General features: G+C 42.6%; 2 protein-coding genes and 1 long non-coding RNA gene across 5 annotated transcripts; all 3 read right to left on the bottom strand.

The window, feature by feature from the left end:
- Positions 1–22,721: 22,721 nt before the first annotated feature.
- blcap (bladder cancer associated protein) lies at positions 22,722–26,964 on the bottom strand. Of its 3 annotated transcripts, none has more exons than XM_068315290.1 (2): positions 26,879–26,964; positions 22,722–25,053 (listed from the first exon to the last, which is right to left on the bottom strand). In XM_068315290.1, the coding sequence occupies exon 2, from the start codon at positions 24,840–24,842 to the stop codon at positions 24,579–24,581; it is 264 nt and encodes an 87-aa protein (XP_068171391.1). In that variant the 5' UTR covers positions 24,843–25,053; positions 26,879–26,964; the 3' UTR covers positions 22,722–24,578. The 3 variants fall into 3 exon arrangements, with proteins under 3 accessions (XP_068171391.1, XP_068171389.1, XP_068171390.1); XM_068315288.1 differs by having other exon boundaries at positions 26,806–26,946; XM_068315289.1 differs by having other exon boundaries at positions 26,811–26,946.
- Positions 26,965–29,219: 2,255 nt separating this feature from the next.
- Positions 29,220–122,678, bottom strand: podxl2 (podocalyxin-like 2). Its single transcript, XM_068316378.1, has 11 exons — positions 122,553–122,678; positions 119,304–119,428; positions 119,103–119,201; positions 102,458–102,767; positions 59,564–59,790; positions 59,401–59,475; positions 56,105–56,258; positions 34,710–34,771; positions 30,128–30,307; positions 29,747–29,902; positions 29,220–29,556 (listed from the first exon to the last, which is right to left on the bottom strand). The coding sequence occupies exons 1-11, from the start codon at positions 122,587–122,589 to the stop codon at positions 29,497–29,499; spliced, it is 1,485 nt and encodes a 494-aa protein (XP_068172479.1). The 5' UTR covers positions 122,590–122,678; the 3' UTR covers positions 29,220–29,496.
- Positions 89,821–95,613, bottom strand: LOC137595990 (uncharacterized). Its single transcript, XR_011035489.1, has 3 exons — positions 94,589–95,613; positions 94,298–94,466; positions 89,821–89,986 (listed from the first exon to the last, which is right to left on the bottom strand). It is a non-coding gene; the product is annotated as an uncharacterized lncRNA (long non-coding RNA).
- Positions 122,679–130,538: the final 7,860 nt, after the last annotated feature.

Below are 130,538 nucleotides of genomic sequence, written 5' to 3'. Positions count from 1 at the left end.
CGCATACATCATTAAAGGAGATGCTTACCCATCATCAGTCCGCTTCCCAGGAAGAAATTAATTTTTGATGCCTTATATTATGGCCTCTTTCAAGGCCAAGAGGGGGAATGAAGAGATTAAAACATTATATACATGCTATTCATTATTTTGCTGGCTACTTTACTTTTTCTGGCTATTTTACTCGGTACTTTACTATCACTCGGTCTCAGTAATTTTCCACACGCACACACGCGCACACGCGCACACGCGCACACACACACACACACACACACACACACACACACACACACACACACACACACACACACACACACACACACACACACACACACACACACACACACACACAGGACATAGGCAGTGGTCTCAGTTCTTTATTCACAGGACCGGAACAGGAAACTACATTCCAACGCCCACGGAGAAGGAGGGGCGACTGAACATTCGTCACGATTTAATTGGACCAGAAGACATCATATCATTTCATGCAAATTTCTTATCTGAATTGTATAAAAAACACCGGGCAGAAAGAGATACTGCTCTTCTCAGCTGCGTTGTTGCAAGACCTGTGTACTGCAGGCATTTAGGGAACTGGAGGGAGCCCGGGTATCTGTATTAGACTTGCTGTCAGGAATAAACTTTAAAACTTATGACAATCAGCTAAGTGTCCTACTTTATCGCTGACACCTCCCGCTGTTAGCTCATACTCCGAGTGGCGAGGCGGGAGCAGGAATCGAGCCGCCGATCTTGGATCATAGGATGACTCGCTCTACTGCTGAGCCACTGCTGCCCCATCCCTACTTAGAGTAAATACACAATAAAAGAAACATAAATTCTTCTGAAATAATAATCTTCAAAAAATAAGTTCTTCTGCGCATGCGCGAGCAGGCTGCAGTTTCCTTTCGCATACTCTCCTACCTGGACGCCGGGGGCTGTGCCGTCAGAGTGCTCTTCTTCGACTTTTCGAGTGCCTTCAACACCATCCAGCCAGGATAAACTGACCTCCATGGCTGTGGACCCCTACCTCGTGAGCTGGATTACGGACTACCTAACGGACAGACCCCAGTACGTCCGTATGGGGGACTGTTTGTCTTCTATGGTGACCACGGGGGCGCCACAGGGGACCGTTCTATCCCCCATTCTCTTCACCCTCTACACATCAGACTTCAAGCACAACTCGGATACATGCCACATACAGAAGTACTCCGATGACACCGCGATAGTGGCATGTATCCGGGAGGGTGATGAGGGGGGGTACAGGGCATTGGTGGATGACTTCGTGGAGTGGTGCCAACAGAACCAGCTCCAGCTCAACATCTCCAAGAAAAAGGAGATGGTTCTGGATTTCCGGCGAGCACCTCCCTCTCCACAGCCGGTGATCATCAAAGGCAGTGAGGTGGAGGTGGTAGAAAACTATAAGTACCTGGGACTGCAGCTAGACAGCAGACTGGACTGGTCACTCAACTCGAACTGTGTGTACAAGAAGGGGCAGAGCAGGATGTACTTCCTGAGGAGGCTGGCCTCCTTCAACATCTGTCCTAAGCTCCTTCTCATGTTCTATCAGTCCGTAGTCTCCAGTGTGCTGTCATACGCCATTGTGTGTTGGGGTGGGGGGGCCAGGAAAAGAGATATGGACCGTCTGAACAGACTCATCCGCAGAGCGGGCTCAGTGGTCGGGCTGAGCCTGGACTCTGTGGATATGCTTTTGGAGAGCAGGACCATGTCTAAAATTAAGGCTATCATGAACAACACCAGGCACCCCCTACACACCACCTTCTCCTAGCAGAGAAGCACCTTCAGCGGCAGACTGCTGTCACACAGCGCCTCCACAGAGAGGCTGAGGTCCTCCTTCGTGCCCCGTGCCATCAGGGGGTACAATGACTCTCTCAGGAGGAGCGGGGGGGAGGTGGCGAGGTCAGCACGGGGTTGAATGGATTTAATTTAATTTAATTTAAATTTAATTTTATACTGTTCATATATTTATTTATTTATTTATTTTTATACTGTTTTATATTTTAATTCAATTTTATACTGTTTATATTTTATTTTATACTGTTTATATTTTAATACTGTAATATTTTTTAAATTTTATACTGTTTATATTTTAATTTTATACTGTTTATATTTTAGTTATAGTTTAGTATATAAGTCCTGTTAGTGCTGCATGTGTCTGTCTGTTAATGTAGTGCATGTCTTGTGGTATGTCCTGTGATGTCAATGTTTTTTTTTCTCCTGGTGTTTATCCAGTATTATTTGTTATGTAATGCCTGAGCAGTGGATATATACAATTTCCTCTGGGATTAATAAAGTATCTATCTATCTATCTATCTATCTATCTATCTATCTATCTATCTATCTATCTATCTATCTATCTATCTATCTATCTATCTATCTATCTATAAATACACTGCAAAACAAACAGGTAGTGACAGGTAGTGAAGTGTCTCTCAACATTGTGCTGCTCTGCCATCACGCAGTTGTAAAAACAAGAAGTCTTCCTTCCATTCACTGTCAAACTGATAAATTTTCTTACTTTTTTCAATCATGTTTTTTATGTGTAAAAGTTTGCATTTAGTTTGACATTTTTGCTGTGCCTGCTTATTGATTGTCTATGACTGTTAAAGTTTTGTCATGTGCACAATATCAATCTTTGACATGAGTAGGTCAGAGTTCACCTAAACCTAATGTATAATATACATTTTTAATTCTTCTACATTTATGATATTGTCATTTTCAAAGCTAAACAAATGCAAATGTGATTAACTAATTGGCTGCCAGCTCTTTGTAGCAATTGATCTTTTTTGGGGACTCTCTCAGACGTTCCTGACATTTAGTGATTTCTTTCTGTTTTTGACCAATCCCAAGATGCTTTGCTTAGAGCGGCACTTAGTTTGCTCGCGGGTGAGCTCTGACATACGCAGTTTGTTGCATCATAAGCTGTTGCGACTCCTCCGTCTTTCTCTGATTCTCTATCCTCTGTTCCCTAACTGGATCAGTCATCATGACGCTGTTTTCCATGATTAGAAGTCTAATTTCCAATGACAAGCTCCACCAGTCCCACAGCCAATTACACTGAAAAACATAATAGACGTCTGTGGACGGCAATGTCAGCCCATGAGATTAAAAAGAATAGCAATAGAACAGAATAAAATTTTACAAGCAGCTCACTGGCGAGTTGTGCTGTTTTTAGAATAGGCTTGTCGGCGACTCATGTGGTCTTTGTTATTACTATTGTCTACCTTAAAAACTGTGTGAAGAAATCGACTATCAGTGTGAATACTGTGTCACAATTCCTACCAGGACTTTTCATGCGATTATTCGACCCTCACCAAAGTTTTGTGCCATTGAATTATCAAGTCTCTTCCACATCGCTGCATGCCATCAGCCCATCGCTGTCACCTGTGTTGCTCATCCTTCTGCTCCGCATCGTCCAATCAACCTCCACCTTACATAAACTCTGTTCAGCCCTTAAAGGGACAGGAAAGTTAATGTTAAGTGACATACAGTGGTACCTCTACTTACGAAATTAATTGGTTCCGGAAGAAATTACGTAAGTAGAAAATTACGTAAGTAAAGATGCTTTTTCCATGCAAATGCCCTAATCTGTTCCAAGCCCCCCAAAATTCCGACATAAATGTTTTATAAAGCATAAAAATGCATCAAAACATGTAACAAATACATGTTACAATTAGGTCATTACACAATAAATGAGAGTTGTGCATAACGTAAAAAACAAAGAATAAAGAATAAAAATGATCGTCCTTTTAACAGCTGTCCCCTTTTTTTTTTTTTTTGCCCTCTTTGGTTCATGTGCTCCTATCTCACCATGCCAAACAACAGAGTGAATTCCAGTCCTCCTTTTGAACTTCTCCAACCACCCACGCAATGCCTTAAACTCCTTAAACTTCCTTTTGTTTTAATAACGTGGTGATTGTAGATGCATTACGGCCATATTCTTTGGTGAGCTCAACCAAAAGCATCCCTTTCTCATGCTTTTCTATTATCTCTTGGTTTCTTTGTACGGACAAAAAAAACCTCTTTCCTTCGTCTTTTCTTTTCCTCTTTTCTCCGTCACTTTCATGGGGTCCATAGTGAATATGTACTCAAAAAGTTATTGTATTTCCGCAAAACTATCAGAACACCTCACGGGTCAGTGCCAAATGCCGAACACACTCCATAAGCACAGATTTGGCTCCACACAGAGGTGGAGTGGCATCCATCTTAGCCAATGGGATGCCAGAAGGATACCTAATGGGTAGTAGCCAATTGCAGAGCAGCTATGAGAATGTTGCGTTCAGGAACCTGTGGGAGATTTGAGTATCAGCCAATACTGTGTTTTTACATTACGTAAGTCGAAATTTCTTTCGAAAGTAGAGGTAATATTTTCCTGCTGAGAAATTTCGTAAGTAGAAAATTTTGTAGAGACATTCGTAAGTAGAGGTAGCACTTTATGTGTTATTCATCATTATGAAGAATAGAAGAAAAAATTAATTTTATGTGTTCGTTTGGTCAAACAAGCTTAAAATCTGCGCCGCAGCAGCTTCCGCATTTAGTGGTCACATGGGTGTCATATGTCACTGGGGTCAAACATAGCTTAGCAGCCATAAGAAACAATGCAATTTTAGATGCGATTAACACCAAAAATATCATGGTTACCTGCGCGGTGAACGGTTTTGTCAACAGAACAGCAAAAAGATGCGAAGACAAGGACCTGTCGTTCTTTAGAATACCTTCTGGGAAGGTATCGCGCTAGAAACGCTAACGCACTAGCCCGTCAATGGGATTGTCCATATTATGTTAGCATTGAGCTAACCACCATTTATTACTAATGGACTGTGTGGAACCCGTACCCTTGCCTCGTTCCTTTAAACAATCTATAAGAGTGTGGGAAAAGGTAGTACAGATATAAGTGGTTTGATACCAGAATGGGGAGGGTTCATGAATGTTGAAATTACCGTAAATAATAAAATGAATAGCTTGTCTTTCGTTATTTGTGGGTAGTCCTGGAACACATTAACCATGAATAACTAGGAATCACTGTGTAGGGGGATCACACTCCTCAGCCTGCCGGGGAAAGTCTATTCCAAGGTACTGGAGAGGAGGATTAGAACTATAGTCATACCGTAGATTCAGTAGAAACAATACGGTTTTTGTCCTGGTTGCACGACACTGGACCAGCTTTACCCTCTCCATCGAGTACTTGAGGGTTCCTGAGAGTTTGTCCAACCAGTTCACATCAGTTTTGTGGATCTGGAGAAGGCATTCGATCATGTGCCTCATGGTATCTTGTGGGGAGTGGTTCAAGGCCCTTTTCTGAGGGCTGTCTGGTCCCTGTATGACCAAAGCCAGAGCTTGGTTTGCATTGCCAACAGTAAGACAGACCTGTCCCAGGTGCACGTTGGCTGCCCTCTATCACTGGTTCTGCTCATAATCTTTATGGACAAAATTTCACAGCCAGGATCCAGACAGGGTCCGGTTTGGGGACCAAAAGATTTTATCTCTGCTTTTTGCAAACAATGTTGTTCCGTTTGTCCTCACAAACCTGGACCTTCAGCGTGCACTGGAACGGTTTGCAGCTGACTGTGACGAGAGTGGGATGACGATCAGCACCTCTAAATCCAAGGCCATGCTTCTTGACCGTAAAAGAGGTGGGGAGTATGTTTGTTTACGTCTGTTTATACAGTAGGCAGGTTTTTGGTTCCATTCACAAGATCAGACGGATGGTTTTGTTGTAAACCTTTTTTATAGTTTTGCTACAACCTTCGTTCCCCTCCTCCCCCAGATTTTGTTTTTTATTACTAGCTCTCAGAACAGTGAATTTTAAAAATAAAGCTTCTTCTTCTTCTTCTCCTATGCACTTTAGTTGATGACCACCTCACTTTTGCAAACTTCCTGTTATAATGCACTAATTGTTATATTGTATTTCCCTTTGTTTCTTGGTGTTTAATGTTTTTGAGTGGTTAGTGTTTTTGAAATTTCATCTAATGAAAAATTGTAAAATGTTCTAAATGTTCTAAATGTTAAATGTGATTGGAGTTTTTTTTGGAAAAGATCTTCTGAGGCACTTAAATGCTTTCATCTAATGTAAAACTGCAAAATGTTTGAATGAGATTAAAGTGTTTTTGCAAAAAAAAAAAAAAATCTTCTTCTTCTTCACTAATTCTTATATTGTATTTCCCTTTGTTTCTTGGTGTTTAATGTTTTTGAGTGTTTAGTGTTTTTGAAATTTCATCTAATGAAAAGTTGTAAAATGTTCTAAATGTTCTAAATGTTCTAAATGTTCTAAATGTGATTGAAGTTTGTTTGGAAAAGATGTTCTGAGGCACTTAAATGCTTTCATCTAATGTAAAACTGCAAAATGTTTGAATGAGATTAAAGTGTTTTTGCAAAAATCAAAAAATCTTCTTCTTCTTCTTCTTCTTCTTGGTGTTTTTAAGTCGTGGGCCCTTTTTAAAAGCAGCCCAGGAAAAAGCTCTAACTCTTTGTTCTGGTTACTGAGGGAACCACTAGTGCATGGGGCCAGGCTGGACGTCTGCAGTGGAGCCACACCTGGTCTGTCTGCAGCGCTTTGCAGAACCAGGACCGTGACCCTCCAGCAACTGGTAGACAACGTCGGGCCTGCGCTGGCGGATGCCCAGGCTGTGAGCTCCCTGCTGAACATCCAGTCCACCAGGGTGGCTCAGAGGGTGCTACAACTGTGGAGGCAAAGACTTTCCTGGAAGGAGAAAAGCCTCCTCCTGGACTATAGTACAGGGACTGTACCAGACAGCAAAGATCCTTTCCCAGAGGTCCACATCAGTCCCCTGTTTGGAGAACTGGAGGGTCCTCTCCTCGGAGATGAACGACAGATCAGCCTGCACACGGCCAACAAAAAAATACTATACAATGTGTAAAAGTGATCAACAAGAAAAACCTGTGTAACAGAGCACCTACTACCTGGGCCAACAAGATGACGGGAAATGGACCTGACCCGCAGTGGAGACTTCTGTACAAACCTCCCCTCAAGAAAAAAACAGCCGACCTCCAGTGGAGGATTTTGCATGGTGCCGTCGGTTCCAATGCTTTTGTCTCTGTTTTTGCCCCTGCGGTGTCCAGCCAGTGTCCCTTCTGTCCTCTTCAGGAGACAGTCTTCCATACTTTCAGTGAGTGTGGGAGACTTGCAGTGCTCTTCACTCTTCTAACGAATGTTTTTAACTTGTTCAATGAAAACTTTAGTATCAGGAAATTCATCTACGGTGCTGGGTACAATAGATCGAATCAGAGAAAGTGGCAGCTTTTAAATTTTATTTCTGGGGAGGCAAAACTTGCAATTCATGTAACCAGGAAGAGGAAAATTGAAAACAATACCGCTCAAGAAGCAGCTACTGTTTTTTGCTGTAACATCAGATGTCGCTTAAAACTAGAATTTGGTTTCTATAAATTGACAAAAGACCTGAATAACTTTAGGAACATCTGGTGTTACAAAAATGTCCTATGCACTTTAGTTGATGACCACCTCACTTTTGCAAACTTCCTGTTATAATGCACTAATTCTTATATTGTATTTCCCTTTGTTTCTTGGTGTTTAATGGTTTTGAGTGTTTAGTGTTTTTGAAATTTCATCTAATGAAAATTTGTAAAATGTTCTAAATGTTCTAAATGTTCTAAATGTTCTAAATGTGATTGAAGTTTGTTTGGAAAAGATGTTCTGAGGCACTTAAATGCTTTCATCTAATGTAAAACTGCAAAATGTTTGAATGAGATTAAAGTGTTTTTGCAAAAATCAAAAAAAAAAAAATCTTCTTCTTCTTCTTCACTGGAGGTCGGCTGTTTTTTTTCTTGAGGGGATATTTGTATAGAAGTCTCCACTGCGGGTCAGGTCCATTTCCCGTCATCCTGTTGGCCCAGGTAGTAGGTGCTCTGTTACACAGGTTTTTCTTGTTGATTACTTTTACACATTGTTTGTACAGTATTTTTTTGTTGGCCGTGTGCAGGCTGATCTGTCATTCATCTCCGAGGAGAGGACCCTCCAGTTCTCCAAACAGGGGACTGATGTGGACCTCTGGGAAAGGATCTTTGCTGTCTGGCACGGTCCCTGTACTATAGTCCAGGAGAAGGCCTCTCTCCTTCCCGGAAAGTCTTTGCCTCCACAGTTGTAGCACCCTCTGAGCCACCCTGGTGGACTGGATGTTCAGCAGGGAGCTCACAGCCTGGGCATCCGCCAGCGCAGGCCCGGCGTTGTCTACCAGTTGCTGGAGGGTCATGGTCCTGGTTGTGCAAAGCGCTGCAGACAGACCAGGTGTGGCTCCACTGCAGACGTCCAGCCTGGCCCCATGCACTAGTGGTTCCCTCAGTAACCAGAACAAAGAGTCAGAGCTTTTTCCTGGGCTGCTTTTAAAAAGGGCCCATGACTTAAAAACACCATGATAAAACGGAGGCAAACCATTTAACTTTAGAAACTTAGAGTCCATTAAAAACAGTGCAGCATCCAGGTCCAAGTGGCTCACTCCTCTGAATATGCAGCTGGCCACCTCTCTCCATGTCAGATCCGCTGGTCCGGTCAGAAACCGCTGGATGAACTGTAATCTGAACGTGGCTGTTCTGCTAGCCAGGTGGATGAGGCCCTGTCCCCCCTCCTCTCTTGATAAAAACAACACTCCTTGAGGCACCCAACGCAGCCCATCCCAGAAAAAGTTAACAAGTTTGGTCTGGATTTGGGCTAGAAACCCTGATGGGGGTTCCATACAGGCCAAGCGGTGCCACAGCTGCAAGGCTACCAGATTGTTTATCACTAAAACTCGACCTCTGTACGACATTCTGGGGAGCAACCATTTCCATTTTTTAAGTTTCCCTTCTATTTTGTCAATGACGCCCTCCCAGTTCTTCCTGGTTGTTGTCTCATTTCCCAGGTACACACAGAGATATTTGAGACCATCAGTCTTCCAACACAAGTTTTGAGGATTTTGCATGGTGTCGTCGGTTCCAATGCTTTTGTCTCTGTTTTCGCTCCTGCGGTGTCCAGCCAGTGTCCCTTCTGTCCCCATCTAATGAAAAATTGTAAAATGTTCTAAATTTTCTAAATGTTAAATGTGATTGGAGTTTTTTTGGAATAGATCTTCTGAGGCACTTAAATGCTTTCATCTAATGTAAAACTGCAAAATGTTTGAATGAGATTAAAGTGTTTTTGCAAATAAAAAATAAAAATCTTCTTCTTCTTCCCACTATAGTTCCTGGACTCCATGTTACTATTGGTTATCTGTTACTGTCCCAGCAACCTGGGTCATAACATTACACAACTGATAATCAGACATGTTCATTAAGAAGAAGAAACCAAAGAAGAAGGGTGTGGATCTGGTGTACAGTGGCAGAAGTCACCACTCTCATATTTGACACGTTTTAAACCAGAGCTGTCTCAGTAAGTCAAAATGTCATCTCCAGATGGGCTGTATACATGTAAACTTTTCTTGTCAGACAATCAAAATAATGGTCAGAATTTGCTTTTTCACACAAACATTGATATTGGAGTGGTATTTGTGCCAAGCACCATCCGGGTTCTTCGTGTTCCTCCCACCTCCAAAAACATGCACTTCAGGTTAATTGGTCAGTCCCAAATTGACCACAGGTGTGAGTGTGTGCGTGTGTAGCTGTCTCTGTTTCTGTGTGGCTCCGCACCGCTCTTGTGTCGTGCCCGGAGTTTCCCCAGCCTCACGCCATGCGTCAGTTGGGATATGCTCCAGCTCCCCGTGATCCGCAACAGCGGATAAAGTGGTGATAAGAAAATGGATGGATGAATGGAGGGCCCATTTGCTCACTCACATAAGACTAAACTGACTTTACTAAATGGACTTTTCTCAACAGTTTGTCATAGCATGTCTATAACTGAACCACTGAGAAATGTCAGTTTAGTGTCGGACATTTTCCTTTGAAGTGGACATAACTTGTGTGACCTGCAACATACAACTTATGCCATTAACATACTTGCCGAAGTCTCTAGTAGGGTCAATATTCTGCCTCAAAACTTCCACATACAGACAACCCAAACACCAAAGCCTCAGGACTATATTGTAATTCAATGCAAAATTCATGTAGGGATGATTTAGTGAGTGGTGAAAATGTTGTAGTACAACCTGGCTATATGACGATTGATAGGTTGATGCTTCAGATTAAGTTGTTTTGAAATCAGAGCAGACATGGTAGAAAAACATGCACCCTGATTATAATCCCCGCAGGGAAATTAGTAGCACACTCCAGTTAATTCGAATCAAGTCATGCATATGTATATACAGGTATGTGTGTACAGGCCCTAAACACAAACACACACATGTGGCCTATATGCATGCAGAGGAGGTAGAGTGGCGGGCAGGTCCTTTATTGGTGCGCCCCAAATGAGCATCTTATAAGGGGGCGCCTCGGGCAGTGCTCCGGAGATGAGCTGACACCTCCCACTGTCAGCTCACCTCTGAGTGTTCTTTTTTGGGCGAGAGCAGGAATCGAACCGCCGGTCTTTGAAGCATTGGACGACCCGCTCTACAGCATTCTCTAACACTGAGCCACTGCCGCCCCCAAATGATCCTATCAATCCCTAAAAGCTAAATGAATTTGGAGAGTGCCTAACCTACAGTATATGATGGCCATCAATCATACAGGTTAGGCAGCTTATACCTACTAGCCTGACACATGAAATACATATCAACGTAATAATAATGTTTTCAAGCAGTTAGAGTTCAATTATAGCTGGTAACGTGTGGAATTGGGGAAGCTTTATAATGGGATTTAATGGGAATTCTATGTTTGAATATTATATCACATGTTAATACACCTGTTCTAATATTTAGTTCACGTGTTTGAATATTCATGATAATTGTTGTGCTTACAATTGCTTCACAATGTAATTGCTTCATAATGTTATTGCTTTAGGCTTTAGTATGTTGTTATTGAAAGCAGGCCTCAGAACCTCTCCATGCACCCTACGGAACTGTGTTTCATCTTTGCTGTTGTGGTTCATCTTAGCTGATCTGGACATCGAGAGTTCACAGCAGCCCTGCAAATCACAGGGGGACCGCTGTAGGTGCCTGGTCACAGGGGTGACCCCTCTTTGAGGAGGGGAGTTGGAGAGGGGATAGAGAGCTGTTCTCAAGACACTATGCCCATGTAAGTCGTCCTTGGTGCAATGGGTAAAGTCGCCTGATAACAGTGTTTTCCACGGGGTAAGTGAAGGCCTCCCATCCTGCATTCCCAGGTGAAATGAGGGCCTTCCCACACTATCTGATAAACTTGTTTGTCCGACAGTGTGGTACCACCGAAAGGAGGGGTGACTGCGAGATGGGGTTGCCCCCCCCTGCTCGCATGCAGACCTCGTTTGTTCAAACTATAAAGGTCGTGAGTTTCCGGCCTCAGGTTAGAGTCAGCTGCGGGTTGCGTGCGGACGCGTACAGACACCCAGCGTGGTTGATGCTACTCTGCCTGGGTTGTAGGCTCTCCTGCCCATTGTGTCAAGGTAAGAGACTGAGCACATTTGGAATGCTTTAGCTCAACCAAAGAATTTGTGGCTACTATCCTATGCTCTGTGGAGGGAATGAACGACACATTTGTTCTAGCATCATAGGGGGTCCTGGGACTCAAAGTACATTACTATGCTCTGTGGGGAATGAAACTACGAGCTTACTCCAGCTGTTCTTTGTGGAGGTTGTAGCTACCAGTTTATTCTAGCATCATAGTTGCCCTCACTATGCTCTGTGGGGAATGAAACTACGAGCTTACTCCAAGATGTAGCTACCAGTTTATTCTAGCATTATAGTTGTATATTATCTACTGTTTGCTGCTCATTATTCACTGTTTGCTACTCATTATTCACTGTCTGCTGCTCATTATTTGTTGTTCGTTTGCTCTATGCTCTGCGGGAAATAAATCATTCATTTATTATAGCATCATAGCAGTTTTCTGTCTGATTTATTGTGTGAGTTTTTCTGTGTACTTACCTCCGGCGGACCTGCAAAATTTTTCACAAAACATGGGATTATGATTGCTAGTGTTTTAACTCTTGTATTGCTGTGTGGTGTCCTTCTATAAATGATATCCTGGCATCCACAGCAGAAATTTTGTTGGGCATTGGAAATGAGTGCTTCGCTGACCTTAGACAAGTAGCTGGGAATTTTGGTTTTGGAGGATGAATGAATGGGACACTGAGTGCGCATATTTAGTAGATGGTGACAAGCTAGCAGTGGATCCTTATTTGTTATTTTTACCTATTGTGCAGAATCCAATGTCCAATATATTGCTCCAGGTCTTGCAGGTGCATAAAGAAATATAATTCAACTCTGCTGAAATAGAGTGGACTACTAATTTCCCTACGGGGATTAGTAATTAAATGAAAAAAATTTTTTTTTAAGAAAATGCTGCTGATATCATGACACTATGCTTTCCTGATTGAGAAGTGTTTCAACAATCAGTGTAGGTTTCCACACCATGGAGCTTGGCTTGACACTCTCAATAATCCCCTCGTTATCCATATCGCCAAGAAAAATCCACAGGACTGCTCGTAAAAGTTTTAACAGTTTACTTAGACAAACAAACAAACAAAAAAAGGTGATACAGAAAAATATCGAAATTGTGCATTAAGCATCCATCATATCCAAAACATTAACCACGAGGTGGCGAGGTAGAGAGTTAGCGAGGTAAACAGAGGTCGAAAAACCGTGTGGCTCCCCTCTCACCTGCACGACTGACTGAATGAGTGACCTCACGGGAGCCTCAATTAAAGTAATTAAAGGTGCGCAGCAACTTAAAAACACCAACTTCCATGTGCTCCCATCCATTACAAATATTACATAAATTACATTTTCATCCATTTTAAACCCTCCAAATACATTTTTAAATGATTAACTAATTACAGTATCATACAAATGAACTGAAAATACCTGTAAATAGGCCTTTTACTTCCTTCCAAATCAATTAATTTATATTACTATGAATTTTAACTAATTTTAAATTATTTATTAACCTTTTTTAACCAAAAATCAAAGAACTGTATTTAGGCTCCTACATTACCGGCCCCTAATTGTAATTGATGTCCTTGAAACAATTACTCAAACATGTTTGAAATTAAAGGAGCCTATATGCCACAATGTTACTTAGTTCATCTATCTAAAGAAATCCTTTTGTTCTTGATTCCATCCAGACCAGGTATCTGGCTTCAGATTCAGTCCATCAATTGTCCTCTGATTCTTGAAGAAGACATAGCTTTGTTATTGGTCGACAAAGCTCGTTGGTCTTGGTCTTGACCTTCACCTGGTGAACGAAGCCCTTCTTGTCAGGAAGAGTCTCCACAATTCTTTCAAGTGGCCATGAATTTCTGGGTGAAGTGTCGTCATAATCAGCACCATGTCACTGACACAGAAGTTTCGTCCAGGTGTGGACCACCACTGACGTTCTTCGAGCTGTGTGAGGTATTCTTTGCACCAGCGTTTCCAAAAGATGTCAGCAAGGTACTGGACCTGTCGCCATCTGCGGTTAGCGTAATCGTCATCTTTGTCGAATACCCCTGGTGGTAACTCGGGCTTGACCTTGAGCAACAACAGGTGGTTGGGCGTTAAGGCCTCTAAGTCATTGAGGTCTGATGATGCCTTTGTGATAGGCCTGCTGTTTATGATGGCCTCAGCTTCACACAGCAAGGTTTGGAGACCTTCTTCATCCAAAAGTTGTTCTTTCACTATCACACTCAAGATTTTTCGCACAGAGCGAATGAGTCGCTCCCAGCTTCCCCCGTGGTGGGAACCTGTTGGCAGATTGAAATGCCACTGGACATTCTTTTGTTGCAAGTGTTTTGCAGTCTTACTGGTGTTCCATTCTTTAATCGATTTCTTCAACTCACTGTCTGATGACCGAAAGTTGGTCCCATTGTCTGAGCACATCTCTCTGACCTGTCCTTTTCTGGACAGAAATCTTCTGATTTTATTAAGATATGCATCAGTGTCAAGTGAAGATGCAACTTCCAGATGTATGGTTCGTATGGCAAGACACGTAAAGATGACGCCATACCTCTTTACTTGTCCTCTTCCTGTTTTCACTAGGAATGGGCCAAAGTAGTCAACTCCAACTCTTGTGAATGGAGGATCATCAGGCAAGACCCTGCACCTTGGTAGATCGGCCATGAGTTGCTTGCCAGCAGGTCCATGTAATTTTTTGCAGGTGACGCACTTGGACAGGAATTTTCTGATGGCTCCGTTTGCTCCAGGGATCCAGAATTTTTGACGCAGTTGAGTCAACATGTGGTTCCTTCCGACGTGAGCTGTTACATCATGGATGTGTTTCAGCACAAGCCTCTGGGCAAGATTGCTTGCTGCTTGGAACCATCCCGCATTGCTGCAAGACTCAACCTTCCACCGACTCTTATGACTCCATCTTGAAGAACTGGATTCAACTTCTGGAGTGAGCTAGTTCTCTTCACTCTTTGGCATTCCTTTAGCATTGCGAAGTCTTCTTTGAAGCCTTGTTTTTGACAATGCTTCACGATTTCTGTTTCTGCCTTGGTTAAATCATCACAAGTTAGGTGTGTATCCTTGTAAACGTTCTTAAATTGACTCATTCAATTTTCTTCACTTGATGAGTTTGGTTCCTTTCTCTTTGTTTTCAGTTTCTTCAGCAAATCTTTCAATCTCAGAAACAGTGCAACGGCACGCTTTAGCTTCATCCAGGATGAGTAGTGGGTCATCAACTGGTCCACTGCATCTTTAGGCTCATGCGCCTGGTGTACATTTGAGCTACTCTTTTGGCCTCTGAGTCATCGATGTCAAGTGTTCCAGGATCTGGATTCTTTGGCCATTGGTCTGGTGCACGGAGCAAGAAACCTGGTCCTGAAAGCCAACTTTCATTTTTCATGAAAGCTTCAACAGTCTGTCCTCTCGAGACCTGATCGGCGGGATTCAGAGTAGTATTGACGTATCTCCACTGTGAAGTCTGTGAGTGCTCCAGAATAGCTGAGATTCTGTTAGCAACGAAAGTCTTGAATCTTGTGGCTTCACTGTTCAAGTACTTTCGCACAGATGTGCTATCTGTCCAAAAGATGGACTCTTCGAGTTCCAGCTCAAGCTCTTTCTTCAGAAGCCTGTCCATCTTGACTGCAACTGTAGCTGCAGTCAGTTCCATTCTTGGAATGGTTGGGGACTTCAAGGGTGCGACCCTTGCCTTTGCCATAATCAGAGTGGATTGAGCTTCACCACTGTTGTTGTTCCATAAGCATCTTCGCTCGCGTCAGCAAAGTGATGTAGCTGTGCACAGACTGGTGCACACAATTGCTTTGTCTTGACACATCTGTTGACTCCAAACTTCTCAAGCGTTTGCAGACTAGATATCCACCTAGTTCTTGATGACACTGTCTGGCAGGTCTTCATCCCAGCTATACTTTTGCTGGCATAAATCTTGCAGCATTTTTTTGGCGGAAAGTATTGCTGGAGCTTGGAAGCCCAGTGGATCAAAGATGGAGCTGACGACAGAAAGCAGGCCTCTCCTGGTGTGGGGTCGATCCTTGAGGATGACCTTTAACTTAAACTGATCTGATTCAGCACACCATTGGATTCCCAATGCTCTCTCTGTCGGCAGGCTGTGTTCATCCAAGTCCAGATCTTGAAATCCTTGGGCTCTGTCCTCTTCAGGAATGGAGTTGAGCAACTTCCGGCTGTTGCTTACCCATTTCGTTAGCTGAAATCCACCCTTTGCCAACATGCTTCTTAAATCAGCACAAAGGCTGATTGCTGTGTCTTCACTCGCTGTTGACTTAAGGCAGTCATCCACGTAGAAATTTGTCTTGACTGTCTTGGCAGCTTTTGGACCAAATTCCTCCGCAAATTCTGTTGCACATTTTTGAAGCGCGAAAGTTGCAACACTTGGTGATGATGTCACACCAAAGATGTGGACTAACATCTTGTTCTCAACAAGCTCTTGATCATAGTTCCCATCAGGACACCAGAGAAACCTGAGGAAATCCGTGTCTTCATCGCTGACTCTGACCTGGTAGAACATGGCCTCCACATCAGCTATAACCGCCACAGTGTCTTGTCGGAACCTCATGAGGACCCCTTCTAGAGAGCTCGTTAGGTCTGGCCCCTGCAGAAGCTCTTGGTTCAGCGAAGTTCCTAAAAAGCTGGAAGAAGCGTGTCCAGGCAGGATGGAACGGGTGGAGAAAAGTGTCAGGTGTGATGTGTGATAGAAGAGTATCAGCTAAAATGAAAGGAAAGGTGTACAAAACTGTGGTGAAACCAGCGATGTTGTTTGGTCTAGAGACAGTATCACTGAAGAAAAGACAGGAGAAAGAGCTGGAGGTAGCAGAGATAAAGATGCTTAGGTTCTCTTTGGGAGTGACCAGGAAGGATAGGATCAGGAATGAGTACATCAGAGGGACAGCACATGTTAGAGGTTTTGGAGATAAAGTCAGAGAGGCCAGACTGAGATGGTTTGGACATGTCCAGAGGAGAGATAGTGAATATATTGGTAGAAGGATGCTGAGTTTTGAACTGCCAGGCAGGAGGCCTAGAGGAAGACCAAAGAGGAGGTTTATGGATGTAATGAGGGAACACATGAAGATAGTTGGTGTGAGAGAAGAGGATTCAAAGGACAGGGCTAGATGGAGGAAATTGATTCGCTGTGGCGACCCCTGAAGGGAAAAGCCGAAAGGAAAAGAAGAAGAAGAAGCACGTTATTCGGCGACTGATTTGTTGTTGGGCATGCACATTAACTTGTTCTTTACCAGAAGGCAGACACTGTAATGACCATCCACAAGTTTTGAGGATTGAGACACCATGTTAATGAACTGGTGGTCATCAGACATTTCGATGTCTTCATTTAGTCCAGCATCAGGAAAGTCTTGCTTGAACTGCTGTTGTCATAGCTCCTCTAGCTTGGCTACTGTGATTCGATTTGCAGCGACTTCCTTTGAGTTGTTTGTCTCCATCATATCGTATCCACCTCTGAGTGGTCCGTTCACTGTCCAGCCTAATATTGTTCTCACGGCGTACAGTCCGTCGTCCACGCTGCTGATCACTTGTAGTGGCTCCATCGCCCTGGGAACGTTTGCTCCAATGAGCAATCCAATCTCTGCTTAGATAGTGGGAAGTTTCACCTCCTTTAGGTGAGGCCAGCTGTTAATATCCTCTTGGCGGGGAATGTTATCCTTGGTTACCGGAATGGTTTTCTGTGAATACACCTCAGAGAGTTCGATGAACTTGTCACCATCCAGGCTACTGATTTCCTGTCCAGTCACAATACAGGTGTTCACAATAGATACATTTGGCATTGTTCGTAATGAGATGCTTGTATTGCGTCCATTCATGTTGAGTTGGTTAATCAATGACTCTGTAGCGAATGTGGCTGAGCTACCTGGATCCAAGAATGCATACGTTGTCAATGTCTTGGTTCCCTTTTGTGCCATGACACATACTGGAATGATTGAAAGAACACAGTCTTCCTTACCGGCCCCAGTGGCACCAAAAGCTTCCATCGTTTGCACAAGGGCACTTGATACTGACTGTTGCTCACAGCTGTCTTTTGTTGCTTTTACTTGTGACTCTTTCATGTTCATGTGCAGCAGTGTAGCATGCAGTCAAGAAAAGTCCTGACATTGAACCTTCTCTCTGCAGCTGCTACTCATGTGACCATGTTTCAAACATCCAAAACACAAACCTTTGCTTCTCAAGAAGTCAATCTTTTCCTTGTGTGGCTTGCTCTTGAGTTTTCTGCAGACTGTGAGGCTGTGTTGCTCTCCTTTGCAATAAACACAAGGTTTGCTGTTGGCATCCACTGTGACTGGTTGTGTCTTTGATGTTGCTTGTTTGTCGTTTTCCATCTTTGCTTTGTGTTCGGTTCTGGAGGGAACAACAGCTGTTGTGAACACTTTCTTAGGTGTTAGTGTATCTGCGTATTGTGTTTTTGGTTTCTGCCGGACTGGGTCTCTCGTACTGGTGTTGGTTTCATTTAGGTTTCCAAAGAGTGGGTGCAATATATACTTGACTTGTTTGTTGACAAAGTAAACAAAGTCCTTAAACCTTGCTCTTTTCTTTGTTTGCTGTTGTAAGTCGCAGGCGTACCTTCTCCAAACTTTTTTGAGTTTGTATGGAAGCTTGTTAGCCAGTGCTTTTATGTTAGCTGTAAAAGTCTTCCATGTAGCTAATATCTGTCATTGTGTTGGAGCAGCCTGTGAGAAATAATGCGAAAGACTGTAGAGCAGCGCCATCTTCTGATTTAATTGTAGGCCAGTCCAAGGCCTCCTTTATGTAGGCTTCTGTTATCATGTAGTCATCGCAAAAAAACTCCTTTAGCAGTTGCTTCGCTTTAGCATAGCCTGCTGAGGATTCCATGTGGATGCAGCTCTTCACCAGCTCATGCGGTTGTCCACTTGTGTACTGCAGCAAAAACTGTAGGCGGTCACGGTTGTCACTAGTGCGACCTTCAACTCCACGTTCAACAGATCTGATGAAGGATTTATATTCCAGTGCCTCACCCTTGAATATGGGAATGGTGATATCTGGAAGTAATGATGCTTTGTGATTCCTCACAAGGTACTCTGTAACGTTGGCTTGTTGAGTGATAGCCTGGCATAGACTATCAAGCACTGGTCCTTCATTGACTTCCATTTTCAGGGCTGATGAGTCTTTTTGTGGTGCTAAGCTATCAGGCTCTAGTCCATCTTTAAATTCCACTTTTGATGTGGCCGAGGCCTTCTGTGGCGGTGAAATCTGTACAGTGGGTTTAACATCAGGTGTAGGAGTGATGAGCTGTGGTGGTGGTTGAACGGCTATGTTCACCTCCCCTTTGGTAGGCCGTTTGCGTGTGTTCATATTTTTGCAAAACTTCCATTTTTGCATCCACCTCAGCAAGAGCTGTTTGCATTGCATGCATTTCCTTTCTAGCCTTTATTGCAGCTTCTGTTCTTTTTTATTGTGCTTCAAACTCTGCCTCGCGACATTTTTCTTCAGCTTGCAGTTGGGCCTCCCTGCATCTTTTTTCTGCATTCCGCTCAGCTTCTTCCTTTTCTATTGCCAACGTCTCCTGTAAAGCTGCTGCTTTTGCCTTTAATGTTGCACGTTCCATTTCTGCCTTCATTCTGATTGAGGATGATGATGACAAAACACTTAAACATAGAGAGCCAGGTCTGCTTATGTGTTTAGCTGTAGGTTTGGATGTTGTGGATTTACTATCTGCGGGTGTTACTTGTTTATCACACTCTTCAGCCTGTTGAGACCTTTGCACGACCTCTTTCATCCATTCCTCAGACTTCCAGAAGAAATTGTGCAGTAATTTATTTTTAGGCTCATACCAACTCTTCTGATTATCAGCAAATTCTTCTTCAGTCATGAATCTTTCCAAACCGGAATTTAGCTTGCATAATTCCTGATGCAGACCAGTAAATTCAACACGGGGTTTATTTTTTACAGTGTCAACATTTGTATCGTCTTCCATTAACTGCGTAATCTGCTTCTCCAAGCTTGTTAGCTGTGATAGCTTGTACCTGCGAGCCTGGAGTTGTCTCGCCTTGTGGTCCTCCACGGTCTTCTCAGTCATTTTTACAGTCCGTTTTTCACTCTGTTCATCCATAATGTTGTGTCCACTTTGCCATTCAGCCGAACGACATCCGTATTTTTTTACAGTGCAACTGGCACAACACAGCTGTTTGCTTGAGAGCTAGCTTCGATTATCAATCTGTAATGTGAAGAAAGCTAGCTACAACTTACAGGTTGCTGTCCTTCCTTCTCGAAACCACCGTAATGTCCGTGAAAAGTACGTCTTCCATGATCTGGTTCCAGCCAGGCGGTCCAAAATCCAATAGTCCATGCAGAGCTGGTTTTTCGACTAAAAATGTAGGTTTCCACACCATGGAGCTTGGCTTGACACTCTCAATATTCCCCTCGTTATCCACATCGCCAAGAAAAATCCACAGGACTGCTCGTAAAAGTTTTAACAGTTTACTTAAACAAAAAAACAAAAAAAAAGGTGATACAGAAAAATATCGAAATTGTGCATTAACCATCCATCATATCCAAAACATTAACCATGAGGTGGCGAGGTAGAGAGTTAGTGAGGTAAACAGAGGTCGAAAAACCGTGTGGCTCCACTCTCACCTGCACGACTGACTGAATGACTGACTTCACGGGAGCCTCAATTAAAGCAATTAAAGGTGCGCAGCAACTTAAAAACAGCAAAGTTCCATATTCTCCCATCCATTACAAATATTACATAAATTACATTTTTATCCATTTTAAACCCTCCAAATACATTTTTAAACGATAAACTAATTACAGTATCATATAAATGAAATGAAAATACCTGTAAATAGGCCTTTTACTTCCTTCCAAATCAATTAACTTATATTACTATGAATTTTAACTAATTTTAAATTATTTATTAACCTTTTTTAACCAAAAATCAAAGAACTGCATTTAGGCTACTACAATAAGATTGTTGGCTCTTGATGAGTAACTGACAGCCTTCACAGTCACTGTATAATTGAAATAAAGTCCTTAACTTACTTATAAAGTTGGAAGGTGTTGAGTGTTTGCTTCCAGCAGCAGGGGGCCCACCATCAACTAAGTTAAAGCTGCATCCTGGATTATTAAATTCACATTTTATCCAAATTCATTGGTTCCTGAGATCACAAAGTTGTGTTTTTCAGTCAAACTGAGTGGGTTTGTTCCAGAAACGGTGTAACATGAGTATATCCACTAAAGAAGTACTGTATGCAGGGGTGGACAGTAACGGAGTAAATTTACTTAAGTACTGTACTTAAGTACAGATTCTGAGGATTTTTACTTTACTTAAATACTAGAATTCTTTCATACTTATTACTCTTACTCGAATACATTTCCAAGGCAAAGATTTTCACTCTTACCCGAGTTAATTTCTGAGAAGGCCCATGAATACTCATTACTTTTAGGTTTGCCTGTTATTGTTTTTTTGCCCCCCCCCCCCCCCCTTAAAATGCAACAGGTCACAAGCAGTGTTCGTCAAAGAAGGAAACCTATCACAGTACACGTTCTCAACTGGAATTTACGTAAAAGCGGAAATACGTCATCCCCTACCCAATCAGCTCATAACAAGACCGTGGTGGCAATGGCGACTGCCGAAGAAGCCTCCGTTGAATCTGATGAACATGATAAGCCGGAGTTTTATGAGGCGGAGGAAGAAAACCCATGGCCTCATTTTTAAAGATATGTTCAAGTTTGTAGAAGTGAAAAAGGATGACGCGGACTCAGACAAGAAAAAGTACATTTTCAAATGCTTATTGTGTTTGCCGAAGAAAAACTGACAAAAGTCACACCTAGAGACCTCTTGTCACTTAATTTTACAGTACTACAGACAGAGACTGGCGGACATGGGGCCACAGAGACACAGACTGGGCGGCAGGGGGAGACACACAGATTGGGGGGGGGGGGGGGACAGATAGACAGGTGGGGGGAGACAGACAGTCTGGGGGAGAGAAATATTGTGGTACTGGGATATGTCCTTCCTGTAAACATTTAGTTGTTGAAAGCAGAGATTTAGTTTGTTGTAAAGCAGTGGTTCTCAACAAGTAGTCCACTAGTGTGTCCTTTAGGGGTTCCAGTTGGTCCCCAGTTAAACGAGTTGGTTGGGCCTGTATGGCTCCATTTGGTCTTGTTTGTGTATGGAAGGGGGGAATTGTTTAGTAAAATGTGAAAATGACATAGTTGTCCTCTTTGATGTTTCCATTAATTTTATTTCCATTTTTATAGATGTTGGGGAAGGCTTGGTAGAGTGTAACATAATGGTTCTACAGGCAAGCACATCAGTGCAGGTGGTTTCGAAGAGTTTTCTCTGAAACAAGAGATACAAGGTACTATATATAAAATTGTAAAATGGCGGTAATTCAGTCAGGTCCATTCTCATCAAAGAAAAAAAAAAAGGAATTTACTCTTACTTTTACTTTAAGTACATTTAAAAGCATTTACTCTTGAATACATTTAAAAGCAAGTACTTTTTTACCCTTACTCAAGTAATGTATTGACTGAGCTACTCTTACTTGTAGCGGAGTAAATTTTGACCAGAAGTAGTTGTACTCTTACTCAAGTACTGGGGTCAAGTACTCTGTCCATCTATGACTGTATGTTCACATAATATTAGCATTCATGCCATGCAAACATTTGGAGTAGTAGCCATTTGAACCATCACTCAAACACTGATGGAACTGTTCCACTGGAAGAAATTTTGCTTCAACATGCCTGGCATCTTTTACCTCTCCCTTAAAGAATAGACAGAAACAACCCTTTGGACCCCAAATGCAAGATTTGTGAAACATTTGCTATCCTTGATTTTAGCACCAGGGCTCTAAATCAACTAGAGGACAACTAGGTTTCCAATAAGAAATATATAAAAAAGAAATTATTATTTTAATTTGGTTAAGAAGTAATGGTTTGAGCAATTCCAACTCAGTTTTAAATTTATTAGTAGTGAGAGCAGAGGCCTAGAGGAAGACCAAAGAGGAAGTTTATGGATGTAGTGAACGAGGACATGAAGGTAGTTGGTATGAGAGAAGACTGTGCAGAAGACAGGGTTAGATGGAGGCAATTGATTCGCTGTGGCGTCCCCTGAAGGGAAAAGCCGAAAGGAAAAGATGTCACTCATACCTCCCAAAGACAATATTGTGGTGAAAGCGATTAGTTCACTTTTACATCTTGAAAACCTGCCATACAAAAGCACAAAGACACAAAATTATTGATGCACAAAGTTTATATTAACAAGATTTCAAAGGAGTGATGTTGATAGCCATCCAACTTCTGTGTTCAATTATTGTTTTAGATATGCAAGGGAATCATAATTGCAGGCATCCAAGCACGATTTACATGAGACAGTTTCATCCGTCATTTTTAAACTCAGTTGAAATAGAGTGGACTACTAATTTCCCTACGGGGATTAGTAGATAATTCAAATAAAAAAATTACATTAAAAATTAAAAATGCTGATAATATCATGACACTATGGTTGCCTGATTGAGAAGTGTTTCAACAATCAGATTGTCGGCTCTTGATGAGTAACTGACAGCCTTTACAATCACTAATGCTGGTTTTGAATGAGTTACTTACATGTTCTGCAAATTACTTGAGTGGTCAGTCAGACTAGAAAGGTTCTACATCAGCTTAGTTCACTGAAGGTTAAGCAATCGAAATCATTTGCCACGATGCCTATTTACTTTGATACAAAGTTCACAATGTTGAGAGGAACAAACTTTATTTGAATCAAAACCAAAGCAATAAAGAAGCAATGAGTATTTTACAACTTCAACAGGCCACACGTACACAATAGGTAAACAGTATAGACAACTTATTCTGTCTGATAGCTGATTGTAATTGTAAGAGGAAAATGACAGCTATATCCTTTTTATGATAAAAAAAAAAAAACATGGCATGTGCAATTTGATATCATGTTCTCAACCAGATTTATTTTGGCTTTAAATATGACCTATTTTTATGCTACTTGGTCTGTCACTACTGTTTGTTTTTCAGCACATGATGTCAAGAATTACACACTTATTGCACATAGCAATTTTCATACACCAACCACAAAAATGTACTAATAGATAATTCTACCCTTAGAAGGCCACCAGCATTTTGACAATAACTAAGATTTGCATGTGAACTGTCCTTGAAAAATAACTTAGCAACCCAGGAACATAACATTAAACTAAATATATTATACTGTAAAGGACACTCAGTAAGGATAATAAAAGAATAGGAACCAGTTAAGGGGCAACTGCAGAGCACTGGGGTAATACAACAGGATACTGTCTGTGTTATTCCACCTTATTTGGTATATTCATGTGACTATGCACCAAAGAAGAACATAATCAGTGTACTTATTGATTGTCTAGTGGTTATGAGAAGATCATTTTGTTATGGATAGAATTGCAAGTGCAGTGGAAAATAAGTTTGTTCTGTGAAAAGCAAGCATTTAAAACACCACCTGGTATGCTAGTTTGTCAACAAAAGAACTAAGAACCAAGTACAGCTACTAAGGTCATTTTCAACATGTGATGCTTTCTGCAGCTTTCAGAAGGGTTGCATGAAGTCTAGCAGGGAGTTATTATAATTTTAAACAAAGGACGCTGACAGGGTGTTTCTTATAAGAAATATTGACAATAAATCAGAAAGCTATAAAGCAAACTGAGACCAAACGATGAAGCTTTTGTTGATGTCAAGTGTGTTGTTTCTTCAGTATAATGTAGTTTTTCCAATAATAATAAAAGTTGCTGAAGTTGAAAGTCTTTCTGGGACACAGTTAAAATGCACATCCATCCTTCACCATCTCCATTTAGGATGAACCATCTTCCCTTCCTGTTATATAAAAATTCACATCTTCCCGGACAGTGCTATCCTTCCTGTCGTTTTATATCTTGAGAATCTTGACAGCTTTGTAAAAGACCTCCAATAGTCTTTAAAAAATGTGTTGACTACTCCTCAATTGTCGGCCAAGCATTCTCAGTATTTGTTATATTCTCTTCCAGTAGGACCATCATGATATTGCTCTGCAGGATCAACACTCCCCAGAATGCATCAGCAACATCTGCAACCCCCCTTTCCCTTCAGTGTTTCTCCCATTATTTCCTAGGTTCCAACTACTACTGGGTCATGGGCTGCATCTGGCAGTGCAGCATCTTGGCAGTGATAGAGGAAACAGTTGCCCCAGCAACTATAACAGATGAGGAAGAGGGCAGCCAAGAAGACCAAGGCACATATGGTGCAAGGCTTCCTTTCAAGCAGGAAGCTAAGTAAGTAGAAGCCCATGAACATGGAGTGGTTGAACCACAGTGCTGGGTTGAGAGGCTTGGGAATAAGAAGCACAGGAAGTAGCCACTGTAGGCAATACATTGCCTCTTTTTGTGACTGATGTTGGAAGAAGTCGGGTGTAGTGTCAGAACCCTTTGAGCTGAGGTTCTTTGAGGCCTCCGAAAGTAGAGGATGTGGCAGACTCAGGATTGTGGGAAAGCAGTCCTTTGTCAGAGGATTTTTTTTTTTTTATCCGACAGAAGTGGGATGATGGAGGAACAGGTCAGAGATTTCAGATGTCATCATGCCATCCCTTGGAAACAACAGAAGAAAAATTGTGAGGATTTCAAATCAATTACAATGTCTTAACAAACTAGTTTGCAACCATTATATCCAGCAATTACTGACATCATTTGTACTACCTGGTACCAGAAAATAGTAAATCACAATTAATTACATACTAAATTTACAATTTATTTACAGGATAAAGAATAGCAGGAGAGAAGGACATACAAACATCAGAATCCATTTTTACGTCCAATTCCTTATGACTTAATTGCCAATGAATGTAAATTCTGCCTGAACAGGGAACACAACTGCCGGTTATGTAATATAAATTGAGCATTTTCAGATACAATTTTATGGAGTAGCTAACATATAATTAACATTCCATTATTTCTACATAGTGCTGGTCATTCATCCCACTTGGTTTGTTACTAATCAGCAACATACACCTAGCTAATTATTTACCTTACAGATAATTTCCTGGTAGAGGTCTGAAACTTTGAGCTTAGTGGCTCTGTTAATATTGAATAGTTAACAAATCCGGGAAGCAATGGCGCTGTTCTTGACATAAAAAATTATATTTCGAAAATTCTCATGAATGATATAAAAACAGAAGGTCTGGATCAGGGTGACGTGGGGTGACAGACTAACGTCAGAAGAACAGGTTAGCTGCGGCTAGCTGAAGTAGCTAAAGAGCTACTGCCCGTTCCAGCTACCAATAGCCTGACTGCTTCCTGTCGATCCAGTATAACTTTATAACACCACTTTGTCTCAGACACCATCGTCAACTGACTAGAAAGCTTGTTGGCATGTCCAACTGGACAACCTTGATCACGGGTCATGGTGGCTAACATATACTACTACTTAACATGCATCGGTTGTTGTTGAAAGTTACTAACCCTAATCTCGGAAGGAAACCAGTGGAAGTGCAATAATCAGTACGGAACGAAGGGAACAACAAAACGCAGTCCAACAGTCAACGTTTGCCAAACATTTTCATGTAAATACAGGCAAAGAGAGACCGCCGATAGCTGGGTTTACAGATTACTGCTACACGAAAAACGGCACTGTAAAAGTGAACGTGATAAAAAATAAATATATAAATGGACAACAACAAACAAACATTATAGGTCTCCTTTTAATAAATTTGACACAGCTGCCAGAATTTCAACTACTTTACATTATTAAAATATATCGCTCCAAACTAATCAGTAATCCTTAATTCTTCTATTGGAAATAGGTGAAATTAGTTCTCTTGAAAGCACGCTGTTTACATATGACTGTTTATATGAAATTACATTTTTAGTATAAGTACTGTTATGTCTGTCCCAATGTACAATATCAACAATGAGTGAATGACTTCACTTTGTTTAATCTCATTAGCTACAGTTTTATCTTACTTCTTGCCTTTTTAAACATTAAACTACGCGTACATATCTGTCTCATTATGCCTAACTTAGCATATCTGTATAAAAGATGGGAAGTGTCATTACCAGATTCCTCCTTCTCTGTCTCTAGCAATTTGTGAGAATATATTCCGATTTGTATTTGACTATCATGGTCTTTAAATTGATGAAGGAATTAGCAAACCGCTAGTTTGGAATTTAAAAGAACATGAGCATTTTTTCCGTTGACCGAAGAATTACAATACAAGCTAACTTAAAAAAAAAACATTTGTAGAAACAGCAAACGCCAAAACGAAAGACAACGCAGCTAGAGCTGCACGAGTTTATGTATTTAATAAGTTTTTCTGTTTTTGAATGAAATAACAGTGACAAACCTTACGTATTCAGAGCTCAATCTCCAAAGTGATTATTCAATCGGCAAAACACCCAGCTCAACAAATTACTTACACATGCAGCTGCTAGCTAGCAAATTCACGTTTGCGACCAAAAATAAAAGAGCTTGTTCCTGTTTTTCTTCCTCCTCCACTTCCTCCTGCCTCTTATTCTGAAATATTGTCGTGTAGTTAACTGAGCCTACATAAGCTCTCTACCACCACACGCTGGACTGGTGGTGTCAACGTACATTGATAAAGGAATTAAAATCAAAATTTTGAAAATACAGTAGATATTAATACTTGGACCCGGTTCCTTTAAATATGTAAGTAAGATGTTAGGAATTTTCTCATATGTTTTCCTGGCCAAGTGTTTTGATCCAAAACACTTGGCCAGAAAGTGTCCTCTAATTCTGATCAAAGTAAACATTTTGTCTATTGTCCCTTTTGGTCTTGCATAATCTGAGAGTAAAACAAAGGTGGTTTGTAGATCTGCTTACTTAACTTTGTAATTGTGTTAGTATGCTGCTTGGCATATCTGTCATATGTCCAACTAAGTCTGACTGTTCAGACACATTCTTAGTTCCTAATGACAGGAAAAAAAGTTTGTAGAAAAAATAATGATCATGACCATTAATCTTAGCAATTGAGATACCAAAAACTGACACACTAACCAAAGGTGGTAAATATTATCACCTGATAAGGGTTGCATGACTTGGTTAGTGTCCCCTTGAATATTTCACAGAAGTGGGCCAGAAAATGGTTTGGCTGATAAAATGTGTGATGTGAAGATACAAAAATGACCAATAGCAAGGAAGTAATTTATTTTTAACAGACACCAGTTGATTCACATGCAATTTTCATAACGCGGTCACCACAATGTTTACTTGAGGAATATGTAATATTACTAAAATTATTCTATAATGTCCCTGGGACACTGTGCGTAACACATACTGTAGATACCAAATAATAAGTGCGAAACTGCATATTTCCTGGAATGAGGCTGCAGCTGGGGCACATCTCCATCAGTGTATGTGATGGACCATTGTTCACATACAAATTACACAAAATTTAGGAAAGAATTTCAATAAATTTCTGTAGAAATGTGGGTCCTGAGATATCTAAATGGTGAGATAATTTTCAGGCTTTTCTGGGAAATGGCATGAATCCAGGATTTTTTGAATTTACCAATTCCACAATGAAGATACCATAACCCACAAAACTCTGTCTCTGACTGGCTTGCTTTAATGATGAAATAGGTTGTCAAGGCATCATGAAGCACCTCATGGTGTTTCCATGGCAGGATTTGTGCATTAAATAGCTCTGAATTTAAAATGGACTTTAAAACCTGAACGGTCTCATAAAAAAACAAAACCTTAAAGGTCTCTTTTTAAATACTCTCATACAGCTGCCATATGTCCAACTACAGTATACTGTGTTTGAAATATATTGCACCAACCTAATCTGTAGTTTTCAATTTCTTCTCTTGAAAATTGCTGAAATGAGCTCTCTCGAAAGCCCGCTGTTCACATATGACTATTTATATGAATAGAATTTTTTAGTAGAAAGAATCTTATGTCTGCCCCAATGTCTAATATCAACAATGAGTGAATGATTTCACTTTTTCTCAAAGGCAGTGGTCCCCTACCCCTGGGCCGCGGACCGGTCCCCATCTGTGGGTCATTTGGTATCAGGCCGCACAGAAAGAAAAATAATTTACATTACTTTCGTTTTATTTATTTCTGAGTCTGAAAGTTGTTTATTTTGGAAAAATTACCAGATTCTCTGTTACATCTGTCTATGAAAGTGGTCCTCAACCAACGGGTCGCGACCCGGTACCTGGTCGCGGGACATTAGGTACTGACGGCACAGAACGCTTGACTTTCTTTTTTTTATTGATTACCAGTCTAAAGATTTTGAAAAGTGACGTCTGTGCGGAATGACGCAGACGAATGCATGCGTCTGTTGACAGGTGTCGGTCATGTGACAGGTTACCAGCCAGCCCATAATTGCGCCAGTTATCTGGATTAAAGTCAGGGCAGATTATCCTGAGATCGCCCAAAAAGTATCTTAAACCTTGCTTACATTTCCAACCTCCTGTCTTAGTGAAGCGGGATTTTCTGCAGTGATGGTAAAGAAAACCAAACTGCAGAATAGGCTGGACTTCTGGAACTCACTTCAGGTGTCATTTTCTCCCATTACCCCTAGATCAGTGGTCACCAACCACTAATTCTCGTTATTTTAAATACTATTATTTGATTGACTTGTTCACCCTGTTATTGATCAGTATTTCTCCTACAGTGAATGCACTGTTTGTAAGTCGCTATATTTCAAAATAAACCTCATTAGTGCAGTCACTTGAATCGAGTTTTTAATATAATTATTTCTTACAATTATTTAGTTTACAGAGATGTTGATTATCAATTTATGAAAAAAAGATTATCTGTTGATGACATAAAACCATTGTGGATGATTTATCATTAAACTACAGCTGTCCTGTCATCATTAATGATTATCGAGCAAACGAAGGTCGGTCCATGAAAATATTGTCTACCAGTCTGTGCCGCAAAAAAGGTTGGGGACCACTGCTCTAAAGTGTTTTACCTCTCATTAAATACAGTTTTCTTCATATTTTTTCTTGCATTCTTAAAACAGATGTTGAGTGTCATAATCAGATTCCTCCTTCTGTTTCCATCAGAGATGTGTGTCTTGCTCCTCTTCTTCGTTTTCAATTGCTGCTTCATTGTAAAATGCCTGAAGAGAAAATATGAGAGTCTTCATGCGGTAACAAGGAAATATAAAAATAATTTTCCGGAAAGAAACAAGACAGGTTTTTTATTATTTTATAACTGAACCTTTCAAGGTATTTCAAGCTATCCCCATACATGCTTGGGCTTACTGACTTACTCAACCATTCATCTTTTTTTGAAAGCCATGCAATCACCTGCCAGCAATTTGTTCCCTCCTGGCCTCCTTGCCTTTCTCCTATGAGGCCACTTGGATTATTCTGCTGCAGCATTGGTTGACTGTCATTGGCCACATCCAGTATGGGGTTGTCATGGCAACCATTCTCCACAAATTGAAGTTCCTCAGCACGGAACTATTAGGTAAAAGAAAAGTGCATACTTAGGGGACAATCTTTTTTAGTGCACCAACATGTGACTGTGTTTAATATTGTTGTGAATCACCATTCATAACAGGGAAAATGTGTGTGTGTGTGTGTGTGTGTGTGTGTGTGTATGTGTGTGTGTGTGTGTGTATGCTTTTGTGTGTTGGTGTGCATGAGTGCGTGCGCGCACACGCATGTGTGTTGACCTCACCCTACCATAGTCTTTGTGGCAGGTAGCTGTCTTTGCCAACAGATGTATATTGATCCAGATGTGATAATGACCATGCATAAAGAACCAATGATCACCAGAACCACAAAAAGTTTGCTGTAATCGCTGCGTATTTGACTTGGCCCAGAGTGGCAACTGCTGGCAGCACTGTAATTCTGGATACCCATCTAAAAAAAAACAGCAAAGACATAAACGTTTCAGAAGTCAGTGTAGTTTGTATGACAGGGGTGCACAAAAAGTGTGCACTATCCATCCATCCATCTTGTGGGCGAGACAACCATACTTGTCTTGTCTACAGCTGCTTATCTGTCTTGCAAATCATGGGTGTTGCTGGAGTGTATCTTAGCTCACTATGAGCAAGTAGTGAGGTATGCCCTAGATGAGTCACCAATGTATTGCGAGGCAGTATTGAGCATAAGTTGTCAAAATAAATAATTTGACAATTTAGAACAAGCTTATCATTCTGTTTACAGTGTTGGATCTATTGCAGACAAGTGCTTATAAAAAATGATGTATGACTGTTGAGAATGATTATGAATAATTCAATAATATAAGATTGTTAAATTGAATAAGTCCCCTGCACATAAATTATTTTGGGTAAATTTGGTTGCAATCAAAAGAATGATTAATAGTTATTAAGAAAATGAGCCTTTTTGTAGATTTTGTATAAGCCTTATTTATTTCATATTGTTTTGACATTGATGCTATGTCTCTTTGTTCACACTTCATTGGTTCCTGCATGATTCTTACCATAAGTCAGCATATATAGAACCCTGTTATTGTTTTGACAAACCAATCCGTAAATTCATTATTTTTAGCATGAGAGAAATAAAGAGAAACATCCTTCTGGACATTCTAATTTATTGAACTGGATGCGTGATATGAGCGGTCCTAAATTACCGTAATTGACTACTAAGTGGAACTTTTCTTGAGATAGTCAGTCACTACAATAATTAATTATTGAGAAACGTACCATATTGTTAAAATCAACGATAAATATGAGGCACCGCCCACAACACAGAAAAGTACGTAAATGCTCTCAGTCTCATTTAACAGTGATATCGGCTAGCTCCAACCTGGGCCTTCACCATTTGCATCGGGCTATCGGCTAGCTCCAACCTGGGCCTTCACCATTCGCATCGGGCTATCGGCTAGCTCCAGCCTGGGCCTTCTTCAACCACACCGGGATATCGGCTAGCTCCAACCTGGGCCTTTATCATCCACACTGGGCTACCTGGTAGCCTCATTCTGGGTATTCATCTTCCAAACCTGGCTACCTGCTAGATTCAACCTGGGCCTTCACCTTCTACAGCTCCACAACACTTCACGTGAGTCAGATACTGCTGGGTGTTTAAAGATGCCTCTTTTCATCATCTTATTCTTCCTTCTATCTGTCTGGGATACTGGTACTCTTACTACCCCCAGGCAATCTCCTGTTCAAAAGACATTATTACCTCAATTGTCATCCTACGGCCATGGTGATTTGGACTTCACTTTTCCACCTAGGGATGTCTCATCCCTTTGGATTACAATGTCTGTTGGTCTTCCTTCTCGGCGTGTAACAGCTCTTGTTCCATTGTATTCTAACCTGCTATTGCAACAGCTACGTAGTTCCAATTCTTTCATCTCAACCAAGCCCCCAATGAAAGATAAAATCTCTCAAAGTTTTTAGCACTGCTTTTTGTCGTTTGTTAATCATTCTCATGTTAGCCATTTCTGCCAATGTTCATTCAAATCAAGGGCGTGCTACAGTTAATATTAGTCTTACTGCTCCTAATCTGTTGTTTGATGAGTTTTGTAAATGGAAATCCCTGGGCTTTTTACACATCAATATCCATAGTCTTTTACCTAAACTTGATTTGCTAAAATCTTGGGTACACACTGCAAATCCTGATGCTTTAGCGGTTTTTGAAACATGGCTTAGAAGGGGCATTGCGGATGTTGACATTTTAATTCCAGGTTATAATGTCTTTCGCCGGGACAGAGCTTCCAAGCGTGGGGGCGTGGCTCTCTTTGTGAATGCAATGCTCTATTTTATAGTCAAAGTCTGTTCCCAAGTTTCTTGAACTGCTGGTGTTAAAAATCAATCTGTCAATCAATTTCTCTCTTTCTGTTGCTGTCTGTTATAGACCACCCTCTGCCCCACTATGCTCTCTAGCTGTACTCAGTGAACTTCTTGCCCCGTACATCTCCTCTGAGTTTATTCTCTTGGGTGACCTAAATTGGGACATGACTAACCCCCCAGATATGGTCGTGCAACAATTAGATGCCCTAAACCTCTTCCAAATTATTTCAGAGCCCACCAGACATAATTTGAAATCTCCATCTTCTGCATCACTGATAGACGTGATCCTCAAAAATGCCCCTTCTAATTATAACCGTGGCGTCTTTAGTCTAGATCTGAGTGATCATTGTGCTATTGCCTGCATATGCTCTAGTTCCTTGGTTCAACGTCCACCTGTGAGTATAACCCGACGCTCCATGAAGAAGTTTAACCGAGATGCCTTTCTCCATAACATTGCAGCAGGGAACTGGGACAGAATTAATACATTTTCAACTATGGATGCTGCCTAGTCCTACTTTAAGTTGACCTTCAGTCAGATCATCAGCAAACACGCTCCACTCAAAAAATCTCTGATCAATGATCGCCTCAGCCCCTGGTTTTCCCGTGACTTAGCCACTTTAATCCACCAGAAGAACACCTTATGGTGGAAAACCCGTTCCTCTCAGTCACCTGTCGACTGGCTTGCCTTTAGGCAGTGTAGGAACAAATGCACTCAGGCTGTCAGAAAAGCCAAAGTCACTCATTATCTGGACAAATTTGCATCCTGTGGCTCTGATTCTAAGACATTTTGGAAAACAGTCCAGTCCATGGAAAATAAGCTTGCCCCACCCCGTTTTCCAAGTGCAATGACCTTTGGTGACTCTGTTGTCACTGATAAGTCTCATATGGCTTCACTTCTCAATTAACACTTTGTCAACTCAGTCCATGTCTCTATATGTTCTACACCTCCATGTTCTACACCTCTCCCATCCTGCCCTCAATCTTAGGTCCAGTAAGCTCATCAAACTCTCCATCCCTAAAGCCCGTACTGTCTTTGGTCGCAGTGCTTTTCGATTTGCTGCAGCTAATGATTGGAACACTTTTCAAAACACTCTCAAACTCATTGTCCCCATATCACTCAATGCTTTTATACAAAACCTGGACAAAATTGTAGTTGACAGCTGCACTTGTTGAGTGTCTCTCTCTCTCTCTCTCTCTTTCTCTATCTCGCTCTCGTTCTCTCTGTATTGTATTTATTTTTATTTACATTTTCTGTATAGTGTATAACTTTGTGTTAATTTCAGCCTTCCTCCCCACCCCCACACCCCTAAGGGCCTCTGCTCTTTGTTCAGGCTGCATTTGTAAATAAGAACCTGTTCTTAATTGCTTGCCTGGTTAAATAAAGGTTAGATTAAAAAAAAAAAAGGTTACACAACATAATTGTCAGGATTTGCAGTTCCTTCTCTCTCTCTCTCTCCCCTCTTCTGAGTTCCTAGTTTCCACCTACATGGGTGTGGCTGTTCCTGGCAGCAGAGCAGCACACCTGTCACTAATCATCAATCTCCAGACCTTCATGAGGACCAGCTTTCCACCATTAATCACCAGTTCATTTGTATCGCTCGTCAGTATCTGCACCTTGGCTCTCTCAAACTTGCACCTTGACTTTTCTGATAACTCTGTTCTCTCCATGTTCCAGTTCCGGTCTGCTACCTGTTTGACTATTACCATTCCAGCCCGCCTGCCTGCCTTGACTTCTCATCTCCTGCCGATTCACTTGCTCAGCCTGACCATCTGGTCCATCATCTCATTGCATTCGTTGTCAAATAAATCTTTTTTCCATTTACCTGACGTCTGCGCATTTGGGTCCTACAGCAAACCATGACAATAATTCAAACAAAATGGAATGAAATGGAGAGTTAGTCCTGAGCTGCTGCACCCTGGGTGCGCCGTCACTATGGGCCAACATAACCTAATATTCCTTAGAAGCAAATTTCTTCCTGGTAATTGATAAAATTTCATGAAAACACAGAGTTTAGACCAAAAGACAGAGTTGCAGTCCTACAAGACCCACTGCACTTCCATTCAGGCAATTATACAACACAAAATCCCATGCAACTGCCTGTCCCACAAAAACTGGATTTAATTTACAGAAAAAGAGTATCAGATAACAATTTGAAAGATATTAATACTACCAGTGAAGTAGTAAATGAGAAAAAGATAATAAATGGTTGTGACTTGAATCTCTGGCACTCAAATCTGTTTAAATGACCTAATATCAGACAAAGCTGCCTTCTGCTTCTAGATAAAATTGTGCCATTATTGATCCCTACCACTTCTAATTTTAAGATGAACAATATAATGGTGAAGGGTACTGATTTAAACAATTTTGTCTCTGGGAAGAGTTCTCCATATGAGTAAAAACTGTAATCTTATTTTATGTGTTGTGACAAACAATCACTTGTATGGAAGTATGTCCCATCTGTGCGGCAACAGCTACTTCTGGAGATACACAATGTGTAATGTACCTTATGCAATCTTGTTCTGATGTTTCCCAGCATGCTCAGCACATAATTTGTATTTATCACTCCTGAAAAACACAACATGCGGAAAATTGTTACAGTACAATTGTTACATAGTATTACAGTTTGATGGTTTTACAGGCAAAGAAGCTGTTTTAAGTTTCAAGTTTATTTATTCTTATATAGCCCAGAGTCACAGAAATGTCTCAAAGGGCTTTACAATCTGCACATGGACGTTATCCCTCTGATATTTGTGTGCTGTGAACAGTACAACCCTCAGATCGGATAAGGAACAACTCCCCCCAAAACCCTTTTAACAGGTTAAAAAAATGGTTGGGAGAAACCTTAGGAAGACTACAGAGGAGGTACCCCTCTTCCGGGAGTGGACAGATGATGCAATATAAATCGCATGTACAGATTAACAACAAAACAATTATAATAACAATAACAGTAACAATAACAATCCATTCTGATCCATTCAGGGGAGTGAGACACCACCAGCCGATGAAGCAGACAGCGGTCACCAATTGCAGAGGATCCACCACACTGAGGACAGACCAAATGAATGCCTAAATCATTGTTCTTAAACAAAATACAGTGTATGATTACCCCCTGCCTAAACCCAAACCATAGCTGAATCGAATGAAATGGAACCAGACTCCCATAGTGGATGGTGATGCAGATCCATCGTGTAGCTTTTGATACGACCAGCTGAGGAAGTAGACAGAGGTCACCGATAGCCGATGATCCACCACACAAAGGCCTGAGAGAGAGAACCAGAAAAGGAGGGAGAGGGAGAGAGATATCGAGAGCAAGAGCAAGAGTGGTTCTAGAGAGGCCAAAATGGCAGAGGATTGATAAGAGGCAGGGGCCTAAAAAAGAAAAGAAATCCTACGGCTCGTAAGCAGGACTAGGCTGAACCTAAACACTGAGACTGCCCCCTAACCAATTATTAGTTATATGTTAGAGAGAACCAATACGTTTTGAGTCTAGATTTAAAGATACTTATGGATTCCGACTTCTTAATATCAATAGGGAGATTATTCAGCAGGTAAGGGGAACGATAATGGAAGGCCCTCTGGCCAGCCGATTTCTTTTTTACTTTGGGAACACACAAGAAACCTGTATTCTGAGAGCGGAGAGCCCTCACCAGAGTGTACAGTTTAAGCAGATCAGACATGTAGGCGGGAGCAAGCCTACATGACGCTTTTATACGTCATTAAAAGTACTTTCACCAATCACCAATCACCAATTTTTCACTTTGGTAGTCTGTATGTACAGAACAAAATATGTCTTGTTTGACAGTTATTACTGATGTGTCAAATGCCTTAAGGTTTTTTTGATGTCACACACATTCAATGGGGAGGAAAATCTTGAATTACCCGGTGATGTTATGAATATAATCAAATGTTTAAAATCTGACAAAGTTGATTTTATCTGAGAAGTTTTAAAAGGAGAATATTATGAGTAGCTCACTTTAGTGTTTTTCTGGGGTGTCTTTTAACTAGTCCAATGGTATGTTCCACTCTGCCATTAGCCTGGGGTGTATAGGGTGGGGAGAAGATCTTTATCAAGACACAATATAATTACATAATTGTTTGAAATATTATAATACATTATTATAATACAAATGTTTTATATATTATATATTCTAATATAATTGTATTATAAAATATTATTATATTATATATAATATTAATATTTTACTATAGTACTCCTTTCTACGTATCCGTATGATATTGGTTAACTAATTTAAAAAATATACATTTATGTTTGGCATCTTAATCCTTTGTTTCATGAATCCTCTATATCAGTGGTTCTTAACCTTGTTGGAGGTTTCATATGCTCACTCACCGAACCCTTCTTTTGTAAAGATCTTTTTTTTTTTCAATTTAAGTATATTTTTTACTGGTGTATTTAATGAATTGTGCATTAATGTCACCTTTATCAAAGAACAAAAACAAGACACTGCATGAAATCACATGAAATTACCTACCTGCAAATCAGTGTGACTTCTGCTGTTGTTATTGAGAGACCAGTTTAGATATGCGTGGCTTCACCTTGGCAAGTGCTTCTCTTATGTCATTTTCACAGCAAAGTCTGGTTTTTTTTGTTTTCCATGAAGCTTGAGGAAGTGTTCCTTTATTTTTGCCACTGCGAGACTAGAGTTGCTCAACTTGACTTTGCAAATCATGCAGAACGCTGACTCCCATCACGTTCCGTTATACAGTACATGTAAATTCATGTTGCACATATTCATCCAACCACTTCCTTTTTTCGCTCAACATAGTTACTATGAATTAAAATATCAAGAAAGCAATCAGATGACGTACCATCATGACAGGCATAAATCGACTACTGAGTGCGCAAAATCCCCTGTAGCACAGGTAGGCTAATCGATGTAGCGTGATCACCTGCAGTCAGTGATGGCTAAGGGGGGGTGTGTCATCACGAATTGACACGATGTGTCAAACGTACACAGTGATTCGTGTATGTTCGGTAAAAACACCTGACACATCGTGTCGGGTGTTTTTGACCTCCATCTCCGCCGAACCCCTGAGACTGACTCACTGAACACCCTGGGTTCGATCGAACCCAGGTTAAGAACCACTGCTCTCTATAGTGTATTTTTCTTTTTGCAGAATTTTGTAATCCCTTTGTAAACTAGGGTCAATCCTTGTGGCTTGTTTTTTGTAGTTTTACTAGACAATTTTTGTCATTCCGTGACATAAATATTCTTTAAAAAGTTTCATAAACACTAGGGTTGAGCCAAGTACTCGTTTCAGATGAGTATCCGGTACGGATAATGGATTTTTGACGAGTATGATACCAGTAAAACTCAAAACTCGTGCTCGTAAAATCTTCAGAACTGACTGTCGTCACCCACACACACACACACACACACACACACACACACACACACACACACACACACACACATACACACACACACACACACACACACACACACACACACACACACACGCACACGCACACACACACACACACTTTAACACTAGGCCTCCCAGAATTCTGCAACTACTGAAACTCCAATAGACAGTCTAATATTTTGACTGCTCGAACAGTATTGGTATGTAATTTGGATTATTATTGAAAATATCTAAGAATAAATTGGTGGAATAGATAAAAACAAATCTGGACACAACATAACTTTTCTGCAATTACACATCCAAACTCGAACTGTGAAATCAAAACAAATGTATCTCTGTGAATTTAAAACAATTGTATCCTGTTTCAAACTAGATTGGTGTCATCATGAGACCTAACAATAAAAATTATTAACTATTATGAACATTCAATAATGCGTTGATGGCTGCCAGCCAGCTGGAGACATTGCTGTTACAACACCAAGTTGTTTTTTATGCCTCACAAACACTCAGTCAACAGAGTTAATTTGTGTTGGAAGGGAAATATCACCACTGATAACTTCTTTACTTCTCTTGAATTTTCCAAGGCACTAGAGGCACAGAAAACCAGCCTGGTTGTTCCAGTAAATAAGAGTAGACAAGAGCTTCCTCCATCTGTAGAGGAGCAAAGGGCCCTGCACACTAAAGAGGTGAAGAAATGTGACAGTGCAACCCTAACAGTCTATCAATGCTAACTAAGGAAAAATTTCTCCATTCTAGTCACAATCCACACAGCTGTCAACGTCACAAGTTGACAACAGGCTAAACTGGAGACTGTTACGTACAGTACCATTATAGAACCAAGGTTGGAGTAGATGTGATTGATCAAATGGGGAGAAAATATTCAGTGTAAGCTCCTACATTATGAGGGCTATTGGTGTTGTTTTGTAATATTCTTAAACTGGCTGCCATAAATGCTTTGATCCTGTTCAAGAAGTGCAACAATAGGATGATGTCACAGAGGAACCTCATAATGCCACTGGTAAAAGAACTTTGCTCAGGACACATGAAAGCAAAAGCCTGACAAATGATGGAGCCCCGTTTGGAACAGCAGAATGGATGGAGAGAAGATGTTGTTTTTAGGAACATTTTATTGGTTTCCAAAATAAATAAATAAATAAGTGCATTAAATAAAAATCTCCTCCAACATGATTCCAATGTAGAGGAACTGGACGATTTAAACTGAGGAGAAGCGAACCCGGGACGGGCGGACCTTCCCTGATCCGTGGCTAGCGGAGGAGTTGGGGAGAAGCCGTTTAGAATATAATGAGACGGAGGCGATGAGGGGGGGTGGGAGAGCATCTGTGGAATCTTACAGTAAGAAAAAAAACAAAAACAAAAAACAAAAAAACCCCAAAAAAACTGAGGGGAAACCTTCACGATTAACCTTTAAACTTTTAAAACCTGAAGACAGGAAGTGGAGCTAAATAGTTACTAATCTCTTATTCACATGAAGTTCAATCTCAATCCCTTTTTTAACCGGAAGCTGGTCGTCTCAGAGAGAAGACTTCATTCTTTAAGGCATAGTGACAATCACAACACGACGGTCATAGGCACGTTCATAGGAAGGCCGCCAAATTTATTCCATCATATTACCCCCCCACCTCCCAAATCTGCTTTCCCCCCCTTCAACAAAACCACCAAAAACAAGAAGACGGAAACATTTTGAGAGATGCAGAATTTTTTGGTAAGATCACAGGATAAATACGAGGCGAGGCGTCTCACTGTACGTGTGAGGAGATGAGCATAAAGAGCAGCGGTAAACAGTGATATGTTCTGAAGGCTGGGGGGAGGAATCGATAACATGAGAGCCAGGGGAGGAAGGTGGGGAGAGAAGAGGGCAGTGCCAAGTGAAGAATGTGTAAGAAAAATAAAGCAAATGCGTAGGAAGAGTAAAGAAAAGTTAATGGGAGCTTTACAAGGAAGATACAGGTTACTTGTGTTGACTGTGAGTGACTGGGAGCTATAAGAAAACCATCTTGTCAACGTAACATCAGTGTCTCCAGCTGGCTTGGCAGCCATCACAGCGTTTTGGATTGTTCATAATAGTTAATAATTTTCATTGTTAAAGTTTAATGATGACACCAACGTATTTTGAACAGGAATACAATTGTTTTTATTTCCCAGAGTTACAATTGCTTTTATTTCAAAGTTCAAATTTGGATGTGAAATTGCAGAGAAGCTGTGTTGTGTCAATTAAATAAATGAAACACTCAATCATTATAGTTTTAATTTAGTGTCCTGATGTGTCACCAATTTTTTTCTTGGATATTTAAGTGATAATCCAAATTCTATACAAATAATATCCAAGCAGTCACTACTCAAATCTTGTTTGTGTTCTGAAATTTTAATGATCAAACAATGTCAGAATAAAATATACACACATTTAGGAAAAGTCAGGCTCCTATTGGTAAATTTTTCTTAAAAACCAAGTTATGCCATTTTAAATTTTGAAAGCAGTCAAAATGACTGCCTTGGGAGTTCTAGTGTTAATCAACACCTCAAGTACATTAGGTGGTAAAAATAATTTTTTAAAAAACAGTTGAAGATAAAAATTTAAAAGAAAAAAAAATAGAAAGTTGTGTTGCGTATGACAATTCTTGTTCATACATACTTTGCAATTCACAATTTCCTATTGCATGCGTTGCATTCATTAATGCACTTTCATAAAAAACTTCTTCTGTAAATAGTTGTCCTACCTTTGTGATTTAAAAACATTGATGTGCATCTCAATTTTGAGGGTGTTCTTTACACAGTTTGGAAATAAAGAATAAATATAGCAACTTCTGATCAATCCATATCATTTTCAGAATTAACATAATGTAGTGATTTAAGCCCCACCCATTTCTGATCAAACCACAACCACTTCCAGTTTAAGCCCCGCCCATTCAGAGTACAGATACAGACACAGATAATTTAGATGATTGAACAGATGCAAACACAGATAGAGATAGTGGTGTACTCACTCATCCCGAACAAGCATCATCAATGTCAGTCTCATACATTTTCCCATATTTGTAAAGCATTCTTTAATGTTTTTCTGTCGTCACTGGCTGTCCTCTGGCTGATTTCTAAGGTGGTTGATATTATAAACTGTAAATATCATTGATTAACAGTCCGCTTACTATATTGTTTTCAAATTCACTGGTGAATAAAAACTGTAACATTATAGTGATAAATTGATGTTTATTTGAATTAATGAAAACTACTATTTGATTTATTTTTTTTTTAAACATTTCCCCAATCCAGTCCTTGGATGTTTAAACACTAAATGCTGGTGCGTTGTGAAGAGATTTAAATACATGCTATTCATTAATGTGCTGGCTGCATAAGTATTTAGTTTTAATCATACAATAAACTTTTCTATCACTCTCAGTGAATTTCCACTCACACGCACACACTCACACTCACACTCACACTCTCACACACACACACACACACACACACACACACACACACACACACACACACACACACACACACACACACACACACACACACACACACACACACACACACACACACAAACACACACAAGGTAACAATTCCATTTATGGAAGTTTTCATACTTATGGGGTGGTCAGGAAGAAGGCAGGTTTGTTTACAGGATGAGACCGGAAACGGAAACTACACCAAGAAGATGCGGCCGAAAACCTGTCAAGATCTCATTGGTCCATAAGACACCACATCCCCTCATCCATATTCTTAATCTGCGTTGTTTAAATTTGACCTGGCCAAGATAGAATTTGCTCTTCTTCAGCTGCGTCTGATGTAAAACCCGTGTAGTCCCGGCAGTCAGGGAGACGGAGAGACCCCGGATATCTGTATTAGACTAGTTGTCAGGAATAAACTTTTAAACTTATGACGATCGGCTAAGTCTCCTACCTTACCTCAATTACAGGAACCCATGGAATAAAGAAGCATTGAAAAGACTTTGCTTCAGCTGTTAATTTTTTTTAAATTAAAACATATACAGTTTTTCAATTAATGTAGCTGCAAGAGGACACAAGCCAGTGTCTTATTGTGCCAGTTCCAAGCGCGGCTAAATAAAGATGGTTGTGTCAGGAACGGCATATGGTGTAAAATTTTTGCCAAATCAAACATGCAAATCAAATCCATGATTTCTATACCAGATTGGTCGAGGCCCAGTCTGGCCCAACAACCGCCATCGGTGCTGTTCACTTACAGGCTGCCGGTGGAAAATGGACTACTGTTTGTCAAAGAAGGAGAGGAGGAGAGTGTGTTCGTAGGAAAAGAGTGAAGAGGAACGCCTAGAGTATAGGACTGAGAGTAGGGACGTTGAATGTTGGAACTATGACAGGAAAAGGTAGAGAGTTAGTTGGCATGATGCAGAGGAGGAAGGTAGATATACTGTGTGTCCAGGAGACCAGATGGAAAGGTAGAAGGTTAGAAGTTTAGGGGCAGGGTTCAAGTTGTTCTATCATGGTGTAAATAGGAAGAGAAATGGAGTAGGAGTGACCTTGAAGGAGGAGTTTGTTAGGAATGTCCTGGAGGTAAAAAGAGTGTCAGATAAAGTGATGAGTCTGAAGCTAGAAAGTGAAGGTGTGATGTTCGATGTTGTTAGTGGGTATGCTGCACAGGTAGGACGTGAGCTGGAGGAGGAGAAATTCTGGTTGGATGTTGATGAAGTGATGCAGAGCATACCTGAGAGAGTTGTCATCGATGCAGACTTCAATGGACATGTTGCTGCAGGAAACAGGTAATGAGGAGGTGATGGGGAGGTTTGGTATCCAGGAGAGAAACGCAGAAGGACAGATGGTAGTTGACTTTGCAAAAAGGATGGAAATGGCCACAGTGAATACTTTCTTCCAGAAGAGGCAGGAATATAGGGTGACCTATAAGAGTGGAGTAGGAGCACACAGGTAGACTACATCTTGTGTAGATGGTGTAATCTGAAGGAGATCAGTGACTGCAAAGTTGTCGGGATTTGCAGTTGCTTCTCTCTCCCTCTTCCGAGTCCCTCCTAGTTTCCGCCTACCTGGGTGTGGCTGTTCCTGGCAGCAGAGCAGCCCACCTGTCACTAATCACCAATCTCCAGACCTTCACGAGAACCAGCTTCCCACCATTCATCTGCCTGATTACTTGCCAGCCCACCTGCCTGCTTCAACCACTTATCTCCTGCCGACCCACCCGTTCAGCCTGGTCATCTGGTCCACCATCTCTCCACATTTATTGTCAAATAAATCTCCTTTTTTCCTCTTACCTGACGTCTGTGCATTTGAGTCCTACAGTAAACCATGACAAAAGTAGTAGTAGGCAAGGGTGTGGCCAAACAGCATAGGATGGTGGTGTGTAGGATGACTCTGGTAGTGAAGAAGATGAAGACAGAGAAGGCAGAGCTGAGGACAAAATGTCGGAAACTGAAAAAGGAAGAGTGTTGCAGGACTTTTAGGAAGGAGTAAAGACAGGCTCTGGGTGGTCAGAGGGTGCTTCCAGATGACTGGACAACTACAGCAAATGTGATCAGAGAGACAGGTAGCAGAGTACTTGTTGTGTCATCTGGAAGAAAAGTAGATAAGGAGACCTGGTTGGTGGAATGAGGAGGTACAAGAGTGTATACAGAGAAAAAGATTAGCTAAGAAGTGGGACACTGAGAGGACTGAGAAGAGTAGACAGGAGTACAGGGAAATGCAGGGTAAGGTGAAAGTAGAGGTAGCAAAGGCCAAACAAGGGGCTTCTGTTGACTTGTATGCTAGGCTGGACAGTAAGGAGGGGGAGACTGATCTATACAGGTTGACCATACAGAGAGATAGAGATGGGAAGGACATGCAGTAGGTTAGGGTGATTAAGGATAGGGATGGAAGTGTATTGACAGGTGCCAGTAATGTGATGGGAAGATGGAAAGAGTACTTTGAAGAGTTGATGAAAGTGGAAAATGAAAGAGAACAAAGACTAGAAGAGGTGGCTGTTGTGGACCAGGAAGTAGCAAAGATTAGTCAGGATGAAGTGAGGATGGCATTGAAGAGGATGAAGAGTGGAAAGGCAGTCAGTCCTGATGATATACCTGTGGAGGTATGGAAGTGTTTAGGAGAGGTGGCAGTAGAGTTTCTGACTGAGTTGTTCAACAGGATCTTAAATAGTGAGAAGATGCCTGAGGAATGGAGGAGAAGTGTGCTGGTGCCCATTTTTAAGAACAAGGGAGACGTGCAGAGATGTGACAACTACAGAGAAATAAAGCTGATGAGCCATACAATGAAGTTAAGGGAGAGAGTAGTGGAAGCTAGACTAAATGCAGTAGTGAGCATTTGTGAGCAGAAGTTTGGTTTTATGCCAAAAAAGAGTACTGCATATACAATATTTGCTTTGAGGATGTTGATAGAGAAGTACAGAAAAGGCCAGACAGAGCTGCATTGTGTTTTTGTAGATCTGGAGAAAGCTTATTACAGGGTGCCCAGAAAGGATCTGTGGAATTGTATGAGGAAGTCTGGAGTGGCAGAGAAGTATGTTAGAGCGGTGCAGGACATGTATGAGGACTATAAGACAGTGGTGAGGTGTGCTGTAGGTGTGACAGAGGAGTTCAAGACAAAGGGGGGACTGCATCAGGGATCAGCTCTGAGCCCCTTCCTGTTCGCTATGGTGATGGACAGGCTGACAGACGAGGTTAGACAGGAATCTCCATGGACTATGATGTTTGCAGATGATATTGTGATCTGTAGTGAGAGCAGGGAACAGGTGGAGGAGAAGCTAGAGAGGTGGAGTTTTGTCCTGGGGAGGAATGAATATTAGCCACAGTAAGACAGAGTACATTTGTATGAATGAAGGGACTTAAGTGGAAGAGTGAGGTTACAGGGAGAAGAGGTCAAGAAGGTGGAGGATTTTAAGTACTTAGGCTCAACAGTCCAGAGCAATGGAGAGTGTGGAAAAGAGGTGAAGAAGCGTGTACAGGCTGGATGGAACAGGTGGAGAAAAGTGTCAGATGTGATGTGTGATAAAAGAGTTTCAGCTAAAATGAAAGGAAAGGTGTACAAAACTGTGGTGATACCAGCAATGTTGTTTGGTCTACAGACAGTGTCACTGAGGAAAAGACAGGAGACAGAGCTGGAGGTAGCAGAGATGAAGATGCTGAAGTTCTCTTTGGGAGTGACCAGGAATCAGTACATCAGAGGGACAGCACATGTTAGAATTTTGGAGATAAAGTCAGAGAGGCAAGACTGAGATGGTTTGGACATGTCCAGAGAAGAGATAGTGAATATATTGGTAGAAGGATGCTAAGTTTTGAACTGCCAGGCAGGAGGCTTAGAGGAAGACCCAAGAGGAGGTTTTTGGATGTTAGAGAAACAGTAATTGTCCGGGTCTATATCATGCTCCAGGTCTAGTAAATTATGGCTGGTGTATTCAAATGGTTTCAGTTACAGATTTTCATGGTTAGCAATCCTTGTAATAGCCATAAAGTCTCCTGATGTAAATAAAACAGTTCCTACAGACTGCGTCATAAGGGTGTCTAGTATATGACATCATACCACAGTGTTGTGGTTATGATGCTCATTCATGTTTGTCCAGTACCTCAATGTTCCTGATGAAAATAACTTTGGCTTGCTCCAGTGTTTTGTTGAGTGTAATGAAAATTTTACAGTTTGATGTCCATGTGTGTTGGCGTTTTCCCTGTTTCTTCATGGGACGTGCTTCCCTGGCGATACCTGCATTTCTTTTAGTTAGATGCTCGTTAATGAATACGTTTGATCCTTTCAGTTTCTTTCCTTGTTTCAACAGCACTGTTTTTTGTTTTCTGTTGACAAAAGTCATAACCACAGCTTGTCTGTCACTGTCATCTCTCCGGGGCAGAAGGTGGCATGCATTAATGCTGTTACAGTCCATTTCTATTCCTTTGGATTGCAGGAAGGCAACCGCAATGAACATGCCATCAGTGTAAACTATTGCTCCTAGACCATCCAAGTTTTCCATCACAACCAACTGGAAAACATTACGATAGTTCTTATATCCTTGGGGAGGATTTTCCTTTATGCTGGAATACTGTTTTGGTTGGTGAGGCCCTGGCTATTCAAAATGAGAAAAATCCATTAGTCAGGTCAATGCAATGTAAGTCTTAACCTCCATGTTTTCAAGATGCCTTGTGGGTTAATCAGTCTAGCTATGTTGGTGATCCTTCTGCAATTGAGGACTAATCACCAGTGTCAAGCCACCACCTGCTGCTTTTCACAGCCTGGATCAGGCCGTTAGTCTGTGGGTTAGCAAATTTGCCCTCTGATCACACTCAATACTTTTAACTCCTGCCCAGTTAAATCTGCCTCTTGCAGTGCTTCAGGGTTAAGTGGATACTGTCTCACAGCTGGATGGATTCCCACTTCCATGGTGTGAACATATTTGGTTCCAAAATACCCACAATCATTTTCGAATTGGGTGAATTTAGCCTTTGCAATCATTGCCCTCAGTCTCTTTTTTTCTGCATCAGTTTTCCCACTATAGACAGTTAGGTCTATTTGGCCCTTCAGCTTCTTAAAGATCCCATCCTGTTCTTTTTTAAATTGATGTCATGTGTCGCATGTCCGACTACACTGTATTTGCAATGTCTTGCCCCAAACTGATCCGTTTGAAGGATCCAGTCCTCCTGGTGGATCTCACCAGAGCTGTTCCCATAAGCACTACTCAGCTGGAGGGTGAGGCAATTTATTTAGCTCTAACTGCCTGTATTCGAATGTTGTCTGCCCTGCTTGCTTTCAGAGCCTGCTCAGTAGAAAAGCCCCTCTTCTAGATTGAGCAACGCCCTGAATCCCACAAGGTTAGGCAGCTTGTCCATTATGAATCCTGGCTCTTGCCACTGACTAGGTATATTTTGAGGGCTAGGATGGAGCCTTTCTGGGTATTTGTTTTAGTGGACTAGACTAAGAGATTTATTGATGAATGTACAGACAAACCCTAACTTTTTATGTCATGAACATCGGGCTAGGTAAAATAAACACTCTTTTAATAGAATTTTTATGAATTTTATTGCATGTAAATTAGCTCAGTTTAGCATTATGAATCATCCAAATCATTACAGTATGCCCTCGCGCATTCGCAATCCACGATTGAGATTTTTAGTAGGCAGTCACGTGATACCATACACACATTCTATTAGCTGACGGCATCCGGAAGTCTGCTCCGTTCCGTAAGTCTCAGACTTTCGTGAGACACAAAAGTGCTTTAAACAGGCTATTAGAGTGTGGGAAAAGGTAATACAGATAGAAGGTGGTTTAATATCAGTATGGAGAGGGCTCATAAATGTTTAAATTACCGTAAATAATAAAATAAATAGAAAGCATCACATTTGTAAATACTGTTGATGTTACCTGAACTTCATTTACTTCATTGCGCTCCTTAAAAAAACATTTGATCTGTTTCAGAACTGCAGTGCGAGACAAAGGAAATATAGTCTCTAAGCTATGCATGGGTGTCTTTTAGAATCTACAGAAATCAATTCTTGTCTCCCATTGCCTTTAAAAGCCAGGTAAATCCACAATTGGTACATAATTTAACAGTGGTGCTTTTCATTGTAGTCTTTGGATGGTCACGTGTGCCTTGAATCCCCATCCTCTAGAACTCTACTTGACCTCAGATAGTTAGATAGATAGATAGATAGATAGATAGATAGATAGATAGATAGATAGATAGATAGATAGATAGATAGATAGATAGATAGATAGATAGATAGATAGATAGATACTTTAATAATCCCGGAGGAAATTGTACGAGCAATATATATATATATATATATATATATATATATATATATATATATATATATATATATATAGACACACACACACACACACACACACACAGTACAGACCAAACGTACAGACTTTGCACTCTGCTATTAGACAGAGTATTGGACGATATGGATTCGTGGACATGCTCAGGGGCGTGGACGATATGGACTGGTTGACACGCCCAAGGGCGTGGCCATCCCCAAAACGGAGTTCTTCGTGTCGGATGAGAGGCAGCAGTCTGTTGAAATGGCCTCTGTGACAAGGAGGCAAGGTAGTTGCTCAGTTGTTGATTGTACAAATCAACACCAGTGTTTATTTTTCATCCCATCCAATGAAGAACAGAAGAGACCTGCATTTCATTTTTAATGGCTCTGTGCAGCTACATCACCTGCACGTTTGTTTGTGTGTGAACCACTTCACTCCAGCCTGTTTTAGCAATGAGGGTCAGTCCAGACGGGGCTTTGCCTGAGACTGATCCTCATTCAAGGATCACTCCCAACCATACGGGACCAAGGAACTGCACCCCGGTTACAGGTAAGTCTCACCACATTTATCTTTTAGCAGTTGTCTGTTAACATGAGTGATCGAGTGCTATTTGGCTAATTAGGTGGTACTGCTTTGTTTCGTGTTTGCGTGTGTGCGCTCCAACATGTGTGTGCTAGACCTACAGTATCTACTGTAGGTACAACGCACATGAGTTGGGCTCACATTTTATCTTTTTTCTTTTTATTGGTTAGCATGAATGAAGTCATGCTATGCTAGGCTATGTAGGGAGGTCTCCTTTGTTTCGCATTTGCGTATTGCGTGTGTGTGTGCCTGGACCTACAGTATAAAACTATCTATTATCTGTCAGCATAAATCAAGTCAACTTATGCTAGGCTACGTAGGGAGTTGTGCTTTGTTTCGTATTGTGTGTGTGCGCACGTGTTAGAGTCGATTGTTTGTTAATAATAATAATAATAATAATAATAATTCAAACTTATTTGATCCCCAGAGGGGAAATTCTCTTTACACTCTCAGTACATGCATTTCTGTTAGTTTTCAGCACATCACACACAGTGTTGTGAACAAGGCCCCTGAAACACAGCACACTAGGGGCCTGTAATCATGCAGTTAGTCCAGGGGAGGAAGAGTGACGGGTCGCGCTCGGAGGTCGCGCCCCAATGAGCAGCTTGTGGTGGGGACCTTGCTCAAGGGCGCCTCGGCAGTGGCTGGGAGGTGAGCTGACACCTCCCACTGTCAGCTCACACTCCAAGGGATGTCATGGCGGGAGTGGGAATCGATCCACCGATGGCCGGGCGATCCGTCTTCAAGACATCTGCTCTACCGCTGAGCCACTGCCGCCCCATTGTTGGTCGTCATAGCGACAACGCACACAGGTCTGTCCTGCTTATCCAATATCAGAACATTGGTGTCCTGAAATTAGTGTCCCTCTTCCTTGTGCATCCATTCATCCACCAGCTTCAAGTGTCGTGGCGTGCCAAACTGACCCAGTGGACACTCATACTGTTGGTACACAACTGTCCTGCAGGACTCTTTATTCCACTATTGAAGTAAAGGTATGTACAAGTCATATTCCATACAATGTTTTGATAAAATTCGTTACACTAATTTTCTAAATATAGTTGTCTATAGGTGTTAGTGAATGGTCGAAGAAGGAGAGGAGGAAAGTGCATTCGCTCGTAGAAAGAGAAGAGGAACACCAAGAGTATAGGACTAAGAGTAGGGATATTGAATGTTGGAACTATGACAGGAAAAGGTAGAGAGTTGGTTGACATGATGCAGAGGAGGAAGGTAGACATACTGTGTGTACAGGAGACCAGGTGGAAAGGTAGCAAGGCTAGAAGTTTAGGAGCAGGGTTCAAGTTGTTCTGTCATGGTATAGATGGGAAGAGAAATGGAGTAGGAGTTATCTTGAAGGAGGAGTTTGTTAGGAATGTCCTGGAGGTAAAAACAGTGTAGGATAGAGTGATGAGTCTGAAGCTAGAAATTGAAGGTGTGATGTTCGATGTTGTTAGTGGGTATGCTCCACAGGTAGAATGTGAGCTGGAGGAGAAGGAGAAATTCTGGTCGGACTTTGATGAAGTGATGCAGAGCAGGCCTAGAAGTGAGAGAGTTGTCATTGGAGCAGACTTCAATGGACATGTTGGTGCAGGAAACAGAGGTGATGAGGAGGTGATGGGCAGGTTTGGTATCCAGGAGAGGAACGCAGAAGGACAGATGGTAATTGACTTTGCAAAAAGGATGGAAATGGGTGTAGTGAATACTTTCTTCCAGAAGAGGCAGGAACATAGAGTGACCTATAAGAGTGGCGGTAGGAGCACACAGATTACATCTTGTGTAGACGGTGTAACCTGAAAGAGATCAGTGACTGTAAAGTAGTGGTAGGTGAGAGTGTAGCCAAACAGCATAGGATGGTGGTGTGTAGGATGACTCTGGTGGTGAGGAAGATGAAGAGGGCAAAGGCAGAGCAGAAGACGAAATGGTGGAAGCTGAAAAAGGAAGAGTGGAGTTAAGACAGGCTCTGGGTGGTCAGGAAGTGCTTCCAGATGACTGGACAACTACAGCTAATGTGATCAGGGAGAAAGGTAAGAGAGTACTTGGTGTGCCATCTGGAAGGAAAGTAGATAAGGAGACTTGGTGGTGGAATGAGGAGGTACAGGAGTGTATACAGAGAAAGAGGTTAGTCAAGAGGAAGTGGGACACTGAGAGGACTGAGGAGAGTAGACAGGAGTACAGGGAGATGCAGCGTAAGGTGAAGGTAGAAGTAGCAAAGGCCAAACAAGAAGCTTATGAGGACTTGTATGCTAGGTTGGACAGTAAGGAGGGAGAGATTGATCTATACCGGTTGGCAAGACAGAGAGATAGAGATGGGAAGGACGTGCAGCAGGTTAGGGTGATTAAGGATAGGAATGGAAGTCTATTGACAGGTGCCAGTAGTGTGATGGGAAGATGGAAAGAGTACTTTGAAGAGTTGATGAACGTGGAAAATGAGAGAGAACAAAGACTAGAAGAGGTGACTGTTGTGGACCAGGATGAAGCAAAGATTAGTCAGGATGAAGTGAGGAGGACACTGAAGAGGATGAAGAGTGGAAAGGCAGTCGGTCCTGATGATATACCTGTAGAGGTTTGGAAGTGTCTAGGAGAGGTGGCAGTAGAGTTTCTGACTGGGTTGTTCAACAGGATCTTAGATAGTGAGAAGATGCCTGAGGAATGGAGGAGAAGTGTGCTGGTGCCCATTTTTAAGAACATGGGAGATGTGCAGAGTTGTGGCAACTACAGAGGAATAAAGCTGATGAGCCATACAATGAAGTTATGGGAGAGAGTAGTGGAAGCTAGACTAAGGGCAGAAGTGAACATTTGTGAGCAGCAGTACGGTTTCATGCAAAAAAAGAGTACTACAGATGCAGTATTTGCTTTGAGGATGTTGATAGAGAAGTACAGAGAAGGCCAGAGGGAGCTGCATTGTGTTTTTGTAGATCTGGAGAAAGTTTATGACAGGGTGCCCAGAGAGGAACTGTGGTATTGTATGAGGAAGTCTGGAGTGGCAGAGAAGTATGTTAGAACGGTGCAGGACATGTATGAGGACTGTAAGACAGTGGTGAGGTGTGCTGTAGGTGTGACAGAGGAGTTCAAGGTGGAGGTGGGACTGCATCAGGGATCAGCTCTGAGCCCCTTCTTGTTCACTATGGTGATGGACAGGCTGACAGACGAGGTTAGACAGGAATCTCCATGGACTATGATGTTTGCAGATGACATTGTGATCTGTAGTGAGAGCAGGTAACAGGTGGAGGAGAAGCTAGAGAGGTGGAGGTTTGTCCTTGGAAAGGAGAGGAATGAAGGTTAGCCGCAGTAAGACAGAGTACATGTGTGTGAATGAGAGGGACCCAAGTGGAAGAGTGAGGTTACAGGGAGAAGAGGTCAAGAAGGTGGAGGATTTTAAGTACTTAGGCTCAACAGTCCAGAGCAATGGAGAGTGTGGAAAAGAGGTGAAGAAGCGTGTACAGGCAGGATGGAACGGGTGGAGGAAAGTGTCAGGTGTGATGTGTGATAGAAGAGTTTCAGCTAAAATGAAAGGAAAGGTGTACAAAACTGTGGTGAGACCAGCGATGTTGTTTGGTCTAGAGACAGTGTCACTGAGGAAAAGACAGGAGACAGAGGTGGAGGTAGTAGAGATGAAGATGCTGAGGTTCTCTCTGGGAGTGACCAGGAAGGATAGGATCAGGAATGAGTACATCAGAGGGACAGCACATGTTAGAGGTTTTGGAGATAAAGTCAGAGAGGCCAGACTGAGATGGTTTGGACACATCCAGAGGAGAGATAGTGAATATATTGGTAGAAGGATGCTGAGTTTTGAACTGCCAGGCAGGAGGCCTAGAGGAAGACCAAAGAGGAGGTTTATGGATGTAATGAGGGAAGACATGAAGGTAGTTGGTGTGAGAGAAGAGGATTCAAAGGACAGGGCTATATGGAGGAAATCGATTCGCTGTGGCGACCCCTGAAGGGAAAAGCCGAAAGGAAAAGAAGATAGGTGTTAGTGAATGCACATGTGTTGATAGTAGTTCAGTAAAAAATAAGTGTTGTGTATTAAAATATTCCAGCAAGACAGTAAATGAAGACTTTAGTATAAAAAAATTTGAGACAGATTCATGTATGTCATATATTGTTTTGGCTCCTTATTTCGTTACGTTTGGTGTAGCCCTGTATAAGATCCACTTTTCCAAAGGCTTTTGAAGGGACAATTGCGACAATGAGTCAAACCTCACAAGAAAGAGCCAACTTTCTGTTAATGTTGCAATATTTTAATATTTCAAACAAACATGTCTTGAAATTCTGTTGGTAATTGTTCGCACCAAAACACAGTAAAAAGTAACCATACAAATAAATAAATTAGTAGCAAGTACCAGAATGTATTTTGAACACAATTTTTCTAAACAAAGAAATGAATCAAACAATATCAATAACAGTAAAGATCTATCTTTGTGTTTTATTGAACAGGTTTTGTAGCTGACATGTTGGACCTCATATGTGACAAAGTCTTGGTGGACCCCGTGCCATACACAAATGAGATGTTGTCCATTCCTCTCCCCAAGAATCTGTCTGCCCAGTATGAGCGTCCTGACAAGGAGGTCATTGCCAGCTACATGACCAGGTTCAACCAAGACTCGGTCTAAATCCAGCGTAATGGCCTTTGTCTTCAGGAAACTCCTGACATATGTGAAGGACCACACATGCTGGGATGACAACCCGGATTCTGCGTCCTAACTAGCCCCAGCACCAGCCAACAAAGGTGTGATAGGCCAGTTGTCTGCACCATCTACAGAAAAAGGACACAAAACTATTTATTTCACAATGTTTTCAATCCCCGAGTATTACAACTGTTGTTGATTTCCTGATAGGATGGCCCTGTGTTCTCATTATTATTATTGGATGTATTGTTTTATGTAAATAAATGCTTGTATATGTCAACATAAATGGATTGTGAATACCAAAAAATGTTCAACATGTCTATTAATAAGATAAAAATCAACATGTCGCAAATACAATATATTAGACTTTTTGTACCTATATATGTCATGTTACTGCGTTAATGAAGGAATGTCTAATGAAGCAAAATAAGACATAACTAGTTTTTATTCCGACATTTTTCAAAGAACGACTTACCGATGTATTGGTCTCAGACGTGAAGGGCCATACTCGGCCCTCAGTACGTGACCGGCCATTTGTACGGTGTACACGTTTAGGCACACAGGCTGGAACCCAGGATGTTGAGTCATGCACGGAACCTCATCAACCTGCAGACGGCTCCTAACCTACAGTGAAAAACATGGTAAAGGTCATTTGAATTTATAATTGTAAAAGTAACCGAATACCGTAGAGACATAACTTTGTGGTTTAGCTGTGAGCTTGCTACTTGTATCTCCAAACAGCAGTTGTTTTCTGCTTCTGTTGGCATACATTCAGTGTCCACAGGGACACCTGTACAACAGGTGAAGACACCTCAAAATAGAGCAGATAAAGGCATCACTGCAATATGGTTACATCATTTCACCATTAACCTGGTGTGATGGTGGCAGGTGTCAGCTCCGTGTGTCTTGACACAGAGGACTGCTTCAAATATTTAGCAGCTTAGTAATGGGTTAAATCAATGTGATAGAAAAATAAAGTAACTTAGCCGTGAGCAGAAGCTAGCATTAGCCACATGGTAATAACTATCAGAACCACCATCAGACTTTACTGTCACTTATAGAAATACAGCAACATTTTAACAGTAAACACATCTGTACATATACAAAATACATAATAAGACATATGACATTATTACTGTGTGATAAGAGGCGGGAGTAGAAACAAAAGCAGCTACCGGACGATGCTAACGTTCTGTGATGATGTAGGTTACACAACAAAACACAACGCAGAACCAACTAAGTAGCGTTCACACGTACTAACCATTCAGAAACGTCCTGCTGCAGCTGCGCAGTCGGTGTTTCTTTAGGAGCTGCTGGGTCCGACTCAGGGTCATAAATGTACGCCGACACGACGGGTCCTCCAAACGCCATAATGATAACAAACGTAATGCCGGTCAGTGTCCCGTTAGCCTAACGCTCTACTTCAGAGGGGCGTGGCCCAGGTGAAGGAGGCGTGGACCAGCGGAGCTCATTAACATACTGCAACCGGAGGCCTGAAACGAAGCGTTTTGTGAGTAGCTCAGATGCGATTTTGAAAAGCTGATATTTAGGACCACAGATCACTTTAGGTCAAAATATTTGGAATACAGTCTAGTTGGACATCTGGCAGCTGAATGACATTAAGTTAAAAATACATAATATGGGACCTTTAACACATGTGGAATTATATACTTAACCAAAAAGTGTGAAACAACTGAAAATATGTCTTATATTCTAGGTTCTTCAAAGTAGCCACCTTTTGCTTTGATTACTGCTTCGCACACTCTTGGCATTCTCTTGATGAGCTTCAAGAGGTAGTCACCAGAAATGGTCTTCCAAGAATCCTGAAGGAGTTCCCAGAGATGCTTAGCACTTGTTGGCCCTTTTGCCTTCACTCTGCGGTCCGGCTCACCCCAAACCATCTCGATTGGGTTCAGGTCCTGTCACTGTGGAGGCCAGGTCATCTGGCGCAGCACCCCATCACTCTCCTTCTTGGTTAAATAGCCCTTACACAGCCTGGAGGTGTGTTTGGGGTCATTGTCCCGTTGAAAAATAAATGATGGTCCAACTAAAGGCAAACCGGATGGAATAGCATGCCGCTGCAAGATGCTGTGGTAGCCATGCTGGTTCAGTATGCCCTCCATTTTGAACAAATCTCCAACAGTGTCACCAGCAAAGCACCCCCACACCATCACACCTCCTCCTCCATGCTTCACAGTGGGAACCAGGCATGTAATGTCCATCCGTTCACCTTTTCTGCATCGCACAAAGACACAGTGGTTGGAACCAAAGATCTCCAATTTGGACTCATCAGACCAAAGCACATTATTTACACTGGTCTAATGTCCATTCCTTGTGTTCTTTAGCCCAAACAAGTCTCTTCTGCTTGTTGCCTGTCCTTAGCAGTGGTTTCCTAGCAACTATTCTGCCATGAAGGCCTGATTCACACAGTCTCCTCTTAACAGTTGTTCTAGAGATGTGTCTACTGCTAGAACTCTGTGTGGCATTGACCTGGTCTCTAATCTGAGCTGCTGTTAACCTGCAATTTCTGAGGCTGGTTACTCGGATTAACTTATCCTCCGCAGCAGAGGTGACTCTTGGTCTTCCTTTCCTGGGGCGGTCCTCATGTGAGCCACTTTCTTTGTAGTGCTTGATGGTTTTTGCGACTGCACTTGGGGACACTTTCAAAGTTTTCCCAATTTTTCGGACTGACTGACCTTCATTTGTTAAAGTAATGATGGCCACTCGTTTTTCTTTACTTAGCTGCTTTTTTCTTGCCATATTGCAAATTCTAACAGTCTATTCAGTAGGACTATCAGCTGCATATCCACCTGACGTCTGCACAACACAACTGATGGTCCTAACCCCATTTATAAGGCAAGAAATCCCACGTATTACACCTGACAGGGCCACTGTCAAGAGGAAACAATTTCCGGTGACTACCTCTTGAAGCTCATCAAGAGAATGCAGAGTGTGTGCAAAGCAGTAATCAGAGCAAAAGGTGGCTAATTAGAAGAAACTAGAATATAAGGTGTATTTTCAGTTGTTATACACTTTTTTGTTAAGTACATATTTCCACATGTGTTAATTAATAGTTTTGATGCCTTCAGTGTGAATCTACGAAGTCAATAGTCATGAAAAGAAAGGAAACTCATTGAATGGGAAGGTGTGTCCAAACGTTTGGTCTGCACGGTATATATATATATATTTATATATACTGTATATATATATATAACTGTGAAGAAGGAGGAGGGGTGAGTTGCTGAACCTCATCAACTCCTGTCAAACCTGTCTACGTGGAACACTCAAGGCACTGAAGAAAAGTGGCCACAGTTAATAGCACAATTCATGAAAAATGTGTGTGTGTGTGTGTGTGTGTGTGTGTGTGTGTGTGTGTGTGTGTGTGTGTGTGTGTGTGTGTGTGTGTGTGTGTGTGTGTGTGTGTGTGTGTGTGTGTGCTATATGTTTGTGCGCGTGTGTGGGTGTGATAATTTCCTCACTGAGGATTAATAGAGTATATTAACAATTTGAAAAAACAACAACAGTGTAACTCTGGATTTTGGTGTGTGTTCACGCACCATGCTCAGATGCCACATTTATCAACAGCTGGCGATGCAGTGTAGGTTTGCTGAGGTAGAGTACCCATGATCCTGCGCGACTGTTCATTCTTCGGGCAAACACTTGCGATAAGATCTTCAACAACTGTACTCCCTGGTTATTACAGAACTCCTCCTGCCACACAAACACACAGGCACGCACACACACATGCACACAGATTTTGCCACAAAAAAAGTATTGGATTACAACATTAGTTACTTATCAACATGCAATTTTTTCACAGGTACAGAATAAACTCATGTTCACGTTTTACATGTAGAAGAGGAAACCTAGATACAGTTTAACACTGTGGCTGCAGTGGGGAGGTGCCCAGATGTCATCGGTTGAGATGGTGAAGAAGTGGAGGTGGGTTGCCTCACTTTCCATCATGCAATGATTATTAGATGAAGTCAGAGGGCATATTTAAACTATTACAGCTTGAAAGTGATTACAATAGAATAAAAAAATAATAATTGTGAGACATTTCTCCAGCTTCCTCCTGTAGCTATCTTTACCTTTCCTTCTGATTTTTCGGGACCCTTCTCAGCTCTTGCTTGTCCCCAGATTTAAATTTATGCTTTTTTTATTTTATTTTATTTTATTAATTTAACCTTTATTTAACCAGCTGGGTGCCCTTTTGAACTGCCACCTTATTGTAGTTTTGGAGTTTGTATCCCACATGATCCTAGGAGCTATGTTGTTGTGGGTTTCATGCTCGTAGGAATGTGCATGGTGGTTTGGCTTCTACCCACAGGACCCGGCTGGGCTGAGCCCAAAAGTATGACATGGGTTCAACCTCCGATTGGCTCACCACTTACTGTAGGGGACCTGTAGGTGCAGCGAGGTGCTCAACAGCCCAATCTCTGGACACAGAAACTTGGTCTTGTGACATGGAATGTTACCTCACTTGGCAGGAAGGAGCCACAGCATGTGAGGACAATAATCAACTTCGTTGTTGTGCCATCATTGGCCCTTCGGCCACATGTCTCGGACACTCAGTTGAAGAGCGGGGCAGAGCTGTCAACCGATCACCATCTAGTTGTGAGTTGGATCCTCTGGCGGAGCAATAGGCTGGACAGACTCAGCTGACCCCATCATGTTATGAGGGTCTTTTTGGGAATGTCTGGTGGAGCCCTTTGTCAGTTCAGTCTTCCCCCGGAACCTGAGGCAGGCTGGGGACATTGAGTCCAAGTGAACCATGTTCCCCAGCTCCATTGTCAAAGCAGCTCCTTGGAGCTGTGGTTGCAAGATCTGTGGTGCCTATCATGGTGACAACCCCCAAGCCCAGTGGTGGATGCCAGAAGTAAGGGATGTCATTACACTGAAGGAGTCTTATCAAGACAAAAAGAGCACACAAAGAAAGAAAGACTTGCTGTAGATTAGGTTTGCTCTTCTTAATTTACCTCAACCTAGATGAACGGCAACCTACATAGACAGTCTTGTCAAGCCTTGTTGCCTGTGGAACTCTGGAGGAAGCTGGCGGGTTTTTGCAAGCCACACATACCATGACTTGAGTGGCTTTGGAGGCGAGAACTTGGGTCTGAGCCATAGAGGAGGACTATTAGTCAGCTTCAAATAGATATTTCTGATCCATTCTCATTTCATAATGGATAGGAAACCTTAGCAGAAATGTGCTTTGTGGACCCATTCACCCATGCTAGTTAAACATCAGACAAGTCTCTCCGCATGACCCAAGTGAGGGAGTACATCCACTGTGACAAGGCTGGTCATTACATTATTCATTGTCCAGTATGACCAAAAGACAGACCTCTTCAATTAAGTTGTGCATAGTGATGAGCTACAATCATCAACCTGATATGTCCCCCACCAAAGCACGATTGCATATACTGTATATTGTGAGGTGGCAGTGCGGGCCGGACTCCAGCTGGAGGAACTAAAGAAATCGATTACAGCTTAGGCATTTGAATCCTGCTTGCTGAATAAAGAAAAACAAAAAATTGTCCAATTACACTGACACTTTCTGTTAACCACTCCGAGATGGTGGTAGATTGTTTGTGGTCTGCACTGAGATCAGTGTGCGAAGCTGGCTCTTTCCACCATAGCGTGAGTGACAGTTGTTACAGCTAAACTGGAGTGGAGACCATTTCTTTTGCCAAGGTAGGGAATCAGCTGATCCTCGACAAGCATTGCTAGTGTGTTGCATTGCTAACTGTAGCAGGATACAGTGGTGGTAGCAATGCTTCTTTGGCTTGGAGAAACCATGAATATTATGATTAAGTTGTAGCTAATGGACACAGGTGTGTGCTCAGGGGGCCAAGGAAGAAAAAAAGAGCAAAGAAGACATACATTTTTCTACCATTTTCTATCCATTTGACTGATTATTCAGGAAGGGAGAGGGTACCCCTGTGTGTTTTTAGTTCTTACATATTGGCCTCTAAGGCCCAGTTGCTTTTTGTTTCAAACATTGAACCATGAGGCTCAGCATTATCACATCAAGCATTAGTATAGTATCTTTCTTTCTCCACTCAAATGGTCAAGGCAGATAACTGACTACTATGAGTCTACTATGAGTCTTGTGTCCTGCTTGTGGTCTGCCCATTAAAATGATGTTATTCCTTGCCTTTCTCACCAAATTGTTTGCTCATATGGTACAAGTTTGGTTATATAAGACCAAGACCTTCCCTGGTCTACCTGAAAGGTGACATAAGATAACTTTTTGTTATGATCTGGTGTTACACAAATAAAACAGAATGAAGCTGAATTGAATGGGTTCTCAACATTTGTTGGAGATGTGGCTTACATGATGATTGCAATTTGAATTCTTGCATCCCTTTACTTGATCTATTCACGTAACTCTACTTTCATGAATGGGAACATTTGAGTTTAGTCACATCCCTCACATGAGTGATTCCTCCCATCCCTCACATGAGATAGAGGGATAGATAAATACATACTTTATTGATCCCATCGGAAATTCAGTAATATCATCCTGTCATAAACGCTAATAGCGGCAAACACAATATCTGCTTTGTGTATGTTGTGGAAGTCACAGATCTGAAACCAAATTTTGCTTTATAAGTGTTCAGTTTTCCATTCTTGTATGTAGCTTTTTTTCCATGTCCACATTCATGTTTTACTGATGTCCAGATACTAAGGTTGATAAACTAAGCAAATTCCTTGTAAAGTTTAAATTTTTCAACTTGTGCGAATCTTGGCTGGCATGAATTTCCTTCCACTCTTAACTTTTTATTGACCTTGTATGTATGCATCTCACAAAAATGGTGCATATTTATTTGAGTTAAATTTTTGTACTTACACAGATAAAGTTTTGTGTCATCTTGAGAACAACAAAGCCTTGTCCAGTCAGGTCAATCCAATCTATACACATTACCTGAAAGATTCAGAGTTAGCTAGACATTGAGCAATGAAGTGAATATTTATATTAGACAACATAAAAATATTCCTGTATTTAAAAGTACCTGCTGTACTTCATTCATCTCATTAATGTTCGACAACAGGGTCTCTGGGATCCCAACTGCTGTGACTTCTGATATCTGTGCTGGCAGGGACATGGTCTTTTTCATCCATCCCCTGGAGATGTTGTTTGTGGAAGGATCTTTGGTAAATAGAATGATGTGTCTGTTTCTTGTTTTCTTCTCCTCTGCTCTTCCCCATAGCTCCTCCACCTCTTCATTTCTTCTGTTCACTGTAACCCCGAGAGCAAATACAAGAAGTGTGTTCTTACATTGACATGTAAATCTAGTACCCCTGAGTTTCCTGAAAAGACACTTGATACAGATTGATTTTATCAACTAAAAATCTTGTTGGTTGAAAAGAATGTATCCATCTATCCCGACAACAGTATACGCATCTGCACACACTGTGTGTCTGACAGTGTTGTCAACTAAATAAATTAAAAAAATTCCTAAATCCTTTAATAATCCCCTGAGGGAAATTGCTTTTTTCCACTCCAAATATTCATATACGTGAATATACAATATGATGCATGCCCGTACACACACACACACACACACGGGAGGTATAGTGGCGGGCAGCTGTCACATGGGGTGCACCATAAGCAACTTGTAAGGGGACTGTGCCTTGCTCAAGGGAACCTTGGCAGTCTTCAGGAGGTGAATAGGCACCTCCCACTGCCAGGTCATAATCCAAATATTTTGGCTTACACAGGTCTCGAACTGGCAACCCTCCAGTCTAGGACAGTGTAACATATATCTCCCCACCTATATATTTGAATAAGCTCACTTAGAAACATCCCTCTGTCACGCTTTAACTCCACCCACTACCGCTCAAACAATCACGGCGCATCAGCCAGAAGGAAGCACGTGGACACTATGGCATAAGGCAGCAGTTCCCAAACTTTTCAGTCCGCGCACCCACTTCTACCTCCCGACTTCGCTGACGCAAACCCCAATGCCCGAAACATGAAAAAAAGAAAGAAAAGGCGTAGTCTTTGTAGCCATATAGGTATCAAGTTTAATAATATAGGCTCCTGTTAACACAGAATAGATTGTGCAATAATGGGCCTAATGATCTCTCACTTTATAAACAGTGGAGAGAATAATAGTAACAATATAAAAATGACAATAATAATATTTTAAGTCAAAATGGTCGCCGAGCGAGCCGACTACAGATGAGTGATGAACATCAGTTATTAATATGTAACAGATAGGCCTATTTAACAAACTGTAACATTTATTAAATGGTAACAAATATGCTACTCCGCCACAAAGAATTAAAATAGCATAGGCCCAAGTTCAACATCATGTTTTCTCTTTCGAGTACGAGTCTCATTGTGTTCTTTACCCCCTTCTCCCGATGAAGTGTCCGGGTGAGTTTTCTGTGTTCTGTGCTCCTCATTTTCAGTTTCCCCTGTCTCGTCATTATCACACTCTTTTTCCTGCTCGATTTCTACAGCCTGGTAGACTGCACAGCTCTCAGTTGTGGTCATAATATCCTGTCCTTTCATTTCTCCCAGATTTAATCCCGGACAGACTGCCCGTTTTTAACCAGTTATGCATTTCGGCATATTATGTTGATGCTATCACAACAAGCTAGCACGTAGCTAGGAGAAAGCCAAGTGCGTTTTGGGTATTTTTTTTTTATTTAAAATTTTCCCAAAACATTTAATTGAAAATTACAAATGATTTCCGTGAATGAATTTAAATATTTAAACTGTTAATCCTCCATTAAAAAGTGTTTAAATTATTTATTTAATTATTTATGTATTTCAAGGTGCCCAGCTGCTATTACACTCGCGTAGCCCCTAGCGACAGCTCGGGCACCACAGGGGGTGCGCACACCACACTTTGGGAATCCCTGGCGTAAGGCATCGGCCAGCGAGACTATTTCTTGCACTTATGCCTTTCGTCCACACAACAACGAAAATATCCGGAACGAAACGCCGGCACAAGTTTTTTGAAAACGCCGGGTATGCGTTGTTGTGTGGACACTGTAACCAAAATTTTTCTATCCGGAGGGCATCCTCCTGCGACGAAAACCGCTGTGACAGTAGTGTGTGTGACCCGTGTCTGAATGTACACACATTAGTGGGTGGAGTTAAACCGTGACAGAGTGATGTTTTCAAGTGAGCTTACTCAAATATGTAGGCTATTTTCTGATGTATAACAGCTCCACGTCAAAGACGCGTTGATAAACATTCTTGACAGTTGAATATTTTTTTTTCTGTTTCTTTCTTAATGAGTCGTAAAGTTATTATATTCATTTATTCATTCATTTATTCCTTCATTCATTCACGTTCCTCGCCAAAGTCGCTGTCTCCAGTTCTGAGTCAGACCGGGATGCGCTGCCTGCTGTTGGGAGAACTCTGTGATGTATGCACCTTGTTTATAATACCAATACATTTGTTTTCATATGTTTGGTATGAAGTCTGATATTACTGTTTTATCGTGGAATCTCCATGGGTTACCGCAAGTGTGTATAAATATACATATACGTGTTTATAAAGAATGCGTGCATTGTACACACAGTATATACAGTATACTATATATATATATATATATATGTGTGTGTGTGTGTGTGTGTATACACATAAACAGTGTATATATATATATATATATATATATATATATATATATATATATATATATATATATATATATACATATATATATATATACAGGCACTGTATATATAGCTTGTATATATACAGTGCCTTGCGAAAGTATTGGCCCGCCAAAAACTTGTTGACATTTTGCCACATTTCAGGTTTCAAACTTAAAGATAACAAACTGAAAATATTTTTCAAGAATCAACAACATGTGAGACACAATCGTGAAGTGGAATCAAATTTATTCAACATTTTATATTGTGTTTAGAAATAATGCAAATGTGAGACCAAATGACACACAGATGTGTCATTTGTCATTGTTAGTCATTTAGGTCAACATTGGATCATTCAGAAGTCATCAGGGAACTTCTGGAGTGGGTTAGCTGAGCTGAGAGAACAGGGGGCCAATTCTTTTGCACATCCTACTTTTCAGTTTTTTATTTGTACAGTGCGCCCTTGTTTTTTGTGGTTAATGTGTTCCAGGAAGCACAAAGCGAGTAATGAATTCTGTGACAGAGCAACAAACTATTTACCTTATTATTTACATTAATTTAAATGTTCATGACCCTCCCCATACTGATTTTAAACCACATTCTATCTGTACTACCTTTTCCCACACTTTTATCGCCTGTTTAAAGCACTTTTGTGTCCCACGTAAGTCCGAGACTCACGGATCCGAGCACCCTTCCGGATGCCCTCAGCTAATAGAATTGTGCGTACGGTATCATGTGATTGCCGACCAAAAATCCCGATGAGGTGAAGTCGCGAGATTCGATGTGCGAATGTGCGAGGATGCACTGTATGTTCAAAAAAATTTCCCTCTCGCCCTTGTAGGGTGGTATGTGTGTATCATCCTCAACCTCAGATTTTCTACCAGAGGCCTGAAAGTCTGAGGGTTCTGCGTAGTATCTTAGCTGTTCCTAGGACTGCGCTCTTCTTTTTAAAATTTTTTTTATTATTGTTTACAAATGTTTTTCCAGGAATCTGCTGGAGCCATTCTTGCAGTTTGGGGGTCGCTGCTCCAAGTGCTTCTACTACCACGGGAACCACGTTACCTTTGACCTTCCACATATGTTCCATCTGTTCTCTCAACACTTGACACTTCAGTCGTTTGTGATCCTTCTTCCTGATTTTGGCTTCAGCTGGAATCACCACTGCTCTCTTCTGCTCTTTGTCCACCACCACTATGTCCGGTTAGTTAGCCAGGAGCTATTTTTCAGTCTGGAAGCTGAAGTCCCACAGGATCTTAGCCTTGCTGTTCTTAACCATGTTGAGATGCATGTCCCTTCAGGATTTGGTTACTTCTACGACATACAGATGTTTCATCCTGGACAGTGGCCCTGATGCCCACTTGTCCTCGGCATCCCTCTTTCTTGTTAGTGTACAGCCTCAGGGTGCTGGATTTGAAGTGAAACCCTCCATGCATGGTGTGGAGCTTTCTAGTCTTGATATCTGTGGCTTCTCTGGCCAAAAAAGCCCAACAGCACCTCTACTTCGTCTGCAAACTGAGGAGAGCAAGAGCCATACTCCCCATCATGCTCAATTTCTACAGAGGCACCATCGAGAGCATCCTGACCAGCTACATCATCATGTGGTATGGCACCTGCACCGTTTCCTGCCGCAACACCCTGCAGCGCATAGTGAGAGCAGCTGAAAAGATCATTGTTGTCTCTCTCCCTTCCCTCACAGACATTTACAACACCCGTCTCACCCGCAAAGCCATCAGCATTGCAGGTGATCCCATCCACCCCTCTCACAGCCTTTTCAACCTGCTGCCATCAGGGAGGAAACTGCAGATTCTGCAGGCCAAAACCAGCAGGCTCAGGGACAGTTTCTTTCACCAGGTGGTCAGGAGGCTCAACTCCCTCCCTGCACTGCCCCTGCCACAGCCTTTAACTCTACCCTCACCCTGCCCCCCGCCCCAGCACCTGACTGCCCCCCCCCCCCCCCATCAACTCAGGGACTGCGCACATGTCACTTCCCCTACAGAAATGGAGAGTGTATAGAGATGTTTACCGTCCCTTTGTGTTTCATCTTATACTTTGTGTTGTACTGCTTGTTGTACTGCCTGTGTTGTACTGCCTGTTATACTGCCCATGTTGTGTTGCCTGTTGTACTGCCTGTGTTGTACTGCCTGTTGTACTGCCTATGTTGTACTGAATGTTGTACTGCCTGTGTTGTACTGCCTGTTGACTGTGGGTCTGAGAGGACTGCAATTAATGTCTGTGCTGTATGTCATGCATATATGGTACATTTGACAATAAAGCTAACTTTGACTTTCTATCTCCTATATTAAAAAATGAAAAATCTACAGCAAATACACTTGGATTTGTAACAGTTCAATTTGTGACGTAACAAATTGAATGATTGACAGAGTAAATTGACCTATCCTGAGTCATATTTGATTGTCTACCCGGATATGGGCGTGGTCATCCCTGGAGAGTTCTTTCAGGCTACGGTAACAGTGAGTGGTCACGACCTGGCTCAGCTATACACTGACAGTTCCTCACAAGCTGGTGAAGTCACCTAGCATTTGGCTAACTAGTTAGCTCCGATTCAGTCATGTGTTTGTGTGTCCGTTAAAGGCGTTTCCTCATCATCATTGTGTATCCACACCGCTCATAAACAAACAGCCGCAACCTTTATTTACAGCCTAACAGATATTCACTGTCACCAATCAAGTGTTATGTTTAACTTACATAAAGCCTTCATGTGAAATAATCCAGGCAAAAATCAAGAGGTGAAATCATCACTCATGCCCAGCCTTGTGAGAGACAAAGGCTGGATATGTTCACACACACACACACACACACACACACACACACACACACACACACACGTACTCACACGCACACACACACACACGCACGCACAACTTCCCCTGCTCCAGCTGTGTCGTAAGAAGTCGAGCCCGAACCGGCAATCTGACTGAGATAGAAGTGACTGACTCTATATCCTTTACAGGATATTATACCCCTGCATTTTCCTCACTGTCGGTTAGTGGATGCAGAATAGGGAAAATGGCCCAACAGCCTTACACAGCACTCAAACGCTTTGGCTTACCTTTCCCATGTTTAATTTAGACTGCATTAGTTTTCGCTCCCTGCGATTTCTCATTGTCCGTGACGATTGTCGAGACACAGCGTTAATTACACCCTGTCTGTAAACATCTGTTGTCTTCTCCACTGATTTTTGTCCCATTTGCAAACACTTCGTGTTTTAAATTCTTCATAATGTTTACAGGTCAATAGGATCAGCTCATGTAGTGTTTCCACAATGAAAATCAGAGTCGGGTTCGGCTGACTGAGACAGTGGCTCCACGCTCAGTGCAGATAATCAACAGTTATTAACAAGAGACAAACACGAGAAAAATAAGAGCGAAATATGCAGTAACGAAGTTACTGAAAGTGGAAAAAGTTCCAGACCTAGTGCATGCGCAATCAAAATAAAATGCATGTGAACCTGAGTGGGGTGGGAGGTGTTGATACAAGGCGGTCAGAGTTGTAGGGAAGTGGAGATAGGGAGCTCAGAGCCATGCCCCATCATCACGGAGCGTTTCAGAGCAGAAGTGATTTCAATATTCAATCAAAGATATTCAGGACCACAGATCACTTTGGGGCAACATATTTCAAATACAATGTAGTTGGACATTTGGCAGCTGAATGCCATGAATTAAGAAAATCATAATATGGGACCTTTAAGTAATAAACAATAGTCAGTGATGCATCCTCTTGTATCTTATTCACTTAAGATTTTTTTTTCTTTAGGGGCAAAATAAAAGATTCTTAAAGTAAAAGTTCTTAATGTAAACTTGTAAATCTGTTAAAACTATTTTTAACCTCCAACCTGCACCTTTACGTAGTTAGATAGTAGGGATGAGCGAGTACACCGCTATCTGTAACTGTACATGTTCAACCACTTAAATTATTTGTATCCATATCTGTACTCGGGATGGGTGGGGCTTAAACTGGAAGTGGGTGTTGTTTGACGGGGAAATGGGTGGGGCTTAATCGCTACATTATTTAAGTCTGAAATTGATATGGATTAATCAGAAGTTGCTTTATTTATTGTTTATTTTAAAACTATTTACAGAAGAACCTCAAAATTGAGATTCAAATCAATGTTTTTGATCACAAAAGTATGACAACTATTTACAGAACAAGTTTTTTATGAACTCAGAACATGAATATTCTGAAGTGTAAGACTGAATACTTACAGAACAGCCTCAGAATTGAGAAAGCTTTTGATCACAATAGTAAAGGAACTATTTACAGAACAATTTTTTTACGAACTCAGAACATGAAGTACAAGTCCTCCTAAGGGTTAGTGGCCACATACTGTACGTGGACAGCACTTTCTAGCTCTTGTGTCCACAAGCGTGTGCACTATGGAATTGTGGGTGTTTTGGACACATATGTGGGCACTTACACTGCTTAGTTTTTCTTCTAATTAGGTTCCAAATAAGCCCAAATAGAAAAAAGGAATAAAAAAAAATGCACGTAAAAAAATAGCTTGGTCCTTAGGAGGACATTTTTAATTAATGACTACAACGCATGTAATAGGAAATTATGAACTGCAAAGTATGCGTGAACCAGAATTGTCATACTCGACACAAATTTTCTATTTTTTTTCATTTTCTTTTTAATTTTTTTCTTTTTATGACCAAACCTTTTATTTATTTTTAATTTTTACCACCTAATGTTTTTGCCAATTTTTTCAAATGAAACTGAACAATGTTGATTAACACCAGAACTCCCAAGGCAGTCATTTGACTCCCTTTCAGAATTTGCAATGTAATAACTTGGTTTAGGAGCTTGACTTTTCCTAAATGTGTATGATTTATTCTGACATTGTTTGATTATTAAAATTTCAAATCACAAAAGAGATCTGAGTATTACCACCTAGGACTACCATAGGCAGTCATTTTGACTACTCAGACATTATTTGTATAGAATATGGATTATCATTCAAATATTCAAGAATAAATTGGTGGAATATTTAAAAACACATCTGGAAACTAAATTAAAAAGACGCCAGTGCACACTCATCGTGGCATCGTGCCCGGAGTGTCCCCCGCCTCACGCCCTATGCCAGCTGGGATAGGCTCCAGCTCCCCGTGACCCGCTACGGTGGATACAGCGGTGGTACATGAAAATGAATGAATGAATGATTGAATGATTTATGTAGTGAAAGAGGACATGAAGGTAGTTGGTGTGATGAGGATGCAGAAGACAGGGCTAGATGGATGCAATTGATTCGCTGTTGCGACCCCTGAAGGGAAAAGCCGAAAGGAAAAGAAAATGACACAACATAGCTTCTCTGCAATTACACATCCAAATTCGAACTTTGAAATAAAATCAAATGTATCCTTCTTCACAACACGTTGTTGTCATCATTAGACTTCACTATTATGAACAATCCAAAATGCTGTGCTGGCTGCCTGCCAGCTGGAGACACTGATGTTACGATGCCAAGATTATTTGCTTATGGCTCCCAATCACTCACAGTCAACACGGGTAGCCTGTACCTTCCTCGTGCCGCTCTCACTACCTGATGACATTTGACACAATTATCCTTTGCTTTATTTTTCTTATACATTCTTCACTTGGCACTGCCTTCTCCTCTCCATCTTCTGCTGCTCCAAATATAGGGCTCTTGCAACCATCATTTGTCAGGCTTTTACTTTCATGTGTCCTGAGCAAAGCTTTGTCCTCTCCTCTGTGACATCATCTTATTGGTACATTTTTTAACAGGATCAAAGCATTTATGGCAGCCAGGTTAAGAATATTACGAAACACCACCACACACCACCAATGGCCATCATCATGTAGGACCTTACACTGAATATTTTCTCCCCATTTGATCAAGCAGATTTGGTTGTGTTGTGGTACTGTATGTAACAGTGTCCAGGTTAGCCTCGTGGCCACTTCTAATGTTGACAGCTGCGTGGATTGTGATTAGAATGGAGACATTTTTCCTTAGTTAGCATTGATAGACTGTTAGGGCTGCACTGTCACATTTCAGCACCTCTTTAGTGTGCAGGGCCCTTTGCTGCTCTACAGACGGAGGAAGCTCTTGTCTACTTTTATTTACTGGACCAAGCAGAATGGTTTTCTGGGCCTTTAGTGCCTTGGAAAATTCAGAAGTTATCAGTGGTGATATTTCCCTCCCAACACTAATTACCTGTGTTGACTGAGTGTTTGTGAGGCAGGCATAAGCAACAACTTTGCATTGTAACAGCAATGTCTCCAGCTGGCTGGCAGCCTTCACAGCATTATTGAATGTTCATAATAGCTTTGAAATATTTTTATTTCACAGTTCGAGTTTGGATGTGTAATTGTAGAGAAGTTATCTTGTGTCAGTTAAATAAATAAAAAACTCTATCATTACAGTTTTAATTTATTGTCCTGATGTGTTTTTATCCATTCCACCAATTTATTATGAAATGTTTTCAATGATAAATCAAATTATATACAAATAATGTCCGAGCAGTCAAAATCACTGCCTATGGGAGTTTTAGTTGTTTCAGAATTATGGGAGGCCGAGTGTGTGTGTGTGCATGTATTTGTGTGTGTCTATTTTTGCATGTGTGTGCGACTGAGCGGATTGACCCAGGTGATGTGTCTCATGCTAATGACCCTCATTAGCATATAAAGATGAAACTCATATCTCAGCGACCCCCTTTGACACCCCCACCAACAATCGTTGAGGAGCCAGACGGGTTTCAACGACAGTCGTTGGAATGCGATTAGCACTGAACACACCCCACATGGTTAATAAGCTGGGACATGATCAGCCACCTTCAGAACTGAAGACATCTCTTGGATGAGAGACGAAACGTCTTCAAGAACTTTCTTAACATCCAGTGGATTGACTTAAACAGCTTTTGGATACACCAACACCTGTTTCTTAATCCAACAGAATGTCAGCTGACATGTCCAGGTTTCCAGTTCCCAACTGTAACCAAGACTGTAGCACATACTCCTTCCATTGAATAACTCTCTTTCCAAATATCAAAACACAGGTTTGTGCTGGTCTTCGCTTTGATAATGAACTTCCACTGAAGTCCTGGTGACATCAGGGCTGGACAGGACCATTCCAAGTTCTTCTTACTACCCAGTCCGAGGTGGAATTGGCTGAACAATTGTAGTGAATCCATTTACTAATTTTGTAGTCATTAGGTTTATGTTAAACAAGCTCCTAATTGGGTAGGCTAAAGTGTCCCTATTGTCACAGCTGCAACTCCTCATCCCTCTCAAAGACAACATGGTTTTGCACCACATGATCCTGTCTGGGATACTGATGTTCCTCCAGATCACAAGGTTTGGACTTCAGATACAAAGATATTCTATTGCATAGCAGTGCACTGATTCCATGTTTCCAGAAGTTGGGGTCGGGAAACCGTTGCTTTGATATGACATGCTGCATAACCATTTTTCTAGACTAGCTGTCACATGTGGCGAATATACTGTAGACCCAAAGGCAGGACACCAAAGACAAATCTTTCTTCCATGATTTATTCGAGACTCAAAGAATTCTCCAGACAGGCAAGAAACATAACAGACTTCCAGGAACTAAACAAGAGAAAACGAACCAGCACCTAACTCTCATTGAGTTAGGCTTAAAAAGCCTCATCATGATTACCCCAATGAAGTTCAGGTGTGAACGATCAGAATGGGGGTGTGCATGAGTCTCATGTGTGGAGCCGTGGCTCCACCCACCAGCCTGGCCTCTCCCTGCCACACACCAGAACTGCCACGCCAAACCGTGACAATACCCCCTCCCCCCAAGCGACGGCCCCCGACGTCCCAAAAATGGTCCCAAGGAGGGTCAGCAGGACCAGCAGGAACAGGAGCAGACTCGGACTGGGGTGCAGGAACAGGAGCAGACTCAGACTGGGGTGCAGGAACAGGAGCAGACTCGGGCTGGGGTGCAGGAACAGGAACAAACTTGGGCTGGGGTGCAGGAACAGGAACAGACTCGGACTGGGGTGCTGGAACAGGAAAAGACTCGGGCTGGGGTGCAGGAACAGGAGCAGACTCGGGCTGGGGTGCAGGAACAGGAGCAGACTCGGGCTGGGGTACAGGAACAGCAGCAGACTCGGCCTGGGGTGCAGGAACAGGAGCAGGCTCAGGAACAGAACCGGGCTCAGGTGCCGGAACAAACTCTGGCACGGGGACGGGAGCAAGCTGGCGTCCGGGCGTGAGGACCGGAACAGGTTGAGGTCGGGATGCAGGCACTGGAACAGGCTTCAGGTCAAGCAGAGAAGGTGGAGCTGGAATTCCAGCATATGCTGCCAGCCATGCCCAGGTGTCTCTTCCCTGCTGTCTCCACTCAGCAGCCTGTTCCGGATTCCAGGACTTGCTGCTGGTCAGGGCAGCAAGATAGTCGGTGTCCATTGGGTCCAGTTGTGGCTGGTTCGTTCTGTCCCATGTGGCGGGATATGGACCCAAAGGCAGGACACCAAAGACAAATCTTTCTTCCATGATTTATTCGATACTCAAAGAATTCTCCAGACAGGCAAGAAACATAACAGACTTCCAGGAACTAAACAAGAGAAAAGGAACCAGCACCTAACTCTCATTGAGTTAGGCTTAAAAAGCCTCACCATGATTACCCCAATGAAGTTCAGGTGTGAACGATCAGAATGGGGGGGTGGATGAGTCTCAGGTGTGGAGCCGTGGCTCCACCCACCAGCCTGACCTCTCCCTGCCACACACCAGAACTGCCACGCCAAACCGTGACACCAGCCACCTCTAGAACTGAAGAAGTCTCTCGGATGAGAGACGAAATGTCTTCAAGAACTTTCTTAATGTCCATTGGATTGATTTAAAAGCTTTGGATAACCATGAGCTGGATAACTGAAAACCTACACAGATATAATTTTTCTAGCTTTGTAAATACTATCCATGCTCAATGAGTGACATGTCCGGTGAGTATGCTGGCCATGCAAGAACTAGGACATTTTCAGCTTCCAAGAATTGTGTACAGATCCTTGCAACATGGGGCCATGCACTATCTTGCTGAAACATGAGGTGATGTTCATGGATGTATGGCACAACAATGGGCCTCAGGATCTCATCACGGTATCTCTGTGCATTCAAAACACCATCAATAAAATGCACCTGTGTTCTTCGTCCATAACAGATGCCTGCCCATACCATAACCCCACAACCACCATGGGCCACTCGATCCACAACATTGACATCAGCAAAGCGCTCACCCAACGCCAAACATGCTGTCTGCCATCTGCCCTGAACGATGTAAACCGACATTCATCCTTAAAGAGAACACCTCTCCAACGTGCCAGACACCATCGAATGTGAGCATTTGGCCACTCAAGTCTGTTACGGCGACGATCTGGAGTCAGGTTAAGACCCCTGACGAGCATGCAGTTCAGCTTCCCTGAGACAGTTTCAGACAGTTTGTGCAGAAATGTTTGGTTATGCAAACGAATTGTTTCAGCAGCTGTCTGAGTGGCTGGTCTCAGATGATCTTGAACGTGAACCAGCTGGATGTCGAGGTCCTGGGCTGGTGTGGTTACATGTGGTCTGCGGTTGTGAGGCTGGTTGGATGTACTGCCATATTTTCTGAAACGCCTTTGGAGATGGCTTATGGTGGAGAATGGAACATTCAATGCGCAAGCAACAGATCTGGTTGACATTCCTGCTGTCAGCATGCCAATTGCATGCTCCCTCAATGCTTATGGCATCTGTGGCATTTTGCTGTGAGACAAAAGTGCACATTTCAGAGTGGCCTTTTATTGTGGGCAGTATAAGGTACACCTGTGCACTAATCATGATGTCAGATCAGCATCTTGATATGGCACACCTGTGAGGTGGGATGGATTATCTCGGCAAAGCAGAAGTGCTCACTATCACACATTTAGACATTGTGAACAATATTTGAGAGAAATGGTAATATTGTGTATCTGGAATGAATAATAGATCTTTAAATCCATCTCATGAAAAATGGCAGCAAAAACAAAAGTGTTGCATTTATATTTTTGTTTAGTGTATATTGCATGTTTACATATTGTAAGGAGAGTCTTCTCTCATCTGCGATTCTCCCATAAGTTTCCTCTTTTTTCCCCTGTATAGGGTTGTTATGGAGTCTTTCCTCGCCCGATGGAGTGACTACGAGTATAGGCATTTATTTCATAAAGATTGCAAAGACCATCATAGGCAAATTGTCATTGATGAATTTTGGCTGTTCAAAAACATTGATTGACTGAATTCAAAGATTGACAGGACACTAAATACTTTAATAGTCCATAGCAAACACCATTTTTGAATATGTGTGTGTTCATGAATGCAGCTAGCACTAGGATGCCTCTGTTTGTGTAGCATCACCTTTGAAATTGTGTTTTCTACAACCATGTGATATGGACACTTGGGTGTCTAGGCTGGGAACTGACCATGTACAGTGTCTCCATTGATACCTGGAGCTTTGTTGGAAGCAATCCCCAAACCTTGTTGTTTACCACTAGTGGTAAAGGAACCCTTCAAGCTGAAGCAGGATGGTTATTAGGTTTTTCAGACATCAGCAAAGGAGTTTTATTACCTCCTCACATGCATTTTAAATACCCCATGGATAAAATATGATTCCCCTGAAGTACAATTTGCAGCCAAAGCACCCACTCATATAGTACACAATTCAATCACAACTCAGAGGAACCCCAAACATACAAGTTCCTACACATTTGCAGCACAGTAAAACAAGTTAAATATTTAAAAAATTGAAAATAGAAGATGGATGGGATGGGATCGGAAGAGATCCCAAAACCATACCTAGGCCATTTGATTTCGGTTTCTCCAGTAATCTAAGATTACATCAACATACCAAATGCAACTGAGCATCTTGGGTTTTATATGACAGGCAATTCTGCGTCACATTATTTCCTTGTTTTATCCAACATATAATCAATGTTTGGCCAAAATCCAGCAGGAAAAATCTTCCTGCCCAAAAACAACACAAAGGAAAATATATTGCTCACAAAAATTAAAGGAACCATCAGATCTCAATATGAAGTTGGATGTCTATACAAATAACGACAGGGCACACACCCTAAAATCAGAGTGAAATGAAGATGTAGCAGGCTAGTCCATTTTTTCAAAAACGTACTTTCTGCAACTCAAAATGCTTTTCAGTATCATGTGTGGCCCCCACAAACTTGTATGCACGCTCGACAACGTCGTGGTATGCTCCTAATGAGAAGACGGATAGTGTTTTGTGGAATTTCCTCCCAGATCTGTATGAGGGCATCCCTGAGCTGTTGTACAGTCTGAGGAGCAACCTGGCAGCACCTAATGGACTTAAACATAATGTCCCACAGATGTTCTATTGGGTTTAAGTCAGGGGATCGTGAAGGCCATTCAATTGTGTCAATTCCTCCATCGTCCAGGTACTGCCTGCATACTCTTGCCACATGAGGCCGGGCATTGTTGTGCATTAGGAGGAAACCAGGACCTACTGCACCAGTGTAGGGTCTGACAATGGGTTCAACGATTTCATCTCGATATCTTATGGCAGTCAGAGCACAAATTCCTAGGCAGTAGAGGTCTGTGCGTCCCCCCATGGATATGCCTCCCCAGACCATCACTGACGCGCCACCAATCCTGTCATGTTGAACGACGTTGCTGGCAGCATAACATTCCCCTAATCTTCTCCAGACTCTTTCAAGTCTATCACAAGTGCTCAGGGTGAACCTGCTCTCGTCAGTGAAAAGTCCAAGGCGCCAGTGGCGGACTTGCCAATGCTGGTGTTCTTGAGCAAATGCCAGTCGAGCTCCATGGTGCTGGGCAGTGAGCACAGGGCCCACTACAGGACATCAGGCCCTCAGGCCACCTTCATGGAGCCTGTTCCTGATTGTTTAGGTAGAGACATTCACACCAGTGGCCCTCTGAAGGTCATTCTGTAGGGCACGAGCAGTGCTCAGCCTGTTCCGCCTTGCACAAAGCAGCAGGTATCGGTCCTGCTGATGGGTTGAGGACCTTCTATGGCCCTGTCCAGCTCTCCGAGAATAACCACCAGTCACCTGAAATCTCCTCCATATTCTGGAGATTGTGCTGGGAGACAAATTAAACCTTCTTGCTGCAGCACGTGTGAATGTGCCATCCTAGAGAAGTTGGACAACCTGTGCAACTTCTGTAGGGTTAAGGAATCGCCTCATACTGCTAGTAGAGATAATCACTCAAGCCAAAACCAGCACGAGTGGAAAACCAGCCAAAAAAGATCAAGAGAGAGAAAGTTGAGATGACCTCCACATGTGAAACCAGTCCTGTTTTGAGGGTTTTCTAATTGTTGCCTCTGTAGTGCACCTGTTGTTGATTCCATGAAGACCAATACAGCTGGAAGTGATTAACGATGTCCTCAGCTGCTGAACCAGCCGGAAAATTATCAGACAAGTTTAATTGATTTCATGCCAGGCCCAGTTAAAAAAGTGTTCCTTTAATTTTTGTGAGCAGTGTACTTTGTACCAACACAACAAAAGCACCAACAAGAAACCAAAACGGATTATCAGGCCAACTCAAATATTAATAAATATAAGACAAGAAGGATAACTAACAAAGGCAGAGTTAGTTTTACCTCAGGAAAGTAGAGCATCCCTGGGATGCTCTTCAAAAAAATGTGTGCATTCCAACATGATATTTATGCATGCCAAAATAACAGAATATACAGTACAAGCTGTATGCAAGAATTGAGTTTTGCCATTAGTACAATATAAAAACTAAATATACTATTAATTTTAATGATTTTATTAATAAGTGCTGTCAGGCGATTTAAAAAAACGTATCTAATGAGAGGATTTGTAATTAATCCAATTAATCACATTTTAATCTCATACCTGCTAAAGGCCCCCAAATAAAAATTTGAATTCTAGGACATTACAAAATTGTAGTGCATGACTAATCAATAGAATACACCAAGAGGAGAAGATTTTAAATCCACATTTTTATTGGTTAAGTGTGCTTTATAAATGAAATTCAAAAGAAAAAAGGTGAAAAATGCAATAAAAATACCGTTAAATAAAATAAATAACCGACAACAAACAACTCTGTGTGTCTTGAGCCAGTTGCTCAGACAAACAAGCTTGTTTACATTGTCTGAGTGTAAGGCTGCACTCTTCTTTTGAATGATGTTACCTGTGAGTGAAAAGAGTCTCTCACATGGCACAGACATGGCAGGGGTAGCCAGGTATTTGTGTGCAAGAGAGGACAGCTGTTCATAAGCTCCTGCGTGAGCTGACCACCACTCCAGTGGACACATGCATTCCAATGCACGGCTCAGCTTTGTGGCGGGCTAAAGGCCCCTGCTCCTCCTTGTCCGAGTCAGAGTCTGAAGACAGCAGGAGGAGGCTCTTCTTTGCTGCTGACTTGAGTTTCCACCCTACATAGATGAGGTGTGCGGTGACTCCCAGGTAGTTATGATTGCTTACCGATGTCCAGTAATCACCCGTTAGGGCGACATGGCAGGCCCCTGCCAACAACTCTTCTTTCGCAGTCCTCTCATCACTGTACAGCTGGTGAATTCTTTTTATCACCGTAGTTCTCGACAGTAGCTTGAAATTAGAGTCAGATGACGCTATCTGAAACGCCTCCTTTAGGCGTTTTGAGGGAGCGTGCAATTAGTCGTCTTCCACGAGTGAATTTGGCCAGCAATCACCAGCAACCCACCTTGCGATTGAGTTAGTTTGTCTGTCGTGGCTTTGCTCATTCGTTTACCAAACTCAGCAAGCGTGGGTTGGCGGAGTGAGCTCACGGTCGCACACGCAGTGGAAGCTGTATAAGTGGAACTTGTCCGAACATATTTTGCATTTAAATAATAAGTTAGACTGGAGCTGCTTCGGTGATATGAAAATTATTTTTCACAAAAGGTACATATCACTTTGAATTTGTTGATAGTCCCGTCTTTGTTTTGTTTTATAAATAAACTTTCCACCCAAAGGTCCAAGTGGGCTTGCCTCGCTCTCCTGTGTTGCGTCCATCTCTGCTGTCAGCGCTGGTAGGAAGTGATGTGCCATTGCAGCCTACGGGTCACTCAATGGGGCAAATTTAAAATGCTTGCGCATTGATTTGCCCATCACAATTAATTGTGTTAATTTTTACAAAGCGTTAATTTGCAGCGTAATTAATTTAGCTAATTAACACGTTAAAGTGACAGACCTACTATTTTTATATAAATGCTAACTGTTATGGGGTGGCAGTGGCTCAGTAGAGCGGGTCGTCCAATGTTCTGAGATCATTGGTTTGAATTGCTGAGGCGCCCTTGAGCAAGGCGCCGTCCCCCTGACAAGTTAGTCATTTGAGGCGCGCCAAGCAGGAGCTACCCACCACTCTACCTCCCTTTGCATGCTTACAGGGCCCCTGTGTGTGTGTGTTTCTTCAGGGCCTGTACACACGAACATATCCATGTGATTGGACTTGACTAACTAGAGTGTGCTCTCAATTTCCCTTTGGAGATTACTAAAATATACAAAAACCAAAAACAACAAAAAAGGCTGGTAGTCATTCTTAAAAAAAAGTTTTGAAAATAAAGATGTGATACAGAATACAGTAATACAGTGGGTTTTTTTCACTTTTGCTTTTCACTCAATAGTTTTCTTTGCATTAAATTTATATTCTCTTGTGGACACTGCACTGAGATGAAAGAGCCTTCTTTTTGTACCCTCATTTTCTGTGTTGGATGCTGACATTTAGCCATGCCTCACCCATGGAAACAATTCCGTCCATTGCGGTACAAATGTTTGGATTTTTGCTGGTTTTTGCTTGGCTTCTTCTACATCAGGGGTTTCAAACTCATTTTTGCCACATCAGGGCCACATCAGCATAATGGCTGTCCTCAAAGGGCCAAATGTAACTAATAAATGTAACAAATGCAAGCCAATGCAATTTAAAATAAATGTAACTTTCCCTTAATGTTAAATAACTCTGAATTTATGACATATTCAAGTTACAAACATTACAGTTGCATAGAAAATATATTTTTGGCTTGTTGCTGTTAATAACATAAATCCTTTTAATTTGACAGGTTATGAAACCCACATAAGTCGATCAATCACGGATCACGGTAAATAAATAAAAATAACATCACACACAAATTTTTTCAAAACATTTTTGTTAATGCTAAAATGGGCTTCATTACTGCAATGTGGTAAATGTAGTTTTTGGTCAAAGCCCAAATGTGACCCATTTATTTTTAGACACTGACTTCTTAAGCTCTTGCGGACTTCATAAAATGACGTGTGGGCCACTTTTGGCCCCCGGGCCTTGAGATAAAGATGTTTTCTACATCTTCTTCCGTGTTATCCACAGTAATATCTGTCTTTTTCTTCGTTAACTATTTGTTTTTGTTCAAGAAAACACTCAATGTAGCCGCAAGAGGACACAAGCCAGTGTCTTATTGTACCGGTCCTAAGCCTGGATAAATACAGAGGGTTGTGTCAGGAAGGGCATCCAGCATAAAACTTTTACCAAATCAAACATGAGAATCAAACCTATGACTTCCATTCCGGATCGGTTGAGGCCGGGGTTAACAACGATCATCATCGGTGCTGTTGACCTACAGGGTGCCGGTGGAAATTGGACTACCGTTGGTCGAAGAAGGAGTGGAGGAAAGTGTGTTTGTAGGAAGAGAGAGAAGAAGAATGCCAAGAGTATAGGACTGAGAGTAGGGACGTTGAATGTTGGAACTATGACAGGAAAAGGTAGAGAGTTGGTTGACATGATGCAGAGGAGGAAGGTTGACATACTGTGTGTCCAGGAGACCAGGTGGACAGGTAGCAAGGTTAGAAGTTTAGGAGGCGGGTTCAAGTTGTTCTATGAGGGTGTAGATAGGAAGAGAAATGGAGTAGGAGTTATCTTGAAGGAGGAATTTGTTAGGAAGGTAAAAAGAGTGTCAGATAGAGTGATGAGTCTGAAGCTAAAATTCGAAGGTGTGATGTTCGATGTTGTTAGTGGGTATGCCCCACAGGTACGATGTGAGCTGAAGGAGAAGGAGAAATTCTGGTTGGACTTGGACGAAGTGATGCAGAGCAAACCTAGACGTAAGAGAGTTGTCATTGGTGAAGACTTCAATGTTGGTTCAGGAAACAGGGGTGATGAGGATGTGATGGGCAGGTTTGGTATCCAGGAGAGGAACGCAGAAGGACAGATGGGAGCTGACTTTGCAAAAGGATGGAAATGGCTATAGTGAATACTTTCTTCCAGAAGAGGCAGGAACATAGGGTGACCTATAAGAGTGGTGGTAGGAGCATACAGGTGGACTACATCTTGTGTAGACAGTGTAATCTGACGGAGATCAGTGACTGCAAAGTAGTGGTAGGTGAGAGTGTAGCCAAACAGCATAGGATGGTGGCGTGTAGGATGACTCTGGTGGTGAGGAAGATGAAGAGGGCAAAGGCAGAGCAGAGGACAAAATGGTGGAAGCTGAAAAAGGAACAGTGTTGCATGACTTTGAGGAAGGAGTTGAGACAGGCTCTGGGTGGTCAGAAGGTGCTTCCAGATGACTGGACAACTACAGCGAATGTGATCGGGGAGACAGGTAGGAGAGTATTTGGTATGTCATCTGGAAGGAAAGTAGATAAGGAGACCTGGTGGTGGAATGTGGAGGTACAGGAGTGTATAAAGAGAAAGAGGTTAGCTAAGAAGAAGTGGGACACTGAGAGGACTGAGGAGAGTAGACAGGAGTACAGGGAGATGCAACGTAAGGTGAAGGTAGAGGTAGCAGAGGCCAAACAAGGGGCTTATGATGACTTGTATGCTAGGTTAGACAGTAAAGAGGGAGAGACTGATCTATACAGGTTGGCAAGTGAGAGACCGATGGGAAGGACATGCAGCAGGTTAGGGTGATTAAGGATAGGGATGGAAGTCTATTGACAGGTGCCAGTCGTGTGATGGGAAGATGGAAAGAGTACTTTGAAGAGTTGATGAACGTGGAAAATGAGAGAGAACAAAGACTACAAGAAGTGACTGTTGTGGACCAGGAAGTAGCAAAGATTAGTCAGGATGAAATGAGGAGGGCATTGGAGAGGATGAAGAGTGGAAAGGCAGTCGGTCCTGATGATATACCTGTAGAGGTTTGGAAGTGCCTGGGAAAGGTGGCAGTAGAGTTTCTGACTGGGTTGTTCAGCAGGAACGTAGATAGTGAGAAGATGCCTGAGGAATGAAGGAGAAGTGTGCTGGTGCCCATTTTTAAGAACAAGGGAGACGTGCAAAGTTGTGGCAACTACAGAGGAATAAAGCTGATGAGCCATACAATAACATTATGAGAAATAGTAGTGGAAGCTAGACTAAGGGCAGAAGTGAGCATTTGTGAGCCACAGTATGGTTTCATGCCAAAAAGACTACTACATATGCAGTATTTGCTTTGAGGATGTTGATAGAGAAGTACAGAGAAGGCCAGACAGAGCTGCATTGTGTTTTCGTAGATATGGAGAAAGCTAATGAGAGGGTACCCAGAGAGGAACTGTGTGTGGGGAATTGTATGAGGAAGTCTGGAGTGCAGAGAAGTATGTTCGAGCGGTGCAGGACATGTATGAGGACTGTAAGACAGTGGTGAGGTGTGCTGTAGGTATGACAGAGGAGTTCAAGGTGGAGGTGGGACTGCATCAGGGATCAGCTCTGAGCCCCTTCTTGTTTGCTATGGTGATGGACAGGCTGACAGACGAGGTTAGACAGGAATCTCCATGGACTATGATGTTTGCAGATGATATTTTGATCTGCAGTGAGAGCAGGGAACAGATGGAGGAGAAACTAGAGAGGTGGAGGTTTGTCCTGGAAAGGAGAGGAATGAAGGTTTGCAGCAGTAAGACAGAGTACATGTGTGTGAATGAGAGGGACCCAAGTGGAAGAGTGAGGTTACAGGGAGAAGAGATCAAGAAGGTGGAGGATTTTAAGTACTTAAGCTCAACAGTCAAGAGCAATGTAGAGTGTGGAAAAGAGGCGAAGAAGCGTGTAAAGGCAGGATGGAAAGGATGGAGGATGTTGTTTGGTCTAGAGACAGTGTCACTGAGGAAAAGACAGGAGACAGAGCTGGAGGTAGCAGAGATGAAGATGCTGAGGTTCTCTTTGGGAGTAACCAGGAAGGATAGGATCAGGAATGAGTACATCACATGGACAGCACATGTTAGAGGTTTTGGAGATAAAGTCAGAGAGGCCAGACTGAGATGGTTTGGACTAGGGCTGTCACTTCAACCCCCCTCAATTATATTAATTAATTGCGCTGCAAATTAATGCGCTATAAAAATTAACGCAATTAATCGCGAGTGGCAAGTCAATGCACATTTTATATTTGGCCCATTGAGAGACCCGAAGGCTGCAGTGATGTCACTTCCTACCTGCGTAACTAGTCAAAAGCAGAGTGACGACAACAGAGATGGACGCGACACAGGAGAGCGAGGCAAGCCCACTCGGACCCTTGGGCGGAAAGTTTATTTATAAAAAGAACAAAGACTATCAACAAAAACGCAGTTATTCTGCGCTGCCAATCTGCGCTGTAGACGCCTCCATCAGCCTGCCCCAGGGCAGCTGTGGCTACACACGTAGCTTACCATCACCAAGTATGAATGAGGAGTGAATGAATAATGGATCCGATGTAAAACTTTGAGTGTCCAGAAAAGCCCTATATAAATGTAATCCATTATTATAATTATTATTATTATTATTATTATTATTATTATTATTTGTACCTTTTATAAAAGAGAATTTTCATATCACTGAAGCAGCTCCAGCCTAAGGTATCATCTCAATGCAAAACGTTGAACGTTAGCTTACACTTTTAAAGGAAAAGCCTGTTGGCATCTTGCTATTTAATTGCCTTATTTAGAGACATGTTATACTATTCATTTTGAATTGCTGTATTGAGTCAGCTTTAGTATTCACTTTGATTGAGAGTCCACTTATGTGCCCATTTGAGACTCAGCCTTATTTTATTTCTGAATTTTATTGAACTGTATTCGTATTGCATTTTTGAGAAATGCACCTGGCCTAATTGGTTTGCTGATGTGCTTGGCCTTTTTTCTTTTGAATTTCATTTATAAAGCACACTTAACCAATAAAAATGTGGATTTCAAATCTTCTCTTCTTGGTGCATTCTATTGATTAGTCATGCACTACAATTTTGTAATGTCTAGAATTCAAATTCTTTATTTGGGGACCTTTAGCAGGTATGAGATTAAAATGTGATTAATTAGATTAATTAATTACAAATCCTGTAATTAATTAGATTATTTTTTTCAATCACCTGACAGTACTAGTTTGGACATGTCCAGAGGAGAGATAGTGATTATAGGATGCTGAGTTTTGAACTGCCAGGCACGAGACCTGGAGGAAGACCAAAGAGGAGGTTTATGGATGTAGTGAAAGAGGACATGAAGGTAGTTGGTGTGAGAGAAGAGGATGCAGAAGACAGGGTTAGATGGAGGCAAGTGATTCGCTGTTTCTTCTGAAGGGAAAAGCCGAAAGGAAAATAAGAAAATGACTCAAGAAAATGCTCATTGTCACTTCGTCTTTCTCCAACTTTTGCATCTTTTTCAAAGGCATAGTGATAATGTAAAACTAACACTAACATTGCAGTGTTTAAAATGAGCAGATATTGTGTTGATGTTTAGTCGATTTCAATAAGAGTGAATCACGCAGGTGATTCGGGCGAGATCAAAACATGATGTTGACTGCTGTGTTCAAAATTTCAGTTGATAAATTTTGAATATTTTTGTTAAATGGAATTTTTCCCAATATTCCTCTTCTTTTCCTTTCAGCTTTTCCCTTCAGGGGTCGCCACAGCGAATCGATTTCCTCCATATAGCCCTGTCCTTTGAATCCTCTTCTCTCACACCAACTACCTTCATGTCTTCCCTCATTACATCCATAAACCTTTCTTTGGTCTTCCTCTAGGCCTCCTGCCTGGCAGTTCAAAACTCAGCATCCTTCTACCAATATATTCACTATCTCTCCTCTGGATGTGTCCAAACCATCTCAGTCTGGCCTCTCTGACTTTATCTCCAAAACCTCTAACATGTGCTGTCCCTCTGATGTACTCATTCCTGATCCTATCCTTCCTGGTCACTCCCAAAGAGAACCTCAGCATCTTAATCTCTGCTACCTCAAGCTCTGTCTCCTGTGTTTTCCTCAGTGACACTGTCTCTAGACCAAACAACATCGCTGGTCTCACCACAGTTTTGTATATCTTTCCTTTCATTTTAGCTGAAACTCTTTTATCACACATCAAACCTGACCCTTTTCTCCAACCGTTCCATCCTGCCTGTACATGCTTCTTCACCTCTTTTCCACACTCTCCATTGCTCTTGACTGTTGACCCTAAGTACTTAAAACCCTCCACTTTCTTGATTTCTTCTCCCTGTAACCTCACTCTTCCACTTGGGTCCCTCTCATTCACACACATGTACTCTGTCTTACTGCGGCTAACCTTCCTTCCTCTCCTTTACAGGACAAACCTCCACCTCTCTAGCTTCTCCTCCACCTGTTCCCTGCTCTAACTGCAGATCACAATGTCATCTGCAAACATCATAGTCCATGGAGATTCCTGTCTAACCTCGTCTGTCAGCCTGTCCATCACCATAGCGAACAAGAAGGGGCTCAGAGCTGATCCCTGATGCAGTCCCACCTCCACCTTGAACTCCTGTCACACCTACAGCACACCTCACCACTGTCTTACAGTCCTCGTACATGTCCTGTACTGCTCTAACATACTTCTCTGCCACTCCAGACTTCCTCATACAATACCACAGTTCCTCTCTGGGCACCCTGTCATAAGCTTTCTCCAGATGTACAAAAACACAATGCAGCTCCCTCTGGCCTTCTCTGTACTTCTCTATCAACATCTGCAAAGCAAATACTGCATATGTAGTACTCTTTTTGGCATGAAACCATACTGCTGCACACAAATGTTTACTTCTGTCCTCAGTCTAGCTTCCACTACTCTTTCCCATAACTTCATTGTATGGCTCATCAGCTTTATTCCTCTGTAGTTGCCACAACTTTGCACGTCTCCCTTGTTCTTAAAAATGGGCACCAGCACACTTCTCCTCCATTCCTCACGCATCTTCTCACTATCTAAGATCCTGCTGAACAACCCAGTCAGAAACTCTACTGCCACCTCTCCAAGACACTTCCAAACCTCTACAGGTATATCATCAGGACCAACTTCCTTTCCACTCTCCATCCTCTCCAGTGCCCTTCTCACTTAGTCCTGACTGATCTTTGCTACATCCTGGTCCACAACAGTCACCTCTTCTAGTCTTTGTTCTCTCTCATTTTCCACGTTCATCAACTCTTCAAAGTACTCTTTCCATCTTCCCATCACACTACTGGCACCTGTCAATAGGCTTCCTTCCCTATCCTTAATCACTCTAACCTGCTGCACGTCCTTCCCATCTGTCTCTCTGTCTTGCCAACCTGTATAGATCACTCTCTCCCTCCTTACTGTCCAACCTAGCATACAAGTCATCATAAGCTTCTTGTTTGGCCTTTGGTACCTCTACCTTCACCTTACGTTGCATCTCCCTGTACTCCTGTCTACTCTCCTCAGTCCTCTCAGTGTCCCACTTCTTCTTAGCTAACCTCTTTCTCTGTATACACTCCTGTACCTCCTCATTCCACCACCAAGTCTCCTTGTCTACTTTCTTTCCAGATGACATACCAAGTACTCTCCTACCTGTCTCCCTGACCACATTAGCTGTAGTTTTCCAGTCATCTGGAAGCACCTCCTGGCCTCCCAGAGCCTGTCTTAACTCCTTCCTAAAAGTCATGTAACACTCTTCCTTTTTTAGCTTCCACCATTTCGTCTTCTGACTTCAGTGACTTTGCAGTCACTGATCTCCTTCAGATTACACCATCTATACAAGATGTAGTCTACCTATGTGCTCCTACCACCACTCTTATAGGTCACCCTATGTTCCTTCCTCTTCTGGAAGAAAGTATTCTCTATAGCCATTTCCATCCTTTTTGCAAAGTCAACTACCATCTGTCCTTCTGCGTTCCTCTCCTGGATACCAAACCTGCCCATCACCTCCTCATCACCTCTGGTACCTGCACCAACATATCCATTGAAGTCTGCACCAATCCCAACTCTCTCACTTCTAGGTATGCTCTGCATCACTTCATCAAAGTCCAGCCAGAACTTCACCTTCTCCTCCAGCTCACATCCTACCTGTGGAGCATACCCACTAACAACGTCGAACATCACACTTTCTACTTCTAGCTTTAGACTCATCACTCTATCCGACACTCTTTTTACCTCCAGGACATTCCTAACAAACTCCCCCTTCAAGATAACTCCTACTCCATTTCTCTTCCCAACTACACCATGATAGAACAACTTGAACCCTGCTCCTAAACTTCTAGCCTTGCTACCTTTCCACCTGGTCTTCTGGACACACAGTATGTCTACCTTCCTCCTCTGCATCATGTCAACCAACTCTACCTTTTCCTGTCATAGTTCCAACATTCAACGTCCCTACTCTCAGTCCTATACTCTTGGCACTCCTCTTCTCTCTGTTCGTGCGAGCACATCCTCTCCTTCTTCGACCAACAATAGTCCAATTTCCACCGGCGCCCTGTAGGTCAACAGCGCCGATGGCGGTCGTTGTTAACCTGGGCCTCGACTGATCCGGTATGTAAGTCGTAGGTTTGATTCTCATGTTTGATTTGGCAAAAATTTTACATCGGATGCCCTTCCTGACGCAACCCTCTGTATTTATCCGGGCTTAGGACCGGCACAATAAGACACTGGCTTGTGTCGTCTTGTGGCTACTTTTTTTTTTACCAATATTATATCGTATAAAAGTGAGCATCAATCTTTTCACTGTAAGTATTTAAAGCTTGCATCCTAGGGACACACATCTGATGATCGTGCATCCCTGTCAAAAAATGTGCATCAAAGACGCAAAAATGCACGCTAAAGAGAAAACTGCAAAGGTCTAAAGATGATGCAGCTGCAACTGCCAATATGACTCCAAACTTGGGGTTTCATTGCAGAATTGTTTGGTCTTCCTCTTTTCCTCTTGCCCTGTAGCTTTATTCTCAAGGCCATTTTACCAATATACTCATGATCTCTCCTCCAGACAATTCTAAACCATCTAAGTCTGCTCTCTCTAACTTTGTCTCCAAAACATCACACATTGACTGCTCCTCTGATGAACTCATTTCTGATCCTATCCAACCTGGTCACTCCTAGAGAACCTCAACATCTTAATTTCCTCCACATCCAGCTCGACATTTTGTCTTCTTTTCAGCAGCACTGTCTCTAATCCATACATCATGGCTGGACTCACCTGTAAAGGGAGGTTATCACGGGCCTGCTGACCTGTCTGTGTAACTCTCACACACTCATGCATCCATACACTCACCCACACACGCACACATAAAGACACTCACACACACATACACACACTCACTTTATATCATTTTGCATAATGGAGAATTTGTATAGTTGGTGTTTTCTTTGTGTTATTTAGATTTATAAGTTGGTGAATTAGTTTTGTGTATTTAAAGGACTACTGTAGCTTATTTTGATCTTCGACTGGCCAATCAATTTATGCATAATGCTCACTTTTGTTCTGTTGATAATGTTTTCCTATCATTACATCCCTTGCAATAGAGTTTAAGCTATAGTATATTAAAGTGGGAGCTGGTTTATTAGCGTTTTCTGTTTGTGAGTGTGGGGAGAAAATTAGAGCACCTGTGGGGAAACGATAATGAGGCAGGTATGGCTCAGATGTGGGAGACCTCTCCAGAGTGGAGAGCCGGAGAGGTGTGTCAGGAAGATGTCTCTGTGAGAAAAGCTCTTCAAGTAGAATGTTATTTCGCTGTAGCTGCTAGAATAATTAATAAAATTCAATATTTTGCTAAACCGGGGTCAGGAGTTTCCTTCCTATGGAGCGAACCATGACAACTTGCCCTATAAACTCTTCCCTTCATTCTAACAGAGACTCTTCTGTCACATTTTTCTCCTGAGTCTTCTCTTCTGACATTTTCCTCCCCCCATTCCAGCCACCTTGATCCGTTTCTTGTAATGAAGAACACAGATTCTCAGATTCAATAAACAGCATTTAAATATTAATTTTGCAGGTATTCAATGTACAACAAGCAAAATCTGCATGAAAAATTTACTGGGATTTGACATAAAATAAACAGTAACTGAATGTTAATTTTACTGGTATTTAATGTACACTAAAAAAATTTGCATGTGAATTGCACATAAATAATTTGCATAAAAGCAGTTTTGCGCTGTTTAATTAGCATGAAAGAACTGTACCATTTACAACTTCAAGATGTATATACTACGGTTTAAGGATGTAAAATTTACAAGTTGTTCTGTAAAGTTGTTTACATGTGTACTGTATTTTCTACGGGATTCCTCTGTCGACCAAAGCTGCCAGTTTTGTTTTTTTTTGTAAAATCAACAGATTTTCTTTTACAGTGAACTGAATAACTAACAAAAAACTTTTACAGCCAAACACTGACATTGTAGTGGACACTTGGAGAGCTGTCTCACACCAGGCAGGCACAAGGGAGGTGTGACGTCACGGGGTTAAGGGGTGTGATAGAGGAAGTGGGTATTTAAAGGAACTGTGTTGGTTGTTGTGATACACTTGTGAATAAATATACTGAACTCACCCGTACCCTTGCCTTGTTCCTGCGAACCTCCACATTGGTGACCCCGACGTGATCATGGATGCCAGTCATGAAACACAGATGGGTAGTTCGGCGCAGGTTCCTGCTGCTTCTCCAGCGATTTTTGCGGCTACAGTTAAGCTGCCGGAGTTTTGGCAGCACGACCCAGATCCCTGGTTCCAACATATCGAGGCACAGTTTCACCTCCGTGGGATCACAGCTGATGAGACCAGGTATTTCCATGTGGTCTCAGGTCTGGACTCCTCCAGACCTGAGACCTGCTGAGGCTGCTTCTGAGAGACCCGCCGCTGACCGGGAAGGCACGCTTGAAGGCCATGTTGCTGCAGGTGTTCCAGCTATCCGACACTGAGCGGGTGGAGCGGCTGCTGTCGCTCAACGGCTTGGGGGACACAAAGCCCACGGAGCTGATGGAGAACATGCTGGCGCTGATGGGATCTGGTGATACTTCCTTCCTCTTTATCCATCTGTTTCTCCGCCAGCTTCCACCTAATGCACACGGCTCTCGCCACATCTCCTCTCACGCGCACGAAGGACTACCGAGGGTTGGTGGAGGAGGCCGACAGGATTCTGCTGGCGTCCCGTTGCTCTCACGTGCACGCGGTGCTCCCGGGACAGCCACAGCCCCGACCAGAGGATGGAGCTGCGCCAACCATGGCCGCGGTGGCAGTGTGCCGGAACGACATTCGGGAGCTCTGTTTTCATCATTGACGTTTTGGAGCCGAGGCAAGGCGTTGTATTCCACCCTGCTCCTTCTGCAACCAGGGAAACGCCAGGGCCGGTGCTCAGTAGCAGCTGTGGGCACTGGCGTTGCGGAACGGCTGCTTTTCGTGGAGGACAAGTTGTCTGGGCATCGCCTGCTGGTGGACTCAGGCGCTCAGCTGAGTGTCATGCCAGTGTCAGCCGCGGATGCCCTGGCTGGTGGCGTCGGACCTCCGCTCGACACGGCGAACGGGACGCCCAATTGCACCTTCTGCTCAAGGTTTGTGACTGTGTCTTTTAATGGACGACGGTTCGAACGTAGCTGCTAGTGGATGTAGCGAATCGCCGCCTGATTGACGCTGTTTCGTTTGCCACCTACCCCTGCATGCTGGGGAGCTCCGCGCCGCTCACCCTTGCCAATATCCTCGCTAGAGGGGACGTATATCAGCGGCTCCTTGCTGAGTTTCCGGCCCTGACCATCCCGACTTTCTCTGCTGTGGTTGCGAAGCATGGTGTGAACAACACATCACCACAGCTTGTCCGCCGGTTTTCGCCCAGGCGTGGCGTCTGGATACAACCAAGCGGGCAATCGCAAAGACAGAATTTGCCACAATGGAGCAGCTCGGCATCGTGCGCCGCTCAGACAGTCAATGGGCATCCCCCCTGCATATGGTTCCTAAGCGGGAGGGGGGTTGCCGTCCCTGCGGGGATTTCCGGCGCCTCAATAATGCCACCACCCTGGACAGGTACCCCGTCCCGCACATCCAGGATTTCTCTGTGTACCTGGCAGGGGCAGTAATCTTTTCGAAGGTGGATTTGGTGCGGGGTTACCATCAGGTGCCAGTCCACCCGCAATACATTCATAAAACTGCTGTCATCACTCCGTTCGGATTATTCGAGTTTTTGCCGTTCGGCCTTAAAAGGGCAGCGCAGACTTTTCAAAGGATGATGGACTCCGTCCTGCGAGACATGCCCTTTATTTTCGTTTACCTGGATGACATCCTGGTGGCCAGTGCTTCTGTAGACGAGCACCTGTCACATCTTCATTTGCTGTTTGCTCAGTTAAGTGAACATGGATTTATTGTGAACCGGGCCAAGTGTCAGTTTGGCCGGACTGCTATTGACTTCTTGGGACACCGTGTCTCGCCCCTGGGAGCTGTCCCCCTGCCTGCCAAGGTTGAGGCCGTTTCTGCCTTTCCTCAACGCCGGACTGTTAGGGCCCTGCAGGAGTTCCTCGGCATGGTGAACTTTTACAACCGGTTCATTCCCAGGGCGGCTCACCTCATACGCCCACTGTACGAGGTGCTGAAGGGTCAAAAGGCCAGCGCACCTGTGGACTGGTCGCCGGAGAGGGTGCAGGCTTTTGAGGATGCCAAAGCTGCACTCGCCAATGCTGCCCTGCTGGCACACCCATCAGCTGCTGCTCCTGTGGCCCTGACGACAGATGCCTCAGATTCTGCAGTGGGGGCGATCTGCGAGCACATCTACTGTCAGAGGAACTGGTCACGGTGGCCCAGCCCTCGCGCCGCGGCCGGCCACCCCTTGTTTCATCACATAAAACTTCTGCTCTTGTTTCAGGTCGTGCTTCTAAGACAGCCCGCCGGCCAGAGGAGCTGCCCCCGACCCCTGCACGGCCCCTGCCCACTGTTAGGCATAACCGTTGGGACCGAATTATCAGGCCGCCCGTGCGGGGCTGAGACTTTTTCGGTGGTTGGCCCGTTCTGGATGTTCGGGGGGGGGGGGGGGGGGTGCTGTGTAGTGGACACTTGGAGAGCTGTCTCACACCAGGCAGGCACAAGGGAGGTGTGACGTCACGGGATTAAGGGGTGTGATAGAGGAAGTGGGTATATAAGGGAACTGTGTTGGTTGTTGTGATACACTTGTGAATAAATATACTGAACTCACCCTTGCCCTTGCCTTGTTCCTGCGAACCTCCACAACATACTAAATGAATCTAAAAAGGTTAACAGTTTTAAACATTACACTTGCCTTACACCACCTCAGTGATGTATGTTTGGCATTCACCAGAAAAGGAAAAAATGTAACACTGGGTACACTGCTTAAGCATTTATAAATCAAACAGCGATGCCTCAAGAATTGTATTAACAACTAAACACCGCACCCCCCCCAAAAAAACCAAACAAGTAACTTGCCTTTTTAGTAATTTTTTTTTTTTTAAACTGTGGAAACACAAAATAAAAGGAATAACATGCCCAAGAGACAACAATAAACCAAACAAATTTGCCTACTCCTTAAATTAAAATTTTGCTCAACAACTTCAACAAAGGTGTGAATGGAGTGTATGCCAGTCTTACTGGTTGTTGTCCATACTCATACATCACACCGCTCATGATCTGAAAGTTCTTGAATCAAGGTGAGGACTTGTGGGTTCACATGAAGGCAAGATGTTTTTGTCTTCTCTACTTTAGTGCCCTTCTCCAGGTTGATGGAGAAAAAAACACCTGTGGAAACATAAGACAGATGACGGTGTCAATAGTACAATATTTTCACATTAACAAAACTCATTTCATCCATTTATCCATCTTCAACCGCTTATCTGGGGCCAGATCACAGGGGCAGCAGTCTCAGCAGCAGGGATGCCCATACTTCCCTCTTCCCGGACACCTCCTTCAGTTCCTCCGGGGGATCCTGAGGTGTTCCCAGGCCAGCCAAGAGACATAGTCTCTTCAGCATGCCCTAGGTCTTCCCCGAGGTCCCCTCCCGGTAGGACATGCCCGGAATACCTCCCCAGGGAGGTGTCCAGAAGGTATCTGGAACAGATGCCTGAGCCACCGCAGCTGGCTCCTCTCGAGGCGGAGGAGCAATGGCTCTACTCCAAGCTCCTCTCTGGTGACTGAGCTCCTCAGCTTTTCTCTAAGGCTGAGCCCAGCCATCTACAGAGGAAACTCATTTCTGCTGCTTGTATCCGGGATCTTGTCCTTTCGGTCATGACCTTAAACTTGGGGCAATGAGAGTAGGATCGTGGATTGACCCATGAATACAGAGCTTCATCTTTTGACTCAGCTCCTCCTATTGAGGCAAAGACTCTCCACCAACCCAGAGAGTGCAGACCACCTTTTTTCGATCAGAAACCATGGCCTTGGATTTGGAGGTGCTGATCCTCATCTCACTTGAGTCACACTCAGCTTCAAACCGCCACACTACATGCTGAAGGTCCAAGTTTGATGAGGCCAAGAAGACAACATCATCTGCATTAAGCAGAGATGAAATACTTTGGCCCCCATACAGGACGCCCTCTGGATCCTGGCTGTGCTTAGAAATTCTGTCCATAATGGACAGAACCAATGATAGAGGGCAGCTCTGCCGGAGTCCAACATTGCACCTGTAACAGGTCTGACTTACTGCTGGGAATGCAAATCAAACTCCGACTTCAGTCATACCCTCTTCCAGATAGCCTTCAGCAAAGAAATATCCATCCATCCATCCATCTCCCACCGATTATCCATAATATGGTCGCAGGGGCAGCAGCTTCAACAAGGAGCCCCAAACTTTGCCACATCCACTGGCTCTGACTGGGGGATCCCAAGGCGTTCCCAGACCAGTGTTAAGATTTAATCCCTTCACCTGGTCCTGGGTCTGCCCCGAGGTGTCCTCCCAGCTGGACGTACCAGAAACACCTCCCTAGGGAGGCACCCCGGAGGCATCCGCACCAGATGCCGGAACCACCTCAGCTGACACCTTTCCGCTCGAAGGAGCAGCAGCTCTATTCTGAGCCCCTCACGAACAGCAGTGTTTCTGGCCTTATATCTAAGGGAGACACCAGCTATCCGCCTGAGAAAGCCCATTTCCGCCGTTCGTATCCATGATCTTGTTCTTTCGGTCATGGCCCATCACTCATGACCATAGGTGACTACCGTTCAGTCTTCGTAGGGACAAAGACTGAACGGTAGATAGAGAGCTTTGGCTCTCAGCTTAGCCCTCTCTTTGTAACAACAGTGCGGTAAAGCGACTGCAATACCGCTCCTGCTGCCCCAATTCTCCGTCCAATCTCACGCTCTTTTGTTCCATCACTCATGAACAGGACCCCAAGATACTTACATTCCTTCACTTGTGGAAGGACCTCATTTCCCACTCGGAGAAGGTAGTCCTTCCTTCCTGCTGAGGACCATGGCCTCAGATTTGGAGATGCTGATCCTTATCCCCGCCGCTTCACACTCGACTGCAAACCAGACCAGTGAGTGCTGCAGGTCATGGACCGGTGACGCAAACATGACCACATCATCTGCAAAAAGCAGCGATGCAATCCTCAGCCCACCAAACTGTAACGCCTCTTCACCACGAGTACACCTAAATATCCTATCCATAAAAATCACGAACAGAATTGGTGATAAAGTGCAGCCTTGGCACAGCCACTCGGAACAAATCTGACTTACTGCCAAGAACCCAAATGCAGCTCTTTGGGCGTACAGGGATTGGATGGCCCTGAGGAGAGGCCCCCGCATCCCATACTCCAGCAGTGTCTCCCACAATATATCCCTGAGGACCCGATCGTAGACCTTCTCCAAGTCCACAAAACACATCTTGACTGGATAGGCATACTCCAAAGCACCCTCTAGGATCCCTGCAACAGTAAAAAGCTGGTCCGTTGTTCCACGACAAGGACGAAACCCACATTGTTCCTCCTCAATCGGCCAGATCCTCCTTTCCAGCACCTTGGACTAAACTTTCCCAGGGAGGCTGAGGAGTGTGATGCCCCTGTAGTTGGAACACACCATCTGGTCCCCCTTTTTAAAAAGAAGAACCACCAGTTGGGGTAGTTGGACTCAGGAGTTCCTCAAAGTGTTCCTTCCACCCACCGACAACCTCCTCAGTTGATGTCAACAGTGTCCCATCCTTGCCATATACAGCTTGGGTGGTCCCCCGTTTCCCCCTCCTGAGGTGTCGGACAGTAGCAAAGAAATACATGGTTCGATTATAGGTATGATCCTCCTCTCCAGTAACCCTGTAATAGACAATCCCTGGGAGGCTGAGGAGTGTGATCCTCCTATAGTTGGAGCACATCCTCTGGTCCCGCTTCTTTAAAAAGCTGGACCACTACCCCAGTCTGTCAATCCCAAGGCACTGTCCCCAACTGCCATGTGGCGTGACAGAGATGCTTCAGCCAAGACACATCCAGAGACTTTTGGTACTCAGGGCAGATCTCATCCACTGCCAGTGCATTGTCACCGAGGCTGGGCTTGCGCTAGCCAATCGCCACTACGCCAAGTAAATTCCAGATTGGTAACAAGGTTTTTAGCCTGTGTAGCCAGAGTGGCATTCTCATTTTTTAGTATAAAAAAAGCTAGAACTTACAACTTTTTTGGACTCGCGAAAATCCCCGAGCGATAACATAACAGACCTTTTCTCTCACTAGGCGGAGCGCATGCCGACGGAAAAAGCGGAAGTGACCCAAACGCTCCCGATCATTAAATATGCACTCAGGTTGTGACCTCCTCTTGTCCAATGAAATGCGCCGCTGTCTTGGACAAAGAATGTGTCTTTTTGTGGCTTACTTAGTTCTTTTACACTGAGCCATAGTGGCTTAGTCATACTACCTCCTAGTGCAAGCCCAGCCCAGTTTTTGCCTCAATGACCACTGGGCCTGCAGTGCACTTGCCTGCCAATACCTGTCAGCTGCCACAGGAGTCCAACGATTCAATAACAATCGATAGGACTCCTTCATCAACTGGACGGAATCCCTTACTTCCGGTGTCCAATACCAGGTTTGGAGGTTGCCGCCGCAACAGTTACTGGAGACCTTGAGGCCACAACTTTGAGCTGTCACTTCAACAGTGGAGGTGGAGAATATTGTCCACTCTGACTCAATGTTCCCAGCCTGCTGTGGAATCTGGAACAAGCTCTTTGAGTGGTTGGAGTTGAAGACCTCACAACATTTTATTTAAACTATTACTTTAAGGGTAATTATAACAGGTCTCCTATGCTAAATAAGTTCAATCAAGTAAAAATGTTAAACTACATCAGCCCAAATAATAATGATAATAATAGTAATAACAATGTGGTGGAACGTTTTTAATACAATAAAATACAATAAAATAATATAATAAAATAATATCATTTCATTGAACCAAAAATCTAGATTGTTGTTTGTGTGACAAATCTTTCAGCACTTGGGAGAAATGGCCCCAGGAAATCTCGAGGTCATGAAAGATTCTGCAAGAATCTAATGTGTTTTTAGAAGTGTTTACGTAAATGTCAGTATCTTTTAATAATTTTGTCTGCACTAAATGTCCGCGTGTCTGATTAGGTTATGTCATCAGCCATGTGAAACTGTCGACTTGATGTCTCTGCTAACTTCTTGAGGTCATGATGTGCCTACTGAAACATAGATAGATAGATACTTTATTAATCCGGGAGGAAATTGTGGGGAAAGATTAGTGAAAACAGAGGGGCCGAAGTTAAACAACTGATTCACATCTCCCATAGTCACGCCTTTAGAGTATATAAAGATATGTGATCCATTTCCTAGTTTGTACTTGAAGTTTTTTCCTGTACCCAGAATATTCTGTAACAACACATTGGAGGACTTTTTCATCGTCTCCAGAGCTCTCATCATGCTTAGATAAGTATTTGTTGAACCTGTCTGTTTGTCAATATCATCGATGATGTTATCGGACTCAACCTAGTGATGATAATACTGTACTGCTACTCAACTTTGATTTGAATTGACAAAATAAATATCTTATGTTTAATACACTGTGTCTTGTCTTAAGAGAAACGAAACCCCCACCACAACAATATTAGCAAAAACCTACCGCTGCAGAAACTCCAGGGTTGATGCCAGGCATGATGGATAGTGTATGTTAAAGCAATAGTAGCTCCCAAACATTAGGCACAGGGCAGAAATTAAGGAGGGAATGTTGTCCTGTACAATGCTGCGATCCACACTCAGCATGTTCCATCTTGCAGAGTAGCAAGATCGGCCTTAAAAAAAAAAGGAGTGTGGTTGTCAGTGACAAAAAACATTGTGCAAGATGAATCTGTGTCAAAATATAAAAGACAAAGAATAAGAGAGAGAACGAGAGACCAATATTTATTTTTCTTACCACGCACAACAATAGTGGGAGTCAAGGGAACTTGGTCCATCGTTACTTCCCCCGTCAGACAAGTGTCTTCCACATAACAGTACATGGCATCTTCCTTTTCATCAAAGTAAGACAGCAGAAGCAACAGCATATATTTTAGGTCTTCATAGCAACCACTCAGCTCTCCCCTCATCACCAGTCACTTTGTTAGAGCCAGTAGAACTTCCTGCTCTTGTTCACACAAACCGTCTTCATGTAATTGAGGAGCCGTTTCCCTTTTGGATCTAGATTCCTTGTGTAAACTTCTTTCAGCCCAATTCCAGTTAGCCCCTGAAAGTGGACTGCCATACCAAGCTCGTCAAACAAAAATAGCCACTCTTCAAGGAGGTTCTCAATATTTCCCCCCTGGTTGACATGTTTACACTGGGTGTAGAAACTCAACTTCATCAGACGTTTGACCTTGTCTGGATTTGCATCTGTTTACGGAGACATTATCTTCAGTTGTTCTTTACATTCTTGCTGGCTGTCTAAGGTCTCATCAAGGGGCAGGAATTTTAAATCCCAGTTAATGCATCCATAGGTGTCCTGGACTGCTTCTCTTTGCTCTGGAGGGACTTCGTCTGTGTCAGAATCTTCAGTGTAATGCTTTCGTTTTATGATTTTTGGGGTTGTACATCGTCTCACATTCTCTACCCTGTTTTGTAGCTGCTTGACTAGAGAATGGTACTCTGTGCCAATCACGTCTCCTTCTATCACATTTTCCAAAGACTTTATTTTGCCACCATCTTTTTGGCAACTTCTGTACAGATCCTTATATTTACACATGACCATTTTTGCATCAACACAGAAGCCACGATTCTGACCATCTCCCGTCTCATTCTTGGTTTAGGTCTTTTCCCTCTCTCCAATGACTGCATCAGTTCCTCGGGGAACTTTTCCCATGGTATCATGAAGGTTTCCACCCAGTTAACATCAGGGCTTTGGCAGTTGCTGGACGAAGATGAGGATGAACTTGTGGGTGAAATCGACTCCAAAGATACACAAGGTCCTGGTGAAGCGACAGCAGATGAGTTGCTCGATTCAGGAGTCAGGCCTGCAATCAAACACACAAGCACATTGGCTTCCTCAATAAACTTAAAGTCATCGGCTGTCTCAACCCCAAGGGATTTTAATTGCTCTTCTAGAATATGTAGACACATCTCTGGTAGGTCAGGCTGGACCGCAGTTATGCTCAATGTCAGACCTTTCAAGGAGAAAGAATGGAATCAAAAGCAGTTTAAACTTTAAGTAGGATTGTGTAAGGATCTATTCTTTCCTTACTTCTAAATAGGAAATAATGTCACTTTTGTAATTCTCAAATAATATTCCTGTTTATTTTGATACACTGTGTTTTAGTGGAATGACTTGGTGACCATCAACAATGTATGATGGTAGCGGACAAGTAATTAATATTAAGACATTTCACCCTTATTCCTATTTTTTAACTGAGTACAGGTGGTAATCTGAATGATAGGCTGTTTCATCTACACTCACCGGCCACTTTATTAGTTACACCTGTCCAACTGCTCGTTAACACTTAATTTCTAATCAGCCAATCACACGGCGGCACCTCAGTGCATTTAGGCATGTAGACATGGTCAAGACAATCTCCTGCACTTAAAACCGAGCATTAGTATGGGGAAGAAAGGTGATTTGAGTTACTTTGAACATGGTTGTTGGTGCCAGAAGGGCTGGTCTGAGTATTTCAGAAACTGCTGATCTACTGGGATTTTCACACAAAACCATCTCTAGGGTTTACAGAGAATGGTCTGAAACACTGGAGCGTATGTAGAAACACTGGTATTTTGTTCCAAAAACCCAAACTCGCTGACTACATGTAAAGGCTGGGATAAAAAGTGCAACTGTGTATGACTTGCAGAAGCTGACTGCAACCTGGTCCAGCTGAGAGCTGTGTTTACTTTCAAAACGCATGGTCCATACTCTGATCAAATGGCCAAATTTCAAAATCAGTGCCGGATAATGACACATGAAATGGTGTTTGGCTTTTAGTGGCATCTCAGGTATTAACACTTTCCTTATGTACTGAAACTGCTTGATACGTCGGTTCAAAACTGAGTATGTGAACCATTTATTTTTCTTGATGAAATACTTCAAGTACAGCACAACATCATACGATAGGACACCCTCAAATATGTCATGGCCTAAACAAGATGGAAGAGCGGGACTTAAGAGACTTGAAAGCAAGACTTAAGAGCATTGAAAATAGAATTTACCTTTATGCATGTGCTGCCTTGTCCGTCTTTAGCTTGTACAAGTGCAGAATTGTAGCTTTCAGGCGTGCGCTGTGGACCACAAACATTTTGGTCATTATTCTGAAACTCCTTTCTTGTGATTTCGCAATATCTGCAAAAGTAGTCAGAATGGCTAAAGTTTTTAGTGAACCCACCAATGCTATGTGACCCCAAATTATCTCCAGCAATACATTACAGAGCCCCTATGATGTTTTCCCGACCAACAGTTATTCCTTTTTCCTCCAGATTTTTTTTAATCCACTAGCATCTCTGAGAAAACCTTGGCACTTCCAGACTGTTTGAGGTCACTGCAGCACTTTCCTGTCTGCTGCAGAGCCGCTGCTGTGCCACACAGTGATGCTGGTGGTGAGGATGCTCTCCACCGCACCCCTGCACTTCAGGACGGGACTACCCAGTCTAGCACGCCCCAGCTTCCTGAGGACATAGAGCCGCTGGTGGGCCTTCCTGAGCAGGTAGGAGGTGTTACAGCTCCAGGTGAGGTCCTCAATGAGATGAACCCCTAAGTACCTGTAGCTGGCGACCATTTCCACAGCTGCTCCTCCGATGTGCGGGGGGGGGTGTCTTTTCCTCCTGAAGTCCACCACCATCTCCTTAGTTTTCCCCACATTGTTGCAGAGGTTGTAGTGTCTGCACCAGTGCACCAGGTGCTCAAACTCCTCTCTGTATTTGGACTCATCGTTGTTCTGGATGTGTCACCACCACTACTGTGTCATCTGCGAACTTTACTATATGACAGCTCGGGTGTTTCGCTTAGCAGTCATATGTCAGTAGGGTGAACAGGAGAGGGCTGAGCAGGCAGCCCTGTGGGGAGCCGGTGCTGAGGGTGATGGGGAGGAGACCGTGTTGTTAATCCTGACAGTCTGTGATCCGTCTGCCAGGAAGTCTAGGACCCAGTTCCCTGTGGTTGCAGACAATCCCAGCTCTGACAACTTCTGCACCAGGGTCTGAGGGATGATGGTGTTGAATGCAGAGGTGAAATCCAGGAAGAGCAGGCGGATGCACAAGTCCTTGCTCTCCAGATGGGTGAGGGAAGTGTGGACCACAGAGGAGATGGCTTCATCGGTGGAGTGGTTCCTCCTGTAGGCATATCGGTGGGGGTCAACCGTTATGTCTATGGAGTCTTTGATGTGTGCCATGACCAGCTTCTCAAAGCACTTCATGACTATCGGGGTGAGGGCCACCGGCCGATAGTCATTCAGCTCTTTTACCGAGTGGCCTTTGGGGACCGGGACGATGTTGGCAGACTTCAGACAGCTGGGGACCATTGCTAGCTGCAGTGAGGTGTTAAAGATGTCTGTTAACACCTGCCAGCTGGTGGAAACAGTCCTTCAGCACTCTCCCTGGGATGCCGTCGGGGCCTGCAGCCTTGCGAGGGTTAATCCTTTGCGGGGTCCTCCTCACATCCTCTGTGGTAACGCTGAGGGGCATGTCATTGGGATGTGGTGTTAGTTTGATGCTGGGGGGGGTGCACGGGGGGTCCTCAAAGCAGGCATAAAACTTATTGAGGGCATCTGCTAGGGAGGGGTCTGTCGGGCCCTGTGCATTCCTGGTGTTAAAGTTGATTATGCACTTGATGCCCTTCCACATGCTCCGTGACTCCCTTGAGGTCAGGTGACCCTGGACCTTTTGAGCATATGTGGATTTGGCCTCCTTTATGCCCTTATCCAGAGCTCTCCTCGCTGCCCTTAGTGCCCCTGCCTCCACCGCCCTGAACGCAGCATCTCTGGCCTTCAGCAGAGCTCTCACCTCTGCATTCAGCCAGGGCTTCTGGTTCGGGTAGACGGTGATAATTCTAGTGTTAGTCACATTGTCCTCACACTTGGAGATGAACTCGAGGACAGAAGTGTATTCCTCCAGGTGCACCTCTCCCCACTCTGTGGCTGCCTCCCTGAACATCTTCCAGTTTGTGTGCTGGACACAGTCCTGGAGCTCTGGGGCTGTGTCCTGGGGCCACACAGTGACAGTTTTCCTCGTGGGTTTCAGCTGATTCACCCGGGGACCATATGCTGGGGCCAGCAGGATGGAGATGTGGTCTGAGAGGCCGACGTGTGGTCGGGGGAGGGACCTGTATGCACCACGCAGGTTGGTGTATACACAGTCCAGAGTGTAGTCCCCACGTGTGGGAATGGTGACCTCCTGGTAGAAGCTGGGCAGTGTGTCTGTTAGTTTTACGTGCTTGAAGTCTCCTGTTACCACGTAAAACGCCTCCGGGTGCCTGAACTGCAGTGAGCCAATGGTGTCGTGCAGCTCACGTAACACTTTGTTACTGTTAGCATTAGCATTAGCATTAGCACGGGATGTAATGAATGGTGACGAACACCGCCGTGAACTCACGAGGCAGATAATGTGACCGACATTTAACAATTAGTATGTTTGTATGTTGTTCTCAGAGGTCCCTGATGACAGGCTGAGAACAGATCTTCATGCAGTCACAGATTTTAGCAATAGAATCAACAGTTAGAAACATGTCATTTTTCAAAACTGAACATAGTTTACTTAAGGTATAATCCTGTCCCAAATCATGTACATTTTACATCTTTTCAAAAATTGTTTGTATTGTTGAAGCTGGAAGGAGGAGTTGACCTTCCAGTTTTAAGTAGAATAAACAGAGATTCCTAAGAAAAAGTCTCACTGAAATCCTGTGGCAATTCACTGCTTTCATTTGCTGAAGCCTCATTCAAGCTCTGAGGAGCATCTTCACATGGGTGAGAAAACGTTTTCTTGTATATGTCACTTATACTATCCATTGAACATGTCCTGGTTTTCTGGACGTATGGGAAGTAAAAGATGATTTAACACTAAATTTGTTTTGACAACTTGTTACTGGGCCACAGTTAGCCCCTCCTCTAAATGGTTTTTTAAAGTGAGAATTAAGTTCTCTGAAATTTTGAAATCAACACTGAGTGAAAAAGCACATGTAAAATCTGTGACCATGGCCCCAGTAGTAACGAAGGGTGCAGGTGTGTTGTGAACTTGATAAAAATTACTCTTAAAAGCAGAATAGGCACAGAATGTCAGCTTGCAATCGGCGCCGGTTCATTCCAGTGGACTTTACAATGCAGCATGTAACCCCTGACGGTCTGCAATGTCTTACTACAAAAATTGCAAAAACACTGCTTCAGAAGGGCGTGAATTCACGCTAACATATAGCTAAGTGCTAACGCAGCTAAGGGTCATTGCTAACTAATTAACGTCACACAGCTTCCACACGACGACGACAGCGACTAGCTGACAGAGACAGCGACACTACAGCCCGACCAACACGAATAATTCAGTGAACCCTAATTTGACAACTAAGAATGTATCTCAGTAGCAGTAGCTATCAGAAACTTCGCATTCAAAGTTTAAGGATTAATTATCAGCTTACCTGACCAAAGATGCTTTCACCTCCGTGACGCGATGAGAGTGAGAGACAGAGCGTGCACGTAGTCAGCACAGCAGCCACGCCCCCTTTGGCTTCGTCCAGCTGTCCAATCAGAGAACCGAAGCGAACTCCACTGCTCAGTCAGTGGATGAGGTGGTCTCATCCAGTTTGAAATTCAAACACCCTGAAATTTAGCGGGGATGTAAATCACCCCAGAATAGCAATCACGTACCAGCAAAACTCTGAGACAACAGCGCTTGTTTGATCTGCATTGTTAATTCTCTCAGCCATTTCCATTTTTATTTTGTAGTGTGTTGTCAAATTCCCTTCTACTTGAGGTTGATTTACAGACAATTCAATTGATCTGTTTGAATCATATTTAGTAAAATATTTCAAAAAATATAATTTAAATATCTTATTGTCAAATTAACAGTTGTATTTGGTTGTACAATATTTCAATGTAAAGTCCAACACTGCTGTGATGTAAATTAACTTTATTGTAAATAGCAGGAACCTGTGGAAATTCCAAGATAAAACAATCATTTCAGACTTCGTTTATTTTCTCATTTTTTCTTCGGCGTCACACGAAAACAAATCGCTGTGTCCGACGAAGCAGTAACGGCTCCGTGTCTGTGGGACAGACGAACGCCAAGAAGAAGGCCGCTTTGGCGCTACAGTCCAGCCATCTGGGTAGACGCCGGCTTCGTGATTCGATCCTGGTGAACAAACCATCGGGGTTCCCCACATGACAACGTGAAGTCCGTCACAATCAAAGAATATAAACCGCTTTGTTTGACAAAGCCAAAACGGCTCCATAAGTGAGAGACATGGACAAATGTTAAGACAGGAGCTAACTCGGCTAGTTGCACTGACTTCCGGGTAGATGCCGGAAGTGTGACAGCGTGAGATTTTCAAGTGAGCTTATTCAAATATATAGGTGGGTTTTTTTAATTTTTATTACAGTGATAGGATCAGGAATGTGTACATCAAAGGGACAGCACATGTTTTGGAGCACAGGTTTTGGAGATAAAGTCAGAGAGGCCAGACTGAGATGGTTTGGACATCAGCTTTATTCCTCTGTAGTTGCCACAACTCTGCACATCTCCATTGTTTTTAAAAATGGGCACCAGCACACTTCCCTCCATTCCTCACGCATCTTCTCACTATCTAAGATCCTATTGAACAACCCAGTCAGAAACTGTACTGCCACCTCTCCTAGGCACTTCCAAACCTCTACAGGTATATCATCAGGACCGACTGCCTGTCCACTCTTCATCCTCTTCAATACCCTCCTCACTTCATCCTGACTAATCTTTGCTACTTCCTGGTCCACAACAGTCACCTATTCTAGTCTTTGTTGTTTCTCATTTTCCTCATTCATCAACTCTTCAAAGTACTCTTTCCATCTTCCCATCACACTACTGGCCCCTGTCAATAGACTTCCATCCCTATCCTTAATCACCCTAACCTGCTGCACATCCTTCCCATCTCTGTCTCTCTGTCTTGCCAACCTGTATAGATCAATTTGGAGATTTACGACAATCAGTGTAAATTACATATGACTTTACTGTTTTTCTATTTACAATTTTTTATGTCGCAATTTTACAGTGATTCACTGTTAATTTTATGGAGATATTTTACAGTGTTCATTTGTCAATGTGATCAAATAATGCCCTAAAATGTGAGTGCATTTATGCATTCATATTTACATCCCTTGAAGTGATGATGTATTGTAATTGTCAGTGTTTGTGTGTTCGTCTGTCCACCGAATATCTTTAAAAGTGTTGTAGATGGAAAGATGAAATATTACTCGGGCGGCAAACGGGATGAAATGACATGATTACCTTGACCTTGAGAAAACTAGGTCACGGTCAAAGGTCAACTTTTGCACATGTTTTTGCACATATCTCAGGAACCGGATGAGATAGAAAGACGAAACAAAAACTATTCAGGAAGGAGATGAAAAATAGATAACAACCTTGACTCTAAAAAAACTAGTTTAAGGTCAAATTTTCACTTTGATACCTTTTTAGGTACACATCTCTGAAACCCTAGAGATATAATCACAAAACAAAAAGAAAAATTTTGAGGAAGCCAGAGAAACAAAAATGCGTAGGTCAAGGTAAAATTTTGAATTCAAGGGTGTCGTGGGATGTTGCAGTCTCTGACTGCCTTGTTTAATATGATCTTGAAGGGAAGATAATTTGTACTTACCAATCAACCCCTCCAGATCCGGGGTTGAGCGGTTGTCAACTAATCCATCATTCAATTCTCCTCCCTTCTCTTCTTCCTCTCCTCTAACATGTCCCCCTCTCTTTCCACTGCTCTTCCTTGTTTTGCTCTCCAAATTATTCTCTCCTTCATCCTCTGTTCTGTGTCTGTCTTTTGAGTCCATTTCGTAAGGGTTTGAGTCCTCCAGGGACGTATGATCTGCTCTTTGTCCACTGAAGAGCTTCTTCCGTGGATTTGTTATATCTTTGTGTACTCTGTAGTGTCCCATATCAACCACCAGATTAACAAAGCTCTGAAAGGAGAAGAGACAGGATTAGCCATATACATTTTAAAGGGGCCCTATTATGAAAATCACACTTTTTCAGGTCTCTACATATACATAGTGGTCTTCCCTAACTCCTAGAATCTGGTAAACAAACACTTCCTACATCAATAGATATTTGGAGGTTTAGGACGTCATGGCTCTGAACGACTCAAATCGATCATATTGCTCTAGAATAGCCATTCTTGACGTCAGACTAGACACTCTGTGCTATTGGACATAATATTGGACGATATGGATTGGTTGACATGCCCAAAGGCGTGGCCATTGGACGTGATGCACCAGTCTGTTGAAATGGTGTCTGTGAGAGGGAGACATGAAAGTTGCTCAGTTATTGATTGTACTAATCAACACCAGTATTTATTTTTCATCACATCCAAAGAAGAACACCGTGGTCGCATTTCATTTTTAATGGCTATGTGCCGACTACATCACCTGCACGTTTGTGTATGGGACCACTTCACTCCAGCCTGTTTTAGCAATGAGGTTCAGTACAGAAGTGGCTTTGCCTCGAGACTGGTCCTCATTCAAAGATCACTCCCAACCATACGGGACCCAGGAAATGCATCCTGGCCACAGGTAAGTCTCACCACATTTATCTTTTTTGCAGTTGTCTGTTAGCATGAGTGATCATGTGCTATTTGGCTAATTAGGTAGTACTGCTTTGTTTCGCGTTTGCGTCCGCGCTCCAACACGTGTGTGTGCTGGACCTACAATATCTAGCTACAACGCACATACGTTGGGCTCACATTTGATCTTTTTTCATGTTGTCTGTTAGCATGAATTAAGTCATGTTATGCTAGGCTATGTAGGGAGGTCTCCTTTGTTTTGCATTTGCGTATTGCGTGTGTGCGTGCGCTCCAACATGTGTGTGCTTGCTGGCCTACAGTATAAAGCTAAAACGCACGTAAGTTGGTCTCATATTTTCTTATTGTTTGTTAGCATGAATGAAGTCATGTTATGCTAGGCTATGTAGGGAAATCTCCTTTGTTTCGCGTTTGTGTATTGCGTGTTTGTGTGTGCACGCCCGATCACGTGTGTGCATTCTTGACCTACAGTAGGTACAGCACACATAAGTTGGTCTAATTTTTTCTTATTGTTTGTTAGCATGAAGTCATGTTATGCTAGGCTATGTAGGCCAATGTGCTTTTTTCCGTGTCTGCGTATTGCATGTGTGCGCGCACGCTCCAACACGTGTGTGCGTGCTGGCCTACAGTATAAAGCTAAAACGCACGTAAGTTGGTTTCATATTTTCTTATTGTTTGTTAGCATGAAGTCATGTTATGCTAAGGTATGTAGGGGGGTCTCCTTTGTGTCGCGTTTGTGTATTGCGTGTGTGTACGTGCACGCCCGATCACGTGTGTGCGCGCAGGACCTACAGTAAAAAGCTAAAACGCACATAAGTTGGTCTCATATTTTCTTTCCTATTATCTGTCAGCATAAATAAAGTCAACTCATGCTAGGCTAAGTCGGAAGTTGGGCTTTGTTTTGTATTGCGTGTGTGCGTGCACGTGTTGGAGTCGATTGTTCGGCGTATAGCGACAACGCACATAAGTCTGTCCTCCTTATCCAAAATCAGAACATTGGTGTCCTGAAATTAGTGTCCCTCTTCCTTGTGCATCCATTCAGCCATCAGCTTCAAAGGACGTGGCGTGCCAAACTAACCCAGTGGACACTCATACTGTTGGTACACAGCTGTCCTTCAGGACTCTTCATTCCCACTATAGAAGTAAAGGTATGTACAAGTCATATTCCATACAATATGTTTTAATAAAATTGGTTAAATAGACTAATTTTCTAAATATTGTTGTCTATAGGTGTTACTGAGTGCACATGTGTTGATAGTAGTTCAGTAAAAAATAAGTGTTGTGTATTAGAATATTCCAGCAAGACAGTAAGTGAAGTGAAGAGTTTAGTATAAAAAATTTTGAGACAGAGTCATGTATGTCATATGATATTGTTTTGGCTCCTTATTTCGATACGTTTGGTGTACCCCTCTACAAGATCCACTTTCCAAAGGCTTTTGAAGGGACAATGCAGAGTCAAACCTCACAGGACAGAGCCAACATTCTGTTAGTGTTGCAATATTTTAATATTTCAAACAAACATGTTTTGAAATTCTGCTGATAATTGCTCACAACAAAACACAGTAAAAAGTAACCACACAAATAAATAAATTAGTAGCAAGTACCAGGATGTATTTTGAACAAAATTTTTCAAAACAAAGAAATGAATCAAACAAGATAATTGTAAAAGTAGCCAATAGAGACATAACTTTGTGGTTTAGCTGTGAGCATGCTACCTGTGGTATCTCCAAACAGCAGATGTTTTCTGTTTCTGTTGGCATCTGTTCAGTGTCCACAGGAACACCTGTACAGTGATTGCCCACCACGTACACACACTGACACACGGCAGAGCTTGGTTAAGAACTAAGAACTCAACAAAGACTTCAGTTGAGTTGAGTTGAGTGCCATCCTCTCTCCACCACAAATGGCATCACGAAAAAGGGGGTTTAAGACGTCGTCTGCCGTCCATGGTGCCTCGTCAGGACAGACTGAATGCACTGCGCGCACTTAAGGTAAGTTACTTGGCTTAAATAATGCACTACTGTCTGTCTTGAAGAGATGCTATGGTTTCTGGTGAGATGTTTGCTAAACATAATTTTATTTAAATTTGTTTAGTTAGTCTTCCTAAAACTACCTGTGTAGGTCATCTTAGGTTGAGGATTTGTCCAAATGTATGTTGTTTGTCTGCTTATTAATGTCTGTTTGCTTTGACTAAACACATACCTTTAACTTTTCTCTTATTAAATGGGTGACTTTCATAAACTTAAAAATAAATAAATAAAAAGGTGAGCGAAGAGTTAAAAGACAGTCTATTCAGGGTGAAAATTTTGTGAGATGTCAGATCCAATATTGAATCGGTAAATTACGGGCATTTGGTACTTGGCTGACAGTCTATTAGACTCACATAAATTATTTATTTCACTGTTAAAAGTCCGACATTTTCCATTCTGGTGGGATACAGCGGGTAAAAGCCCACAGTGTGGTTCTTTGTGGAATGTTACAGTGCCAGCAAAGCTTCGATAAAGCCACGATAAAATTAGAGAATTATTTGCTGTGATCGGACGGAATTTCTGATCGGGCGCCATACGGTTTTCTAACTCTAGGGTTGTTGAATTGTGTGGAATTGCTCTATGACGGCCTTAACTTCTTCTCAAGCTGATGATTGTTGAAGAGTTTTGAAGCCTTTAGGCGGATTTCCGTAGGTGTCAGGGTGATAAACACACAGAACCGGTCCTCTGTCTATTGCATCAACGGGTCATGAGTGTGAGGCCGTAAGGCTGGTGTTCCCATGTGTATTGTGGCCGGTCCACCTGAGATCTCTGTAAATTGTTGTCCGGACTGGGTGGGATACTTTCTATATTCTTGTTAAACTCTTTCTTGTACCATATAATTGTTTAAGGGTCTGTGGAGATTGATAAATCATTGATCTAGCTCTACATCTGTCCATTTCTCTATTCATCTCTTCTCCTTCCCCCATCTGATCTCTCACTTTTTCTACTTATCTGTTTATCTTACTATAAATTTGACTGGGTGTGTGTATGTGTATCTGGATGTGAGTGTGAATGATGGGGAATGACAGAAGCGAGACAGTTGTAGATAAAAAAAAAGGGGGGGGGGTAGAGAGTGTGTGTTTGATAAGATCCAACTATACGTGTATGGGAAGATCAGCATGAGTGTGAATTTGTGTGACTGATAAGCCCATTGAAAGTACAAGCATACATGTCCCAGAGTCAGTTCAAATTATGGGAAACAATTTGGGATAACAAAATTGTTAACTACCGTATTTTCCGCACTATAAGGCGCACATAAAAGCCTAAAATTTTCTCATAAACCCGTAGTGCGCCTTATAATCCAGTGTGTCTTATGTACGGATTCATATTCATATTAATATTGGTTAAAAATATGATCGCTGAAAAAAAGCTGGCAGTCTGGGCACCAGTCATGCCGCACTCCGCCACCAGAGGAGCACCCTCACAAGGCACTCGGGCCTACGCCCCCTAACAACGGTAGTCAAGGGGCGTCACCGAAGTCCCGGCTCTGACTGAGCTGCTCTCAGACAGTAGAGCAGACTGTAGGAGCACCGGTGATTACGTGGCAAAACATAAGGAACTTTCAACAATTCTATTAATAAAGTTTGACTGACTGACTGATCTCAGTATTTCCTAACTATTTGGCGTCGGAAATAACCCACTTTAAACTTAATTGGTCTTAGAAATGCCATTGTGCTGTCATCTGGAATCTAGTGACGGTCCATTCAATTAGTCTGTGGAAACTCACGGAGAAACTGGCGTAAAGGTGAATGAAAGACCCTCAAAGCTGAACTTCCAGTCTTTTCTGAAATTTCAAGGGCAGAGTCACTGCTAGACAAAGGTGCCAACAGGTGTGCTGCAATTGATTTACAAATGTAGTTGATAGTTCTGGGCGGGCGGCGGAGGGGCGCATTCAGGCTTGTGTATTTTGTCTGCAGCGACGTGCGGTGAGATTCACGACGGTGAGACACCGACATTCAAGTCAGTTCTAGGAGTAAAACAGCGTTACATTTGCCAGTAAATTAGCAGCCTGACATTAAAAACTAGTTAAAAAATTGTTTAGGACACACAGGAGCAAATAGCTGTACCTCACCTCTCACTGGACTACCGATCGAAACAATATTTAATTAATAAACGAAGACGAACGTCGGAGCTTAAATATCTGCTTCGAACTTCAGATCAGGAAATAATCCGCTCTGTTTGCACTGACTGCACTCCTAATGAATTTAACCAGTTTTTAATGTCTGGTTTTTTAATATGCGTGTTGACTTATTTCTAAGATGGCAAAGTGATCAAGTGATCAGGTTTCCTTGATGAGGCTCAGAATGGCTTATTGACATAACAGTAGGGGCCATTCAAAGGTAGTCAGGAAGTCATGAATGCAATCGTGACATGTCTGTATCTTTTCTTCTTGACACCTAATGACACTCAATCTGACTGTGTTTTTGCCAAGACGTCTGTTTTTTCCATAGCAAGCCAAAGAGACACAAGGGGCATACCAGATGCCTATGATGATGTTTTCAAATCCTCAGCTGCAAATAACATGAGACAAAGCAAAAGCAAAGTGGGATCCAGATGTGTTCACATACATGCTTTGGGTGTGAACTGACGGAGGTTGCAGACTGGTTGTGAGACGTGTGTCATGGCAGAGCAGCAGGTCTGAACCAACAGAGGAAATAAAGAGACTGATTCCGGACTTCCAAAGGGAGTACAACAGTGCTAACTTCAGCAACAAATGGAGATGCTACAGGTGTGAAAGTTCTGGCCATGTTGCATGTGGATGTGCAACTCGAGACAAGAATAAAGTTGCCAAGAACCAAGAAGACTTGAGAACCATAGCCACACGCATCATCTGAAGAACTTTGTGTGTTCATCCTCCAGCAATGCCGTAAATGCAGTCATGATGAGACAGTGGAGAAAGGTCAGAGCATTGAGAAAACACACATATGAACACTTAGATTGATAGAAATATACACAACATCACGATTATGATAACTGTAGACACACAGAACAGTTCCTGATTGTTTACTTAGATCATAGGTTGACCTTAGAAACATACAGTCCATGCCTATGTTTACTTAATGTTACTTATTTACTTTAATGTTTATTTAGATCAGAAGCAAATCAGGATATTTCTGATTTTATTCACTCATGAACCAACGTGCCATTGTTGAATGACATAATTCACTACAGAACCTCCACATCTTGCCTGTTGAGAGTCTAATGGGGATTGGAAACTAGTGTCAGAGATCAGTTGTAAAGGAGCTGTAAATCATCCAGTCCCAGATGAACTAAATGGTGAAACAGGTTCCAGTGGAGTCCTACTGGTTAACTATATAATTGATTGATTGATTGATTGATTATTTACTTTGGTTAATACAAATCTTGACTCACAATTTTGATCTGCTTGTATTTTAATGGTAAAAGATTATCTATCTATCCATATAACACACACACACACACACACACACACACACACACATACCTGTATGTATATATATATATATACTGTATATATATATTGCCACATCTATATATGGTGATAGATGTGGCAATTCCAGCTGACGCCAACATTAGGAAGAAGGAACACGAAAAGATTGAGAAGTATCAAGGGTTGAAAGAACAGCTGGAACAGATGTGGAAGGTCAAGGTTAATGTGGTCCCCGTGGTAGTAGGAGCACTTGGGGCAGTGACCCCCAAACTGGAAGAATGGCTCCAGCAGATTCCTGGAACAACATCTGAAGCCTCAGTCCAGAAGATCTCAGTCCTAGGAACAGCTAAGATACTGCGCAGAACCCTCAGACTCCCAGGCCTCTGGGAGCTTGAGGATGACACACAGATACCACCCCACAAGGGTGAGAGGGACATATATATTTATATATATATATATATATATATATATATATATATATATATATATATATATATAAATGTCCCTCTCACCCTTTCCACATATATATTATATATATATATATATATATATATATATATATATATATATATATATATATATATATATATATATATATATAGAGCTCCCAGAGGCCTGGGAGTCTGAGGGTTCTGCGCAGTATCTTAGCTGTTCCTAGGACTGCGCTCTTCTGGACTGAGGCTTCAGATGTTGTTCCAGGAATCTGCTGGAGCCACTCTTCCAGTTTGGGGGTCACTGCCCCAAGTGCTCCTACTACCACGGGGACCACATTAACCCTAACCTTCCACATCTGTTCCAGCTGTTCTTTCAACCCTTGATATTTCTCAATCTTTTCGTGTTCCTTCTTCCTGATGTTGGCATCAGCTGGAATCGCCACATCTATCACCACTGCTCTCTTCTGCTCTTTGTCCATCACCACTATGTCCGGTTTGTTAGCCAGTAGCTGTTTGTCAGTCTGGAAGCTGAAGTCCCACAGGATCTTAGCCTTGCCGTTCTCAACCACCTTCGGTGGTATGTCCCATTGGGATTTGGGTACTTCTAGTCCATACCGGGTACAGATGTTCCTGTACACTATCACAGCTACTTGGTTGTGCCTTTCCATGTATGCTGAGCTGGCGAGCATCTTACACCCTGCTACCACATGCTGGACTGACTCTGGGGCTTCTTTACATAGCCTGCACCTTGGGTCAGATCTACTGTGGTAGATATTGGCCTCTATTGCCCTTGTACTTAGGGCCTGTTCTTGTGCTGCCATGATCAGTGCCTCTGTGCTGTCTGTCAGTCCAGCTTTATTCAGCCATTGGTAGGTCTTCTTGATATCAGCCACTTCCTCTATCTGACGGTGGTACATGCCGTGCAGGGGCTTGTCCCTCCATGTTGTCTCCTCCTCCTCCTCTTCCTCCTCAGGCTTCTGCTGTCTAAAGCATTCACTGAGCAGTTCATCTGTTGGGGCCATCTTCCTGATGTACTCTTGGATTTTTGATGTCTCATCCTGGACAGTGGCCCTGATGCTCACTAGTCCTCGGCCTCCCTCTTTCCACTTAGTGTACAGCCTCAGGATGCTGGACTTGGGGTGAAACCCTCCATGCATGGTGAGGAGCTTTCTAGTCTTGATATCTGTGGCTTCTATCTCCTCCTTTGGCCAGCTTATGATCCCAGCGGGGTATCTGATGACCGGCAGTGCATACATGTTGATGGCTCGGACCTTGTTCTTGCCATTCAGCTGACTTCTCAGGACTTGCCTGACTCTCTGGAGGTATTTGGCTGTGGATGACTTCCTTGCGGCCTCCTCATGGTTGCCATTAGCCTGTGGGATTCCAAGGTATTTGTAGCTGTCCTTGATGTGTTCTATCCTGCCCCCTGGTAGATTGACCCCTTCAGTTCTGATCATCTTGCCTCTTCTTGATACCATCCGGCCACATTTGTCTAATCCGAATGACATCCCTATGTCGTCGCTGTAGATCCTGGTGGTGTGGATCAGTGAGTCAATTTCTCGCTCATTCCTGGCATACAGCTTGATGTCATCCATGTAGAGGAGATGGCTGATTGTTGTCCCGCTTCGGAATTGGTATCCGTAGCCACTCTTTGTGATGATGTGACTGAGGGGGTTCAGGCCTATGCAGAACAGCAGTGGTGATAGTGCATCCCCTTGGTATATGCCGCACTTGATGTTAACTTGGGCAATTGGCTTGGAGTTAGTCTCCAGGGTTGTCTTCCACTTCCCCATTGAGTTCTTGATGAAGGCTCTTAGTGTCCTGTTGATCTTGTACAGTTCCAGACATTCCAGTATCCACGTGTGTGGCATTGAGTCATAGGCTTTCTGGTAGTCAATCCAGGCGGTGCACAAGTTGGTCTGCCTATTCTTACAGTCTCTGTGTACTGCTCTGTCCACCAGTAGCTGGTGCTTGGCTCCCCTGGTGTTATTACCAACTCCTTTCTGTGTCCCACTCATATATTGATCCATGTGCCTACTCATCTTAGCTGCCATGATGCCTGACAGGAGCTTCCATGTTGTACTGAGACAGGTTATTGGCCAGTAGTTGGATGGGGTAGATTCCTTCTGTGGGTCTTTCATGATCAGGACTGTCCTGCCTTCAGTCAACCATTCTGGGTGCGTCCCATCCCTTAGCAGCTGGTTCATCTGTGCTGCTAGACACTCGTGGAGTGCTGTCAGCTTCTTTAGCCAGTATGTATGGATCATATCGGGGCCCGGTGCTGACCAACTCTTCATCTTTGACACGTGGCATCTTTGGGCGTGGCTTCGAACCCCAGACATGGCGGGCACTATCCAGTAAGGGTCCTTAGGCAAGACCCTTAATGCTATACGAGCCTACCTCAAAAAATATGAGTGAACACAATAATGACAGAGTCATACCGGCTCGGACGTCGCCCGGGTTAACAAGGTCCGCATCAGATGCTAGGGAACCAGGGCAATCTGATGACAAATGGGCTACTGGAACAAGACACACATGGACAAGGGCGGAGAATATGGAGTTGTTGGAATGCTACTACACAAGTAATCCCAGAGAGAGGGGATATATGGGGCGGATGTGGGACCAATGGATGCTTCGAAACCCACAATCAAGGCTAACAAAGAAACAGCTGTTAGCCCAGTGTTCCAACATCCGTAACCGAAAACTGCTGTCACAACTAGAGATCGATGAAATACAACAACAATGCTACGGCAAGGGGGAGCCAGGACGCCAGGTCAGCGGGGGGATATCACCCCCCCCACAATCCGTGATTGGGTACCAAGCCCCAAGAGACATACACAGCCTCAATACAAGAGCTGCTGACCTGCGAAGGAAGATCGTGACCCAAATGGAAACCTGGAGCCTCCGACAAATACCGAAGCTAAGTTGTCAAGTACCTTCAGAAGATCTGCTAGAAGATGTGAATGCTGCAATAAGAACCATCCCCACAGGGAACATAACTGAGACCAACAAGCTGATCCACAGTACAGCAACAGTAATCCTCGAAATGCTGGGATATAAGATCAACACAGGGCATAATAAACAATACCCTCCATGGAAGAGACGGTTAGAGGCCAAGATAAAGGCGACACGGAGAGAAGTCAGCCAGCTAGCTGAGCTACAGAAGGGGAACATGGTGAATAAGGGGCACCCAGGAAATACAGCAAGCTCTCTCTCTCTCTCTCTCTCTATATATATATATATATATATATATATATATATATGGATAAATGCGACAGTAATTAGCCTCAAATCCTACTGTTTGTTGGAACATGATGAATGGCAAGCATAGTGTGATAGCACAACTGAGATATGTATACTGAGATAACTACAACTGAGATAGTATGAGAGTGTTTTGTCATAACTGATATTTGCCTTTGCTCTGTTCCACTCGTGAAACAATCACTTGGGTATTTTAGCCATATTATTACATATTATTATCCAAACCATCTTGAGTGAACAAATTAACAGACATGATGTGCTTAACGGTTTGGCTAGGGAACCTCCAAAGATTCCAGACCTGTATCTAGAACCTGACTGGGAGGACGTGGGAGAAGCAGATGATGAGGATGAGTAATGCGGCGAGCCAGAAGAAAATGACAAGGGTTGAAATGACGTCCCTCTCCTACATGCACAGTCACAAACTGGGTCTTTCTGTAGGTGATTAACAGAAAGTTGTGTTCCAGCCCTAAGTGGGAGGGGCTGCTCCAGGTCCTGTAGATAACTGACGGCTGTGGAGGTCCCGCAAACCCTTGTCCACACTGTAAGAAGCAGGGACTCCTACCAGACTCAACCACCCACTGGTGTTGAGGGGAAGTCTGACCACAAAGGGGAGTGTATGTATAGATTCCACTCGTCTCAATGTCAGTGAAGGAGGGAGAACCTCACACCTTTTAGGGGTAGAGATTTTGGGGAATGTCCTTATTGCCATACACAGCCAAGTACAGGACAAGAACACAGTGAGATAATAGGAGAAGAAAGAAAGGTGACATCACCAAAAGATGTGGCTTGTGTCACCAACAAGTTTTTCAGTTTTCACTGATATTTCAATTGCGCAAGAGGACACAAGCCAGTGTCTTATTGTGCCGGTCCCAAGCCTGGATAAATACAGAGGGTTGTGTCAGGAAGGGCATCCGGCATAAAACTTTTGCCAAATCAAAGATGCAAATCAAACCTATGACTTCCATACCGGATCGGTCGAGGCTCGGGTTAACAATGACCGCCACTGTGGAAATTGGATTACTGTTGGTCGAAGGAGAGGAGGAAAGTGCGTTCGCACGAAGACAAAACTGTGGTGAGACCAGCAATGTTGTTTGGTCTAGAGACAGTGTCACTGAGGAAAAGACAGGAGACAGAGCTGGAGGTAGCAGAGATGAAGATGCTGAGGTTCTCTTTGGGAGTGACCAGGAAGGATAGGATCAGGAATGAGTACATCAGAGGGACAGCACATGTTAGAGGTTTTGGAAATAAAGTCAGAGAGGCCAGACTGAAATGGTTTGGACATGTCCAGAGGAGAGATAGTGAATATATTGGTAGAAGGATGCTGAGTTTTGAACTGCCAGGCAGGAGGCCTAGAGGAAGACCAAAGAGGAGGTTTATGGATGTAATGAGGGAGGACATAAAGGTAGTTGGTATGAGAGAAGATGATGCAAAGGACATGGCTAGATGGAGGCAATTGATTCGCTGTGGCGACCCTCAAGGGAAAAGCCGAAAGGAAAAGAAGAAGAATAGCAGTATTGGAAACTACATCCGATGCAAGTGCCGAACTACAGAAGACGCTGCACGCTTACAATCATGATGTCATTATTTCAGTGATGTTTATCTGTGAATGATATGTTCATTGTCAAATGATTTGGAGGCTACTAGTATTTCTTGTGGATAGTCTTCTCTGCAGCCTATGAAAGTGATCACTCAGTGAGGGTCATGGAGGAATTGTCCCCATAATGCCATCATCATGATTTTTGCCTGATGATGGCATCAGCGCCACCATTGTTAAAAATTGTATTGTTGTATTTTATTAAATTTCCCAGTTTTGGTCCATGGCTTAAAAGCCATGGAAGGGGGGAATGTGATGGAATGTTTACAATAAAATAATAAAATATACATTACAGCAAATGTAAATGTGTTCGAGAAGTTGACAGAGTCATAGGGACTATCTGACCTTGATGTTAGGCAGAGTGTTTGCTTTTCAGATGAGTATGGGCAGTAGATTTATCACCATACTTGCATAATGTGTTTTGCAAAGATGACTTATTGTTCGACATGGGGTTGGTTTGACATGTGGTCGGTTGCCGGTCAGTCCAGTGACTGCCCACCACATACACACACACGGCAGAGCTTGACTATAAGAACTCAACAAAAACTTCAGTTGAGTTGAGTGCCAGCTCGACTCCCTGGATGTTGTTAAGAGATCTCATTTGATAAGTATCTGTTGACATTTGTTTGTCTGCATCATCGATGACACTGTTGAACTTCTCAACCTATGTATGATTTAAATTGACAAATAAATATTTTTGACTTATGTACTTTGTCCTGTCTTAAGAAAACCTCTCTCCACCACACTCAAAATACCAGCCAGTATTCACCCATTCACATTAAGCACTGACAGAGGCTGTCATGCAAGGTATCGCCTATTCATGAGGAGTTGAAACGTTTGACATGTTCATTCACACACAACACTGGTATGATTATTTCTGTGTAGTACTTGTGTGGTTATGATTTGCCCTAAACATCTCAGAAAGACACAATTATTCTTTTTTCGGCTTTTCCCTTCAGGGATCGCCACAGCAAATCAGTTGTCTCCATCTAACCCTGTCTTCTGCATCCTCTTCTCTCACACCAACTACCTTCATCTCACCATCTTGATCTCTGCTACCTCCAGCTGTCTCCTGTCTTTTCCTCAGTGACACTGTATCTAGACCAAACAACATCGCTGGTCTCACCACAGTTTTGCACACCTTTCCTTTTCTTTTGAGCTGAAACTCTTCTATCACACATCACACCTGACACTTTTCTCCAACCGTTCCCTCCTGCCTGTATACGCTTCTTCACCTCTTTTCCACACACTCCATTGCTCTGGACTGTTGATCCGAAGTACTTAAAATCCTCCACCTTGATCTCTTCTCCATATAAACCTCACTCTTCCACTTAGGTCCCTCTCATTCACACACATGTACCCCATCTTATCGCTGCTAACCTTCATTCCTCTCCTTTCCAGGACAAACCTCCACTTCTCTAGGTTCTCCTCCACATGTTCCCTGCTCTCACTACAGATCACAATGCCATTTGCATTGTGATCTTACAGTCCTCATACATGTCCTGAACCGCTCTAACATACTTCTCTGCCACTCCAGACTTCCTCATACAATACCACAGTTCCTCTCTGGGCACCCTGTCATAAGCTTTCTCCAGATCTACAAAAAAACAATGCAGCTCCATCTTGCCTTCTCTGTACTTCTCTATTAACATCCTCAAAGCAAATACTTTATCTGTAGTACTCTTTTTTGGCTTGAAACCATACTGCTGCTCACAAATGCTCACTTCTGCCCTTAGTCTAGCTTCAACTACTCTTACCCGTAACTTCATTGTATGGTTCATCAGCTTTATTCCTCCGTAGTTGCCGCATCTCTGCACATCTCCCTTGTTCTTAAAAATGGGAACAAGCACATTTCTCCTTCATTCTTCAGGTATCTTCTCACTATCTAAGATCCTATTGAACAACCCAGTCAGAAACTCTACTGCCACCTCTCCTCGACACTTCCATACCTCCAAAGGTATATCATCAGGACCGAGTGTCCTTCCACTTTTAATCCTTGTCAATGCCCTCCTCACTTCATAGTGACTGATCTTTGCTACTTCCTGGTTTGCAACAGCCACCTTTTCTCGTCTTTGTTCTCTCTCATTTTCCTCGTTCATCAACTCTTCAAAATACTCTTTCCATCTTTCCATCACACTACTGGCACCTGTGAATAGACTTCCATGCCTATCCTTAATCACCCTAAACTGCTGCACGTCCATCTCATCTCTGTCTCTCTGTCTTGCCAGAGAGATATAGATCAGTCTCTCCCTCCTTACTGTCTAACCTAGTGTAACCCAGGTTTATAGTAATTAATCGAAATTACATACACTCCCTTAATGCGTGCATTTTGTAGACACTCCCTGAGTGGAGGGGGGGATGTTCCCTAGAACCAGGAAGTAAACAATAAAAACTAGGACGGCTTGTGTGGACAGATGAAGCTGGAGGAATGCATGGAACGGCACGCAGAAAGAGAGCTCCGTGATATATATTTTTTTTTTTCATCAGACACAGGGGAAGTGAATAACTTCGGAATATGTTGTAGCTTCCCATAACGTGGAAGTTGGTAACGTGGTGTTCCCGCTGTTACAAGAGAGAGACACAGCAGAGCCAATTAGCGTTTTTTCTTTCAAGTGGTTTCCATTGATTATCCTGGTGAGTTGGCTGTTCAATACTGACATTCGTTACATTTGTTTAATGCTACCATAAAAGATTGTATGAAGTAAAAAACCAGTCAGGATAAATCTGTTGCGTACTGTTCAGTGTTTTATTTTGTGATTATTATGCCGGTTGTAAATGCAAATTAAGTAAGCACATGTGTTGTGTATTTGGATAAGCTAATGTTCTGGAAATGAGTAAAACGCTAATATGATTGATTGAGAGGTGAATGAAGAGACAATGGACTATTAGTATAACAACAACAACAAAAAACATCTCTATTGTGATGATTCTGCTGGTGTTAAGCCCATATATAATTTTCTGCACACTCTGGCTGTGCAGGCTGGTTTTTTTTTTGAGGGAAAACTCTCCCAGATGACCAAGTGGATGATCCTTAATACCAACCTTGGGAAGACTTCACCCCCGTCCAATAGTTGAGCCGAAGAGGAGGACGGTAGGAATAAACTGATAGGAGACTTCAAGGAGAAGCACTTCTTTCCCCTCTTCCATGGTGAATTTGGAACTTCTTTTTTGTTGTTGTTGTTTTTCCTCCACTGAGATCGCAGGATATATATATACATGTATTTTTTTGTTGGGCCCAACGACGGATAATTGGAAGGGTTAAACCATATTAAGGTTGACGGTTGATTGGATAATTTTTTTTGCATTTTTCCTATGTACACTCACTAATTTTATTTTTTTTTGCAGCATTTTTGTGTATTATTTATATATTTGAATTGCCTAGTCGAGGTATAAGAAAGGAGGGACATACATTCATAAAACCTGATCAATTTAAATATATTTTTCTTATTATACTTCCACGGTGTCTGTGTGTGTGTTTTTTGTGTGCTGGAGGTCTTACTGCTCTATATAGAGTTGCTACTACCAATCTCCTTATTGAACCTAAAGATCTTAATTCACAGAGTTCCAATTATTGATGATAATGATAACCTACAGGTAAGCCAGGGTTACACTAGCATAGAAGTCATCATAATGATAATGATAATTCAAACTTTATTGATCCCCAGAGGGGAAATTCTCTTTACAATCAGTGCATGCATATTTGTGTTAGTTTTTAGCACATCACACAGTGTTGTGAACAAGGTCCCTGAAACACAGCACACTAGGGGCCTGTAATCATGCAGTTAAGCCCCAATTGGCCTCTGCTACCTCTACCTTAACCTTACGTTGCATCTCCCTGTACTCCTGTCTACTCTCCTCAGTCCTCTAAGTGTCCCACTTCTTCTTAGGCAATCTCTTTCTCTTTATACACTACCCACTAACAACATTGAACATCACGGCTTCTATTTCCAGCTTCAGACCTATCAGTCTATCTGACTCTCTTTTTACCTCCAGGACATTCCTAACAAACTCCTCCTTCAAGATAACTCCTACTCCATTTCTCTTCCTATCTACACCATGATAGAACAACTTGAACCCTGCTCCTAAACTTCAAGCCTAGCTACCTGTCCACCTGGTCTCCTGAACACACAGTATGTCTACCTTCCTTCTCTGCATCATGTCAACCAACTCTCTACCTTTTCCTGTCATAGTTCCAACATTCAATGTCCGTACTCTCAGTTCTATACTCTTGGCGTTCCTCTTCTCTCTCTTCATACGAACACACTTTCCTCCTCTCCTTCTTTGACCAACATTAGTCCAATTTCCACCGGCTCCCTGTAGGTGAACAGCACTGAAGTTAATATATTTACGTAAAACTATCAGAACACAGCATGGGTCCAGGGCCGAATGACGAGGACGCTGCATAGACACCTATCTAAAGATACATAGAGGTCCCTCTTGGCCAAAGAGATGCCAGGAAGATGGTAGGTAATAGCCAATGGCAGAGCACCTGTAAGAATGTTGCATTTAGGGAACTTTGGGAGCTGTGAGTAGCAGCCCATACTGTATTTTTACCTTTCGTATCCTGAAAGTTCTTTCGTAACAACAGGCAATATTTTCCTGTTCTGGCGTTTCATAACTGGAAAATTTCGTATGAAGAGACATTCGTAAGTAGAGGTATCACTGTATAGTCGTACCGTAGAGCAACCCTTGCTTAAAACATTAACACAAGATTGGGAAAACGTCATTGTTTAACTTCAACAGTAACACTTCCACGAACCTTTGTGCTCTAAATTCACCAATCACAAATCTCTAACACCCCACCCCCACCCCCATCCCGCAAACATGTTAAACCCATGCCTGCAGCTAAAACAAAGCACCAGTCATTATTGTCTATTTCTACTGGCTGATCTGTGAGTCAATTAGTTTTTAATTAGGTGTTTGCATATGCTCATGAAGACGCAGTTTTTTTTTGCAATCTTTATCCTTTAATTTCCCTGCAGATTCTTACCTTGCTCTCCTCAATCACATCTAGGTTTTCATCCATTGCTGTGTTTTGATTGGCAGATAGCAGACTTAAAGGAGAGGTCTTTGTAGAATCCATCTCTGCCTGGGATCGTGACAGGTCTTTTATCTTTCGCAAGGACATGTCATAAACTAAATGAGGCTGGACAGGAACTAACTCTTGGACTGATCGATGTTTGATTCTTACTATGTCCTGGGTGAAGTTAGGCTGTGCTGGGCCTTCATCCTGGAGATGGGTCAGTGGAGGACTGAGGAGTATGACATGCTGGGATAAACCCAATCTGAAGATATGACAGCAGTCAAGAAGAGCTACTGCAAAGAGAGAAAAAGACAGAATTAAAGATAATGTTTCTGTGTGATGCTGTTTCCTTTGTATAAAATATGCTGTTTTAGCTTGTGTCCACCTAACTGGCAGCAAGTTTGGAAGTCAGAATCCGCAAATAGGTGTAACAACAGAATGAACAAATGAATGATTAAGTTCACCATATATATAGCTCCCACAAGAGCAGATTTTATGTCGTATACCATGTTTTAAAATCAAATATACACCTCCCTCCCAGTTCTACAGTGTATATAGTTCTGTTGGTGTTACCATACAAACTCTTTAATGAAGGACAATGCACAAGTTGTCGCACACTTAAGTGTTTAACTTTTCACTTTTCCTATTTCTGTTTTGGTATATGATATTTAAGGGTTATAGGGTTACGATTTAGGTTATTTAACCTAAATCATAACCCTAAATATCACACAGATTAACAACTCACAATTCACAACAATTTAACAATAACACAGCATAACATCCTTTATCGAGTTTTACTCAATCATATTAATATATATATACATAGTTAAGATATAATCACATAATCATCCTCATCAAATAATTGTAATGTTTTGTCAGATATGTGCCTGCACAATCATAAAATAATTTTTATACTGTATAACTATGCTTTAAAGGTTCATTCATTGTTAAGATTGTGTAACCGAGTCAGATCACTTAAAATTATGGTTCTGCATATTCTCATTGGCTTGACATTTTTTACACAAATCAAGGTCTGAGTAAAAAAAATATAAGTTGTGAATGTCAGAGTGTTTGGATTAAATAGTCTCATAGTATTCAGTGCTGTAAAAAAAAAATCTGTTCAATCATATTTTACCGTAAGTCTATCCTATCCTATCCTATCCCATAACCCCGGAGGGTCATTGGGGCACCACATTGGGCACACCACAGATTGCCTACATACTGTATGTACAAGAAATTTAGTTGATGAAGCTTATATTCAGGTTCACTCAATAGTCCAGAAGTTACAGTGTGTTTAATATTTTGTTTTTACCTTTATATAATTTTATGTTCAGTTGAGTTGAAATTCACAATTCGCAAAAAACAGTAGTAGCAGTATCAATGCCCTCTTAAAATAATTGCCTCAATAATTTTTTCAGATTTTTCAAGAAAAATAATGGATGGATAAATGGATGGATGGATGTATGGATGTATGGATGGCTGGATGGATGGATGGATATCATTATTTATTATCTGGGTTCAAGTCCCACTCTGTGTGAAGTTTACATTTTCTCCCTGTGTCCGCGTGGGATCCATCTGGGTTCTCCGGCGTCCTCCCACCTCAAAAAACAAGCACTTCAAGTGAACTGGCCGGTCTCAAATTGTCCATAAGTGTGAGTGTGTGCGTGTTTGTCTGTCCTTTATGTGGTTCCGCGTCACACTGGTGTTGTGCCCAGAGTGTACCCTACCTTACACCTTAAGTCCGCAAGGACAGGCTCCAGCAACCCGTGACCCAGGACAGAAGAAGCAGGTACTAAAGATTAATGAATGAATTTGCATCTACAGTACTTGGTTGAATAAACATGCAAGCAGTTCATTTACAGCTATTAGTACGGTCCTTGGATCATGTTATTATAACTGCTTGTATGAACAACACAGTACTACACAAATGATGAGTATGATTCAGTGACGTTTGGTCAGGGGAGGCAGGTGAGGCACAGTCTCACCTGGCACAGCCTCACCTGCCGTCAAGAAAGAAAAAAATTAAAAATGGAAGAATTAATTACATGGTTATATTTATAGTTATTTTCCATTTAACGTCACCAATTTTAGGTCATTTTTACCCAAAATCGCTGAATTTTCATATTTACCGCTGAAATACTGAGAAGAGACCTGCAATAGCTCTATGAACTAAATTTCCATAATTTAGCTTATGTATATAATGTAAAGTGTTTTTTGTCAACTACTGTATGTGTGTAACGTTTTTCTTGAGTCGAGCGGTCCTGAGAAGAGGCACGGCTGAGGCACGGCTGAGAAGAGGCACGCAGTGAGGCAAGCATATCTCCGGCCTCATGGCAGGGGGCGCTGGTGATCCCAGGGATTCGAACGAGAATTCTTCTTCGGCAATAAAAGACGTGACAGCAAACTACAGTCATTCATTTATTTTCAGCTCGCCTTGATTTACTATAAAAATGGAGGATTACATATCACCCCAAAAACATTTTTTCAATGTTTTTGTTCAGAAGGAGCAGCACAAGGACTTCATTTATAAGTAAACGTAACATATCAGTGAGCATGTAGGCAACAACATAACAAGGTTGTTTTTTTTTAAAACAAATGTGCTAACTGTGTGTTACAGTTTATTCGTGTAAATAATTCTGCTATGGGACTTTACAAATAACCCACTCAATGTTGCTAATAAAATGGTGAATACGCTACACTGTAGGTTCATATTTTTGTAAATCTAATTATGATAAAATCAGTGCCTCACCAGCCATGAAGCTCACCGCACGTCACTGGTATGATTACATTGATAACGAGAAATGCTTTATATGTTGTCATGGGTAATGGTTAAGGTTATGCTATGTACATTTTTTTTTTATCGTAGCACGCACATTTATGACGACAACAAAAACTCTACACGCAAAAACATTTGCCCTGCCTCTGAGAGCTGAGACCACTTCTAAAGATCTAACCTCACAACAGCCCTACCCCAGCTCTGCTCAGCAATAGGTCCCGGTGTGTACGCGCATGTGTGTATTTTTGTGCGCACACGTATTTGTGTGTATGTGTCAGACGTTGTAGCGTCTATCTGATTTAAGTGCATTGCGCGCGTCACACTCCCCGTAAGTCTGTACATCACTCTTGCAGAATTTAACTGAGTGCCTACAGACTGCCGAATATAACACGATTCATTTGATAATTATCGTCCTATGTAATGCAAAACTGCCCATCTCCATTCTTGTTGTCGGTGTTAACGTGCCTGTGGTTCCAAAGAAGCCTGCTTGGCGTTGATATATTTATGTCATGTTTCTTGGTTTGGCGCGTGGGTGCATGGGTTTGCGTCGTTTTAGAAATGTGCGTCCATTAAAAAAAATACATCAGATCAACAGCTTGTCTTAATGGCAGGATGACATAGATAGATTTAAAAAGACTCACCAATAAGTGTAATGTGGAACATGCCTGCTGGATTCATCAACACCGATCACTTCCTCCGTTAGACAGTCAGACCCCGACACACTTGCGACTGCTTTCCTTCAGGACTGTCTGAGCACGCTCTCGCCCACGGTGTGTGATGCCAGCAAGTGATGCTCCCTCTGCTGGTCGCTCGATGACAACCCGCAGAATAAATGCAGCATTATTTGCTGCTTAAATGCAGCAGGTCATGCTGCATTTCCTAGTAAACAGTTCAGTTTCAAACTTTTGATAGCCTATAAAAAACAAAGTCAATAAGTGACAAAATAAAAAGCAATGAAGTCCATGAAAAAATTCATAATGACTTTGATTAAAAAAAACCTTGCCATGTCATGGCAAATTTATACGTTTGCAAACCCTTTCGTTGGTGTTATTATTTTCAGTGCTTATCCAAACAATATTTAAATTTCTCAACAACCTAGTGTGCACTCCATTTCAGCAAACTGAGAGTCCGTATTGTTATCCCAGGCAAAATTATGGAATCAACAGTCTTGGAGAATGATCATTCAGTTCTTTTTTTCATTTTGTAGAAAAAAAGCAGATCACAAATATTCATTCATTCATTTTTATTTTATTTTATTCAAACAGGGGGAAAATATTATGGGAAAAAAACTATATCACTAGTACCTTGTTGCACCTAATTTTATAACAGTTTACAGTCTCCGAGGCATGGACTTCAAGTATATGTAAACAGTATGCCTCATTAATCTGTCTCCAACTTTCTCTGATTGCTTTTGCCAGCTCTACTATGCAGGTGAGAACCATGGACCATGTTTATTCAATTACTTGGATTAAGATCCAGACTGTTTTCAGTTACATTACAGTAAAGTTACATTGATCTAATTGTCTTTATACTAGGAGGGTCTTTACAGTTTTTGATCTATGGTAAGATGTATTAACATGTTGAAAAACTATGCCATCATCTCTAAACATCCATTCAATTGATGGAAGAAGAAGTGTCCAAACTGTAAAGGTAAACTTGTGCATTTATTGCAGATGTGATGATAGCCATCTCCTCTGTGCCTTTACCTGACCTGCAGCCCCACATCATGAATAACTGTAGAAATGTTCATGTTTTCTTCAGACAGTCGTCTTCATAAATTTGTAGATGTAGATTTGCCATCCAGTAAAATCTTAGTGAACAAAATATTCATGAAAACACACAAGAGTGTTCTGAACAACAAAAAACAACACCAGCAAAAAGCCCAGAGAAAAAAACGGGGACGGGGGGCTTACATAAACAAACGCAAAATTACTGTCTCTGATCTCTACGATCTCTGATATCATCCAAGGCGATGCACCTGGGATTGAACCGATTGGTATGCCGGATCCACCCTTGGCAATGATCAGCTGTGTGTCAATGGGGGGGCAGTGACTCAGTGGTAGAGCGGGTCATCCAATGTTCCAAGATCAGCGGTTCGATTCCCACTCTCGCCCAAAATTAACCGGAGTGTGAGCTGACAGTGAGAAGTGTCAGCTCACCTCTGGAGCACTGCCAAGGCACCATTGAGCAGGGTGCCGTCACCCTTAGAAGTTGCTCATTTGGGCGCACCGTAAATGAGTGGCCCGCCACTCTACCTCCCCCTGCATGCATACAGATCCCGTGTGTGTGTGTGTGTGTGTGTGTGTGTGTGTGTGTATGTGTGTGTATGTGTGTTCAAGGCCTGTACAACTTATATATAAATGTGTGAATTACTAACACTAGAGTGTGCCACTAATTTCCCTTTGGGGATTAATTGAGTATATAAAATTAAAAAAAAAGAAGAATTTAAAAAATATATGTATTCAATTGTTTGTTTATCAGCTGCGATATTTTTTTTTTTAACTGATATCATTGCAGAAGCAGAGGTTTTTATATTGTATCTAAGATTTTGAATATTGTTGTTGCTATTGTGGGATGTTGTGTGTTAACATCCGAAAATAATAGAAAAACAATCCAATATTTTGTTGTGAGGTATAGTTTGTCTTTTAAGAAAATGAAAGCATTGTGGAAATATGTTCATTTACCGCATATTGTGTGACAGCAACATGAAATGTGTGAATGTTATGGCCACAAAAGACCGATGCTGTGCTAATTGTGTTTAGAGTTTTGAAAATGTGACTGCTGTTTGGAAAAACGCTTGTTAGCGACTGGAAGAAACTGTAATGTGTTCCAGGACCACCTGTGAAAAATGAAATTCCGCGATATAGAGACGAACTATTTATTTTAATATTTACAGTGATTTAAACATTTACGAACCCTCCCCTAACTGATATTAAGCCACCTTATATTTGTCCGGACAAGTTCTACTTCTACCGCTGCCACTGCTAGTGTGACCGTGAGCTCACTCCGCCAACCTACGCTTGCTGAGTTTGGTAAACAAATGAACAAAGCCACCACAGACAAACTAACTAATTCAATCACAAAGTGGGTGCTGCTGATTGCCGGCCAATTTCAATTGTGGAAGACGAGGGCCCAAAGGAGGCGTTTCCGATAGCATCATCTGACTCTAATTTCCAGCTACCATTGAGAACTACGGTGATGAAAATAATTCACCAGCTGTACAGTGATGAGCGGATCGTGAAAGAAAAGTTGTTGGCAGGGGCCTGCCATGTCGCTCTAACGGTGATCACTGGACATCGGTAAGCAATTATAACTACCTGGGAGTCACCGCACACCTCATCGATGTAGGGTGGAAACTCAAGTCTTTTACATTAACTGTGAGCAAAATTGTGACTGGCTATTATGCTAATGCATGCGCCGAGCAGTTTGATGCTCTGACAAAGGAATGGGAGATAGAAAACAAAGTGACAACGATAGGAACCAATGGTGCAAGAAACATGGTCGCAGCAGCACGTCAGCTGCCTTACGAGCACATTCCATGTGCTGCACACATGCTGCAAAGAACCATCACAGTCTGCCTTGAGGACGGCAGCTATGACACCGCCCTAGCAAAGTGCCGCAAAATAGTCGGGCACTTCAAGCATAGCCCTGCCAGTATGGAAGAACTGCACCTGCAGCAGACCGCCCTCAGACAAGCTAGAGAGCCCCTGGTTCAGGATATATCCACAAGGTTAGACTGTTTACTATCTATTGGGGTAATTGACTCTGGATAGTTTTCTTGCTCCTGGTGTGTGTGTTGTGTGTGTGTGTGTGTGTGTGTGTGTGTGTGTGTGTGTGTGTGTGTGTGTGTGTGTGTGTGTGTGTGTGTGTGTGTGTGTGTGTGTGTGTGTGTGTGTGTATGAGGGTGCGTAAGTTTGGTTCAATGCAACTTCTGTATGTACAGCATGCTGCTCAAAACTTACAGCCCCCCTGCAGAACTAATGCAGTTTTTGTTTTATATTATTGAAAGATGGAATTTGGCATTCTCTATTATCTCAAGGTACCTGAGTAACCACGAGGCTGTGAATGCCACTTTGGCCACACAGAAGCCTAAACTGGCCACACTGACCGACCTAGAGTGTGACAGACTACAGAAGCTGGAGGTCGTTCTTGAACCCTGTAAGTATGTCCTTGTCTCTCGCACGCACACTCCACACTCTCACTTGCTCACACATACACACACACAAACCTCACTTCGCCTCACCTCTCATTCTCTCCCCCTTCATACACTTACTGCTCCCTCCCGCCCTCCCACACACCACTGTCTCTCATTCACTGACACACACAAACACAAAAGGTACAAAAGGTTGTACTCTTACACTATCTCCTTCTTTAAGAGTGTCCATGTCTTTTGCTGTGCGGTTGTAATATTTCTCCTGTCTCTGTCTGTTGTATATGAGTCCTTGTGTGTTGTTTGTTACGTTTGGCGCTAACAGAGTGTCTTTGACAGGAAGAAGTGTCCTGGTCCTCCTGCTCAAAAGTCTCTGTCCTGGCAAAACCATTGAATCTCAATTCTGAGGCTGTTCTGTAAATATTAATTCATACACTTTAAAAAAAAACTCTTAAAAAGGTTCACGCTCTGCGTTCACAAAAACTTGCTCTGCACATAGTTCTTACTTTTGTAATCCAAAACATTGATTTGAATCTCAATTTTGAGGCTGATCTGTAAATAGTTTTACAATAAATAAATATAGCAACTTCTGATCAATCCATGTCAATTTCAGACTTAAAATAACGTACCTATTTAAGCCCCATCCATTTTCGGTCAAACTACACCAACTTCCGGTTGAAGCCCTGCCCATTCCGAGAACAGATACGGATACAGATAATTTAGATGGTTCAACAGATACAGATACAGATAGATAGTGGTGTACTCGCTCATCCCTACTGCTTATCCAGTACTCTTTTCTACTTGAGTTACTTCGGGTGGCAGTGGCTCAGCGGTAGAGCAATCGTCTTGAAGACAGGATCACCCAGCTATTGGGTTTTCGAATCCCTCTCCGTTGAGCAAGGTGCCGTCCCCCCTACAAGACGCTCATTGGGGCACGACCCTCGCCTGTCACTCCTCCTCCTTTGTACCTCTGTATGTCCTCTCTATACTAATTGCATGCCTACAGGCCCCTAGTGTGTGCTGTGTTCAGGGGCCTGTAACCTGTGTGTGTAATTAACACATACAGTATATGTACATGTGAAGTGTAAAAATGATTTCCCCAAGAGGGACAATTAAAGTGCTGGTTATTATTATCCCTCTTCTCTCCAGATCTGTTAGCTCATCTTTGAGAGGTTTCAATATAGTGACTGGTACTCTGTGTTTTGTCAGTTTAACTTGCGATACTTTATCGTCTATTTCAATGTGATATTCACCTTCCATGCAGCCGTCTCCAGTAAATACGTCTGCAAACTCTGCCTGGATGTTTTTCCTCATCATGTTCATATCCTGTGCTACCACACTTTCCACTGTTCTCAGTTCAGTTTTAAAAATACTGTCAATGATCTGTAATTCTCATACTCTACCTTTATTAATTTCATGGACTCGCTGGCCTTCCTGCCAAGTAGAGGCATCCCTCCATTCTGGTCCACAACTTGGAACTCCAATCTGTACAACTTATTATCTAGAGCATTACGCTCTAGAATTCACAAAAGTAGGATGGGGGCTAGAACCTTTTGCTATCAAGCCCCTCTATTGTGGAACCACCTCCCTACCTCAGTTTGGGAGGCAGACACCCTCTCACTATTTAAGACTAGACTTAAAACTTTTATTTTTCACAAATTTTACAATTAAGGAAACTTAAGCTACTACGTTTTATTTAGGTTTTTTTTGTGTGTTTTTTTTCTTATAGACTTACACTGCTGGAGACTCAACATCCAGACTCACTGAGTTCCTCTCTCCCCCTCCTTCTCTCCAACTATCTCTGTTACTCCTCCTCCTCTCCGATTTCACGCTCCAAGTCTCCAATCACACCCTACTAACTCAACTTCTTCCCTGGAGTCTCTGTGCTCTATGTTCTGACAGGTTTTTCTCAGGTTCACTCCTCATCCACCCATCCGCTATGGACCTGCTCTTCTCATCCCACCAGTATCACCCCTAACCTAATCATCGGCTGGGGTCCGGCTTCCTTTTTTCCCTCCGCGCCACCATACTGTTCCACCCCTCATCCGCCCATCCGCTGTGGACCTTCCTCTGTGGACCTGCACCTCCAAGCCCACCAGTAACACACCCCTCATCTATCCATCAGCTGGGATCCTGCTTCCTTTCTTCCTCTGTGCCGCCATACAATTATCCACACAGCTGTAATTGTGCCTTGATTTTAGCAATGGGAAACATAACCTTAACCACATTGACACTGACTCTATCTGGTCTATCTGCCACTCTCTCTCTGTCTCTCTTTCTCTTTCCCTGTTCTTATCTTCCGTTGATTTCTTTTCCACCCAACCGGTCAAGGCGGATGGCCACCCAAAAGAGTCTGGGTCCTGCCCGGAGTTTCTTCCTCATCGAGGGAGTTTTTCCCCGCCGCTGTCGCTTATCAGAATCAGAATCAGTTTTATTGGCCATTGTTGAAAGCAGACGAGGAATTTGTTACCGGCAGGTGGTGTCTCAAACTGTACATTCATAACTTAACTATTCTAAATACTTTAAATATTATAAATAACTACACTAAATACAAAATGCAAGATGCAAAACGCAGTAGGTGTGGGGGGGGGGGCACAATGTACAGGTGCTGAGTAGATGTTGCAAGGACTTGGAGAGAAATATTTTTAACGTTTATTGTTCAAGTGCCTTATTGCTTGGGGGAAGAAACTGTTCTTAAGTCTGGTTGTTTTTGAGAGGAGGGCTCTGTAGCGCCTCCCAGAGGGTAGACTTTTAAATAGACGGTGTCCAGGGTGTGTTGGGTCTGAGATGACCTTCCCTGCTCGACTCCTAATTCTTGAGGAGTACAGCTTTTGGAGGGAGGGCAGGGAGGTCCCAGTGATCTTCTCAGCAGACCTGATTGTCCTTTGTAGTCTTGTCCTGTCCCTTTGGGTGGCAGCACCGAACCAGACTGTGATGGAGGAACACAGAACCGATTAAATGACTGCCGTGTAGTATGCTTGCTTATGCTTGCTCTGGAGGGTTCATTTGGGTTTCTCTGTCTGTTAAAGCGCTTTGAAATGTCTGTTGCCATTATTAAGCACTATATAAATAAAACTTGATTGATTGATTATTTCGGGGGTTTCTGATCTTGACTTTGCATTTACCCAGTGGACTCATCCTGGTTTTGTTATACATCACAAGTACTTTCTCAGCGTGTTCCAGTTGTGTATCAGGGTTTATGAGATGTATGGGGAGTATGTTGCAAGTTGCTCCACAGTCTATCTCGAAGTTAACCAGTGTGTGGTCGATCGTCATTCCCGCATAGAGGTGTTGCCCACGACGATGGCTCTCTCGCACTTGGTTTACAGTCTCCTTATTCTCATTCACTTCTGTTATTGTCATAATGTCCTCACATGTGTCTCCATCTCGTTCTGACACAGCATGTACTTATTTATACTTTCTGCTGACCTTTGACTTTGATTTGCATTGTGCTGCAAAGTGATTTATTTTTCCACACTTTTTCCACATCTTGCCAAAAGCTGGACATTTATTTTTCTTTCTTTCATGTGTTTTACCACAAAACTTACAGCATATCTCAGCCCATTTTTTGTTCTTATTGGTCTGCTTTAGTGCATGTACTTCCTCTACTCTCTGTCCTTGCAAAGTTTTGCTGTTTTTTCTCGACAGTTCTGCACCTCTGCATATCTGCAAACATTTGTTCAGTGAGACTTTCTTCTCTGAGTACGTGCTCTCTCATAGTAGAGCTGTTTGTGCCACACACAATCCTATTTCTAATTAATGAGTCTCTGATGTCTCCACAATTACAGCTACTGACCAGCATTTTCAGGTCCGTGGCACATCTGTCAATATTCTCCTCTAATCTTTGGTTGCGCGTAAAAAATTTAAATTTCTCAAAAGTCTAATTCTTTTGTGGACTGCAATGTCTAACAGCAAACAGCGTCATCATTTCACTCACTGTTCTCCTGGCAGACGTGCTGCTATGTCTTAAGAGCTCTCTCCCGCTCTCCCCGATGAGATAGTAGAACAGCTTTAACTTTCGTGCTTTCCTCCACTTCAGGTATGGTGAGCTCCGTATACAGAATGAACTCTTTTTTCCAACTCTTCCACGTCTTTGCTCGGTTGCTGGAGTCCAAAACAAGCATCGCGGGAGGCTTTAGTCCTTCCATCCTGACATCAGCTTCTGTCTGCCCACCTGTTGCTGTGGTCCTCTGTCTCCCGTCTGCACGTCACGGCGAATTAGCTTGTTGGTGACTTACTCAAGACACCGCTGCCACCATGTTTCATTCTGTTCTGTTTGTTCTGACACTAAACTATACAGCAGCGGTTCCAAAACTTTTCAGGCCACGCATCCACTTCTACCTCCCGACTTAGCTGACGCACCCCCAAAGCCCGAAACATGAAAAAAAAAAGGCGTGGGGCAGCAGTGGCTCAGCGGTAGAGCAATCGTCTTGAAGACAGGATCGCCCAGCCATCGGGGGTTCGAATCCCACTCCCG

Source organism: Antennarius striatus, chromosome 5, assembly GCF_040054535.1.
Source record: "Antennarius striatus isolate MH-2024 chromosome 5, ASM4005453v1, whole genome shotgun sequence".
In the NCBI taxonomy this organism is placed as follows: domain Eukaryota; kingdom Metazoa; phylum Chordata; class Actinopteri; order Lophiiformes; family Antennariidae; genus Antennarius; species Antennarius striatus.
Note: the sequence above shows the minus strand (reverse complement) of the source record. Positions and strands in the feature narration are given on the sequence as shown.

Excerpts from the sequence above, each read along its gene's own strand:
- blcap (XM_068315290.1), bottom strand. The coding sequence starts at position 24,842 with ATGTATTGCCTACAGTGGCTACTTCCTGTGCTTCTTATTCCCAAGCCT.
- podxl2 (XM_068316378.1), bottom strand. The coding sequence starts at position 122,589 with ATGAATCCAGCAGGCATGTTCCACATTACACTTATTG. Across the intron at positions 59,791-102,457 it reads GGATCTGGAGGGGTTGATTG|TGAACAGAAGAAATGAAGAG; the intron begins GTAAGTACAAAT and ends TCGGGGTTACAG. Across the intron at positions 29,557-29,746 it reads AGGGAACAAATTGCTGGCAG|GCATTTTACAATGAAGCAGC; the intron begins GTGATTGCATGG and ends TTTTCTCTTCAG.